Raw genomic sequence first — 119,297 nt, 5'->3', positions numbered from 1 at the left:
TCCCCAGCCTCACAGCTGCCAAAGCTAAAAGCAAAATTTTTATATATTTACCCTGCCACCATACTGAGCTTATTTACTAGTTTTTATGGTGGCTTTGGTGGATTCCTTAGGATTTTCTATATATTTTTTTAAGATTTTATTTATTTGAGAGGGAAAATGAGCAAGAGAGAAAACAGAAGCAGGAAGGAGAGGCAGAGGGAGAGGGAGAAGCAGACTCCCTGCTCAGCAGGGAGCCCGACATGGGGTGGATCCCAGGACCCTGATATCATGACCTGAGCTGAAGGCAGACACTTAACTGAGCTACCCAGGTGCCCCTAGGATTTTCTATATACAGGACTATAACATCTATAAATAGAGATAAATTTACTTCTTCTTTTCTAGTACAGATATCTTTTGTTTTTCTTACCTAATTGCCCCAGACAGAACTTCTAATACAATGTCTAATAAAAGTGAATAGTGTCTTGTTCCTGACCTTAGAGAGAAAGCTTATGGTCTTTTACCATTAACCATGATGTTAGCTGTGGGGATTTTTGTAGATACCCTTTATCAAGGTGAAGAAGTTTCCTCCTATTTCCAGTCTGTTAGGTATTTTTAATCGTGAAAGGGTGTTGTATGTCATATGCTTGCCAGTTGCTTTTTCTGTGTCTACTAACATGATCTATTGTTTTGTTTTGTTTTTGTTTTGGTCCTTTATTTTTTTTTTTTTTTGCATGTTAAATGGACCTGCTTTGCCAGAATAAATCTCACTCAATTATGGTGTATACTCCTTTTTACATGTGACTGGATACAGTCTGCTAGTGTGTTGTTGAGGACTTTCATATTCATTTTCATAAAAGATCTTGGTCTGTCATTTTTTGACACATTGTCTGCTTTCAGTCTCAGGGTAATGCTGCCCTTATAGGATGCTTTGGGAAAGGTTTCCTTCTCTGTTTTTGGAAGTGTTTGTGAAGAATTGGTGTTAATTTTTCTTTAAATGTTTGGTAAAATCCATCAGTGATAACATGCTAGTGTGAGCTTTTCTTTGTGGGAAATTGGATTGTTATAGGATTGGATTACTAACTCAATTATTTTACTTGCTATAGATCTATTCACAATTTGTGTTTCTTCTTGAATTAGTTTTTGTAGTTTTCATCTTTGTAGAATTTATCCATTTCATCTAAGTTATCTAATTTTTTTGGCATACAATTGTTTATCATATTCCTTTATAGTCCTTTTATGTCTGAATGGTTGATACTAGTGTCTCCTCTTTCATTCCTGATCTCAGCACTTCTGGTCTCCTTTTTTCAGCTAACAGTTTGTCAGTTTTATTGATCTTCTCAAATAATCAAATTTTGGTTTCATTTATTTTCTCTACTCTTTCTATTCTCTATTTCTTTTATTTTTCACTCTATTCCCTCCCCTCAGGTAGCCTTTTTTTTTATTTCTTTTCAGTGTAACAGAATTCATTGTTTATGCACCACACCCAGTGCTCCATGCAATACGTGCCCTCCATAACACCCACCACCAGGCTCACCCAACCTCCCGCCCTCCTCCCAAAACCCTCAGATTGTTTCTCAGAGTCCACAGTCTCTCATGGTTCGTCTCCCCCTCCAGTTTCCCCCAACTCCCTTCTCACTCTATTATCTGTTCTTTTACTCCCTTCTGTTTCTTTGGGTTTAGTTTGCTCTTTGTCTTCTAGTTTCTTAAGGTGAAATGTTGGGTTATTGATTTTAGGTCTTTCTTCCTTTTTTCTTTTTAAGATTTATTTATTTCAGAAAGAGAGAGAGAGAAGGAGGGGCAAAGGGAGAGGGAAAGAGTCTCAAGCAGACTCCATGCTGAACATGGAGCCCAACTTGGGGCTGGATCCCAAGTTCCTGAGATCATGACCTGAGCCAACATCAAGGGTCGGATGCTTAACTGACTGCATCACCCAGGCACCCCTCTTCTTTCTCAATATAGGTATTTACAGCTATCATTTTCCCTTGAAGCCTTAGCTGCATCCCATAAGTTTTGGCATGTTGTGTTTTCCTGTTTGTTTATCTCTAAGTGTTTTCTAATTTTCCTTGTGATTACTTCTTTGACCCATTGATTGTTTATAAGTATGTTGTTTAATTTTTACATATTTGTGAATGTCCCAAATTTCTTTCTGTTACTGATTTCTGATTCATACCATTATGGTCAGAGAACATATTTTCTTACGATTTCAATCCTTTTAAATTTATTGAGACTTTTTGCATGGCCTTACATATGATCCATACTGGAGAATGTTCCATAAGCAATTGATAAAAATATGTGTTCTGTTGTTAATGTTCCGCAGATGCCTATTAGGTCTAGTCGGTTTATAGTATTGTTAAGTCTTCTATTTCCTTGCTGATTTTCTGCATAGTTGTTCTATACATCATTGAAAGTGGGATATTGAAGTCTTCAACTACCGTTGTCTGTTTCTCCCTTCAATTCTGTCTGTGTTGCCTCATGTAAGGGGTTCTGTTGGTAAATGTATATATATTTAGAGTTTCTATTTTGCTTGATGAGTTAACCTTTTTGTCATTATAAAATGTCACTCTTTACCTCTGGTAACAATTTGTGTCTTAAGTCTTTTATTTAAGATTTTATTTATTTATTTGAGAGAGAGAGAATGAGAGAAAAAGCAGAAGCAGGGAAGGGGAAGAGGGAGATAGAGAAGTAGACTCCCTACTGAGCAGGGAGCCCGATGCAGGGCTTGATCCCAGGACCCTGAGGTCATGACCTGAGCCAAAGGCAGATGCTTAACCCACTGAGCCACACAGGCACTCCTTAAAACTCTGTTTTTTTATTATATTTGTACAGCTATATCTGATGTTAGCATAGCTGTTACAGTACAGTATTTTTTTTAAAGCTCCTCTGTTGATTCTGAGGTGTGGTCAGGGTTGAGAACCACCAGGACAATAATTCTAAGATAGGAGAGCAAGAGGGCCCATCTTTTATCATCAGATCTGTTTATTTAGCAGGATGTTCCTTAAACTTGAGAAATGTTTGGGCACCTTTAAAGGAAAAAAATAAAAAAACCTTCTTTGGCATGTCCCAATGTTGACAATTTTTTATTATAATATTCCCTAAGTATGTGTGAATTTAAAACTAAGTATAAGTTTCAATTTGTAGCTCTCATATAATAAAATCAAATCCAGGGATGCCTGGGTGGCTCAGTTGGTTAAGCAACTGCCTTCGGCTCAGGTCATGATCCCAGCATCCTGGGATTGAGTCCCACATCGGGCTCCTTGCTTGGCAGGGAGCCTGCTTCTCCCTCTGCCTCTGCCTGCCACTCTGCCTGCCTGTTCTTGCTCGCTTGCTCTCTCTCCCTCACTCTCTCTGACAAATAAATAAAATCTTTTTAAAAAATCAAGTCAAATCCAATTTGTAAATGAATTATAATCAAAAATGTAAAACAATAAAACTAAAGCAAAAAACATTAATTTAATATTTGAGTTCAGCACAGCTTATCTACCATACACCCTACAATGAATCAATTCAGCCATTACTTTTTTTAATCAAACTATGATGAATGTGCAATCATACAATATATGGTTAATATTATTTGACTGCCACTTGGCTGAAATAGATCATATTAAGTTGATCTTTGTTTATGCCCCATTACCTGAAAATAGTCAAAATAGTACTACCATGCCCCAAGAAGATCCTAAACACAAAAATAAAACAGGTACATTCTGATGATTCCAGAATATGCCTGTATTATACTTTTAAGTTCACTATCAAAGTGAAAGCAAATTTTTTTAAAGATTTATTTATTTGTTTATTTATTTGACAGAGAGAGAGAGAGAGAACAAGCAGGGGCAGAGGGAGAGGGAGAAGCAGGTCTCCTGCTGAGTAGGGACCCCAATGTGTGGCTTTATCGCAGGACCCTGGAATAATGACCTAAACCAAAAGTAGATGCTTATCGACTGAGCCACCCAGGTGCCCCAAAAGCAAATTGTTTAATTTCTGGAAGAAAGCTCGTGGACCCCACAAATAAATCTGCCATCTGGAAACACTGGCTTGGAACTGTTCTTTCTTTTTTTTTTTCGAGAGAGAGAGGGGGAGAGAAAGAGAGAGAGACAGCATGTGTGCACATGTGAGGGAGGGGCAGAGGGAGAGAGACAGTCTTAAGCAGGCTCCATGCCCAGCTCAGAGCCTAACTCAGGGACTAATCTCATAATGCTGAGATCATGACCTGAGCCAAAATCAAGAATGGGCTGCTTAACCGACGGAGCCACCCAGGCACCTCGAAACTTGTCTTTAATGGTGCGCCTCAATCCTTTCCAGAGGGCTTCACATGAATCCCTCAGAGGATACTTTTTCTTTTTTTGTTTTTAAGATTTTATTTATTTATTTGACACAGAGCACAAGTAGGTAGAGAGGCAGGCAGAGAGAGAGAGGGAGAAGCAGACTCCCTGCTGAGCAGAGAGCCCGACATGGAGCTCAATCCCAGGACCCTGGGATCATGACCTGAGCTGAAGGCAGAGGCTTAACCCACTGAGCCACCCAGGGGCCCCAGAGGATACTTTTCAAAGTATGGTTACACAAGGAGTTTCTTGAAGTTCTATCTGTGACTATATCATCTCAAACAATGAGAAAAAGAAAGCAAAAGAATCTCATGCTGGTCACCATGATCTGACCCAGAAATTGTTTGGTTGTTGGGTTCACTAAGCAAAAGAAAGCAAGATAAAGCAGTTGAGCAAATGCTTTGTCACCATCTCCTCTAACTAGAAGCACCTTTACCTCTTAATGAGAAGAACTTTGTAGTAAATGAGTCATTGAGAAGGATGCCCCACATCTGTAGTAACAGCTTTGGAGAAGACGGGAAGGAAGCCCTGCTTTGGAACTGAGTTGGACCAGAAAGGAAATAGCACTAGCCACAGTGCACACCCTGTTAATTGAGATGACTCATTAAGATGTGACTCAGGCCCCTACACTCACCTGTTGAGCAAGCACCTGAAGATGAGGGTACAGAACAATCAAATATCATGACCCAGGGAAAGTGACTAGTAGTATCTCTGGGCCCATCCATCCCGCAGGGAGATGCCAGGCCATACAAGGTAGCACCTTGCAGTTATGGATAGAGTGCAGTATGGGGACAGTGGTATCACCTCTTCCTTCTTTGGCCACTGAACCCAATAAGTAGCCTCCATAAATGACCTGTGAGTTCTCTTCCTACAGAACATGTTCTAATGTATTTAGTTCAATTGGCTCAAGTTTTGAAAGAACTTGAGTATGATGGTTTCCTTTTATCTTAATTCAACTAGTTAACTCAGGGGCCATATGGAGCAATGCTTAGATCCTTTTAGAAAATGAAGGAGAACAAAAATGGCTTTTCCCAGAACAGTAGGCAAACTAGCTTGTTAGATATACTCAAACTCTCTTCCAAATTTCTTCTCAACAAACCAAGAAACTGGTATCTTCATGCATTTTCCTTGGAAGATTCGTTTTAGGCCCAATTTTTATGTTACTGAAAAGTATTCTACTCGCCTTTCACTGACAATCTGTTCAGTCTATGTTAAGACTTTTGCAACGTTTGCTGTATTTTCCAACTGCATGGCACATGGGAGAGCTTTCTAATAGAGGAGGAACATGAGTTGGGTCCTTCATTTCCACCACCTGGCATCTCTTTCCGCTCAATCACACAGCCCATCTATAGTTTAAGAGCTCCCCAGAGAGTTCAATATATAACCAGATCCTAGCATGGTGCCCAGAATATGTACGCACTCAATTCCTATCTGCAATGAAAGAGTAAAAAAAGACAGGACTACAAAAAAGTATCTTTATTTTCTATAGAGTAATGGCTGAGGATATCATCTATTATATTTCCAAATAATGATCCAGCAAAGATTAAATGAAATAAAATTCCCTGTAAAGTTGTTTATATTTCCAGAGTGTGGAATTTAAGGCAGACTAACAAATTCAGCAAAGCTGAAGGACCAAAATCAATACACAAAAATTAGTCACATTTCTATACATGAACAACAAATGATCTGAAAAGAATTCAAGAAAACAATTCCATTTATGATAGTATCAAAAAGAGTAAAATACTTAGGAATAAACTTAACCAAGGAAGTGAAAGATTTATATACCAAAAATTCTAAAACATTACTGAAAGAAATTAAAGAAGACATAAATAAATGGAAAGACATCCTGCGTTTATGGATTGGAAGACATCATATGTGGTTAATATGTCCCATACCACCTAAAGTGATCTACGGAACTGATGCAGTCCCTATCAAATCCCAAGGCTCTTTTTGTAGAAATCGAAAAAAATCCAAAAATTTCTTCAGAATATCAAGGGACCCAAACAGCAAAATCATCCTCAAAAAAGAATAAAGTTAGAGGCCTCATACTTCCCAACTTCAAAACATGTTATAAAACTATGTTAATAAAGAAAATGCATTTGGGCTTAAAAACAGACACAGAGACCAATGGAACGGAATAGAGATCCCAGAAATAACCCTTCCATCATCAGATGATCTTCAGCCAAGCTGCCAAGACCACAAAAGAGTGAAAGAATACGGTCTTCAATAAACTATACTGGAAAAATTGGATATCCACACACAAGGAAATGAAGTTGGACCCTTACCTTACACCATATGCCAACTCATGATGGATTAAAGACCTAAACACAATATCTAAAACTATATAAATTTTAGAAGAAAACATAGGAGAAAAGCTTCATGACATTGGATTTGGCAGTGGTTTTTTGGTATATGACACCAAAAGCACAGGTAACAAAAACAAAAATTGACTCCTCGAACTACATCAAACTTAAAAAATGTCTGCACATCAAAGGAAACAATCAACAAAGTGAAAAGGCAACCAACAGAAGGAAGAAAACATTTGCAAATCGTGTATCTGTTAAGAGGTTAATATCCAGAATATATAAAGAACTCCTACAACTCAGGACACCTGGGTGGCTCAGTCGGTTAAGCATCTGCCTTCAGCTCAGGTCATGATTCCCAGGGTCCTGGGATCGAGTCCCACATCAGGCTCCCTACTCAGCGGGGAGTCTGCTTCTCCCTCTGCCTGCCACTCCCCTTGCTAATGCTCACTCTCTCCCTCTTTCTGTCTCTGATGAATAAATACCAAAAAATCTTAAAAAAAAAAAAGAACTCCTACAACTCAACAACAACAAAAGTAATCTGATTAAAAAATGGACAAAGGACTTGAATTGACGTTTCTCCAAAGATGTACAAATAATGAACAAGCATAACAGAAGATGCATGATATCACTAACCGTTAGATAAACATAAATCAAAACCTCGATGACATATCACCTCACATGCATTGGGATAGCCATGATAAAAACCACAAAAGATAGCAAGTGCTGATGGGTATATAGGAAATTGGAACCGTGTGCACTCTTGGTGGGGATTGTTAAATAGCAAAAACTCAATTGAGTACAATTTAAAGATCTAGTTGGCTTTCTTAATTGATTCATGGATTGGGAAGCATCCCGTCTAGAAGTACAGGGGATCTCCAAAGGGCTACAGAAAAGGAAAAGTTTTTAAAGGCAGAGAAGGAGTGGAGATAAGGAAATGATTAGCAAAGAATCTGTGGCTTTAGGCAAGGTCACCCACCAATGGGGACTAGAATGGGTCTATCAATAAATTTCCTAGCACTGACCAGAAAATTCCCATGTTGACAAGCTAAATGTTACATCTCTAGGGGGGTGCAACTTGCAGTCTGGTTAGGTATTAAGTCTTGGTTTTACTGACTTGGGGACTTAACCCAAGTGACATCACTGGGGCCTGTGGTTTTCTTCTAAGCAGGATATAAAATGGTGCAGCTGCTATGGAAAGTAGTATGGCAATGCCTCAAAAAATTAAAAATAGAACTACCGTCTAATCTAGTCATCTCACTTCCATGTCTATATTCATAGAATTGAAAACAGGATCTTGAAGACAGAGAAGACACCCATGTTCATTGCAGCATTATTCACAATAGCCAAGAGATAAAAGCAACCGAAATGACCATCGATGGGTGAACAGCTGGAGAAAACATATATACATGCAACGGAATATTATTCAGCCTTTAAAAAGGAAATCCCCTCACATACTATAGCATGCATGCGTCTTGAGGACATTACACTAAATGAAATAGGCCAGTGACAAAAAGACAAAATACTCTAGGATTCCCTTCATATGACGTCTCTAAAAATGTCAAAATAATAGAAACAAAGAATGGAGGGAGGTCCTGATTGGCTCAGTCCCTAGATGGTCCGACTCTTGATCTCGGGGTTGTGATTTTGAGCCCCACACTGGGTGTAGAGATTACTGAAAAAGAAAGAAAGAAACAAAGAATCGTGGTTGCCAGAGACCATGGGGAGGGGAAAATGAGGAGTTGTTCTTCAATAGGTACAGAGTTTCAGTTTTGCAAGATGAAGAGGTCCTGGGGCTCTGTGGTACAACAATGTGAACATAGTTAACACCCCTGAGTTGTACATTTAAAAATAAAGACGGTACATGTTATGCTATGTGTTTTTACCACAGTTCAAAAAAAAAAAAGAATTACCTATGTTTTAGAAATGAGGATTTAGAATTTTTGTGTGTATATTTTTTATTTAGAAGATTTTAGTCACAGTGGAGCAAATTTGCAAGTCAGGATGTCCACATTTTGGCTTTTATTGAAGAGCAAACCTCCACGCTATTCTATGGGTTTTTTTTTTTTAATGTGAGGTTCTATGTATTTTATTTCTTTCTGACAGTGAGTTTAAAGAGTCAGGTTTGGGGGAAAAATCATCTGAACTGTACACAGAGTGAGTTGAAATAGATGGAGAAGAAACAAACCTAAGCTATCTCAAGATTAAAGGTTAATCAATGAAAAAAAAGTATCACGATTTTATTTTTTTTAATTTTGTTTGTTTGAGAGAGAGAGAGAATGAGCAAGGGAAGGAGCAGAGGGAGAGGGAGAAGCAGGCCCCCCGCGGAGCAGGGGGCCCGACTCGGGGCTCGATCCCAGGACCCTGAGATCATGACCTGAATGGAAGGCAGAGGCTTAACCAACTGAGCCACCCAGGTGATCTAACTTTAATAAAAAAGAAATTTGGGGCAGGCTTACAGTCACTGACCGCTCCATCTCTGTTCCTGTACTTTCTTTCCTCCTTTCTCTAAAGGGAATCTGTTTTCTTCTCTGCCATTATTTGAGCTGTCCAGAATACAAGTATAGACATATTTTATTATAAGATTCATTACATACAAATCTTTTTTGAAAGCAAGCATGCAGTTAGTCACATAGGCTTTTGCTGATACAAAAGCAAAGCAAGTACTTCCCCATTTTTCTTAAACAGTGAAGAAACAGAAATGCTAATGTTTAGGCTGAGAAGAAGGATGCATAAGTTGGATGTAGGAAGACAGTAGTGCTTTAAACATTTTGCCTATGTGTCCCCTAAAAGAATTTTTTAAGTCCATATACTCCCTTACACATTTTTTAAAAAGTTTTTTTTTTTTTTTTTTTTTTTTTTTTTGGGGGGGGGGGGGGGGAAGGGCATGCTCTCTCTCTCTCTCTCAAATAAGTCAATAATTCATAAACAAACAAATAAATAAATTTTACAAATTAACAACACACCTTTCTTCTGGACTGAATTACCATGAACATGATTGGTAACATACACTTGCTCAAAACATAACTAGCTCACAACATTTGATGCATCATTTTTAAGTGTAAGAAGCAAAGTTCCAGGGGCACTTGGCTTGGTGGAGCTTGTGGTGCTTGATGTCAGGGGTCATGGGTTCAAGCCCACATTAGATGTGGAGATTTCTCTAAAAATAAGTGGATAAAACATGCACCAATTGAGGGATAGGATTCACTCGTAACATTAGTAAGCCCTATTAAAGACCCAGGAAAACATTAAAAAAAAAAAAAAAGAAGAAGAAGTAAAATTTCATTAGAAACACATCTCTTGGGGCGCCTCGGTGTCTTAGTCGTTAAGCGTCTGCTTCAGCTCAGGTCATGATCCCAGGGTCCTGGGATCGAGCCCCGCATCAGGATCCCTGCTCAGTGGGGAAACTGCTTCTGCTACTTATGTTCCCTCTCTCGCTGCCTCTCTCTGTGTCAAAAAAAAATTTTTTTAAATCATTTTAAAAATGTATCTCTTGAGGAAATGGCTGGAGCTTCTTCCCTCCATTAGTGCAGGTATGTGCAAATGTATGGTACTTCTTGCCTGATGCAGAGAGAGTCCAACACACTTGCTGATCTTGCTTTCCATACGATGGGGTGACGCTTTGCTGAGTCCCTGGCACTTCAGTGAATTCTGAGTTACAGGTCAGAAGCTACCGAGTGAATCTTCATCAAAACTTATTTCTGTTTAGAACACGGGTCCTGCAAGAAGTGAGTCTCCATTCCATTACCAATGTCTTAGTGATTGACAAGGAAAAATCATTCTTATCAATAGTCTAGCTTCCAGAGACCCATAACTCAATTTTCTGGAGCCCCCACATCACCCTCCCCTCCATGATGATGTGGGAAACAGAGGCAGAAGGGAAAGGAAACAAAATTAGTTTTTTTTAGACCTTCAGCCCATTGACAAGGACCTGAGATAGGCAGAGCGTGACATGCCTCCAGAAAGCTCCCAGATTTCAATGTTTCAATGTTGGGGCCTTACTAAAGACAAAACAACCTTAAGGTGACAAAAGCCAGGGCTCCAGTACCCTGAAGGTCTTCTTTAACCGATGAAACTCCTTTTGGACACCTCCTTTTTCCCTTACCTACCTCACCTCCCAAGTATATAATCAGTCACCCCTCACAGTTAACCCCCGCACAGCAGCTCTTTCTGCCCATGGGTCCTGTCCCCGTGCTTTAATAAAATCACCTTCTTGCACCAAAGACGTCTCACGAATTCTTTCTTGGCCGTTGGCTCCGGACCTCACCAACGTTCCATAACGACATCACTCCCCAACCTTCTGCACCTCACGATAGAAGAACACATCACCATATTTGGAGAAATCTTGCCAAAAAAATCAGTCCTGAACTGATCAAACCTTAAATCCAATGACCAATTTACAGGAAACACGAGGAGCAAAGAAACATGCAATAGAACAGCATATGGGTACAACTAGCAAACTCTAGCCGGTGAGCAAAGGATCTGCTCCCATTAACAAGTCAAGTGCAAGGAGAAAGAGAGAGTCCATTGATTTTCCATTTTGATTTAAACATGCAAACTTCAGAGAAGGAGAAATGCAGAGTTGGAGGGACAGTTGGGACAGTTATGAGACAATAAGAAGTTTTAGCACTAACTGCATTTTTATCATATGAAATACTAATTTCTTTTCAGTCAAGATCATGCTATCAGGGTTCCTTGGATGTTGAAGACGTGATGGAACTCACGGAACTCACGTGAGTTTGCTTCCTTGGTGAGTCACAGGTAGATACCATGTCGGGTGGCGTCATCACACAAAGGACACTTTATCTGCCTCACAGGCACTTTATCTGGGCTCACAGGGAATAACTTCCGAAGCCGTGACTCCTGGAACAGAGGTGAGTGGGTTCCTTTTATTTAGGGTTAGGGGAGTTTTGTCACCCTGTGTAGAGGGGGGCATACGGTCACACGTGCATCTTAAGGAAACACACCTATACATACATTACATTCTGATAGTAAGGTCTGTGCTCCTCCTTGAGTGGAGATTTTAACATGGTAATGAAGCAGCAGTAACAATGGGACAAGCAGAAGGGTCTCTGGGCCCCTCCAAGAGCCGTCTGAACGGGATCCAGGACCGGGTCTTGGGCTCATTTTCCTGGGCAAGGATCACAGGGTTTGCTCACTTTTGCTATAACCCTGGGAGTTCTTATCACTGCTCTCTCATCTCCCATCTGGTTAGGCTGTTTCCTGACCTGGTAGAGCTAGTCGGTTTTACGTTCCCTTCCCTCCTGGGGGGTATCCTTAACTACTGAGATGTGTGCATTTCACTATAATTCTGACACGTCCTAGGAAGTTCTGCAGGGAGGGGCTGGGACCAGTTGGGCACAGATCACGTGGGAAGGAAGAAAGTGGGGGAACAGGTGGGGCCCTAAAATGGCTTCTCTGTTGTGACTAACGCTGTATCTCATCTTTTCTCTGGGGGCCCCTCACTGTTTGCTTACAATGACGTGGAGTGGAGTGTCTACAGAGGAAGCAATACGGAACTGTTTGTAGATGAAATAACAGGACATCTGGGCTCTATTTCAAAATAATACTGGATGCATCAGAGAGGCTCAGAACCATAGTGCAATGCAGTCAGAGTGATGCGCTGATTGGAAATGAAGAGTCCCTTCCCTCACCTGCTCAAGGGTTGCCCCTATTGTGTCTTCAGGGACATCCCCCAGTGAACCCCTGTCTGGGGCAGTCCCCATCCATGGCCTTGGCCATGCCCCAGGGGGTTGCCCCACCTCGGAATACCTGAAGGACCAGCCCAGCTTCAGAGCCCTCTCTTCCTTCCCCTCCCTTGCACGGACCTGATCCTGCCATCACTCCCACTAAACCTCCTGCAAGCTAACCTTGTCTCCAAGCCTGCTTCCCAAGGAACCCATTCTGCAGCAAGATGAAACAAGACTGGCCATGCGTTGATCATTCTTGAAGCCGGGTGTGGTTGGCAGAACTCAGAGATGGTGTCCAATACCCCCATGCCTGACAGTAAACAGCTTGTATAATCCCCAGATTTGTGACTATAATGGATTTTTCTCCCATGATTAATTAGATTAGATTAGATAGCACCACTGACCTTAAGATAAGGACATTACCCTGGTGGGCCTGACCTAATCACATGAGCCTTTTAAAGCTTAGAGATTTTTCTGGCTCATCTCAGAAGAGGAAGTCAGAAATTTGAAGCGTGAGGAGTCAACACACTGTTTGCTGGCATGAAGATGAAGGGAGCCAAAGGCAAGGAATTTGGGTGACTGGTAGCCACTGGTTGATGTCAGCATGTAAATAAGGTTCAGGTTCTTGGTCCTGAAGGACTGAATTCTGCCGATGAGAAAAAGCATCACAGAAGATCTTCCTCCCCAAGAGCCTACAGAGGAGAACTCAGTCCAGCCAACCCTTTGATTTTTTTATTATTATTTTTTAGATTTTATTTATTTATTTGACAAAGAGAGTGAGAGAGCACAAACAGGGGGAGCAGTAGAAGGAGACGGAGAACCAGGCTCCCTGGCAAGCAGAGACCCCAACACTGGACTCAATCCCAGGACTCTGAGATCATCACCCAAACGGAAGGCAGACGCTTAACCATCTGAGCCACCCAGGTGCCCCAACCCTTTGATTTCAATGTCATCATATGCTGAGCAGAGAACCTAGCCATGTCTACATGGTGTGGTCAACTAGCCATGTCTACATGGTGTGGTCAACAACTCTATAGGTTTAAAAGTTGGGAGAATTCATCTTAAATGACCAATTACTTATATGGTTCAAGCACACGTTTATCCTAACCAGGAAGGATTCATCTGATTTCATTAAAATTGTAACTGGATGGAAAACCATAACAGAAGTTTGGTTTTTGTTTTTGTTTTTGTTTTTTTTCCAAGAGAATTGGAAATGAAGTGTCTTGAGTATTTGTTTTCTTCTAAAACTAGACTGGGTTTGTGCCCTAAACCTTCCTTCTGTTACTGGCCCTGCATCAGCTGTGACTGGCATCCACTTCCTGTAACACACTTTCTTATGATGATACTCATCAAGAATAAATACGTGAACTGAAGCCTGGGTCTTCCCAGTTCTGTTGCGGTTTGTCATTTCAGGGAAAGGAAGTTGAAAAAAAAAGAAGGCTGAGTGCATTCATTCATCCTACCAACCCCTGACGTGTGTATTGTGTGTCCCACGCTGTACAGATCTCTTCATTTCCAAGTTCAAGCATCACTGACCGAGACTAATTGCAAATGTAGGTTGTGTAACACTGTCACGTTGTTCCTTTGGCTTTAAACAACTATTATGGAGAAATGCAAATTTCTCTGTATCTTCATTGGTTGAAAGTTGGCCCTTAAGCCTGTTAACCTACTTCCTCAAATGTATAATGTCTGTTATTTCAAAAATTTCCCCTTGACTAAGCATGCAGTATCTAGTTACGCTTCCTCTAATGCCGGGATGCTTATTTTTTTCAAGTGTGGAACTTGAAAAGCAAAAATTTAACTGCCATAAGAAAAATGAAATTATTGAGTTAATTGTCTTAAAGCACGGGAGGAAATAATTTAGCATTATCATCAAGTACTTCTTGTTAATGTGGTACAATGCTGAGTTTTACAGTTAGGCACTAAATAGTGTCTCAAAGGGACAGCGGCTTCAAATCCCAACTCTACCACCTACTGGCTGTGTGAACTTGGGCAAACGATGTAACCTCTCTCACCAAGGTGGTACATAAAATTAACCATCATGTGGTTGATAAATTAGTGAACAATTGATTGATTCATTAAAATAAGAGTTCAGTTGCCTACATTGACCTATTGCCACTGAAAGAAAAAGAACACACTACAAAAATACTTTCCAATTTCAGGTTTTTAAAAAAAATAGACATTCATATTTTCTCTAATGTTAATTATTATTAAGGTGCTTTTAAGAGTTAAACAAAAACTGACAGATGTTCTGGATTGTTATAATGGTTGCACAACTCTATAAAATTACTAAGAATTATTGAGTTGTACTATTAAGATGGATGTTTTGTGGTATAAATTATACCTAACGAAGTTATGTTTTAAAAATAAATTGGGGAGGGACACCTGGGTGGCTCAGTTGGTTAAGCGTCTGCCTTCAGCTCAGGTCATGATCCCAGGGTCCTGGGATTGAGTGCCACTTGGGTTCCTTGCTCAGCGGGGAGCCTTCTTCTCCCTCTGCCTGCCTCAACCCCTGCTTGTTAATATGTACAAACATTTCCATTTCATGAAATACATTCAAACTAGAGAGAATTACGGCACAGAGACAAAAACCAGACTCCACAATATTTCAACATAAGCAGGACAAAGTTTGGAGACAGTTGGAAAAGAGTACTGCAGACAAAATCTTGACAGGCACAGAAGACAATCTTTAAAAAAAAAAAAAAAAAGCTTTGTTTCTGCTTACAAAGGTGACAAGTTTTTTCTTACTTTTTTTTTTAAGTTTATTTATTTGCTTATTTTTAGTCGCCTCTCCACCCAATGTGGGGTTCAGACTCACAACCCCGAGATCAAGGGCAGCATACTCTTCTGACTGAGCCAGCCAGGCAGCGCACAAGAATTTTCCTATAAATTTGGATGACCCTGAAAATGCCGACAGCTTTGGGGAGGAAGGGGCTAAAAAGACACTCTTTTTAGATCTAGCCACAAAGTCACAAGTCCCCTGGAAGGGGACTGGGCCTCCCTTCATGCTCTGAAGGACAGCCTCACATCAACCTGCCCTCTCCTTACTTGTTCTCCTCCTGTCTTCCTGGCACTGCTGACTTCTCTACTTCTCCAATCTTGTCAATGTTTCTTATTGTTTTCAGGATAAGTGGCCATAACAACCAATTCACTTGAGGCCCAGAGACCCAACTGTGTAGATTATCCCCTCAGATGGCAGCTCCTAGAAGGGAGTCAAACTGGAGGAAGAGAAGGTACCATTTTCTCCATGAAGCTCTCCATGAACACAGAGGTCTGACCATGGGCCAGGGTGACCAAGAGGGTGACAGATTTTGAAAACTAAGGATATGTCCCTCCTGAACTTCAGTTGGGCCAACCTCTATTGGCCCAAACCGCTTCACTCAGTGGCCAGGGAGCATGGGAGGATCAAGCAGCACAGAGGGGCTGTGGGGAAACTCTCTGAAAGGTCTGGCCAGGAGGTCTGGGATGTCAGCAGCAATGCGAGCAGCTCAGTTGGGGGAGACGACTTGAAGGAAGGGGGACCATCACATAGCAGGGCTGCATGTGGAAGGCGTAGCTCTGATGATATGTGTAGACCCTTGTTTTCTGCTTTTCCCATCCTGTCTGCCCTTCTTTCTCCATCCAGAAGCTCTTGAAGGAATGCCGAGGAGAAAGAAACCCTTGAAAACCTGGCCTCCCAACAACGTAAGCCAAAAGAACACCTGGATTGTTGAAATTTCAGATTTGTTGTAAAGGTAACACAATGGACATGCATACACACACACACAGGAAGTAGGACACACACACAATGGACACATATACACACACAGGTACACACACACAGGAAGTAGGACACTGCAGAGATGCTGGTATATGGGAAAATGACTCATTGCCTATATTTATCTCTTATCCAGCCACTTTACTAAGGTAAGTGATATTAGTAAAACTTTCAGCTGAGTCTTTCGAGTGTTCCAGAAACAGCAGTTCTCAAAGTGTGAGAGGTCCGAGAGTCTACAAGATCGAAATTATTTATTTTCACAGTAATACCAAAAAGGTATTTGCTTTTTTCACTCTCATTCACTCACAAGTGTACAGTGGAATTTTCTAGCAACTGCATTGTGTGACACTGCATCCGCTGAGTGCAGAGTCTGCCAGCAGACCAGAGGTTAAAGAGATTTATAAAGCTGCAAAAGAAAAACACCTTTCTCACCAAATGCTCTTTTGTTTGAGAAAAATGTGGTATTTTTCATTTTTATATAACTTGTTACTTTTGAATTAATTAATAAGTACACATTTTTAAAAATTTTTTCTCAGTTTTAATTTATATATATAACCTACATAGACAAAAGTTGTTTGGGGTCCTCAGCAAATTTTAAGTTTGATAAAGAGTCCTGACATCAAAAGGTTTGAGAACAACTATTCTAGAAAAATGAATATGCTATGTACAGATGGTGGAGATTTTGTATTCTTATTTTTGATAATATCTCTTTCTCACTTTTCTTCTTTATTAGCCAGAATTTCCAGAGCCATGCTAAATAATTCCAGTGAGAGAACAGGGGACTAAATTTAGCTCCTGGCTGAAATGGAAAGCCTTCAAATGTTTCCCAGAGCCTGGTCCTATTTTCTCATGCTGCATCTTGTTCTAGGAAATGTTGACAGGTGTTCTAAAACAGTGAGAGTTTTGTGATGCCCTGCTCTGTTGTTGCAGAGGTGTTTCAAAGTAAAGATTTTTTTTTTCTTTTTTGGTACTTAAAAAAAAAAAGTAGCCTTTTACTGCTAGTGACTGTGTGATTTTAAGCAAATCTTTTTACCTCCCTGAACTCCCTATAGTATTTCTCACCTATAAATGGGTCTGTTGGACTGGGTCAATGCTTCTAAACTGGTTGGTTGACATTAAAATCACCTGTGAAATTGATGAGGGAGAGCTTTCTTCATAGAAGAATTCCAGCCAATAAAAGCAAAATTCAGGGGGCACCTGGCTGGCTCAGTGGGTTAAGCCTCTGCCTTCAGCTCAGGTCGTGATCTCAGGGTCCTGGGATCGAGCCCCGCGTCGGGCTCTCTGCTCAGCAGGGAGCTTGCTTCCTCCTCTCTGCCTGCCTCTCTGCCTACCTATGATCTCTCTCTCTGACAAATAAATAAAAAGTAAAAAATTAAAAATAAATAAAAGCAAAATTCAGGTGGCTGGGTGATGGACCTTGGAGGGAGTATGTGCTATGGTGAGTGCTGTGAGTTGCATAAGACTGATGAATCACAGACCTGTACCCCTGAAGCAAATAATACATTGTATGTTAATTTTTTTAAAGTACTGATTTTTTTTTTAAAGCAAAAACTCATGAGACAATCATAAGATTAGCATTTTGCAATTCTCAGTGGAAGAACTGATTCAGGAAACGTTCATCAGTGGGTGATGAGGCCTTTCCCTGAAAAGCCGGGGGACAGAATAATTGCATGGAGACAGCATACTTACTTACTAACAGCAATGGGGAAAATAGATCTTTACACTGGACAGGTCCTGCCATCACCACCCTATATCATTCATCACTAAATGTGAGACAATTGTAGAAGCAGGGGTGAGATGTAAAACTAGAAGGACTCTTAACCAAAATGCTTACCTGAACCAAAGTGAGCCTTTAGCCAGGAGGCAGATCCAAATCTTGCAGGGCATAAACCGTAAACAACGCTGGGAGTCCCTCTTTAAGAAAAAGAATACAAAATTAGGTACAAAAGTGAGTATGTGGCATGAGAAAATAAAATCACAAGCCACAAATCTCAAAAAGGGTCAAATATCCTGATATCGGGGTGCCTGGGTGGCTCAATTGCCTAAGCATCTGCCTTCAGCTCAGATCATGATCCCAGGGTCCTGGGATTGAGCCCCATGTAAGGCTCCCTGTTCAGCAGGGAGTCTGCTTGTCCCTCTCCCTCTGCTACTGTCAAATAAGTAAAATCTTTTTTAAAAATCCTGGATATCGGGGCGCCTGGGTGGCTCAGTGGTTAAAGCCTCTGCCTTCGGCTCAGGTCATGATCTCAGGGTCCTGGGATCGAGTCCCGCATCGGGCTCTCTGCTCAGCGGGGAGCCTGCCTCCTCCTCCTGTCTCTCTCTGCCTGCCTCTCTGTCTACTTGTGATCTGTCTGTCAAATTAAAAAAAAAAAATCTAAAAAAAATCCTGGATATCACAAAATCTGGGAAATTAACATAATGTTGATACTAATTACTGCCTGCCACGTCTAACACTCTTGCCCTCCATTTGTGCCTGGATGCTCTATGATCAATTATGTAATATCATTTTCTGCAAAAGAGGGGCTCTTACTCTGGCTGCATGGTCAAGGAGGGGGCATCCCACCACACCTTCCTCCCCAGCTGACCCAGAGGCTCTGGGGACAAGCCCTGAGCATTGTTAGCCTTTACACACACGCAGGTGTTTCCAAAGTGCAGTGAGAACCACAAGCACAGGGCTAGGCGGGGTCTAGGCTTCCTACACCCCCAGCTACGACTCTCGCCACCTCACACAACAGGATGGCAAACAGAAGCTTGCCGAGAGACAGGAAACCAAAACTCTGGGGCAACAAACAGCCCCGTGACCCTAAATACCCACATTTGGGCAAAGGGGACTAAAGGCTCTGAGAACACCTAGACCATGTGATCCTCCTCTGGTTGCTTCTGCCTTGATTCCCTCTCAGCCCTCAGAGAGTGCTTCCCAAATTGCTGGTCTGGAAGCATCCACAATGCCATTGGATGGGGGGCGCACAGAGATTAAACAGCACAACCCTAGGGGATACCCTGGTGGGATCCCGAAATTGATCTTATGTACCCATTTCTAGTCACTCCCCACTTCCTGCCTTCTGGCCCCAGGTATCTATTCATCTATTTTCTGTCTATGGATTTCCCTGTTCTGGATGTTTCGCAGAAAGAGAATCGTATGACGCGTTGACCTTCTAGGACTGATTTCTTTCATTTAGCACAGAGTTTTCGAGGCTCATCCCTGTGGTAGACATATTAGCACTTCTTTCTTTTTAATTTTTTGCTGCTGAATAATTTCTGTGAAGTGGATATACCATGGCTTGTTGACCCATTCCTAAGTTGTTGGGCGTTGGCTTATCTCCACGTTGGGTTGTTATGAAGAGTGCTTTTGCTGCTCACTTGTGAAGATGACCCATAATTTGCCGGTGGCCGGGTCCCTCACAGGCTAATACTCCTCCCAAATGACTTAGGCTCAGACTGCCTTGGTCCTGCCCCCTTCAGATGCCCGGCCCTGAGGGTGAATCAGAACCCCGATGTCCCTTCTTCCACCAGCCTCAGTCGAGCTCCCCCTGCACCCATCCATCCATCATCCAGTGACACTGAACTTCAAAGCAAAGGAGTAGAGAGTCCCAGTCACTCTTTCTAGAAGCCTCCTTAGCATCTCTGTAAATTAATCAGTCTGCATGACCAGCTAGAGGCATCTCTGAATTTCATTCACTGACTGCACCAGACTAAAAGGTCTTGCCAAGCTCCCCCCACCACCATTGGCATAATCCTTCGGGAGCTGCCTTATACCTAAAACGTCAATGTCAGCCCTTGACCTCCAAGTGAACCTCAAAGGAATCTCCAATTTCTATTCCAAAAGGAGAAGCTGCTGACAGCCCCATATCTAGGGGTGTGCCAGCTTCACCAGTCTTAAGATCCAGCCTCCATCCCTGTCACCCAGGAGCCATGTCACACGTCTCTGTAATGTGCTACATGTCTGAGAGAGCCTGAGATTTTCCCCCAGGACTGGGCAGGCCTTGACTTCCGCATGCCTTCTTTAATCAGAGCACAAGAGAGGGCAACCAACCCATCCCAGTTTATCAGGGAGTCCCCCAGTTCCAGCAAGGAAAGTCCCCTTTCTGAGGAAATACCTTTGGTCCCTGGCATACCCAGACCGTGAGGGTACAATGTATTTTATTTAATGTCTTATTTTACTTGTTAAATTTAAATCTCATGAATTAATATTCAGTGTATTATGAGTTTCAGAGGTAGAGTAGTGATTCATCGGTCTTACATAACACCCAGAGCAAGGTATATTTGAGCCACAACATTAGCTAATGACGGAGGAGGGCCACAGAAAGTCAGTCTTGGAGTTGTCCCAGGTGGGGGAACCGGCCCAGTAAGTATTAAGGACTCATCCGCAGGTGCAAGGATATGGAGTAAAAATCCCTGCAGAGAGGAACAGAATTCAACAAGGGACAGCTCCTGGCATCACTTTCGGCTTCATTATTATGTTTGAGAAAAAGCTAGCCATGTTGAAGCATAGAGTTCGGTGGCATTTAGTACACTAACAGCATCTAATATCTCTGCATCTAGTTCCAAAATATTTTTAGCACCCCCAAATGGAGACCCTGCACTCATGAACTAAGTCAGTCCCCACAGCCCTCCTCCTAGGCCCCAGCAGCCACCAACCAGCCTGCTTTCTGTCTCTGTATGTCCAGCTTGTTTGGGACATTCCATGTAAATGGTATCACACAATCTGCGACCATTTGTGCCTGGCTGCTTTCACTCAGCATGTTTTCAAGGTTCATTCACGTCGTAGCCTGGGTCATGGTTTCATTCTTTCTGTGGCTGAATGATAATAATCCACAGCACCGTTGTTATGTTCACTGAAGGTTTGAGCGGAGCTCAGACTTGCCCCAAACCCGTCCAGGAAACCAGATAGACCTCAGCAAATGCTTGTTCTGGCTGTTGTTTTTGGGTTTGTTTTTTTTTTAATTTCTTAAGAGTTTAACTTTATTTTTTATTTCAGAGAGAGAGAAAAGACAAGAGGGAAGAGGGGATGAGGGGAATGAGGGGATCTCCAGAGACTCCCCGCAGAGCACAGAACCCGACTTGGGGCTTGATCTTACGACCCACAGATCCCAACCAGAGCCGAAACCAAGAGTTGGGGGCTCAACCGACTGAGCCACTCTGGCTCCCCTGGCTGTTGTTTTTAACTTCATGAGTAAAATATCAAAATGTTTTCATTATGGGGGGGCCCGGATGGCTCAGGCAGTAGAGCTTGCGACTCTTGGTCTTGGGGTTGTGAGTTTGAGCCCAACACTGGGCGTAGAGTTTCCCTAATTGGAAGAGGAAGAGGAAGAAGAGAAAAAGAAGAAGGAGAAGGGGAAGGGGGAGGGAAAGGGGAAGGGGAAGAAGAAGGAGGAGGAGAAGAAGGGGGAGGGGGAGAAGAGGAAGGGGGAAAAGGAGGAGGAGGAGGAGGAGAGGAAAGGGAGGAGAAAGGGGAGGAGGAAGAGAAAAAGAAGAAGGAGAAGGGGAAGGGGGAGGGAAAGGGGAAGGGGAAGAAGAAGGAGGAGGAGAAGAAGGGGGAGGGGGAGAAAAAGTCTCATTATAAAACAAACCAAAGTCAGGGGCGCCTGGGTGGCTCAGTGGGTTAAGCCGCTGCCTTCGGCTCAGGTCATGATCTCAGTGTCCTGGGATCGAGTCCCGCATCGGGCTCTCTGCTCAGCAGGGAGCCTGCTTCCCTCTCTCTCTCTCTCTCTCTCTCTCTCTGCCTGCCTCTCTGTCTACTTGTGATCTCTCTCTGTCAAATCAATAAATAAAATCTTAAAAAAAAAAAAAAAAAAAAAAAAAAAACCAAAGTCAAACAGTAGTCATCAAGCCAGGAAAGTTGATCTGGGCTAGCTCTGCACACAGGTGCAGAGAGATCGAGGCAATCACCTCTCTCCTCATCCGGTATTTCCTCCCTCCTCTGCTGACACCTTCCCTGCACCTATACACATGTTACGGTCTCCCTAACTGAAAACGATCAACAGAAAATTTCCTTTGGCCCTACCACTTCCTCGGTGCGCCACCGTCTTCATGACCACACTCCTCTCAGCTTCCTCACACCCACTCACTGGTTAATCCCTCTAGATCTGGCGTCACCCACCGGGCTCTCTCAAAGCCCAGCCTTGGACCCCAGCGCTTTGGTCCAACCTCTCCCGACCTTTCCCCTGCAGCCACTGACCCTGCTGACCCGCCAACTCCTTCTAAGAACTGTTTTTGCCTCCCTCCTCCTCTGCCTTGCCTTGGCGTCACTGGTGTTCCTGTCTTACGCTGCTGTGGGCTACAAGACCCCACGGGTAGACTCTGGGTTGTCATTTTAGACCCTTTAGAATGTCACATGCCTTATTGTTTCTCAGTAAATATTTGTTGATGTGAAGTTATTGGAGCTGTCTGTGTGTGTTTGTTTCCAGAATGGGACCGGGACTGATTTCTTGCTGCCCTCAGAGTGTTTTTTGTTTTGTTTTGTTTTGTTTTAAGATTTTATTTATTTATTTGACACACAGAGAGATCACAAGTAGGCAGAGAAGCAGAGAGAGAGGAGGAAGCAGGCTCCCCGCTGAGCAGAGAGCGCGATGCGGGGCTCGATCCCAGGACCCTGAGACCATGACCTGAGCCAAAGGCAGAGGCTTAACCCTCTGAGCCACCCAGGTGCCCTCCTCAGAGGGTTTTTTTAAGCATGTGAAAGAGCATGGGACCTTGACCTAACTGATTTTTAAGCAGTACGGGATGTGATCAGAGGGTTTCGAGGAATAGTTTCCTGAGTTTCTTGCTGTTCACAGTGCTTACTGTTACTTTCACACTTAGCTAAGTAACCTTTGATACTGTGTGGTTATAACATAATAACCACATGTCTCTTTGTCTTCTCTGTCAGGGGTGAAGAATTCGAAGGGCTTTAACCACTGGTAAAAGTGTCTTCTCACATCAACCACATAGCATCAAATATTATGCGAACCAGATGGCTATTTTACTAAATGGGTTGAGTACAAATTACAAGCAGATTACAAAGTTGCCTGAGCTCAGCGGAGGGTAAATTAGCCAAAGACATTATTCTGGGAAGCGAATTCCACTCTATCGCCCCCTTTCCTGTGACCTCTAAGCCAACCTTGTGGCTGACTGCAGCTTCCAAGGTCTGTCTGATAGGGTCAGGAAGCCCACGCTGTGTTAACCTACGTGTCCCTGGGGTCATCCCAGGCTGCGTCATGCCTTCCTCTGCCATGTGGCCCAGGAGGGCTGGTCCTGTTCAGAAGGTACGTGGGACAAGGACAGGTCACCCAAATTAAGTGTCCCAGGGCTCATCAAGGCCTTGGCTCTCCATTTCCACTCCAAAGAGGGACCCAGACCCTCCCTGTCTTAAGCATCTATTTTCCCCCAAAATGACCCATCAGCCCAGGCGTCTTCACCACCCCACTAAGCTGATTCTGGGTCCGAGGGTGTCCTTAGCAGCTGGGAATTTGCTTCCCTCTTTTCCTGGCCCAAATGGGCATGATTCCTCTAAAGGAACCCCCGTGTTCTCAGCCACCAGCTGAGACACATGAGTCTCTCTTTTGGAATACCTCTCATTTGACTTTGCTTCCCTTGTGGGGGAATTGTTGAAATCCTCAATAGGATTTCCAGGCCTTTCTCTGATGTTGTTGATGGATAAGCTAACCTCAGAGTTACATGGTGACATCTGTCCCATGGAGCCCCTCATACTAGCCCTATACCTCCTGGGCACTTGCTCAGGGTCCACCACACTCTGGAGCTGCCACTAGGGAGCGAAGGGGAGGCGAGGGTTATGGTTCAATAGATGGGAGAGGTTATCAGCACAGGCAATGCAGCACCTTACGTGGAAACCTTAGACCAGGAATGTTTTAGCCATTCAAGGTTTAGACAGGTGGTAAGGTGTGTGTCCAGCATGCTGTGGGCCATTTACTGTTCCCAGGGGACACTCGTAACTATTTCACATTTAATGGGATAAATGAAGACTCTATAGAGCTTCATGTTAATCCAGATCTTGAGTTATAAAAGAATTTGTGATTTCCAGAGCTCTTCGGATTTTGGAACTGTCAGTTAGAATTGTGGACCTGGGGGCGCCCAGCTGGCTCAGTCCATAAAGCTCGAGACTTCTTGATCTCAGGGTCACGAATTCGAGCCCCAATTTGGGTATAGAGATTACTTAAAAATAAAATCTGGGGCGCATGGTTGGCTCAGTGGGTTAAGCCTCTGCCTTCGGCTCAGGTCATGATCTCAGAGTCCTGGGATCGAGTCCCACATCGGGCTCTCTGCTCGGCAGGGAGCCTGTTTCCCCGTCTCTCTCTCTGCCTGCCTCTCTGCCTACTTGTGATCTCTGTCTGTCAAATAAATAAAATCTTTTTAAAATTTTTTTTAAAAATTAATTAATTAAATAAAATAAAATCTAAGGGGTTCCTGGTTGGCCCAGTCGGTTAAGCACCTGCCTTTGGCTCAGGTTGTGATCCCAGGCCAGGTCCTGGGATTGGGTCCCACGCTAGGGTCCCTGCTCAGCGGGGAGCCTGCTTCTCCCTCTGCCTCTGCCCCTCCCTCCTGCTCATGCTCGCTCTCTCAAGCAAATAAATAAAATCTTTTAAAAAAAGAATTGTGGACCTGTATTATATGGATTACATGCCCTAGTCATTTTATTCTGTGACACCAGCTTCTTCAAAGGCAGCCTGAAGTATGGACATACTCGTTCCTCAGTAGAGACAGGTCTGGCCTCTTGGTGCCTCTTCTTATCAGCTCCAGGGACATCTGACACGAAGGCAGGCCAAGCCCCAGTTTGTTTATGACATCATCACTGGGGTGTTGGCAATGACACGGGAGTTTCCTCCAGGCCTTGGGGCTACCTGAGAGGGTCAGACCTTCCAGCACTAATTTGGAATCATTTTATCTACGGGTGGGTCCTTGTCTGATTTCCGATTCAGATTAAGGGTAAAATAGCTGTAGAGTTAAAATTCCCCACCACTGAAGTTCTTGAAAAGGTGCCCTCTGACTCATGAATATATATAGTATATGTGCTGCCGAAGCGAGCACTGACTCATGAATATATAGATGGATCTGCTGTCTTGGCAGTCATTGACAAAGCATTTTGCAACCCTACGTTTAAAGGTGACATACAATTTGTGTGTGTGTGGCTTGACGGAGGTGTAACTGGCACACATTCATGCTATGCATATTTGAGTCCTCCCCTTGCAAGCTCTTGATTGTAACAGACAGATTCAGTGGTTTGTCCTTTTGATTTGATTTCTTTTAAAAAGCCAGGGGCGCCTGGGTGGCTCAGTCGTTAAGCGTCTGCCTTCAGCTCAGGTCATGATCCCAGGGTCCTGGGATCAAGCCCCTGCATCGGGCTCCCTGCTCAGCAGGAAGCCTGCTTCTCCCTCTCCCACTCCCCCTGCTTGTGTTCCCTCTCTCGCTGTGTCTTCTATCAAATAAATACATAAAATCTTTTTTTTTAAAAAAGCCAAAAACACTCAAAAGAAGGTCTAGATTTCAATAGTACCAACGGGATAACACACAATTAATTCTACCTGTCTTGGGAATCTTGGATCTGCTACTTCAAAAATAATCCAGTGCAAGGTAATGTGGTATCCTGGATTGGATCCTGGAACAGGGAAAGGGCACTAATATGGAAACTGGAGAAATCCAAATCCAAACAACATTTCGGGTTTAGTTAATATCAAGGGACCAGTGTTGGTTTCTGGATTTTGACAAGTGTCCCTTAGTAATGTGAGAGCATCGGGGAAACTGAAGCGGTGGGGGGAGTGGGGGGAGTGGACACTCTGAACCTTCTGTACCATCTTTGTGCCTTTTCTGTCAATCAAAAGTGATCCAAAATATGAACTTTACAGAAAAAAGATTCCAATGGCAATTAGTTACTAAAGGAGAACATGTTTTATCACAGGTGCTAGGTTTTAAACAAAATACTGCACAAACAATAGCTCTTTTCCTTTTTTTAAGTTGTATTCCTTGGGGCGCCTAAGTGGCTCAGTCGGTTAAGCATCTGTCTTCTGCTCAGGTCATGATCCCAGGGTCCTGGGACCAAGTCCCCCATCGGACTCCCTGCTCAGCGGGGAACCTGCTTCTCCATCTCCCTCTGCCTGTAGCTCCCCTTGCTTGTGCACTCGCTCTCTCTCGCTCTCTCTCTCTCTCTCTGTGTCAAATAAATAAAATCTCAAAAAAAAAAAAAGTATTAGTTTATTTTAGAGTGGGGGAGGGGCAGAGGGAGAGAAAAATCCCCGAGGTGACTCCCTATGAACACGGAGCCAAGGTGGGGCTCAATCCCCAGATCCTGAGATCATGACCGGAATGGATATCAAGAGCTTGTTGCCCGGCCGACTGAGCCGCCCAGGCGCCCTGCAACAGCTCTTATGTCACCATTTGTTTTTTTAAGTAACAGCAAAACACATTTCACTTTCTAGTCCTACTTTCCCCTCTTAATTGGTTTTACCCTCTTTCCTTATTCTTTTCCATTGTCACCTGCGGGGTCCTTTACCTACCAGTGACAAACCATGTCCAAAAGCTGGCTTGAGCTGAAGATTGGTATTTTGGTTCTTGGAAATGAGATTAATCTGCTTTCAAGTGAAGGCGCCAAACAGGAATTTAATTCACGGAATAGAAAACAGTCCCTTCTGTTTTGCCAAGTTAACGTTGTGGCGTTCGGGGTGGGGAGGAGTGGGAGGGGGAGCGTTTGCAGAAGAAGAGCCTGGGGGGAAACAAGCGGCCTGCCCCTCCCCTCTGCCACCCTTCCCCAGGAAGCTGCAGGTGGAGATCCAGATCCTTGAGGGGCAGGAGGCAGACTCGGGTCGCATGTGGACCCGCTAGGGACATGGAGCCCAGGTTGATCTATCCCCTTTGACTGGACTGTTGAGTGTCTCACCTGTGCTCACTGCAGGTTCAGCACCTGCGAGCCCCTCCTCCATTTCCTGGGTTTTGTCCCAACGCTGGAGAGCCCTAGAGAGTTGGGCAGGGAGCCGGATTTGATCTCCTTGACCAGCAAAAATGATTCGACAGTTCTTGTTCCTGAGGGTTGCAAAGCCAACACACAGCGGTGCCCATATTTTTAAAAGATACATTTTGATGAAAAGCTCTATCTAGGTCAGAAAGTGCAGAATCTTTTCAGTAACTTTTGTCTCTTAGGCTGTCTGGCTTCCTGTTTAAATGGTTTTTTTTTTTTTTTTTTTTTGGTAGATAATCATTAAATTTCTGAAGGCTGAGGGTATGTTGAAGTTTACACGTGGTTATAATGCTTTGGTCCGGGCTGTAGCTGAAGTGTCCAGGACGATGTCTGGCATGTTGAGCGAAGAGTCAATTAATATTTGTTCGAAAAAATGTTGTCGAAGAATTGAAAAAGTAAACAGATCCGCCTCCTTGAACACTGGGATAAGGCCAAACTTTGGTGTGAGCATAATAGATTTCCTAGAATTGCCTTCATTCAAATGGAAGTGCGTTAGGACTAATTCACTTCCTGAAGCGATGAGTGATGTCCGTTTGTTTGGGAAGCAAATGGTGTTTCTGGGTCTGAGATCGACCAGGTAGGTTCTGGGGCTTCATTTGAATAGACACCCCCGTACATCTGGGGGAGGCAGTGAGGAGGTATTTGCTGTTTTCCCTGGGTTCCCAGGTGTTTGGGACAATACCAGCAGGCGACTGCATGTCTGGGGAAGGTCAAGGCAGGTCAGGAGTCTCCCCCAAGTCAGAGAGGGTGGTGGGATTGTGAACTGGGGGTGAGATCCTTTAGGTAGGTGAGAAGAAACTGCCACTTCATGAACACCCCCCAAGTTCCTCCAGCAAGGGTCCCTCTTGAGCTATAGTTGGGGACTTTGAAAAGCTCTGTGGATCAGTACCTCTCGGGGACCGCTGAAGGCCACCTTAGCTCCTGCCAGGGCTTCCCTGCTCTCCACACGGAAGGTCCAGTCACCTCAGGACCTACCACTAGCCCTCGGACAGAAGAGAGAAAAGGGTTCCTACAGAAAACCCAACTACACACACAAAGGAGAACCTCCTGGGACAGAAGCCAGTCCATCTCAATAGCATGTCCAGCGTGGTCTGAGACGTGAGGGGCTGTGTTTGCTGATTGGTCTGGGTGTCCTCTGTCACTATCACTAAAAACGTCAGCTCCACAAGCTCAGAGTTTCTGTTTCCTGTGTTCAGAACAGGGCCCAGTGTGCGATGCTATTGCGGATGTTAAATGGGCCAGAGATGGAAGGAAGGAAGGAAGAAGGAGGGAGGGAGGAAGGAAGGAAAGTAAGAAGCAAGGAAGGAGGGATGGAGGAAAGGGAGAGAGGGAGGAAGAAAGAGAGGGAGGGAGGGAAGGGGAAGAAGGGTGGACATCATACCAACTTTGCGCTTTCTGAACATGCTTCACTCTCCCTGGACTCTTTCTGTTCTTGCCTTCACCAACAAATGTACCTAAAAGAATTTGGTTGTTGTTTTGTTTTGTTTTGTTTTGTTTTGTTTTGTTTTGTTTTGTTTTGTTTTCTGTGGCTCCCCAATAAGTCACATAATGATGATGTTTGAGGTTTCAAAGAAAAAGAATGGAAGTTCATGTTGACAATAGTGTAAGATGGCAAGAGAAGGAAAGAAGTGCCTTCACAAGGCATTGAACACCCACGAAAGAGAAGAGGAGCTCCGTGTAATGGTCTGCGGCAAGATGCCCATGACTTTGCGTGACCACAGACAGAAAGGATTGCCCGATCCAAGGCTTCAGCTGGAGTGCTGCTCAACAGTGAACCTGAGGCGTCCGGCATCTTCTTTCCAGGGTCCAAGTCATGGAGCTTTGCAAAGTCAAGACTGCGTCTGTAGAAAGGGTTAGAACTATTGACAGCCTGATTTTTATATCGTCATGAAACACCAGCATGTGAAAAGCAGGATTCCCTTCTAGCTCGTCCTCAATGTGGTTTCTACAACCTTCCCACAAAGGGGGGAATGAGTCACTTGGCCAATTTACTGCTGCTCAAGAATTTAGGCGGTTCAAGATGCAAGCTTTGGTTGTCTGGGGTTTATAAGATTACAGGGGCATTTATTCTCTTCTTTATTTTTTAAAATATTTTATTTATTTGAGAGAGAGAGAGAGAGAGAGAGCATGAGGGGGGAGGGTCAGAGGGAGAAGCAGACTGCCCACTGAGCAGGGAGCCCGATGCAGGAATTCAATCCCGGGACTCTGGGATCATGACCTAAGCTGGAGGCAGTTGTCCAACCAACTGAGCCACACCCAGGCGCCCTTGTCTCTTCTTTATTATTTTTCTGTATTCTAGATTCACCGCAATGAGCAGATACTGCTGTTATAGCAAAAACAAACACAGTAATGAAGGCTTGCAAGAATTTCAGTTCCACGGTAAGTTAGCCCACATGCTAAGGGCCAAGCAAGGCAAAAGTAGCCATTGTCTAGAGCAGAAGTCAGATTGGAAGCAAAATGCATGTAGGGTTTTTTTTCTTTTTAAGATTTTATTTAGTTATATGAGAGAGAGCGCACACGCACAAGAGGAGGGGAAGGACAGAGGGACAGGGAGAAGCAGACTCCCGGCTGAGAAGGGAGTCCAATGCAGGGCTCGCTCCCAGGACCCCAGGCTTATGACCTGAGCTAAAGGCAGATGCTTAACCAACCAAGCTACCCAGGCGCCCCGAAGAACATGTGCTTTTAACTGCTTTCTCTTCCCTCAGATACCAGTGCACCTATGGACATTAAGTAGCCTGGTTTGTATTTTGGTTGCGAGAAAGCTGATTTTAGAACATGAGTAGGACTTTTTGGACTACATGTGGACAGACGGACTCCCCACCACAACACACTCTGTCTTAATTTCCTAGACTCGTATTTTTGCCCTAGCCTATAATTCTGCAGCTAAAATTTTGAACCATGTATTCTTTCTTATTTATGAACCTTTCCATTAAAAAAACAACACATATGGAACAAACAGCCATACAGTATATTTGTTATTCTAAGCTGCGTTAGAATTCTAGAGAATGAGGTGCAGCGTTAATTTTTTATTATTATTGAGAAATAGGATTCAGCTGCCGTTTCATAGGTACTTCTCCTGCTAAGCGGGTGTGTTGAACCAGGTAATTGGCATAAATGACACCACACACCAGCTTCTTCTGGAAGTCTGAATTTGGCAGGAGTCTTTTCAAAGGGAATGTGTAGCCAGAAAGAATTATCTGTGGAGAGGAAGGAATTAAATGAAGGAACCTGCCGATTGCTGATCATTCGTCATCTTCACTACTGTGAGTCTCTGTTGGTCTCTGTTGGTCTCTGCCTCTGGTTCCTGGCATGCAGTTCCTGAAGCCCTTGTAATTTCCTGGGTGATGGGAGTGTCTTTTTTTTTCCGATGAGGTAACTCTGAGTGGGTTCTTGGGTGGCTCCTGGATGAGAGCTGACCACCAGATAGAACAAGCCATGATTAGAAGCTTGTAATTTTCTCTTAAGAAGGGTGAAAGGTTGAAAAGGAAGTTAATGATTGATCATGCCTATGTGAGAAAGCCTCCATAAAACATGGGTGGACCTTGAGGGCCTTATGCCAAGTGAAATAAATCAGAGGGAAGAATGAATACTGTATGATCTCATTTATATGTGGGATCTAAGACATGAAAACTAGATTCGTAGATACAGACAACAGATTGGTGGTTGCCAGAGGTGTGGGTGAGGGTCAAGAGAGGTGAAGGTGATCAAAGGGTCAAACTACCAGTTATAAAATAAATAAGCCTTTCTGAATGTAATGCACAGTGTGATGACTATAGTTAACAATACAGTACTGTATATTTGCTTGCAAGTTGCTAAGAGAGTAGATTTTAAAAGTTCTCATCACAGGAAAATTAAATTTGTAACTTTGCATGGTGACATGTTATTAGGTTAATTGTGGGGATAATTTCTCTCTTTTTTTTGAGGATTTTATTTATTCAAGAGAGAGAGAGCAAGAAAGAGCACAAGCAAGGTGGAGGGAGAGGAAGCGGAGCAAGCAGACTCCCTAATGAGCAGGGAGCCCAAGACCCTGGGATCATGACCTGAGCTGAAGGCAGATGCTCAACCAACTGAGCCACCCAGGTGCCCCAATCATTTTTCATCATATAGAGACATCGAATCATCATGTTTTACACCTGAAACTAATGTATGCTACATGTTAATTAAATCTCAATTTTTAAAACAATGAAGAAAAGGAGATATGGAAGCAGAGATTGGGGAGAGAAAACGAGAACTTGTGTTCAAAACCTATGTTTGAATCTTTTTTTTTAAAGATTTTATTTATTTATTTGACAGAGATCACAAGTAGGCAGAGAGGCAGGCAGAGAGAGGGGGTGAATCAGGCTCCCTGCTAAGCAGAGAGCCCAATGCGGGGCTGGATCCCAGGACCCTGAGATTATGACCTGAGCTGAAGGCAGATGCTTTAACCCACCGAGCCACCCAGGTGCCCCTGAATCTTTTTTTTTTTTTTTTGAACATGTATTTTCATTTGATTATTGTTATTCTTTGTGTTTGCAAAACATGTATTTGAGCCTCTTATCAAATGTATACCCTAGGTTCATTTACCTGGGAAAATAATGGCTTTCCTTTCGTGTGTGTGTGTGTGTGTGTGTGTTGGAGGAGGTGTTATAATTCATATGTCAAAGCCCTAACCTCCGTTGTGACAGTGTTTGGAGGTAGGTTCTTTGGAAGGTGATTAGGTCAGATTTGGAGATTTGGTCATAGGGATGGGGCCTTTATGATAGCATTGGTGGCCTTCCCACAAGCCAGGAAGAGGACTCGCACCAGACCTGGACCATGCCAGCATCCTGATCTCAGACTTCCAGCCCCAGAACCGTGAGAACATAAACACTGTTCTCAGGGGTCCTGATGTCTGGCTACGTCCATGTGTAAAACAGAGCTCATAAAACAAAGCTTTTAAAAATGGAAGTGAAGAGTCCCAGAGCTTTCGTCTGATGGACACTCCTCTCATTTCATGGAGATTGTTTAGGAAAGAGCAGTCGTTACATTTCAAAAAGTTTGTGCTTAGATTACGGCAACCTAATCCCCCTGCATGAACGAAATCCCGGGTAGTGCAGTTCCTGCTTCCCATCACTCAGAAGTCCCCCATCCACATTTCTGACAGCTGAACCACGATGCTCTACTGCAGGGTACAGTTCCAGCCACAGCAAAAGAAACCGGATGTTCTAACTCACGTGAGAAGCCTTCCTGGGGGCAAATGAGTGATTTCTCCAGGGCTTCATGAAGCTTCAAATATAGATTTTGAAAACAAGGGGAATAATAATGCACAAAGTAAAGAATATATCTGAAAGGATAGTCATATAGATGTGTTTGCCCGGGAGAAGAGAATAAATGCTTTTAACTTTCAGGATATGTAACATAAAATGATTTTGATTATATGATTTCCCTCATGAAAAATTGAAGAATTGGGGTGTGAGGGAAGATTCTGGTGGTTCTTGCAGGTGAAAACTTCCGTGGTTTCTGACCCAGAGAAGGTGGATAGTGGAAGGAGTAAGTAACATGGCTCTAAGGGAGGCTGGGAATTTGCATCTTCTGGAAGGGGGTGTATTCATAAGGCTGAAAATGATCCAGCTATACCAAGGGTGTTCAAAAGGTACATTCAGAAAACAGGATAAGCATATGCTGGTTATGAGGATGGAGGGACAACATAGGGTAGGGTCTCAATAAATGGTGGCTAGTCTTACCAGAGGGTGTGGGCAACACTCCCAGTTTACTGCTGGTGATTCATCGGATGCCTCCCCCAACACCTCCCGGCTGCACCCACCTTATTTACAGCAACCGCCTCCCTCCTGAACCTTTTTTGGCTCTTATGTCCCACCTTCCATCTTTTCCCCAGAAGCCTACAGGACCTCGATGGCAAATGTAAACACCAAAGGATGTGATACAATCTTTTTTTTTTTTAAGATTTTATTTATTTATTTGACAGACAGAGATCACAAGTGGGCAGACAGGCAGACGAGAGAGAGGAGGAAGCAGGCTCCCTACTGAGAAAAGAGCCCAATGTGAGGCTCAATCCCAGGACCCTGGGATCATGACCTGAGCTGAAGGCAGAGGCTTAACCTACTGAGCCACCCAGGCGCCCCAAGACGGTGATACAATCTTAATCCTTCCAGGAAACAGGGATCAGATTGAGTTTCTCTAAATTACAAAACAAGAGAGGCCTCATTACACAAACCTGCCCTGAGAACCCATGAAGAAATCTGAACCCCACCCCTTCCAGTCCACACTGGCAACTTCCCGAAGCCCTGGGCCCTGACCCTGGAGTTGCTGAGGCTTTTCCAAGAGACTCACCAGGATCAGGAATAAGAAAGCGTTGGCATGCACCTAAATACAGGAATGTCTTCACTTTTTAAAAAGGTTAAAAGTAGGGCGCCTGGGTGGCTCAGTGGGTTAAGCCTCTGCCTTTGGCTCAGGTCATGATCTCAGGGCCCTGGGATCGAGCCCCGCATCGGGCTCTCTGCTTAGCAGGGGGCCTGCTTCTCTCTCTTTGTCTGCCTCTCTGCCTACTTGTGATCTCGCTCTCTGTGTGTCACATGAATAAATGAAATCTTTAAATAAATAATAAAAAGGTTAAAATGACTCATAAAATTTCCTCTTGTGTCTGCCAAATCTCTAGATACTACCCATCCCCTGCTTCACAGAAGTATGGAATGCATAACATCACCTTCTGTGATAGTTAGTCTTGCAAAGGTCCCCCAAAGAAGGGAGTGAAAGACAAGAGAGTCTGTATTTCTGTAATGAGGTTTTATGGGGTCCCACCGGAAGGGGGAAACCGGAAATGCAAATTTGCCGGAAGATGCAAGGGAGTCCCATGACAGACTCCATGAGAAGACAGGCCCCAGGCCCCGGAGCCCTGAGGTGAATTTGTCCTTGCACTTATATGCCAAGCGCTCTGCCCTTGCTGTTGGCTTTTGTCAAAACAGAGGACTCAAGTGACCAATCAAGGCTCCACTCAGCCGTGCTCAGGGCCTGCTTTGGGGCCTGAGTTCTCAGACATTCACCCACCTGCACTGTGGCGGCAACCGCCTCAGTGGAGGTCAAGGCTAACCCAGGCTGGCATCGAACAGAAGAAGGTAGTGGTCAGGGAGGGCAACCAAGTTCTCAGGGAGTGGAAACTCTAGCAAGAGATGGAGTTTGAGAATTTCAGGTGTGCCCAGGGGAAGAAGTGAGAGGTGAAGGAAGCAGGAGAGCACGATCTGCCCTCAGGAAGTTCATCACCAGAGGACGGACGGATGGACTAGCTGGTCTTGGCAGGGAGTCGCAGAAAGGATGATCTGGCCGGCAAAGCCAGGCCTGGAGAAGGGGAGAAGCGTGGGGGGGTGAGCAGTTTGGGGTGAGAGGCAAGCGATTCTGTAGCCAATAGGACTGGCCAAGAGCCTACCCCACCGCTTGTTGGCTGTGAAATTTGGGGGTGTGTTCAGGCAGGTTTGGGTCAGAGAAGCAGAAGCACCATGTGGGGTGTGGGGGGTGTGTGTGTGATAGGAGTTTGACCCTGGGCAGTCGTGGGGGCTGGTGACCCAGTGTGTCTAGGACTATTTTTCCTGTGTCTGGAGCTGGAGCCTGCAGCTCTCAGGGCAGGTGGAGGGGAAGGGAAGGTTGGAGGTCACCAGGACAAGCTGGGCACCAGAGCAAAGCCAGAACCACCGGTCAGTCTCTCCCCATCTCCCAGCCTCCAACCTAGACGACAGCGCAGGTGTCCTGTGGGAAATGCTGGTGCCCTTTGTCGTGGAGCTCACGCGCTCCTGGTCCAGGAGACAGGGAGGTGAGACAGAAGATCCAGCAGGAGTTGGGGGAGCCTCGGGTCCCTGCCACGCAGGGTGACAGCGGTTAAGTCCCAATGCTAGGAATTGCAACAACGCCCCGTGCCCTGCCCCAGCCTCCTGGGAATGAAGGAATATGGCTGCACTTTCTCAGTCTTGTACAAAAATATCCTTCCCTGCCTGTGCTAACTTGAAACTGCTCAAGAGGGGAATTTCCAGGAAATACAGTTACAACTTTGCTAAACTGACCCAGGACGAATCCCCGCAGGACAAGTTATTTAGTTCTCTGGGCCTCAGTCTCCTCATCTGTGAAATGGGAGTTATAACCCCTTAATTGTGAGGACTGAGTGATACGACGCATGAAACCCCCAACCAGCCCATCAGCCAATACTGGCTTCTTTCTGCCATCCTTCGGCTACACTCCTGAGGGAGAGATGAGGGGAGCACCTCCAGGTTATTAGCGTAAAGAAAATATTCCAGGAAGATTAACTAGTTAGAAGGTAGCAAATAAATGGAGACAGAAGGAAGAATTTGGGTTTTGTAAGGCTGAAGTTTATATAAGTTTATTAATTATTATATTATTTATATTTACATATTTATAACTTATTTGTATAACTATTTCTATTATATTATTTCTATATATTATATGCATGATATATTATTATATATTATTTCTATTAATTATTGTGTTAATTACATAATATTATTAAAGAATACACAACTGGAGCGCCTGGGGGGTTCAGTGGGTTAAGCATCTGCCTTCGGCTCAGGTCGTGATCTCAGGGACCTGGGATCGAGCCCCACATGGGGCTCCCTGCTCAGCACAGAGCCTGCATCTCTCCTCCCTCTACCCATCCCCCATGTTCTCGCTCTCTCAAATAAATAAATAAAAATCTTTAAAGAAAAGATACACAACTAAGAATATAAAATTAGGTACAAAAGTATTGACTTACTACGAGAAAATAAATCACAAGTTACAATTTTTTTAAAGCTGCCAAATACCGGGCCCCTGGGTGGCTCAGTGGGTTAAAGGCTCTGCTTTCGGCTCAGGTCATGATCCCAGAGTCCTGGGATCGAGCCCCACATCGAGCCCCATATCGGGCTCTCTGCTCAGCAGGGAGCCTGCTTCCCCCTCTCTCTCTGCCTGCCTCTCTGCCTACTTCCGATCTCTGTCTGTCAAATAAATAAATAAAGATCTTTAAAAAAAAAAAGCTGCTAAATACCACTAACATTGTAAAATTCAGAAAAATAAAATACCTGTATTAATTAACTGTTGAACTCTCTAATACCCTTGAATGCACATCTTTGTGTAATCTTTGCCTCTACTTATGAAAACCTTCGGTAATATGTTCCATATGAAGAACAGAAAGTTAATTCAGTCTTTCTTCTAGAATGGTTTATCAAAGTGTTCATTACTGACAGTGTAGAAGTTTCTTTTGACCTTACAGGTTTGTTGGTGATACATGGTATCAAGACACTTCTCAAAAAAAAAAAAAAAAAAAAAAAAACCCCCCCCCTGTAAGAGAAGGATGTTAAAGGAGAAGTCAGAAAGAGAAGAGACAGAGGTCCTAACAATTGTGGCTAAAATCTCTTACTTTGCAGATTTCGGAGAAGCCTGTGACCATGCGAACACGGTGCCCGCAGCCCCTGCCATGACAGAGGAAGAGGTTGTGCAAGGCGGTGGGGGTGGGGGGAGCTGGGCTTAAGCTTCCCGTAGTTTCACAGTAAATCTGCCTCCCAAAGGGAGAAGCTGAAGGAGGGAACCCTTGCGCGTGTTATATGCAATAACCCAGGAGTTGCATGACAGCCTGGGGGCCATATGTGAAACCAGACAAAGGGCAGCGGATGCTTAGACATCTTTCCCAGAAATGCACCTGGACTGTCTTCTTGTTCTCTTTAGGTGGAGGAGCCCGCTGGGAGTCAGAGCCATCTAGCTATTAGCTCAAAAGCCAAAGTCTTCAGCCAGGAGGAGCAGGAAAAGGCAAAAGCCAAGCCCTGAGAATTTACCTTTCTGCGGTGATCAAGCATGCTTGGCAATTACTCTCAGTTTTAGTAGTGAAAATCTCTGGAAGGAGATCATCCAGCTGGGAAAAGAACAAGTACTCTCCTCCGGGGTGGGGCGGGAAGGGGGGGTGGTTACCATCTCCCCTTCCAAAAAAACCATTGTCTTTTCCTCTGAGAACTCTACATGGGGGAGAGCACAAGCGCTCCCTGACCTTGGCTGAGATGGATGCACGGCTGTCCTTTCCTTTAAGATGATTTTTTTTTCTTGATTATGAAACTAAAATATGCCCTTAGTGGTGGTGGCGGTAATAAAAAAAGAAAACCGTTACCATTCATAATCCCATTACCTACTGCATGTGTTTTGGTGTGTTCCCTCCAATGATTTTCAATGTGCAAGGAGTCTGACTCACATACTGCCTTTTTTCACTTAACGTATAAACATGTCTCTGTATCTGGAAAAAAAACTCAAAGCATCATTCAGATAATCGCTAGGTGTTTCATCACTTTTTTTTTTGTTTGTTTCATCACATTTTTTACAACAGTGGCCAATTTCAAGAGTTCTACAAAATAATATACTAAGAAAGGAGGAGGAGGAGGAGGAGGAGGAGGAGGAGGAGGAGGAGAAGGAGAAGGAGAAGAAGAAGAAGTTGGGGACACCCGGCCGGCTCAGTCAGTACAGTGGGAGGAGACTCTTGATCTCTGGGTTGTTAAGTTCTAGTCCCACACTGGGTGTACTTCAAAATTACTTCAAAATTAAACAAAAATAAATAAATAAATAAATAAATAAATAAGTAAGTAAGTAAGTAAGTAAGTAAAATGTAGGAAGTCCAAAAGTAAAGCCCTTGTTGCCGAACGCTATGCTGCCAAGGTCTTCGCCGGACCTCGGTGACCTATTCTTTAATTCTGGATGTGCCCCATTCATTCCGTTCTTTGCCCGTTTTCTTCCATGTCAGCTGGGTTTACGGCCCATCTTGGGAGAAGCCAGAAGACCCAGATCCTGGCCTCAAGCTGGAGAGCGGCTCAAGCTGGGCGAGGAGGCCTCCCGCCCCCCACTGCGCCCCACCCCAGCCCCGGAGGTTACTTCCTCATTCACTTCCCTGCGCCGCGAAGGGCCGAACCCCCACACCCACACACCGTCCTGAAATGTGGGACCTTTCTCTCGCCCTCCTCGGTACCCTGTGCGCCCTGTTCCCCAAAGCCCCACACCTTCCTTCACCCAGGCCCTGTCTAACCGCTGTGCCCTTAAACCTGTTTTCAAACATGGATTAAAAGCGTCAAGGGCACGTCAGAGGCTAAGGAAGCAAAGTTTAAACGCAGGGAGGAATCGTGGACCCCCACGCATCTGGGAGCAGCGGCAGAAGAGCGGATGATGGGGCGCGGGGCGCGGGGGGGCGCTCGGGCGTGGAGGCTCGGCTCGCCACGGGGCACCCGGGGCCGGGGGCTTCGGGGGTCTTCCCGGAAGGGCGGCAAGTCCCAGAAGGTGGACGTCCGGCGGGGTTCCCGCTCGGCCCCTGGTCTGTGCCGGGCCCGGCAGCCGGCTCCGCGCTCGGGGAGGCCGGCCGCAGAGCCCCGGGCCCTGGGCCGAGCCGGGCGCCGCAGGCCGCGGGGAGCGGGGTGGGGGGGCCCGCGCGGGTCGGGGCGCCGGGAAAGTCCCGCGGCCGGCGGGGCGGGGCGCGGCGCGGCGACCGGGCTGGGCTGTCCCGCCGCCCCGGGGCCGCGTCGCCGCAGCTCGGGAAGGGGCGGGCCCCGCGCGCCCTGCGCTCGCCATGGCCGCCGGGGCGGCTACGTGAGCCGCTCGGCCGACCCCGCGCCGGGGCCGGGCCGCCCTGAGAGCCGCCGCGGAGCCTGCGGCGCCGGAGCCCCGGGCCATGCGGCCCCCGCCGCCGCCGCTGTCGCTCCTGTCGCTGCTGCTGCTGCTCGGCGGCCACGGCACCGCCGCGCCCCCGGCAGGTAAGCCGGGCCCGGGGAAGCGTCGTCCGCAGCGGGCTGGGGGGGGGAGCGGGGGGGCGCGACCCGAGGGGTGCTGCGCGCGGGGCAGGGGTCCGCGGGGAGCCCCGAGTGGAAGGGGAGCTGGCGCGAGGCCCGCCGCGGGTGCGGGGCGTGGGCTGGACGGCCGGGAATTGCGCGCAGTCCCCGGGCGGGGAGCCCGCGGGCACCGGAGAGCCGCTGGACGGCCGTCACCCCTCCCGGCGACCCGGCCACGGGTCACCCTCCGACGCCGGAGACGCTGCCCCTGCTCCTGCGGGACTCGGGCCCCACTGCGGCCCCTCTTCTCCCGCCCCCGCGCCGCCGCTCCCCGCCGCCGAGTGCGGCCGAGGTCCGCGCACGGCTCGGCGTGAACAGAGGAAAAGAGAGTGCGGGGCTCGGGCGAGGCCTCCTGTGCCCGCCGCAGGCTCCGCATCCTGGCCAGCCTGACCGCGGCCCCTGCTTCCCCGGGGGCCTAAGTTAGAAGCGGGGCCCAGGCTCGCTTCCTTCCTTGCAGCTGCGTGCGGCCCAAGTCAGCTACAGGCTGGAAATGTGACTCAGTCCGACTGGGGCTGGGGGTGTGTTTGAGAGTCCAGATGCTTCTTTTCCCAGGATCGGACAGGTGAGCGGGTGGGCAGCACTCAGGGCAGGGCTCAGAAGTGCCCCGAACCCCGGTCGTGCTGGTGTTGGCGGCAGGGAGTCGAAGGAACCAGACTTTGAATCCAAGCTCAGCTCCCATCCAGACAGCCCCTTCCCTAGGTCCGCCTCCTCCTTCCCTCTGACACTGACTGCCCATACTTAGTACTTATCAGCCGAATCTAAAAACTCCGAGAAAAGAAAAGACCGCGGTGAGGAAGGTGTTTTGCTGGTTCTTTCCCCAGGACAGACTGTCCCAGGTTGGGGAGCTCTTAAACAGTCTCAAGAAGGTAGAAGTTTTCGCCCATGTGAAGCTCGGGGTGTGGGTTAGGTCTGTTTCTTCTGCCAGCATCACTTAGAAAGGCTCTTACATTCCACAGCTCCTTGATAAGGGGAGCCTTGCATGTGAGGCTGTGTGCTCTGGGCCAAATGGTGGTTTTCTGTTGAGACAGATGGATTTGAATCCTGACTTCACCCCTCCCCAGCTTCAGGTCTTGAGCAATGTCTGTTCTGCCCTCCCCCGGCCTCCTTCAGTTGGAATCTGGGCTTTGGCAAAATGTTGGTAACTGCCTGGCGGGGTGATGGGCTGAGTGCTGGTTACTTTCTACTCGTGCTCACTAGTGGGGGGTCTATGCAGCATTCAGGACGTCTCTGCTGTGAGTCCGACGGGGAGAGAAATATTTAGAAACTTTGCAGTTTGACATTGCCCAACACCTAAGGCCATGCCCCTCTTTCTAGTAATTTATCTTTTAGTCTTCTACCAAAGTTTGGGTTTGTGTGATGCACGAGAAATAAACTGGTGTCGGGGCACCTGGGTGGCTCATTTGGTTAAGCATCAGACTCCTGATTCCAGCTCAAGTCATGAGATCAAGCTCCACGTCAGCTCCCCTGGGCATGGAGCCAGCTTAAGATTCATTCTCTCTCTCTTTCTCTCTCTCTCTCTCTACTGGGTGGCTCAGTCGTTAAGCATCTGCCTTTGGCTCAGGTAGTGATCCCAGAGTCCTGGTGTGGAGCCCTGTATGGGGCTCCCTGCTTGGCAGGAGGCCTGCTTCTCCCTCTCCCACTTCCCCTGCTTGTGTTCCCTCTCTCACTGTCTCTCTGTCAAATAAATAAATAAAATCTTTAGGGAAAAAAAAAAAGATCCCACTCTCCCTCTGTTGCTCCCCCCCAAAGGGAATAAAATGTCCTTCATCATAGATCCTTTGAAAAATAGCACCATGCTATACTAATCTGTTTTGTGACTACTGAATTTTTTTTTCATAATAAACTATTAGAAAAACTAACCGGGATATTTTTAGGAGAAGCTATGTTAATCAAAGCGCAGAGTGGAACTATTAACGACTAACAATAGAAAAATTTCCATGCTTTTTCATAATTCACAAGTGTCCCGCACTAATCATGAAATGGCTTTTACCATCAGAAAAAAAAAATAAGTATTGGAAACAAATTTTTAAAAAGAAGAACTTATAATATCTACCCCTTAGAGGTGTTTCAGGGATAACATATGTAAAATATCGGACCTGATCTAAATTGTAGCGTAGGGGAGGAAAACTTTTCCTTTCTTGCCTTCTGGGTTCTTCGACTAATCTAATAATTAAGTTGACATGAGACAGAGTGACAGGAGAAAAACAGATTTAATTTTGTACCTATGGGAGCTTATAAAAATATGAGGCTCGAAGAAGCGATCAAAGTTTGCACCTTTCCTACCTTTTAGATATAGAAATAGTGATTTGCAGAGATTTAACCAAACAAGGGGGTTTGAGTTTGGGGTCGCAAATTAATGAGGAGGTAACCAAGTTTGTTTATGCAACCTTCTCAGCCTCCAATTCCATCTCTGTGTCAAGATGCCCTTTGCCCTCCTGGTATAGGGAGGAGCCATCACAAGAGAGATTCAGTTCCTGCTTTCAGAGGGAAAAAGAAAAGTTGGAATGTCCTTCTTGCACTGACTGTTTTTTTGAGTAACTTTAATTCCAAATAATGAACATGTAAAAAAAAAAAAAAAAGACCCAACATGCCAAAGTGACATATTTGGGGGTGGCATATTTTGGTCCCTTCAGTAGTAATGCTTTAAGCAGTGGCCGTTTGCTTTAGATCAAAAATTAATCAACCCCACTACAGTGTAGTAAATCAACCGTCTCTGACCATCGACCTGAACATTGAAGAATTGAGGCTTTTCTTTCTTTCGCACCTGCTGCTTAGTTTAGTAAAAGGTTGGAAAGGCACTTGTGCCATAGAATTTTGTCACCATGATTTGCTGGCTTGACCATCCAAAGCTTCTGATGCACCGAGAGACCGCTGAGAAAGACAGTAAATGCCCCAAAACAGGAACCATTGCAAATGAAGGTGCATTAAGCAACTCTTTTCATTTAAGATTTATTTATTTGAGAGAGAGCGTGCAGGGGGAGGGGCAGAGGGAAAGAGAAAGAGAGAAGCAGACTCCCCACTGAGCACAGAACCCAACACAGGACTCCATCTCACAACCCTGAGATGGTGACCTGAGCCCAGATCAAAAGTTGGGTGCTTAACTGACTAAGCCACCCAGACGGTCCCGCAGCAAGTAACTCTTGTCTGCCCATCCGCTCAACAGTTGAAACTACTAAGCAGCTGTCATGTTTTGGGGCAAACTGAAAATGATAGTAATAGCGTTTATTAGGCCACTTTTCTAGGTCAGACAAGGTTTTGTAAACATTCACTGTCTTTCTTTCCCCACCATTCTCTTCAAGTAGGAAATAGCCCCATCTGCTCTCAAGGAGACAAAACTGACCTTCCTAGGAGGGACAAATGGTCTGGGCAAGGAAGCTGATGTCTAGGACTTACTGACCAGAGCAACTTGCTGGTTACAGCTGAGGGTTCGGGGAATGCCTTCCGACATCTCCTCACCTGCAAAGTCATGGACGTTCATCATAACACCCCATCCATGGGAGGATCCTGAAGGGTCTTTGGATGTCAAGATTAAATGATTCATTTTAGTGCGAATTTATTTTAATGTACTTTATTCTCTGTGTGTGATGTGTGGGAGTTTTTTGGAAGATTTTATTTATTGTATTTGAGATAGAGGGAGAGAGCATGAGTGCGGGTGGGCGAGGGATAGAGGAAAAGGAAGAAGCAGACTCCCCGCTGTGTGGGACTCGATCCCAGGACCCTGAGATCATGACCCGAGCCGAAGGCAGACGCTTAACCGACTGAGCCGCCCAGGCGCCCCTCTGTGTGTGATGTATGTTAACCAAACTGTCTTTCTGAGACCCAGGCTAGCCTTTTCTTAAATATGCATAAAGTCTCAAATGCCTGGGTCCAGGCTGGATCCGAGGTCAAGGGCAGGGCAGGAAGGGGGCACAGGAGTAGCTGTAGCTGTGAATGACAAAGAATACTGCTCACACGGGTGATCCCTACGTCATCTCTTCTTACCATGAGTAGCTTGTGAGTGACTGCCCGCATAGACCGCGGAGAGGGAAGGGACTGGAACTGTGTACACCCTACCATTACTATGAGCTTCTGTCTCGCAAGAGCTGGGGTGTCATTAAAGCCCTGGTGTCCACCTCCAGGGTCCGTCTTACTTCCTGGTGTTGTAACAAATCACCCCCAGTTGAGCGCCTTCAAACAACACGTAGGCGGTGCCTTTACACAATGAGAGAATGTATTGTCTTACAGCTCCGGAGGTCAGAAGTCGGATGCTTGTTCCACTGGGCTAAACTCAAGGTGTCCGTAGGGATGCATTCTTTTCTGGAGGTTCTAGGGGGAGAATCGTTGCTTGCCTCCTCCAGCTTCCGGAGAAATACCTCTGTGATGACATTGGATCCACCCAGCTATTTCTGGATAAGCTCCCTATTTTAAGGTCTGATGAGGAACCTAAATTCCATCTACAACCTATGTTCCCCTTTGCCATGAAACCTAATATATTCACAGGACACAGATATCTTTGGGGGAGGGGCGCTATTCTGCCTACATCAAGGGCAGACCATCGATAACAGTGCTCAGCGCGGGGCTTGGCGCCCCGTCACGGGTCCCTGAAGACAGGTCTGGGTGACCGGGTGCTGCCCGCCACCTGCACAGGCAACCGTGCCATGAGGAATCGGGACACCCTGAAATAGTCACGTCTTAGAAATTTACTCAAACAGCAGTGTCTGATTTGCCTTTCGTCTGCTGTCTTGCGCATGCCCCTCGCTCCAGCTCTGGGAGAGAGGGCATCGTTCCACGATTCAGGAGGAAACCAAGGCTCAGCTGGGGTGTCAGCAGAACCTGTGGCTGTAGGTCACAGGATCAGGATTTCAGCCTAAGCCCTTTGTCCGTAAGTTCTGTTCTCCTTCCGCTGAGCCCTTGCGGACACGTTGGACAGCAGGCACCATGACCCTAGATACGCTGACTCTTTGGAGCCGAGCAGATAGGTCACAGCCTGGAGCTGTCCACCCATGTCCTGCCACAGCAGAGACCAGACAAAAAGGAACTTGAGCACAAAGCAAGGAAGGAAAAAGGGAACCTAAGCTCTGCCTGGTTTTCAAGTGGACGAATGCACTGGTGAGGACCAGAAATGGGTTATGTCCTCTCTGAAAGCAAGCCCGCCGCTGGGCTGCGGGCCAGTCATCCCCCAGATCTGGAGTGCCTGCTCTTCCAGGCAAGGGAGATAAAACAATCCCCAAATCCAACAACACCCAGCCTTTCCGGAGCTCCCCACTCTCGTGTTCAGGGGTACCGTCGATAAACCGTTAGCAATGCGGAGAGGCACGGGCCACCAGGTGCTCACCCTGTCCTCAGCCCCACGCATAAAACTAGCTCATTCTCTCCTCATAACGACACTGCGAAGTCTGTACTGTACCCATTTTACAGATGAGACAGCTGAGGCACAAAGAAGTTAAACGACTTGCCCAAGGTCCTAAGGAGTGTGCAGCTTTGAACTCAGGCAGTCTAGTTCTGGAATCCATGCTCCTTACCGTGGTGTAAACAGAGGACCCTGGTGGGGACCTAGCACCACGTGGATGAGTCAAGCAGAGACAGGGACCCCCGCGCCCTGGGCGTTTTACACAGGAAACCACTCTAGTGAGAGCAGAGACCGGAAGGGAGTAGGGGAGAGAGCTGTGGCATAAGGGGAAAGAAGGTTCCAGAGAAGGAGCCGCAGGGGCAGGTTCTGAGTTTCCCAGGAACAAGGAGGGCCCTGTGAGGGCCGTGGTGTAGGGGCGAAGCAGTTCAAGGACGGGCCTTCCGAGAGGTGCAGAGGGCAGTGTGATGAGGCAGTTGCTAATGAGTGGGCAGTCTTCAGTGCTTCATTGTGAAACCCTCGGTTTTAAGACTTGTTATCATCTCTGAATGTGGTAAGACAGGGGATTCCAGAAAAGTCAAATGTCAGAGTAAAACTGCGGGGCAGCTCCCCACACGTCGGGAAAATGAAAGCTGAAGAACGTAGAGGGCCCATCTGGAGACTCCATGTTTACGGGGAAGCCTTTCTTCTGGTCCACCTGTCAGTTGGGGTGGACCTGCCCTTCCTGCTCGGGCCCTTGGTGCTTCCTCCCTTAGCTGATGTCTGGATCTTGGAGATCCAGGCGCCAGGAGATGGCTCCTCCCCAGAGACAGGGGCATGGTGAAGGGCACCGTGGCAGGCAAGATAATGGTCCCCAAAGATGTCCACGTCCTAAGCCCTGGAGCTTGTGGCTGCATGACCTCGTGTGGGAAATGGGACCTTGCAGGTGTGACCAGGGGTCCTGAGATGGCAAGATGATCCCAGATGGTAGGGCTCCATGGTCCCAGTGTCATCACAAGGGTCCTCAAAAGATGGAAGAGGGAGGCAAGGGAGTCAGACCAGTGTGGTGACAACATGAAAGGGAATTGGCCTGGTCTCCTCAACACAGAGTCCTGGGGAAACTGGACAGCCACATGCAGAAGAATGAAACCGGACCAGAAGCTTTCTCACACCGTATGCAAAGATAAGCTCAAAATGGATGAAAGACCTAAATGTGAAACAGGAATCCATCAGAATCCTAGAGGAGAACGCAGACAGCACACCCTCTTCGACTTCAGCCACAGCAACTTCTTGCTAGACACGTCTTCAAAGGCGAGGGAAACAAAAGCAAAAGTGAACTACTGGGACTTCATCAAGATAAAAAACTGCACAGCAAAGGAAACACACGACAAAACCAAAAGGCAGCCTCCAGAATGGGAAAAGATATTTGCAAATGACATAGCTGATAAAAGGTTAGTATCTAAAATCTATGAAGAACTTACCAAACTGAATGCCCAAAAAGCAAGTAATCCAGTTAAGAAATGGGCAGAAGACATGAACAGACATTTCTGCAAAGAAGACATCCAAACGGCCAAAAGACACATGAAAAATACTCCACGTCACCTGGCAAGAGGGAAATACAAATCAAAACCACAGTGAGGGGCGCCTGGGTGGCTCACTGGGTTAAAGCCTCTGCCTTCAGCTCAGGTCATGATCTCAGGGTCCTGGGATCGAGCCCCACATCGGGCTCTCTGCTCAGGAGGGAGCAGGCTCTCTCTGTCTGCCTCTCTGCCTACTTGTGATCTCTCTGTCAAATAAATAAATAAATAAATAAATCTCAAAAAAAAAAAAAAAAACCACAGTGACATACCCCCTCACACCGTCAGAATAGCTAAAATTAACAACACAGGAGATGACAGATGCTGGCGAGGATGCGGAGAAAGGGGAACACTCCTACACTGTTGGTAGGAACGCCAGCTGGTACAGCCATTCTGGAAAACAGCATGGAGGTTCCTCAGAAAGTTAAAAACAGAGAGGCACCTGAGTGACTTAGTCAGTTGAGCACCAGCTCTTGATTTTGGCTCAGGTGATGACTTCAGGGTCGTGAGATCGAGCCCCGAGTCGGGCTCTGAGCTGCACAGTCTGCTTGGGATTCTCTCTTTCCCTGACCCTCTCCTTTCTCTCTCCAATAAGTAAATAAATAAATAAGTTATTTTTTTAAGTGAAAAATAGAACTACCCTTTGGTCCAGCAATTGCACCACTATTTAGCCAAAGGGTACAAAAATACAGATTCTTACAGGCACAGTGTTCCTAGCGGCAGTGGCAACAATAACCAGACTGTACGGAGAGCCCAAATGTCCACCAACTGAGGAATGGATGGAGAAGACGGGGTCTGTGTATGCGGTGGAATGTCACTCCGCCATCCAGAAGAATGAAAGCTTGCCCTTTGCAGCAATGTGGATCTAGCTGGAGTGCGTGATGCTAAGGGAAAGAAGTCAGAGAAAGACAAACGCCGTGTGACATCACTCATGTGGCATTTAAGAGACAAAATAGATGAACACAGGGGAAGAAAAAGAGAGAGAGAAAAAAACCCAAAGCATTGGAGACTCTTAACAATGGAGAACAAATTGAGGGTTGGTGGAGGGAGGTGGGTGGGGGATGGGCTGGGTGGGGGATGGGCCTTCAGGAGAGCCTGTGTTGTGATGAGCACTGAGTGTTTTACGTAAGTGATAAATCACTGGATTCTACCACTGAAACCAATACAGTAAACACTGTATGTTCACTAACTAGAACTTAAATATTTATTTTTTTAAAAGATTTTATTTATTTATTTGACAGAGATCACAGGCAGGCAGAGAGAGGGGGGAAGCAGGCTCCCTGCTGAGCAGAGAGCCCGATGCGGGGCTCGATCCCAGGACCCTGGGATCATGACCTGAGCCAAAGGCAGACGCTTAACCCACCAAGCCACCCAGGGGCCCCTAGAACTTAAATATTTAAAAAGGGGTACCTGGGTGGCTCAGTCAGTTAAGTGTCTGATTCTTGATTTTGGCTCAGGTTGTGATCTCAGGGTTCTTGGGATCAAACCCATGTCAGGCTCTGGGCTCAAGGCAGAGTCTGCTTGGGTTTCTCCTCTCCTCCTGCCCCACCTGCTCGTGCTCTCTTCCTTGCTCTCTAAAATAAATCACTAAATCTTCAAAAAAAAAATTTTTTTAGAAAAATAAATAAATAAATGGGTAGTCACTTAAAAAGAGAGAGAGAAAAGGAATCAGCCCACTGTTGCCAGGGGAAGGAGTCAGAGCCAAAGAACATGGGCTGCTTCTAGAAGCCATTTCTGCCCCAGAACTTCCAGAAGGATCCCAGCCCTGCCAACACCCAGATGCTACCTGAGGAAGAGCAGTTTCAAACTTCTCATCTCCAGAACCGTAAGCAGTCGAGCTGGGTTGTTTTAAGACACTGAATCCGTGCCACCTCATCTCAACATCCATGGGAAACTGCGGGTCTCTGACGCTGCTGAGCACCGGGCCCTAAGGAAGTCCTCCCCCCGGGGGGCGCTGTCCAGTGCTCACTGCGCTCTGGGGTCTGCGGACCACGCACAGCAGCCACGGGGAGCAAGCTGGGCCTGCCCAGCAGAGCCTCCTTCCAGGCAACCCCAGCCTGCCTGCCTTTGGCCCTCTTGCAAATTGGCAGAAGTGCTGGTTGAATAAGGATTATTCTGGAACTGGGGCCCTCCTGAGCTCAGGGCTGTGGAGACAGCAGGCATTCCGGAGGTAAACAAGTGGCCACGGACTCTTAGTAACACGCCTTTCAGAGGAAGAGCCAGACAGACACCACTCTTGAGATGGGATGCGTTTCCCGAAAACATACGGTTCGAGTTTCCTGCTCTGAATTCTGGAGCAGCACGTTTTTCAAAACCCTTCTTTCCACCTGGGCGTTGGTCACTCATCTTCCATCTCAGAGAATGGCCCGCCAGGATCATGTTTTCTTGCAAGAGAAGAGCCTGTGGCAGTTGTGGTCCCCAGCCCAGTCCAGGTCACCCCAGGAGGGCGGCTCTGACCTTGGCCTTGGCTCCCCGGGGAAGGGAGCCCTGTTTGTAGCCCTCAGCCTTCACCGTGCCTGAGAATCAGCTGGGAAGCTTGTTGGAGATGTGGATTTCTTGGTCTGGGGGGTGGGCTGGGGGTCTGCGCTTTAAGCAAGACCTTGGCGACTGTGATACTGGGGGTCCTTGAGGAACACCGCAACCCTTACGAAGCCCCAAGGACATGTCTCACCCTCCACGTGCCTTTGGGCTTTGCACACTTGGCTTGGGGCATGCATATGTGTGTGTGTGTGTGTGTGTGTGTGTGTGTGTGTGTGCATGGAGGTTTACCAGACGCTCCGTCGGTACAAATGCACGTCTGCAACTAAGGCTAGTCTGGGGCCAATGCGTGTCACGTGGCCACCGACTCAGCATTCACTTACAGACAGTACTGCTGTTTACCCCTCGCTCCTGAAGAAGACGGTGAGCCCAGACTGTCAAGTTCACCTGCCCAGCCACACGTGCTTATTCGGGATAGAACATGGATTCCAGTGGAGCCGGACTCCGGCGCCCGGGCCCCGTTCCTAAGAACTGCAACCTGCGGGCCCCAGGCCTCTCTTTCCCACCGGCTGTGTCACTGGTGCCATACTTAGTCCGAGGCCAGGGCGAGGGGACATGCGTCAGGCAATAACCGTTTCTGCACTTGGACAAAAACGGAGTTGTGTGTTTAAATATTGTTGTAATCCGATTTTTCTCTCTCAACCCTCCCCCACCTTTCTCTCTCCCCTCTGCCCCCTTCTCTTACTCCCTGCCCCTTTCAAGACTCTCTCTCCCAGCTGCCAGCTCCTCGAAACCCGAAGGTTCACCTGTACAACGCCGAGCAGGTTTTGACTTGGGAGCCGGGGTCCCTGAGCAATGACAGCAGGCCGGTGGTCTACCAGGTGCAGTACAAATAGTAAGCCGGATCCTTCTGTTGGCGTCCTTGCGGGAAGGGGTGCGGGGAGCCTCGGGCCTGCGGCTCTGGCTTGCCTCTTGGCAGGATTGCCGGCAAATCCACTGGAAACAGATATTCCTCTTGTACTTTTAAAATCTCCAAGGACAGAGATTTCACAACCTCCCACTCATGCGAAGGCTTAAACGGCACTGGTGTCGCAGAGACTGGGCTGCCTACCTATGGGGCTTCTTAGTTGGGGGACGACTGTCTTCTCTTTGGGTTCAGGAGAGGTTTGTGGAAGACGGCTTCCTGTCTTGAAAGGGCAGGAGGCACCTTGTAGCCTTCATCTTCCTCAAGTTTGAAATATCTGGTTTATCGAACTTTGCAGGCCAGATTTGGCCTACTAAAGAAAGTATTCACTTAATCGCTACTAATTCTCGATCTCTAAAAGGGGTTTTCCATTTCACACGTTCTTCTGGCCCCTCATTCTCTCTCTCACCGGCTTTCACACTTTCTCATCCCTTGGTGTACAACAGAAACACACAGGGGAAGAAGTAAGACAAAATCAAAGTCCTCGGTGGTTATGTGTTTACTGTGTTACAGAGGTTAAGAGAAGACGAAGTTTAAAATTATTGGCCAAGTCATTTTGTATTACTAGTCACACAAAATGTAAGGAAATGGTAATGCTCTGTGCTTGGGAGAGTGTGGTTGATGGAGATCGTGCTGGGTGAGAGGGTGAGTTAGCCCAGCCCTCCTCCCGCAGCGTTAGACACTGGACAGATCAAGTCACAGAAATGCCCACGTTACTTTCCCCCAACATAGCTGATACAAGCTCCCATCAGAAAAAGATAAAGAAATGGGTGCCCAGGTGGTTCAGTCGTTTAAGCATCTGACTCCTGGTTTCAGCTCAGGTCATGATCTCCTGGTTGTGGGATCAAGCCCCGCATCAGGCTCTCAGAGTGGAATCTGCTTCAGATTCTCTCTCCCTCTCACCCATGTGCTGTCTCTTTCTCTCAAATAAATAAATAAGATTTAAAAAAAAAAAAAGAAAAGAAAAGAAAAAAGAAGGAAGAACAAAACCACTCATATTCATGAAGATAGATAGACATTGAAGTATACATTCGTGTCCATCAGCAGAAAAATGCCAAATTGTGTCATGTTAACTAGTCATTGAACATTCGGGAACTATTAAAAAGGATAATCTGGTAGCGGTTGCAACTGTGTAAAATCTGGACCATATCTGTGGTCAAGAACAGGGAAGGAACCTGGAAAAATTACGGGCACTTAATTTGTAAGAGGAGCGCATTTCCAGATGACTTCGTTTTCGCCTTCAAATGTCCATTGTAACAACATTTGCTAAATAAGAATAGATTCTAAACCAGGGTTTACAGGTTATGTCTGAATTACATTTAGCTGTTCCTCAAGTAAGTACAAAGCAATCTACAGTAAGCGGACAGATCCACAAGGACCAGGTACATAATTTGTGGATCTAGCACAAAATGAAAATGGTGCAAGGCCCCTTGCTCAGAATTACTGAGAATTTCAAGATGGCGGCAGCCACGCATCAAATTGAGTGACTCCTCAGAGTGGGGCTTGGGCCCCTGCACGGGTCCTGTAACCACGAAGCTTGCCCTACTCGGCACTCAGTAAACGTGGTATCGTAGAACTAAACAAGCCTTTGGTGACAGGAAGTCACAGCTCATACCCTGACTAGCATTCCTTAGCCTTGAAGGGGGAAGTACATCTGTGGGTCAACAGAGCGCCAGGAGATAGTGGAAATATTCCTTAAAGCCTTTGACGGTTACCTTTCCCAGACTAACATGTTTATTATACTTCGTTTCCTTTTGGGAAAGCACTTTGGAGATGGTTTTTTCAGGATAGAAGATGGTTCTAGTAAAAGAAACAGAGGATGGGTTGAATGTGAACATCCTTCTTTGGAAAAGTTGAGGGGTAACGAGAAACTGAAACCCGAGCTGGTCTTGTTTTCTTTTCCAGTCACAAATCTGATGAGAGGACAGCCTTTGCTCTTGTTTTGTTTTCAGAGACTTTTACATGTTTGGGACGGTTTAGTGACATGAAATAATCATTTTGAGTCTTGTGGGACTTAAAACTTTTCCATCCTATTTCTCTACAGCAAAGCATTACCGTAATTAGAAATGAAGGTGCCTGTTTTCTGGTAGTACAGTAGCCAAAGCCAAATTACACTGAGAATTGTGGGAAATTTTCAGGTTTAAATCAGGGGTTGTAGTGAGTGTGGCCTTCATGCTGGGTTAGACCCACAGTGTTTAATTGTTTGTTTGTTTTTTTTCATTTAGTCCCGACATTAAAAACTCTAGAGATTTCACTTTAAAAAACTTAACCTGACCAGCCAGTCTTCTGAAACATTTTTTATTTCCTTTTTTTTTTTCTGATTTTAACAACAACACGTGTGCTTTACAAAAAAGCTACGACACCCAGAAAAGTAGAAAGAATAAAATTAAAACAACCTAGTGCTTTATAGCCCAAGAATAATCCCTATTCTCCTTCTGGCGTATTTCTCTCTAGACTTTTTTCCTAAATGCGTGCACTTGGTTTGAAAATGTGCCCGTGTATGCGTAAAAATGAAACAAAACTGGGGTTATGCCTTTGGGTACTGCTTCCTTTTTTTTTTTTTTTTTTCAACCAAATGTAGTTAAGTGTGTGAGCTAGTGATCCTCCTAGTGATCTCTGTGTGAACATTTTTACCACTTGTTTTATTAGAGGATACATCACACATGATATATTCAACGCTTCCCCACTGGCAGGTGTAGATGGTCACCAGCCTGCGTCCTCATACATAAATTGTCTGATTGTTTTCGTATATTTGGAGCGGAGGAATTGCTGGGTGCGAGGGGACACTTGCCATTTTTGGAAATGATGTAACAGAGACTGAACAGTGAAGCCCACAGCTGCCCCGGTATGGAACAAGTGATTTACTGGTGCTTTCGGGGGGGCCCCCAGTCCTGGCTCAGGCACTTTCCTAATGTCAGCTGGTTCGACCTTCATGGCCCCTCGGAGGCAAATACCATCATTTATCCCCATTTTATAGATAAGGGGACTAAGGAACCGAAAAGCGAAGTAGCTGGGATTTGAACCCAGGTGATCTGGCTCCAAAGTCCCGGTGTTCAGCCGCTGTGCCGTGCTCCCTCTCCTGATGAGAAAACTCAGGGACAGAGGCAGTCCATCCTGGACACATGGTGAGGGGGAGCCAGTGGGGACTCTTGGGGTGAGACTCAAACGACACACACCCCCACCCCCACCCTACACCCCAGCACCCGGGCCCCAGGAGGCCAGAGTCTGGCGGGGCAGGGTGGGGGCGGGGCAGGGTCACGCTCTCCAGGCTGCGCTCCTTGAAGGGCTGCCAACATCCCCTCATTTCTCCCGTTCGCGAAGACAAAGCGATGTGGCCTCCCAAACGCAGCTTCCTTTTCCTCTCTTCCCCCTGAAATTGCTGTCTTGTGTCAGCTGTCATTTAAATTCGGATGGTTTGTCCCTCTTCAGATCCCTTTGTGGAGAACCGTTTTTCAAAAGCAGTTCTGAGGCAGGGCCAAGTGTGGAGGAGAGGGGAGGATGGGGAACAGGAGTGGCCCATTCCCTGCTGAATGGGGAAATGACCTCTGAAATGTGGGGAGCCTTTCACCCAAGTTCAGCAGCTGGGATCTGTGGGGAGAAGGTTAGAGTGTCTCTAAGTATCTGTGTTAACTGTTTAAAAATCACTTACCCCTTCTGAAGCACAGCCCCAATCTAAGACCGGGGGGTGCCTCTGCTGGGGGACCCCTCTCCCCAGCAGAGTCTGGCCCCGGAGGCTTGGTGGTAAGCCACAGAAGCCGTGGCCACACATCTTGAAGTGGACTTCATCTTGCCACTTGCCACTTCGACAGAAGAGTTTCCGGTCAGGGTCAGAGGTACACTTAGAAGCACGTGTGGTGTGTGTAAGACAGTGGCAATGATCCCCAGCCTCTCTCTCCTCTCTTCTGTCTCTCCCCGCCTCGCTTTCTAGGCCAGAGCCGCTGTTGGGGGCATAGCGTGTCTCTACAGAGCACACTGCCTACTGCCCCCCATTGAGGTCTCTAGCAGCCACCTCCCTGGTTTTCCTCAAGTTTGTCACCTGAGAACAGAGGTCAGAGCTGTCATTTACAAGAATATGTGCCCTTGTATTTAGCAGGGTTTTCATACGGGTGACACAGACGTTAAATGTGCAGCTATGGGGTAAACAGAACTCCACACTAGCAGGAAGCGTGAGTGGGGTTTGTAGGAACACTGTAGCTTTCCTAAAGATGTCAGCTGCAGGGGCTGAGCTTGGAGAATTAAAATCAGTTGCGGGACTGAATGGGAAAAATCTGAGAAGAGACTTGCATCCAGAATACATAAAGAACTCTTACAACTCAACAATTAAAGACAACTCTGTTAAAATACAGAGGTGGGGGTGGTGCCTGGGTGGTTCAGTGGGTTAAAGCCTCTGCCTTTGGCTCAGGTCATGATCTCTGATCCCAGGGTCCTGGGATCGAGCCCCGCATCGGGCTCTCTGCTCATCGGGGAGTCTTCTTCCCCCTCTCTCTCTGCCTGCCTCTCTGCTGCTTGTGATCTCTGTCAAATAAATAAATAAATAAATTCTTTAAAAAAAAACAGAGAAAGGGTTTGAGTAGACAGTTCTCCAAAGAAGATATGCAAATAGCCAATAAATACATAAAAAGATGCCCAACACCAATATTCATCAGAGAAATGCAAATTTGAAATCACAGGGACATACCACAGCATAGCCACTAGGATGGCTATACTAAAAAAAGGCATAATGACAAGTATTGGTGAGGATGCGGAAAAATCAGAACCCTCATACGTTGCAGGTGGGAATGTAAAATGGCGCAGCCACTTGGGAAGGCAGTTAAAAATAAGAGTTACGGTATCACCCATCAGTTCCCCTCCTAAGTATTTCCCCCAGAGAATTGAAAAGTTATGTCTGCAAAGAAACTTGCACGTGAATATTTCTTAGTGTTACCCACAACAGCCAAAAAGTGGGAACAACCAACGTGACCATAAACAGGCCAATGGAGAAACAAATGTCCTGTAAGCATCACGCATCACGTCTGAAAACACGCTACGTGGGAAGAGCCAATCCGAAAAGACCATGCGGTTCATGAGCCCATTTGTAGGAAGCGTCCAGAGGAGGCAAACCCTGAGAAACTGAAAGGAGATGATTAATGGTCACCTAGGGCTTGGGGGGTTAGGGCACAGTGGGGAGTGAGTGCTAATAGGTATGGGGTTTCTTCGGGGGATGATAAAAATGTCCTAGAATTGGTCGTGGTGATGTTTGCACAACCCCGCGAATCTCCTGAAAGTCATTGGTTGTGCACTTTCACTGGGGTGGATTCTTTGATCTGCAACTTGGATCTCTGGAAAGCTTCTTAAAAAAAAAAAAAAAATCTGCTCTGGGGAAACTGTTGGATGTGGCAGAAGAATGAAATCCACGAAGTGAAAGCCTTTTTTCCTTTGCAGCTTCTCTGGCAGTAGGTGGTATGACGCCAACGACTTAGGTATGAACTGTATGAACCTTACCAAGCCGGAGTGTAACTTCACCCCGAGCAGCCTCTCAACGGGTTTCCCACCACATTTCAACATCTCTTTACGCGTCCGAGCTAAGCTGGAGGACCTGGTTTCCCCCTGGCTGACAGTGCCTTGGTTCCTGTCCTGTTGGAATGGTAAGAGAACTTGGCTCTAAAACTTCCTTTATCATTCAGGCTTTCTTCACTTTCCTCCTCGCTGAGCCGTGCGGACTCCACGCTCCCCTGTCCTGTGTCTCGCCCCGCACAGCCGGTGAACAGGTGGGTGTAGTGGTCAAACCCATGAACTGAGCATGAGGCTCGCGCTAGAGGAGTGTGAGTTGCAAAGACCAGGGGCTGGGAAGCCACAGCCTGTCGGCCACATCCGGCCCGCCAACCCGTTGTTGTAAATAAAGTTTTATTAGAACACAGTTTCACCGTCTGTTAATAACGTATGGTCTGTAGATGCTTTCAAGCTACAGCACTTCAAGCTTTCAAGCTACAGTTGCAACAGAGATTGCTTGGCCCGCGAAGCCCAATTGACTAGGGTGCTTTACCAAAAAAAGCTCGTTGGCCTCTGGGCTGGGTGGGACATACTGGCTTCACCGATCACCCTTCTCTCTTCCGGCACAACTTCCTTTATGTTTAAGAAAGACTTTCATTCGGCCTCGAACAGTGCCTGGCTCATGGTGGATATGCCGTGGAGGTTGGTTGAATGAGCAGATGTGCTCCCAGAAATCGGAAGGGGGCGTAAGAACAGACAGATTCTAGTTTGTACTTCGCTCCTTCTGTGATTCATTTCCCACAGGGTCAGCTGTGTCCCAGAGCCCCAGTGCTCATGGTTTAGGCAAACTAAGCAGAGGGAGAAGACAGCTGAGGGAGTGTGGTCACGGTCTAGCTATTTGACGGGCTAGTAAGCAATTACTGTTCGTTTATCTCAAGTCCTATAATGGTATTTTATGTTTTTAAGGGCGGGGCGGGAGGTCCTAGGCTTTAGAGACACATACTGGAGTAGTTACACATGAAATGATGTGGTGTTTGGGATTTTTCAAAATAATCCAGAGAGTGGGAGGGCAGAGGGCAAGGGGGATGAGAGGAACAAACTTGACCATGACCTCAAGGTGGGCGGAAGTTGGGTGATGAGGACATGAGTTGTTATCATGACCTTCCCTCTCTTTCCTACGTGTCTGAGAGTGTCTGCCTTGGGAAGCTAGGAAGAGCAACCCGCAGCTTGCGCCAGATGGTGTGGGGACCGGAAGAGAAGGCAGCGCAGTCCCCGTGGGCCAGGCAGTTACCGCAGACAAGTCGTCTGTCCTTGCGTAGAGAACCAGCACATATCTGAGCTACGAAATGTCACCTAGCTGGGAATTAGTTAAGAGAAAAAGAAAAAGTAATGGTGGGCCCTGGCCCTGGTGCCGGAGAAGAGGAACGGGGTTGGAAGCAGGGCCTGTTGCCAAAGTCGCTGGTCCAGTGCCAGCCATCAGCGGCTCTCCGTCCTCCCAGCCTGAGCTGGGCAGCAGTGTTCCCAGGTGGTTCCTGGCTGGGCAGTCATCCTCTGCCCTCACTTGCAAAGTCGGAGGCAGACGTGTCCTCAGAGCCCATCGCTGGGTCCAGCCCTTGTGCACGTGGGGGGCACAACCAACACGAGGATGAGCGTGTGTGCAGGGAGGAGGAGATGGCTGGCGGTGGCAGCTGGTGGGGGTCACATCGGCCTCGCTTCACATCCCCCCTCTGCCCCTTACTGGCTAGGACTCTGGGCAACTGCGATGACCTCCTGGCTTCTGTTTTTCCCTGTGGGAACGAAGATGACCTTCTGTGGAGGGTACGCAGAGCTGGTGGACACGTGAAAATCCACGTTGCCTGGTTTACAATGAGAGCTGGTCCATGGAAGCTGCCGTCAGCAGTCACCCGCGGATAATCGAGACTCACCCGCGGATAATCGAGACTCCCTTCCGTGTGTTGAGAGAGGGCGGATCGTCTCCCCCTCAAAAGACAGGCTCATTTCCCCTCAAAAAGTGCTTCGTTGATGGAAGAGGGCTAAGAGCGGCTGGCATTTATTCACACTCTCCATCAGACCCAGGAAACCATATCGTTACCTCTTGGCACCTGTCACTTGGTACCAGATCCCGGATCCAGAATTCTCGAAGGGCAGCTCTCTCCACCCTGACCTTCCAGGGGACGAAATGACCCGCTCAGGCTGGCACCCTAGCTTCCAGGCCCACCCTGCGTGGAAGTCACAGAAAAGTCTAGAGAACATGTCCTACGGAGGAGAAAGTCCTGAGGATAACGTGGCTTGAGCCGGTGGCGGGGGGGTGGGGCAGTAGAGGGGACCAGGCCGGCCAGGTCTCTGTCTAGAGCTAGTCCCTCCCCCACAGCCCAGGACGCCGGACGGTCTGGCTGCAAACCCTGCAGGGACCAGCCCCTTGCCCAACAGCCCTTGCCCAACAGGTGCCAGGGCCTTGCCCAGCCGGGAGAGCCCAGGTGGAAGCGTGGAAAGCACGACCGGTCTCAAACACACGCCTGGCCACAGTGATCCAATCGGCTGCGCGTGTAGTCGGCACATGGCTGGGCCTCTCGGAACTGGTGGGGCCCGAGCTACACACTCCGTCTGAGTGATTGTTTCGTACAAGAGGGAACCTTTCCTTCAACACGCTTCAGGGTCCCGGGAACTCTGTGAAAAGCTTTGAGAAACAGACTTCCAATGGCAACATCTCTCCGGCACTATGTTTAAACACGGTCTGTTTATAAATACCACTTTTGTTCATTTGTAAGGAAGTACGAATGTGTATTAAACATAGATCTGCAAAGGAGCCAGGTGGTAGGTAAGGGGAGCAAGATCCTGTCCCCCTCTCCTCCTCTGCCTGAAAATCTGATCTGTGGTTAACCTTCCGGCTGTTTCTCTGGAAACCCGGTCACAGTGGCTGTTCACCATGTTCCTAAGCAGCATCGCTTGTGGCAAAATGACCCCTGACCGATAAGCTGCACCTCCCTGGGGCCCCTCCAGTGCCTTCGAGGGACCCGTGTCTTCGGCTGAGTGCAGCAATTCTTGTAACTGTGCGTGGCCCTCACGGGGACTCTGGAAACTTCCCGCAGTGCTGTTGTAAGAGATATTGGCTCTTGGGGCTTTTCAGCCTGGGAGGCTCCTGTACCGGCCTCTTGTGGGTCTCAGTCTCCAGGGAAGCTGTGTGCTGGGGTGGGGACTGGGCGGGGGTGAGGGTGACGTGAAGAGACTGGCTCTGGGCCAACACGTGGACAGCTGCAAGGGCCCTCCTGCCACCGACCGGAAGCCCTGGTGCCACACGGTGGCCTTCCTGCCCCGTGGCCTGCCACGTGAAGCTTGTGCCCAGACCGGTCTCTGGGAGTCTGCTGTGCCAGAATGAGATCTCACTGGATTTAAAAATGTGCGTGTGGGTGGCTGTGGCTGTGTGTACACGCCATATACATATATAATCATGTGTGAGAGGAGAAAATAAACCAAGACGAAATCACAGAGGGAGACAAACCATAAGAGCCTCTTAATCATAGGAAATAAACTGAGGGTTGCTGGGGCCGGGCGGGCGGGCGGGAGATGGAGTAACTGGGGGGTGGGCGTGAAGGAGGGCACACGACGTAATGAGCACCCAGTGTTGTAGGCACCAATGCATCGCTGACCTCCGCCTCTGAAACTAGCAATGCACTATATGTTAATTAACTGGGTTCAAATTTTAAAATAAAATTAAAAATAAGATTATATGGTGTATTATATATACAATGTATGTGTGTGTGCATATACATATATATGTGTGTATATATATATATTGTGTTTGTGTCGTTACTCTGTTTCAGTTACCGTTGGGCCTCCTGAGAACATCTGGGTGACACCGGGAGAAGCCTCCCTGACCATCAGGTTCTCCTCTCCCTTTGACATCCCTCCCGACCTGGGCTATTTCCAGTACTATGTCCATTACTGGGAAAAGGCAGGAATCCAAAAGGCAAGAGCATTTTTCTCCTTTTCTACATTTTTTCTGCTTTGTTTTGATTTTCTTTCCTTGGACTTTCTGATACAGCAAAAAAAAAATCAACTTGAAACTAGACAAGGAGGACAGAGCGTCCCGGTGTTGCCTTAGGGTCTGAGCGCTGAACCGGGTTTAATCCGTCCACTGGAGACCCGAGCTTCTGCTCCCTATGCCAAGCCTTCCCTTCTGCCAGGTGGCTCCAAAGGCCCCTCTCTGCCTGACAGCATGCTCGTCCTGTTGTTTGGGGTGCGCACAGAGCCCCTGGGGCACTCTAAAGTGTGGGAAGGTTCTAGAAAGCCTGTTTCTACCACATGGAATCCACCCCTGCAATCTGCAGGGTTTATGTAAATTGCTGTGGTTTGTATGATTTGCAAAGAGAGCGCGTATGAACAGGTGAAAAGTCTGCTGGGAGGAGAGAGCGCCTTCGAGGGAAGAGGACAGGGTGTGGGAAGGTTCGGGATGTCTGGGGATCTGCAAGCGCCGGGGTCGTCAGGAATGCAGGAGGGGCTGCGGCGGGCCTCGAGGCTAGCAGAGGTGGCATCAGACCAGCAGGGCCTGGTCAGCCCTAGTGATATGAGGGACGGTGCTGGACTTCGGTTGTCCGCGTGCCCGATTGTCCAAGCTGCGTGTCAAGAGGTTTCATTATCTATGTGAGCTTCCGGGTTTCCTAAACTGAACAGTATCATAATTGTTTTGGTTTTTTGTTTGTCAGTTTTATTGTGATATAACTGACATTCTTCTCTGCACAAGTTTAAGGGATATGGCATAATGGTTTGGACTTACGTGTATTATGAAATGATTATAGTTTTTTGTAATGGTAAAAAGCTTATGTTAATCGAGAGCTTTCTTAGCATGGGGCCCTGGACCAGGCATTTTAGATACACATTTAGTCTTTGTCCCGAGCCGCGTCCCAGAGAAGGAAACCAGCTGGTTGAGTAAGTTGCCCAGGGTCAGCAGCTGACAGCTAGCCCATCAGCGCAGGGACATCTGAGCCCAGGGTCCATGCTGTGCACTTTGCCTTTTGTTTTCTTAAGATTTTATTTATTTATTTGGCAGAGAGAGAGAGCACAAGCAGAGGGAGAGGGAGAAGCGGGCTCCCTGCTCAGCAGGGAGCCCGATTCAGGGCTTGATCCCAGGACCCCGAGATTGTGACCTGAGCCAAAGGCAGACGTCTAACCAGCTGAGCCCCCCCAGCACGGATCTTCCCCAGCATAGTTCATACTTGTCCTTCCTCCCCATTTCTTCATGGTGAATCTTAAAACACTGAGGAAGGCAAAACTCCCTGAAGAGTAGACTCTTATCATATGAGGAAGAAGGAACTAATCATTTCCCTGCATCAAGAGGTCAAGGTCTGGTCAAGTGGGATGGAGAAGGCCTGGAAGATTCCAGAAGGGATTCCCCTTTCCCCCTTCCTACCAGAGCAGCTACACCTTGGACTTGTGGATCAAAGATTCTAGGGCTCAAATGAGTGTGAGAGCCACCAAAATATCCACATCCCAGCTGTGAGTCTGTGTCCCCAAAACCAGCCTCTGGATTTGTGGGAAGGACCCACGGGACGTGGCATATGGTTGTATTCATGGCTATGATTCATTACAGAAGAAGGACACAAAACAAAATCAGCAAAGGGAAGAGGAACATGAGCCAAACTCCAGAGGAAGGCAGGCACAAGCTTCCAAGAACCTTCTCCGGAATGACTCAGACAGGACACACTTAATTCCTTCAACAACAAACCTTGACAACGTGTGAAATGTTGTCTACCAGGGAAACTTATCAGAGATGCAGTACCCAGGGTTTTTACTGGAAATGTAGGCCCTTTCTCCTTAGCACAGATCAAAATTCCAGACTCCTAGAAGGAGAGCAGGTGTTCAGCATAGAAAACATTGTGTCCGCCATTAGCCTCCGATATTACTTAGGGAATGGCGGGGGCATTTCTGGATTCCAAGTTCCCAGGTGCCAGCTTTGGTTAGCCTGGCAAACAGGCCCTCCAAGGACAGCGGTCTCAGGTCTCTGCAGTCTTTGATTCTGAATTCTAGAAATGCCAACTGGCAGCTGAAATAAACCCCAGAGGAAGTTTATACTTAAAATGGCTTCGCGGGTGGGGCGCCTGAGTGGCGCAGTTGGTTAGGTGCCAGGCTCTTTGTTTGGGCTCAGGTCACGATCTCCGGGTTGTGAGATTGAGCCCTAGTAGGGCTCCACACTCAATGGGGAATCTGCTTGAGATTCTCTCCATCTGCCTCTGCCCCTCCCCATCCACACTTGCGTGCTCTCTTTCTCAAATAAATAAATAAATCTTTTTAAAAATTGCTTTATGGGGCATCACAAGCAAAAATTTTTCTCCTCTGCCCTGGCAGTCCCTCAGCATTAAACAGAAGGAAGAAAAATCATCCATGGTCCTACGATTCCTAAGCAAGGCGACTATTTTATATTTTTAAAAATAAGATGCTCTCTACATACTCTTGAGTAACCTGCCAGTTTTCAGCCAACACTATAGCAGCTTCATCTTCGTGTCGCTGAGCATATGTTATACCACCGTTTCAAACGGCTGTGGCGTTTTTCTGCTACATCTCAAAATAGGAAAGCAGGGGCGCCTGGGTTGGCTCAGTGGGTTAAAGCCTCTGCCTTCAGCTCGGGTCATGGTCCCAGGGTCCTGGGATCGAGCCCGGCATTGGGCTCTCTGCTCAGCGGGGAGCCTGCTTCCTCCTCTCTCTCTGCCTGCCTCTCTGCCTACTTGTGATCTTTGTCTGTCAAATAAATAAATAAAATCTTAAAAAAAAAAATAGGAAAGCAGTCCCCTTATAAGAAATCCTATACGGCCGTAATATATCTTTCCCTCTTTTCCCTGTGGGACGATGGCGACTTTGTCCAGGAGAGCAAGAAGCCATTGACTAGAGGGATCCAGAGGGAGGGAGGCAGCAGCAGGGATAGGCTGAGGGGAGGAGAAAGAATCCTCCAGAATCTGGGATCCAGCTGTGTCCCAATTACGTAACTCACCAAGATCATGTGGACCAAAACTCTGTAAGAGGCATCAGCACATTTCAGTTAAAACTAAAACCAGACTTGGAATGAAAAGAATGTTATTTCCCACCATGATTTTTTTTTTCCTCTGTCCGTTGGCTAGCTTGAAGAATCTAGAATACATTAACCATGAAGTAAGACATAGTGATTTTATTTATAAGAAATAGTAGATGCGCTGGGCATTGAGGCAATTTTATTATTTTTTTAAGATTTTACTTATGTATTTTAGAGAGAGAGAGAGAGAGTGCAGGAGGGAAGGAGAGGGACGAGCTGACTCCCCCCAGGCATGACTTGGGGCTCGAACTCACCACCCTGAGCTTATGACCTGAGTTGAAACCAAGAGCCGGACGCTTAATTGACTGAGCCACCCAGGCGCCCCATTTGAGGAGAAAATTTCATCCCAGACATGGGGGCCTGCTAAATTCCAGGGGCGGACCCTCCGTGGCCGCGGCAGGCCCCTGAGGCCTCACAGCCAGAAAGACAGCTCTGAAGCCCTCAGCGTCTTTCTCCACATGGTTCACCACTTTCACACATAAAATATGTCCACTGCAAACCAGTGACTCTTTCAAAACAGAATCTCTTGGGACGCCTGGGTGGCTCATTTGGTTGAACGGCTGCCTTCAGCTCAGGTCATGATCCCAGCGTCCTGGGATCGAGTCCCACATCGGGCTCCTTGCTCGGCAGGGAGCCTGCTTCTCCCTCTGCCTCTGCCTGCCTCTCTGCCTACTTGTGATCTCTGTCTGTCAAACAAATAAATAAAATCTTTAAAAAAAAAAAAAGAATCTCTTTCTTTGGTGACGGTGTTCCCTGAGGATTTGAGGAAACACTGGCAAAGCTACAAGTGGCTCGACCACATCTCTCTGGGTCATTTTCATATGTTCCTGTTGGCGTTTTTTACGCAGGTTAAAGGTCCTTTCAAGAGCAACTCCGTCGTGTTGGATGGCTTGAAACCCTTAAGAGAATACTGTTTACAAGTGAAGGCGCATCTCTTTCGCACATCTTGCAACACCTCTAGGCCCGGCCGCTTAAGCAACATAACTTGCTACGAAACAATGATGGATGGTAACACCTGCCTTCCTTACGTCCTTTCTGAGCTGGGACCAGAATCCCTGAGTAGTGTAACCCGGGCTGGCTTACAAGGTGGAGGGCGGTGGCAGTGCGGAGACCCAGAGAGAAGGGGCGAGAAGCCAGCGCCCAAGTCGGTCTAACCAGCTCGTGCTGAGATCTGCGACAGTGACACCACCAGACGGCTAACACCGCTCGGTTTTAGGGTTGCTTTTACTAGTTATGCACTCGAGCACGCGAGGCTGGGCAGGGGAGGGACAGTGTGTGTCCATCTCAGGAGGACGTGGACACTATCGAAGCAGTTGGCAGTGAAGGCTGACCCGGTGTTCGTATTGTGTGCGGGATGGGCCTCTTGTTCATCTTGTGTCGTCTTTTTTAAGCCACTACCAAGCTTCAACAAGTCATCCTCATCGCCGTGGGAGTCTTTCTGTCGCTGGCGGCGCTGGCGGGGGGCTGTTTCTTCCTGGTGCTGAGATACAAAGGCCTGGTAAAATACTGGTTTCACTCTCCGCCAAGCATCCCGTCACAAATCGAAGAGGTACGTGTGCACACATCCAGGGGGTGACATGTCAGCCCTCTGCGGCCCCGTGGTAACGCCTAGGAGTCTGGCAGTGGACAAAGCCACGGACACAGAGTGTGGAGTTATAAGTGGTTCAGGGCAGGGGCGCTGGGGGACTCAGTCAGTTGATGTCCGACTCCTGATCTCGGCTCAGGTTTGATCTCACGGCTGTGAGTTCGAGCCCCGTGTTGGGCTCCGCGCTGAGTGTGGAACCTACTTGGAGGGAAAAAAAAGTGGTACAGGGTTATTTGTACACCCGTGTTCATAGCAGCAATATGCACAACCCCTAAATGCTGGAAGCAACCTAAGTTTCTGTCAGTGGATAAACGGATAAACAAAGGGTGGTCTAGCCACACAATGGAATATTATTCAGCCATTAAGGGGAAGGGGATTCTGACTCACGCAACAACACAGGTGAACCCTGAAGATACGATGCTAGGTGAAAAGGCCAGTCACAAAACGACAACTTCTGTGTGATTCCACTTCCGTGATGTACTCAGAAGAGTCAGGCTCACAGAGACTGAGAGTAGAGTGGTGGGCTCTGGGGTGTGGGTGGGGAGGGGGAAATGGGGCATTAGCATTTAATGGGGACAGAGTTCTAGTTTTGCAAAATTAAAACAGTTCCAGAGATGGTGGTGGGGCTTGTCCAACCGTGTGAATGTATTTTATACCGCTTAAAAATGATAATTCTGAATTCTAATAATGTCTTTTACCACAACTTAAAACAATTTTTTTAAAGATTTTATTTATTCATGAGAGAGAGAGAGAGGCAGAGGGAGAAGCAGGCTCCCCGTTGAGCAGAGAGCCCAATGCGGGAATCGAACCCAGGGCCCTGGGATCATGACCCTCGCCGAAGGCAGACATTTAACTATCTGAGCCACCCAGGTGCCCTAAAACAAAATTTTTAATGGCAGAAGTTGGTGGAAAAGGTAGCCTGGCGTGGCCAAGAGATCGCCTGTGGAGAAAGCCACCAGGACCCTGGCAGAGGGTGAGAAGGCGATGGAGACAGGGCTGTAGGGCGGGAGCTGTGCACTCAGAAGGATTCTAGAGGAAATGCACCCAGGGCTGTGAGTACAGAGCCGTCCACACCGAGAGCTCACTGGATGTCACTAATATTCTGAAAGACCTGAGGGAGACAGGTGGACAGGGTCTCGTGGGAAGTCGCTTTCCTGCTCAGCATCCCCACCACCACTGCCACCCAGGCTCCGTGAGGTGGCCCAGCCTTCTAGGAGCTGATAGAAGATTATTTAAAAGTATTTGTCTCTGGAGGTTTATTAGCAGTAAAATCAGAGTAAAGGTACTGGGAACAGACTCTTCGTCTGTTACACCTAGAAGGAATAGGTGTTAGATAAGGTCCAAGTCTATAGAGAAAGAGTAGTGCTTCTAGAAAAAGCTGGAGTCCCTTATCTTCCTTCCTCCGTCACGAGGTGTTTAAAGTACCCAGACAGAACTCAAATTACACGTGAAGTCCCCCACTAGAAAACTCCAGGCCGATTCCACTCACGTGAGGCATCTAGAATAGTCTGCCTCATAGAAGCAGGAGTAGAATGTGGTTGCCGGGGGCGGGGGAGAGGGACCCAGGGGGATGCCGTTCAGCGGCCATGAAGTTCCAGTTATGCAGGATGAGTCAGTTCTGGAGAGCTGCTGTGTGTCATCGTGTCTAGAGACAGTAGTGCATTGTGTGTTTAGAAATTTTTTAAGAGGGTAGAACTCACGTTAAGTGTTACCACAAAAAAAAAAAAAAGGAAAAGTCAAGAAAAGAAAAACAAAAACAAAAGACCTTCCCTGGTTAATATTTTCACACAGTAACAGCCCTCAGTGGGCGTCAGCGTCTTACCTGCTCAGATCTCTCTCACGGTAAAACCACCAGCAGGGCCCTGTGAGGTGAATTTACTACTAGCTGTTTCTTTGGGTCGTGGGTCTAAAACAGAGTCTTTCGGTTCACTTCCCTGGGAAAGTGTGAAAAATAGATATCAAAGGGCACTGAGGTTACACGAGAATAACGAATCAGGTTTCACTTATATTTTTGAGGTTTCAGAAGCGCTCAGGATTGGTTTATGCTCCTCTTGTCGCCCGTCAGCTCTGGGCTCGCTGTGTGTTTTGGTGTCTGTCGGCCTGTGTGGCAGCGAGACGGGAGTTTCTCGGTCACGCAGCGGTGACATGATGGCTCAGCCTGGTGCTGAGGCCTGAGGGAAGGGACAGGTGGGGCGCTGTGAGGCCCCCTCTGTCTCTCCTTGCTTCTCTGCTTGGTGTGTGTCATGTGAGGTGGAAGTGACCGGTGGGTAGAGGGGCTGAGGAAGACACGGGCCAACTTTCCCTCTTTTCCCCCATGAGGGGTGAACCGGAGGCCCCTCGTCCTCCCTCACTGGAAAGTGAGAATCCTAGAGCCACTTCCGGGGAGAACAGGCCCCAAGCCCGCACCAGGGGCAGGAAGTTACAATGTGCTTTTCCTGAGGCACCGTGTGAGCTTGGTTGGCCCTGGGATTCCTGTTGAGGTGACTGTTGACGTGAGGGGCGTTCTTGTTTGAGAAGTGGCTTCGGTGGTGGTCAGAATAGGAAGGTACCAACTCAACCTCAGGTAGAAGGTCAGCCATGTTGAACTGAGAAGCTAATGACGCTATTGATTTTCAACCTTTTCAAGTATCTGAAGGACCCAAGCCAGCCTATCCTAGAGGCCCTGGACACGGACACATCGCCGACGGATGATGCCTGGGACTCGGTGTCCGTCGTTTCGTTTCCAGCGAAGGAGCAAGAAGATGTTCCCCAAAGCACTTTGACCCAAAACTCTGGTGTGGTCTGCTAGCCTGTGGGGTGAGGCTCTGAGCCGAGGAAGCTGCTGATGTCCATGTCAGCACTTTACGGAGCCCGGTCCTCCATATTCCTGTCCCCAAAAGGCCTGTCAGTGCCTGGGAAGATGTAACGGGTCTCATGGGGGTGACAAGCTTATTGATTTTTTTCTTCAAACTAAGAGTTTCCTAATCACACGCGTTTTCAGAATAATTCTACAGATATGTCCCCGAAAGATTAAGGTTTCTCTTAAACACTAAAAAGACATGTAATTATTTGTTAGCAAATGGGCGTCTGGCGCGCCTCTGACACTTTCTCGTCAGCAGCCAGGACATGAGGTCCCCTCCTTGATGAAGCCCCTTGGGCAGATCATGTCACCCATCCCAGCCTGTCCCAAGAAGGGACATTAAGTGGCCCTTCTTCATATCCAAACACCTGGCTTGAAATGTGATTAGTCCTGTAAATAGTTTCCCAGAGATTAAGCCTTTTTTTTTTCCAAGTTAGGAATAAAAGACTATAATTAACTTTTTAAAAGTCAGTGTGAAGTTTCTGCTTTCCACTTCACTTGCTTGATTTTGGTCTTTATCTTCTGCAAAGTTTCAACCATTTAAAATTCCTCTCTCTAAATTTGTTTTCTTAAGTAACACCCGGTAGAGGCCTCATGGTCTCCGAGAATGGTCTCCATGTGTCCCCTGATTCCCTAGGAGGGTATAAAGGGCACTTTCAGAAGCTTCATGAGCACGTCACCCAGGATGACTCATGTGTTGACCAAGAAAGGGGCTTGTAGGCAGTAAAGAGAATTTGCTAACAGTCAACGGTGACACCCACCAGGCATGTGCATCTTCTGATCGTGTAAGTATCGACAGGTTCTGGATTAAAAATCCATTTCTGTGACTCTTAGCATTTAGGAAGTGGACGTGTAGTTGCTTGTCCCCCCCAGCCCCCCGGCACACATGCACACACACATCCCAAGTGATACACTTGCTGTAAGGTCTGCTTTCCCGGCAGCCAAACCTCACTGGGTAGAGGAGGGAGTGACTATAAGAAGAAGAAGCTTCTAGCACTCATTGATGGGGTCACTTCTCTCTCTCATTCGGGGCCTGTGCCACTGGTGAGGAATCGGTCCTGGGGTTGAGCTTCTAAGCAAACGCTGCTCCCAGAGGCCTGGCTGGGGCCAGGCTCTCCAATGTTATTGTGTCGGAGGGAAAAGTGTGCCCCTGACTCCAAACCCGCTTCACCATCCTAACTCGGTAAACACCCCGAGGAGGCCTGGGCTGGGCCTATAATCTGGGGGGAAAGGACAGGAATTAGTAGAGGGAGAGCCTCCTTTTCTATGTATCTTCCCCACGTGGTTCTACTTTGTCACGTGAAGAGCTAGTCAGTGGGATTCATACTTATACTCACTTGGGATTTAGTTTCTCGTCAAGCGAAGTACCTAACCATAAAATGAGTCAGAAGCAATCTTGTCAGTCAATTACAACAGAGCAAACTGCAAGCCATTCGGCAAAGCCAGCCTGCTCCCCGCATTTGTAGTTAAGAATAGTTCCTACACCTTTAAACAGTTTGGGGGGGGAAATCAAAAGAATAGTATTCCATCACACATGAAAAGTACATGGAATTTAAATTTCAGTGTCTGCAATAGCCAAACTATGGAAAGAACCTAGATGTCCATCAACAGATGAATGGATAAAGAAGATGTGGTGTATATATATAGACAATGGAATACTATGCAGCCATCAAAAGAAATGAAATCTTGCCATTTGCAACAATGTGGATGGAACTAGAGGGTATTACGCTTAATGAAATAAGTCAATCAGAGAAAGACAATTATCATATGATCTCCCTGATATGAGGAAGTGGAGATGCAACATGGGTTTGGGGGGGTAGGAAAAGAATAAATGAAACAAGATGGGATCGGGATGGAGACAAACCATAAGAGACTCTTACTGTCACAAAACAAACTGAGGGTTGCTGGGAGGAGGGGGGTTGGGAGAGGAGGGTGGGGCTATGGACATGGGGGAGGGTATGTGCTATGGTGAGTGCTGTGAAGTGTGTAAACCTGGCGATTCACAGACCTGTACCCCTGGGGCTAGTAATACATTGTATGTTTATTTAAAATTTTTTTAAATTAAAAAAAATTTAAATTTCCGTGTCTGTAAATAAACTTTTACTGGAGCCCGGTGATGCTCATCAGGGCTGGACCACTGCCGGCTGATTTTGCGCGGCTCAGCAGAAGTGAGGAGGGCTACGGAGCCTAAAATATTTACTGTGTGGCTCTTCCCCACGAGTATTTGATCCCCCTTGATCTCCACAGTGAACTGCTCACTGGACAGGAGAAAGCAGAACCATTCCCATTACTTAAGTGCATACAAAGTCCCTGCAAGAAGCCGTCTGACGCTCCCACGGTATCTGGGAGAAGAAGGACTGAATTCTTGCCTGTATCCCACAAAGCATGTAAGGGACCGTGTCCTAGAGCGGGCTGGAGGCCAAGTTCAGGGGTCAGGGGTCTGCAGGTCAGTGGAGGACAGTGGGCCCTCTGCCAAGAATAGGGCGCCCAGAGATGATGGGTTCGTTGCAACCAGACCCCCTGTGGCCTGTATTTGTGTGAATTAGACATCCGACTTTCAAGACATTTTGCTTTCAAGCGCCAGGAATTTTCCAGTAAACCCCAGCGTCTGGTGTTCCTGCGCTGTGGATAGCGCCCCCTGGGGGCCCCACAGTGCCCGGCCGTGATGAGAAGCACGTGTGTATGTAAGGAAAGGGAAGGCTTATCATTCGCTACATACAAATGTACATACAAAGGTATATCCATCCGCCCGGTCCCAGGGCCACCTGCTTTCATTCGACTCCACATAATGCTGTTGGGAAACAAATCAGTTCGTTCTACTTGATTTATTGAGTTAATCTGTCCCCGCAGGTTACCTAAGTTAATTACAAAGGAGAAAAAGAGCAGCTAGACACCACCTTGAGCAGTTTCAATGGCTGCTGATAGGAGTAATGACACATAACAAATGTGGTTTCTGTCGTATTCCTGCCCAAAACGCGTAACCTAGAATCGTGAGGGAACACCCTGCAAACTTAACCTGACGGGCATCCTGCAAAACGACGCACTGGTCTGCAGTCTTCAAAAATGCTCAGTCACAAAAGACAACCTGAAGAATTGTTCAAGCCGAGGGCCCGTAAGGGGACACACGAGCAGGAGCACTGCGTCCTCAGAGATTGGGTTCTGGACCGGGAAAACTCTCGTTTTCCTTTACCACGAAGCACATAAACAGAGCAGCTGGCAACATCTGGATACAGTGCTTGCGCTGTATCAGCATTAACCTCCTGACCTTGGTGGTGTGTGTACTGTGGTTAGGACTTGGGGAAATGTACACAGAAATATTCAAAGACGAAAAGGCATCACGCCTGCAGCATATTCTCGAACATCTCAGAAAAAAAATATAAAGTAAATGCAGTAAAATGTTTTTATTTGGAGAATCTGAAGGTTGTATAGGAATTCTCTAAGTTGGGGCCCCTGGGTGGCTCAGTTGGTGAAGCCTCTGCCTTAAGCTCAGGTCATGATCCCAGGGTCCTGGGATCCAACCCCGCATTGGGCTCCTTGCTCAGCGGGGAGTCTGCTTCGCCCTCAGCTTGCTGCTCCCACTGCTTGTGTGCACTCTCTCTCTAATAAATAAAATCTTCTAAAATAATTAATAAATCACATCTTTTTAAAAAATTAAACAAAAATAAATTCACGACTTTCAGAATGGAGGGAAATACACTTAACATCATCCTGAACGATTTTTGGCCCTTGGAACAGGTGCTCCCAAATCAAAGCCTGGTGCTCTCTGCACCATCCCTGAGGGTCTGGAAGGCGCCCACCACACCTTCTTGTAGAAACTGAAAATACCTTGAAGAGGCACCAATTATCATCTGAAACCCTTATGTAAAACGACAGAAACTGTGTCTCAACCGCTGCAAAGACTTAAGCACAGGCAGGCTCGAAAGGAACAAAAAACAGGAGTCCAGGCGGTTTTTCTTGAAGGTGGCACGCCACCTTGTGCCAAGAAACTAAACAGCCATCAAAAGAGGAAGGAAACATCCCTCCCTTCAGGCAACGCCCTCCGGGAGAGGTTAAGGACCCGCTTTTAGTGAGCACTTAACTGTTTCCAGGCACAAAGTTAGGCACCTGTTAGCATTCTTTCTGGCAAAGAGCACTCCCAGGCCTGCAAACAGCCTTGGGGTCACAGAGCTAATACGGGGCGGGGCGGGGCCAGATTTAGAGAGGAGTAAACCAACTAAATATAAATTGTTCCCTAGGAACCCCAACTTCCAAACCAGAAATCCCTAGGGACAGTGTCGCTGGAAATACTTTCTCTGTCCTCAACCCTTGGTTTCCTCTCAGGTTGTGATCTGGGAGTCGTGGGATCGAGCCCCACCTCGGGCTCCCGGCTCAGTGTGCAGTCTGCTTGTCCCTCCCTCTCTGCCCCTCCCCCCTCTCCACCTGCACGGGCTCGTGCTCTCTCTCTCAAATAAATAAAAGAAAAAACTTCACAGGAAGAAAAATGTTTTAGCCTGGTTCAGCCTGAGGATTCCCAAGCCTTCTTTGACCACGACTCCTGTTTTTCTCAAGAACAACAGTGCTGGGGCGCCTGAGTGGTTCAGTGGGTTAAGCCGCTGCCTTTGGCTCAGGTCATGATCTCAGGGTCCTGGGATCGAGCCCCACATCTGGCTCTCTGCTCAGCAGGGAGCCTGCTTCCTCCTCTCTCTCTGCCTGCCTCTCTGCCTGCTTGTGACCTCTGTCAAATAAATGAATAAAATCTTAAAAAAAAAAAAAAAAAAAAAGAACACCAGTGCTGTGGGGCGGCTTGGGGAATGCGGGCTGAGGGAAGAGCGGGGCCCCGCCCTCGGGAGTAAACTGCCTGAGCCATGACCGTGACCCCAATCCTGACCCCAGTCCGAGGGCAGGTTACTTAACCTCCCCAGCTAGAAGGTCCTACCTCCAAACCGAGAGCGAAATGAGAACACGTGTAGGACAGTGTTTGTTGGGGAAGGTCACTGAAAAGTTGGGGCTGCCCGTTATCTCGGGAGCTGGCCCCTAGCTCGTCACCCCCTCCCCGGTCCTTGGAAGGTGGATTCCCTTGCTTTTCCTGTCCCCAGAGGCTGCTCCAAGCACACGGCCTGGAGATGGGGATGCGGCGTTGAGAACACATGTGCGGCTTCTGTGACTGCACCTGTGTAGGGCCCCTGGATTCCAAGTTTCAACATTAGGGCGGGTGCAGGGATCCACTCATCTCCCGGATGCCCCCCGAGGAGCCACAGGCCTCCTAGGCAAGTTCCTTTGCTCATTAAACCTGCCATCTGGGGCGCCTGGGAATTTAGCTGGCTAGGCAGCTAACTCTGGGTTTCGGCTCAGGGCATGATCTCAGGGTGGTGGGATCGCACCCCCAGTCAGGCTCTGCGCTGAGAGGGGAGCCTGCCTGAGATTCTCGCTCTCCCTCTGCCCCTCGCCGTGCTCGTGTGCTCCAGCTCTCCCTCTCTAAAATACTTTTTAAAGATTTTTTTTATTTTATTATTTATTTGATAGACAGGTAGGCAGAGAGGCAGGCAGAGAGAGGAGGAAGCAGGCTCCCGCCGAGCAGAGAGCCCGACACGGGGTCCGATCCCAAGACCCTGAGATCACGACCTGAGCCAAAGGCAGAGGCTTTAAACCACTGAGCCACCCAGGCGCCCCCTCGCTAAAATAATTTTAACAAACCCTTGCCACCTAGCAGCCTGGAGTAGCCTCTTCTTCGGTCTCCCCTGGCTGTCTGAGTCCAGGGCCGGTGTGGGGAGGCAGGTTTCAGATGCTACCCGCAGACGACCTTCTCCGTGCGTGTCAGCTCTCAGCGTGGAGCAGGGACACATCCTGGAGAAGCAGGGCCTTGACTTGGGACGCCGGCGGCAGGGCCCGGAGCGAGGAAGTCCACAGGCCTTGAAAGGAATGAGGGTGGGAAAAGGACACGATGCGGGAGGAACACGAGGGCAGCAGGCGCTCTGTCGCTACAGCTGATGTTCGTGATTTGGAAGAGGGATGTGTTGCTCTCCCATCAATCCTCGGGACACTGTCAGGCGTGATCCCAGCTGAGACTGATCCCAGCTGAGACGGAGCCCCGGGAGCTCTGCCCTTTTGTTGCTTCGACGCTCATGCTGGGAGCGAGGCCCTGTCCGCGCTCGATTTGTCTCCACGTTCCTCCCGTTGTGGGGTCCTGCTGATGTCGCTGCGGGAACCAGCGCCGGTGCTGGGCGGAAGGGCTGCCCTGTGTCCCCGGGGAGCTCGAGCAGGCTGGGCTGGGCCTCGTGGAGAGACCACCAGGGGCACAGAAGCTTCCTTGAGGCATGAGTGATAGTGCCTTCTGAGCTCAACGTTAACGAATGAGGGATATTAAATAAGGTGGTTTTCAACAGACACATATATGAAGCAAGGTTACATATTGATGGTTTGAGGAAAACTCAGCAGAGGCTAACCTAACCCTGTATCTCCTCCAGCAGCCACCACCCGTGGTGTGTTGGGGAGACTTCACAGAACCCCCCTATCTTGGGGTGCTTGGCTCAGTCAGTGAAGTGTCTGCCTTCAGCTCAGGTGATGATCCCAGGGTCCTGAGATCGAGCCCCACATCAGGCTCTTTGCTTAGCGGGGAGCCCGCTTCTCCCTCTGCCTGCTGCTCCCCCTGCTTGTGCTCTCTCTAAATAAATAAATAAATAAATAAAATCCTAGAAAAACAAATATAAAAACCACCACCTATCTTGAACAATGAGAATTGCATTTGGAAAGCTTGTAAGTTGAAGGTATTGGAGGGAAAGGGAAAAGAAGGGTGGAGAAAACATCTGGGCTTATTTATAATGAAACTGAGGGGACGAGACACTAAAAAAAGTAAAGGCTGTCTAGATATGAAAGAAAATATAACAGCTTATTTTTAATAAAATGGAACTATCATAAAGACTATTTGTAGGGGCACCTGGGTGACTCAGTGGGTTAAAGCCTCTGCCTTCGGCTCAGGTCATGATCTCAGGGTCCTGGGATCGGGCCCCGCATCGGGCTCTCTGCTCAGCGGGGAGCCTGCTTCTTCCTCTCTCTCTGCCTGCCTCTCTGCCTACTTGTGATCTCTGTCAAATAAATAAAATCTTAAATTAAAAAAAGAAGGGAATGGGTTAGGAAAGCAAAAACTGCCACAGTTCCGTCAAGGTGAAGACCTACTCCAGGATTAAATCAAGCCTGATTGTCCTCCATAACTCTTCAGAAAAGCACTGAACCTATCAGTTACTCCAGGCTATTCCTTTGTCTTCCATCAAAGAAATAAAAGCAATCAACAGAGTAACTCAAAACATAATTTCTACTTCAAGTAGTTTCTACTTCAAATTTTCCTGTCTGAACAGATACAGTCATGAGATTGTTCTAACCTAAGTACACACACAGTTAACCACAAAATGTGACTAATTGTTTAGAGAATAAAATTAGCATCAGATGTTTCTCCCTCAGGATTTAATAGGCTGTTCCCCGAGATTATTTAAAAGTAGCCCAAACCCTTATGAAGTTGAAACAGAATCCAACGGAGAAGACAACAGCGTGCAGGAAAAATTGGGATTAATTCGTAAGACTGGCAGAGGTTATTTCATATGATATGAAGTCATTACAACTAAAATGGAACAGTGAAGTTGAGGTTATGATTGAAAAGCCTTCTGTTGTGGAAAAATGTTGAGAACCTGAGTTCAATGTCAAACACCTGAGTGGGGTTCTTGCTCAAGTAGCAAACGTTACATGGCGTGATAACATCAATCTTTCCCTAACTTTGCTACTGCATTATGCTGATACACATCAAAATTTACATAATGGAAAAATTTAGCCTCTGTTTTCTCATAGTGGCGACACCACAAGGAATACAAGGACCTCAGAAACAGTGTAATGACATAGAATGCTCTGGTAATACTGGTCCACATACAAAAACAAAAGACACTCCGATTCTACAGCTACTGAACCTGTGCAACAGGGAGAGCTTTCTATTAATGGAATCCCACGTATTTTTTTTTTTTTTTTTTAGATTTTGTTTATTTGAGAGAGAGAAAGAGTACATACAAGCAGGGAGGAACAGAGAGGGAAGGAGAGGGAAAATCTAAAGCCGTCCCTACAGAGCGTGGAGCCCAATGCAGGGCTCGATTTCATGACCTTGAGATCATGGCCTGAGCCAAAACCAAGAGTCGGATCCTTGCCTGAGCCACCCAGGCATCCCCCAGCCCCAACCCCCACGTATTTTTAAATGATTATGAAGGGTGCCATCTTTTCTTATTCACAATATCTGTAAGGGTGGATACAAACATTATCCCCCCCTCCTTTTAAGTGAGTAAACAGAGGAAAATTGATTTGGCTCACAGTTAAAAAATAAATTCATGGCAGAATCAAAAATAGAGAAAATAGGGGCACCTGGGTGGCTCAGTGGGTTAAAGCCTCTGCCTTCGGCTCAGGTCATGATCTCAGGATCCTGGGATCGGGCCCCACGTCGGGCTCTCTGCTCAGCAGGGAGCCTGCCAGCCCCCTCTCTCTGCCTGCCTCTCTGTGTACTTGTGATCTCTCTCCCCTTGTCAAATAAATAAATAAAATCTTTAAAAAAAATAGATAAAACAGCTACTATTTCAATCAACCTTCTGGCACACCCTTCACTAGCCTTCATACCAGCATTTTACAAGTCTGAGTAGAATGTATTTCTCTTTATGTCACCAAGAAAAACCGCTTCTATGACCGGGTCCACGGGAATAACTGAACACGAATAAGCCGTTTTTTTAATGGCTCATTTTCTCCAACTGATTTCACAATATTGGAATGTGTGATAAGTAATATTTATTGCAACACGTTACAAGGGAACAGCCACCAGTAATCAGTCTTACAAGTTGTTGGAGGCAAGACAAAGTTTACTGACATTTGGAGGGAAAAACAACAACAAAGGAAAACGTCATTAAACAAGAAGGTGTCTAGGCAAAGGCACAGCGTTCCACCGTCGCTTCATACTCTGTGCCCGGGAGATCCTCTCAGAGAGCAGAGAGGACCGAGCAAGACAAGGCTTGCATTAGGAGCTGCATGTTAATAGCACTGCTAGTAGTCTGTCTTACAACAAAAGGTGCTATAAAATCCCTCTGGAGGAAGAAAGTGCAACACAAAGCCTGTGTAACAAAGGAAAGCAGAAGTAGCAACAAGGACCCAACCATCCCTTTGCCGCCTTGTCTCTTGTAGGCATACACACGGTGCACAAACAGTGTTCCCAACTCAGCAAAAGGAGGTTTGGACTAGAATTACGGACTTTTGGGTTGAAGGTATATTTTGCAGGCAGAATTCACCCAAAGTCTGAGAGCTAGCACAAAGACACACCTGCAGTTGGGAATGAAGAGGAAATGCCTCGTTTTTCACTAGGTCCTAATAATTCCCTTTAGGTAGAAGTGCTTTATCTTGAAACACATTCCAGTTTTCGTTATATGGTTCTTGCTTCTAAACTGCAGTTGTCTCAAACTTGCTTGACGTTGGATTTTGTAAGGTCAGCTAATGACAGCCCACCAGATCAAGGCGTGGCTTTCACAAGAAGCCCGTTGCTGAGCTGCCCTACAGCATTTTCACATTGGCCATATAAAACCGAGCGTATCTGATCGTGAATTCTCTCCTTCCTCATAAAGTCATGTTAGAGAAATCGTTTTTAAAAGAGGCTTTCAAACTAGTCCTTCAGGCATTTAAAAAATCTTCATATAAAAGTCCACTTCTTTAATACATAACAAACATTTTTCCTTTAAAAAAAAAAATCTCATTTTTAAGCCAAAATAAATTACAACTTGCTGAAATACCCTTGTTCATGGCTCAGTGCTTGTTTCAGATACATGGAGCTGTGGTTTTGTGTTTGTGTGTGTATGTTTTTTGTACATCTTCAGAAGTTAAACATACTAAAACAAAACAGTTAACTCTAAAATGACATGAAGATACAACCCTGGCTCAGGGTATAGATGAAGCTTTAAGTCTTCAGGAATAAAAAACTGACACTCATCATCCCATCTATATGGTTTTGTATTATGTACATATTAACAATCTATTCAATGATTTTTAAAAAAGGACAGAAACCTCATAAAACTATTTCCAAACTCAGAGCATAAAAGTGTAAAGAAACAAAACATTTAATGTACAAGCTATCTCATTTGGCAATGTGTAAATTATGTTGAGAGAGAAAAACTTATCTACAAGTATAAGAAAACAGAAGGAAATGTGATCTAAGAAGTGTTCTCAGGTCCACAGCTCTTCAGTTCTTCCAAATTTGTAGATCAGAGTGCTAGAAAGATATGAAAAGAAATCATGAGGAAACAATGCCTGGGAATGAGCAACAAAGAACTCATTTTCTGACTACGACAGGTGGCTCTCTGATTCCTTTGTGTCAATTTCTAAACAGAAAGACCGCAGTGGTGCTGGTCTGAAATGTGCTGGTTTCCTACAGCAGTTTGTTGACCTTGACAGCTAAGTCTGATTACATACGCTTTCTTAAAGCCTGGAGAGTTACTGGATAGGAAACCTGTAAGGAAAAGGGGGATTTCTCCTAGTAACAGCATCAGAGCCCCTTTTAACCCTGGGTTTCTACAATAACTGAAGAATCCGAAAACAGACATTTTCCATATAATTACTGGACCCGGAGGCCTGGCCAGGCCGCAGGCTCCTAGCTAAGTGCTAGGAATGTAGGAGTCAAAACAAGGCCAGGGGTGCTCACGAACACAGCTGAGAGCCTGAGGGAGACAAGCAAATTTCAATGCAAAAAAATGTGGTCAAGGCAATGCACCTGGTGCCGAGAGAGTGACACAGAATGCTCCGCCGAGGGAGAGAGGTCAGGAAGGTCCTCCAGAGACAGTGGTGGCTAAGCTAAGACATAAAAGAAAAGTGGGGATGATCTCAGCAAAGTAGGGGGCAGGGAGGAGGGGAGCAGAGAGGTGGCGCACGCTGGGACCAGAAATTGGGCTGTGGGCATGATGGATGTGCTGGATTTGAAATGTCAGCCACCCAAGATAAGTAGGCAAGAGGACACACAGTTCAGATGTGGACAGACCTCAGTGACTCATCGGCACATATGCGGCAATCCAAGGCCTGAGCGTAAAGGAGCTCACTTGGAAGGAAGAAGAGGCCGGGACTGGAGCCTTGAGAAACTTCAAAAGTGAGTGGCCAGTGGGTGGGAGGGCCAGCTGCAAAGCAGCAGAGGCGCAGTGGCCAGAGATGCGGGAGCCGCATTCTGGTACAGAGAGGAGGCCCATAGCGGGCCGACAAACCTGCCGGGCGTGGAGCAGAGCAGGAGGCTGACGCAGCACAGTCCACAGGAGCACAGGCCTTCCTACGCAGGAGGTTTCTGTTTGCCCAGCCGTCAGTTGCACGGTCTCATGAATCTCAGTTTCAATTTAATCTCTAAACAGTGCCTGGGGCGCCTGAGTGGCTCAGTAGGTTGAGCGTCTGCCTTTGGCTCGGGTTATGATCCCAGAGTCCTGGGATTGAGCCCTGCAGTGAGCTCCCTGCTCAGTGGGGAGTCTGCTTCTCCCTCTCCCTGCCACTCCCTGTACTTGTACTCTCTCTCTCTCTCTCCACCCCTCCCCATTAAATAAATAAATAAATAAATAAATAAATAAATAAATAAATATCTTCAAAAAAACAAAAACAGTGCCTAAGATGTCTTCAGGAAAACTTCATTGTATCCCCAGAAAGCTATTGGTCACATCCCAAGAAACATGATCACAAGACAGCAGACACTGTCAAACAGCTTCAAAGTCACGAGTGTCCAGGCCATGGCGCAGGAAGAGGGCAGAGCCCAGCGGTCCCCCTAAACGGAAGGAATGGAGCTGAGAGTTCAGGGAGGTCGAAGGGGCTGGAGTTTGTGGGGAAGAGAACAGACAGCTAGAGAAGGAGCGCAGGAGACGCCCAGGAGCTCCCCGTGAGTCTTCTGCTGAGTACTGATCAGCAGATGAATGCTGAGAAACCACCCAAGGAAAGGGAAGGAACAACTCCCAGAGCTGTCACAGGGCTGGGAAGACTTCACAGTCTCCCTAGCAGAGTGGGACGACCTCAGGACCCACAGCGTGGGAAGGGCACCACCTTAGTAAGGGGGCGCATTGGTCCTAAACTAGGGCTTCTCGGCCTCCACCCTCCAAGCCTTCCAGGCAAGACTCAGAAGGATCAGACTGTTTCCAAGCGACCTAAGTGCACCCAGAACAAAGCTCAAAAATGTTTAAAAGAATGCCAAGAAATCCAACCCCCCTGCCGCCACTGCATGCAGAGAAACAAATGGGAGGGGAAAAAAACCAAAATGAAGAGAAAATAGAAACAACAGGAAGAGACTCAGAACTGACACAATTTGAGGGACACTGAAATGGCTATAAACATACAGCATATGTTCAAGAAGGCGGAGGAGGGCATGACCATGCTAAGGAGAAATACAGAAAATCCTGCAAATGGAGAAAAATGCGCATGTCTGAGATGACAGGTACACTGGACGGGAGAATGGACACTGCAGAAGAGACGAGTGACCTTAAATATAACAAAGCAAGTATCCCAAATCAAACAGAGAGAGAAAACAAAAACAAAAAAAGAACAAAGCACTTGGGGGTATGGGATGACTCAAGCAGCCCCGTATAGATGTGCTTAGACTCCAAGGACAGTGGGATGAACAGAGAAGAGCTTTGAAGAAATAATGGCAAAAAGATTCCAAATTTGATAAAAACTAAACACAAAGATCCAAGAAACTCAATGAACCCCGAAGACCATAAACATGCAGAAAACTACATCACAGCACATGAGCGAGCACCATAATCAGATTGCTTAAAAACAGTGACGGAAACCAAGTTCCTCAAGGCTTAGATCTTAATGATTTTCTGAAGTTGAGGGGGGTATACATTTACAAGTAGATGGCTAAAATACTTCTCTTTACATTAAAAGACATTCATTCTGAAAAGCATAGGATATGAGCTTCATATTTTTTTTTATTAGGAGGCTCCAATGTAGGGCACAAACTCATGACCCTGAGATCGTGACCAGAGCTGAGATCAAGAGCCGAATGCTTAACCAACTGAGCTACCCAGGCACCCCACAGGCTTCATTTTAGGGATTTTTTTTTTCCTTCTTTTTCAGAAGACTGCCCCTAAGAAATACTTCTAACGTTGTTTTAGTTTTATAATTACTTTTAGTTTCCTTAAAAACATAATCAGGGTGCCTGGGTGGCTCAGTGTGTTAAGCCTCTGCCTTCGGCTCAGGTCATGATCTCAGGGTCCTGGGATCGAGCCCCGCATTGGGCTCTCTGCTTGGCAGGGAGCCTGCTTCCTCCTCTCTCTGCCTGCCTCTCTGCCTACTTGTGATCTCTCTCTCTGTCAAATAAATAAATAAATCTTTAAAAACATAATAAAAAATCCAATATCCCAAATAGTTTTGTATATGACATGCATAATATATATTAATCCCGATTTTTCTGTTTTTTTCTTAATAAAGGTGCCTGATACAGTTTTTTAACAGACTATGGAAGTAGTCTGAGTTCAAGTCCCAGTTCTGCAATTACTTGCCCTTAAGTAGGCTCTGACCCTTATTTCCTCATCTATAAAACAGGAACACCACCGAGTTTGCAAGTAGTAAGTATTTAAGACAATTATACGAGAATTGAAAAGGGAACATACATAAAGCATCCAGCTGAGCTGTTAGCTCATAGCAGGGCCCCAGTTAAATGGTTTTTGTCTGCCCTTATAGAATAGTAGAATTTTCACCTCTTCAAAGAAGTTATACTATAATTAATTCAAAGGATTTATACATTCTATATGCTGCTCTTAGAAGGAAGTGACACTTCCATAAATGTTTCAGGTATGGTGAAGAAATTAGGCAATGGGCAGGAACTCTTTCTGCTCACGTGTCCTGTCCCCACGCTTTAACAAAACCACCATTCTGCTCCCCCCGCAAAAGGAAGGGAGGAAGGAAGGAAGGAGGGAAGAAAGAAAGAAAGATTAGGCAACTTACCTAAAAAATATAAGTGCATTTTGAAAAAACACAGCTAGTCCTGGATAAACATCGGTATCTGCACAAAGGAAAACGCATTAGAAGATTACACAAGGCAAACGGCAGTGACAAAGTATTTGTGCCACTCATAATGACACGCTCTGCATGTTAGAAACTACGACTATTATTCATGAATGCTAAGAAATCTGTCATGAAATTGAAGGAAGAAAATGTCAGTCTCGTTCTCCCAACACAAAGGACTGTTCTCATTCTGGATAAAAGACAGTGAAATTCATAGTTTTTTTTTGTCTAAAGTAACTGTTATGCTTGTAGCTGAGCCAGAACTCTGAGGAAACAGCAGCCACTTCTCCCTTTCCTTTCCACAGTCAATACAGCGCCCTCCCCTTCATCCGTGGTTTCACCTCCTAAGGCTTCACTTCTCCGTGGTCAACCGCCTGCAGAAGCAGACCATCCTCCTTCTGATGTATCATCGGAAGGTCAACAGTAGCCTAAGGTATGCCGCATGCCTAGGGCACTCACCTCCCTTCACCTCATCACACGGACATGTTATCATCTCACATCATCACCAGAACAAGAAGGGTGGGTATGATAACAAGGTATTTTGAAAGGGAGACCACAGTCACATAACCTATTACAGTATACTACTATAATTGTTCCATTATATTATTAGTCACTGTGGTTAATCTCTTATTGTGCATAATTTATCACTTAAACTTTATCATAGGTCCTTATGTATGGGGAAATCATAGTATAGATAGGGTTCAGCACTACCCACAGTTTCAGGCATTTGTGGGGGGTTCTTGGTATGTAACCCTTGCAGATAAGGGGGGGGGGACCTACTGTATAGAAATACAAAATGTTAGAAAGGTACACATTAAATTCTGGATGATTTAATAGTCTGTAAACTTATTTTCTTTGATGAATTCAGGAATTTTATTGTGCAATTGTAACAGATACACAAAGGATCATTTTAATTCATCATCATGTCCTTTCATTGAATCTCCCCTGGAGAAAACAGTTACTATCTTCAAAGGAAAAGAAAAAAAATTGGAAATTATTTAAATTTTTATGGATTTTTAACTGTCCATTAAAAATACTAGATTTGGGTGCCTGGGTGGCTCAATGGGTTTAAAGCCTCTGCCTTGGGCTCGGGTCATGATCCCGGGGTCCTGGGATGGGGCCCCACATCGGGCTCTCTGCTCAGCAGGGAGCCTGCTTCCCCTCCACCCCGCCGCCTGCTTCTCTGCCTACTTGTGATCTGTTAAATGAATTTTTAAAAAATTAAAAAAAAAATACTAGACTTGATGGGAAAAAAAAAAACCTTCAATTTTTAGCTTTCTATATCATAGCAAACAGTACAACAGCATGGTCAAGAGCTCCAAGTCTAAGCCCAGATCCCTGGATGTGAATCCCACCTCCACCAAGTGACTAAATGTGTGACCATGGGCAAATTGTTTAACCTTACTATGCCCTTAATTTCCTCATCTGTGAAGTGGGCATTATAACAGCACCGACCCCACAGAGTGTGGGGAATGTACGACTGTGTACGTGCTTAGAACAGTACTTGGCCCATAAAGTGATATATAAATGTTAGCTGCTGTTACGATTAGTAGTAGCTCAAAAAGATCTGTACAGCAAAAGATCTGAAATATATGTTAGAAATGTCCTCTGAAGTAAAAGCATTCAAAGTATTCAAAAGCATTCAAAAGTATTCAGAGTTTATAAACAGAAAAGTCTAAATACTGAGCACTGCTGTAGAAATATAAAGATGAAATCCATAACTGAGAAATTTCTCAATGTGTACTAGTTCTCTAAAAATTAAAATACAACCAATGAGTACACAACCTTTACAAACGTAATACTTCCCCACACACCTTCCAGAAACGATAATTTATACCCATTTTCCTAACAGAAACGAGAAAGTTTCACCTGTTGCTTTAAGTAATTGAGCAAACTTTCAGTAATAGCACTTAGAGTCAGGGATAGAGTGAGCTTAAAACACACTTCCCTATATGATTCCCTTTATACAAAATAAGCCAATCTACAAAGACAGGAAGTAGATTAGTGGTTGCCAAGGGCTGGTGGAGAAAGGTAATAGGAAGTGACTGCTAATGGTAAGGAGTTTCTTTTTGGGGTGATAAAATGCTCTAAAATTAGATTGTGTGAGGCACCTGGGTGGCTCAGTCGGTTAAGTGTCTGCCTTCAGCTCAGGTCATGATCCCAGGATTCTCGGATCATGCCCCATATCAGGCTCTCTGCTCAGCGGGGAGCTTGGTTCTCCCCCTCCCTCTGCCTGCCACTCCCCCTGCTTGTGCTCTCTGTCAAATAAATAAATAAATCTTTAAAAAAAAAAAGCACTTTCCTTCGTATGAGCTTCATACTAGAACTGTGTACTCCATTAGTATTTTTAATTAACTAAAGTAACACTTTTTTTTTTTTTTGAAAGATTTTATTTATTTATTTGACAGATAGAGATCACAAAGTAGGCAGAGAGGCAGGCAGAGAGAGAGGAGGAAGCAGTCTCCCTGCTGAGCAGAGAGCCCGATGCGGGGCTCGATCCCAGAACCTTGGGATCATGACCTGAGCTGAAGGCAGAGGCTTTAACCCACTGAGCCACCCAGGCGCCCCAAGTAACACTTTATTTTTAAATAATCTTTGCACCCAGTGTGGGGCTTCACACTCACAACCCTGAGATCGAGAGCTGCACAACCTCCCAACTGAGCCAGGCGCCCGTAAAATAACACATTTTAGATATACTTGATGAGCAGCGTTATTTAAACAGTAGTCAACCACTTATACTGACTTACTTCGCACCAAGTGAAAGACAAAAGTTTCCAAAGATTGAACTAGGAACTGAAAGGGTCCTACCAGGAGTATTAAAAGGTCAGCTGTGGGTAAGGACAAGGAGAGGTGACAGTTAAGCAGAGTGACAAAGAGATTCTGGGGGGAGAGGGAACAGAAGATGAGTAAGTGGTGTTACGTGTTATCTGAAACAGACTCCTGTCTTTGGAGTGAAGGGAGGGTATCGGGTTCTTCTGGGCCTGGGTCCTGCCTTTCGACCCTGCCCTGGAGGAAAGCTATGGTGCCTGGAGCAGCCACTCGGAACAGCGCCCTGAGAGCTCACGCCACAGAGTGGAGTGAGCATCAAGTTTCTGCACGAAGGCTACACACACATACTGTCTTACTCCTAAAAACCTGCCCTGTGTCTATGCCTGAAAAATTCCAGACTAAGCTGGAGAAAGGGGGCATCAGCAGAACGATATTGGGGTACACACCCCTGAGTGGAAATCCTTGAAAGTATGTTTTGGAATTCGAAAATTTTCACATTTAAGAATGGTTAACACAGGGCCATAAATATTAGAGAGGCCCCCAGCTCTGTTTGGACCAGCATCCACAGTCTAATACAACCACATTCCAGCAAGAAAACGTGTGAACACTTACTCAACGGAATAAAGACCACGAGGAGCCCCTTGTCAACTCGGGTCAGATGTCGCTGCCAAGCTGACTGTGAAAACACCTGACTTGCAGCACTTTGTGGATTTTAGAATTATGTATAAGGGACGGAGATCTGTACAGGTTTCCCACTTCACCGCTTAAAACCCTCAGTAAATGGGCCTTCTAGTATAAGGCCCAGCTCCCCAGGGTAAGGAAGGAAATCAGACACTCTAGAGATGGCCGAGAGTTACCTGGTCTTGTTGGTGGCTTAAATTCCGCAACCAGGCTATCCCACTGCACTCAAGGACCCCAACTTATGTATCTCCGAGCTAAGTGAACAGTTACACTAAATTTTACTCCCGGTGGAGTTGACGGAGTAAGCTAAAGGTAAAAGACATATCTGAGTCTCTGTGAAATAAAGGAGGAAAAAAGTACTTACTTTGGGTGACATATGCACCAAAGAGAATCCACATGGAAGCAATAAGCGACCCAAACATCAACATGAAACCAATGAAGAGCCATACTCGAGCACCTGCACGAAGAAAAGGCTTTAACACTCCGCTCATTGCTGCAGCGGACTCAAGAATGCAGAACACCAGAAACACTGTGACCCTAATACCTGGCGTGCATACCAAGGGCAGTCTCGTATTTGCATACACCTGCTGTTAACAATTAACTGAATGAAGATTTTAAAAACGAAACAAACAACTAAAAAGGGTTAAGCCCCACTTGGGGGGAGAAAAAAGGAGAATCACCTTTCTGCTGGCTAGAGAAATTAATACCCTAGCAAACTGCACTGGGTGGGGGGTGGTTTCTGAGTAATTCTATTACTAAATTGAGTAATTGATTAATTAAATCCTAAAGCTTTGCGGGGGGAGTAACCTGGAATCCAAGAGCCTCTGATTTTAAATAGTAACATTTTATTTATAGACTATGAGCAGCAAAACCTGACTAAAATAGTACTTTTGGCGGTAACTTTAACTTCGTTAAGGATTTAAGTAACACCAAATATTTTTCAAGTTAATAAAAAACATCTATCTAATCCTAACTAGTCCTATAAAGAGACTTTCTTCTCCTGCTGACAAATCTCCCTCTGCCAGTGCACATTAAAACTCACAGTGCCTTTACCTGTTCTTCCCAAGCAGCCGCTTTCATAGCTGTCCCCCCGCACCTGAGCGTTGGACACAGCATTTATCCTGGAACAACACAAAATCATCTCATGAGCTTGAGTGCTACTAAACCAGTCGCAGATATTTACATATATTTAAAGAGAAACATTCCCTAATTCCAGTCAGTATCTGAATAACTGAACATATCTTTTAATTTAACAGCTATCCTAGTGGACAGAAATGTTACAGGACTCTGTACCTAAACTACACCCAGAAAACATCCTTAATTTGAAGAAATTACTATTCACTTGTCTCCAAAGATTACAAAATAGGGGCCGATTTTCTGATTTCTTTGCCTATTTTACATTCATATGCGAGTGACTCAGTGTGAGTCATCGTATTTTAAGGTTCTCCTTACAATCAAGAGTTAAGTTCCTCTCTGTGTTAAAAGTCAAGTGATTTTCCCTGATCCATTTCTCAAAGTCACACATTTGATCTCTGTATAATAAAGCAGGCCCACTTTACTCAGCCTCTCTTGCCATTTTTTATTAGAGCAAGATGCATTCATAGTAGAAATGTAGCCCCTTCTCAGCAACCTTAATGGATGTAAGTAGTTCCATCCTCTAAAATCTTTTTTGGAAATATTTTATTTATTTTTTTAGAGAGAGAGGGCATGAGCAGGATGGGAAGGGACGGCGGGGGGTAATCTTAAGCAGGTTCCACAATGGGCTCCCAAAGGGGGCTCAATTTCACGACCCTGAAATCATGACCTGAGCCAAAAATAGTCAGACACTTAACAGACTGAGCCACCCAGGCACCTGCACAATTTAACTTTTATAACTCTCCACAGTATAAGAAAATTACAAAATCTTAATGTTTTAACATAATCTTTAATATTAATAAAAGATATCCAAAGAAAGTTTCCAAAATCTTTTATGAAATGAGATTTAACAGATAAACCCAAAAATGACTTAATAAAAAAGAAAAGTCACAGACCAATCTTATTAGAAGCCAATTCTGCCCTTCCCCCAGCTACTGGAAAACACAGTCAAACAATACATTAAAAAAATATATATATACTCCATGCTAAAAGTTCCATGTGTTACAATACTCAAGGAATGATTCACCACTAAAAAGAAATCTAGAAATGTAAGATATTTCATTAAATCCAAGATGCCAATGATTTTTTTTTAAATGCATGAATATTTTTTTTACCCAGAAAAAAAAATATCATTTGTGGGGCGCCTGGGTGTCAGGCTTTCTGCTCAGTGGGGAGCCTGCTTCTCCTTCTCCCTCTGCTGCTCCCCTGCTTGTGCTCTCTCTCTCAAATAAATAAGATCTTAAAAAAAAAAAAAAGCACCCTCATATTCAGAAATACTCAAATACAAAAAATAATCCTGGGACCAAAAAAACCGCAGTGACTGACCAGTTTAACAAGAGTGTAAGAAGAAAAATCATGTGATCATCTCTACAGATGCTAAAAAGATACGTAACAAAATTCAACACTCTTTTTTTTTTTTTTAAAGATTTTATTTATTTATTTGACAGAGATCACAAGTAGGCAGAGAGGCAGGCAGAGAGAGAGGAGGAGGCAGGCTCCCCGCCGAGCAGAGAGCCAGAGATCATGACCTGAGCCGAAGGCAGAGGCTTAACCCACTGAGCCACCCAGGTGCCCCAATACTCATTCTTGATAAAAAAAAAAAAAAATCTTCACAAAATAGGGAAAAATATATATATTTACCATGTTAAAGAATCCACTGATAAATTAAAAGGTTATTCCAGATAGCATTAAACTATATGGCAAACATGTCTTTTGGAGATAAATCTTGACCTTGAATTAAGAATTGCCTTCATACTTACATGAAGAAAGCCAATGTGGAGAACACGCCACACGTGTGAAAGGCATGGTTCAGCTGCTCTGGCTTAGGGTACACCACAGCCGCGTCAATCATTATCCACCAACCTGTAAAAAACTTGCGCAAGAGCCCAAGTCACTAAAATAACACGAACACTTGGCTCAGCATGACGTTACCTGCTCTGAAATATTCCTGTGTTTCTCCAGACCATGTAAATGAAACATAAGGTATTTCTAGTTTGAGCTCTGGATGTGGAAATATAAAAAATAAGAATCTTCGGTTTACCTACTCTTGATAGCATTTGAGGTGAACTTACCTAGTCAAATCTGTGTAAGATTCTGAAGTTCTGCTCTCAATGCAGGATAAAAAATTTGTTTTCTAAAATGAATTATCTGCTTCTTTGGCCCACCATAAATTACCGGCACTTAAGTTCTCTCTTTTAAAAAAGATTTTATTTATTTGAGAGAGACAGAGAGGGCATGTGCACAAGAGCAGGGGGAGGGGCAGAGGGAGAGAGAGACTCAAGCAGACTCTGGCTGAGCACAGAGCCCAGCACCAGGGCCTGATCTCAGGACCCTGAGATCATGACCTGAACCAAAATCAAAAGTCGGATTCCTTTTTTTTTTTTTTTTAGAATTTTTTTTTTTTATTTGACAGACAAATCACAAGTAGGCAGAGAGGCAGGCAGAGAGAGAGGAGGAGGAAGCAGGCTCCCTGCTGAGCAGAGAGCCCGATGCGGGACTTGATCCCAGGACCCTGAGATCATGACCTGAGCCGAAGGCAGAGGCTTTAACCACTGAGCCACCCAGGCGCCCCCAAAAGTCAGATTCTTAATCGACTGAGCCACCCAGGCGCCCCTGAAGCTCTTCTTAACTAACCTCCAGCTAACCAGCTCCCAATTACCTGACGTGTTTCATTCTCTCTGGAGAATATTCCTTTCTGATAGGCCTAAGCTCTTCTGTGTCCACAAATGAGCTGCGTGCTTACCAAGAGTCAGCTGTCAGGTCTCCAAAACTATTTAAGCCTGCCAAGTTTTAATCAATTATGCAGTTTGATTAAATACGGTATAACTGACTGAACATGAGTTTGTAAAATGGCTTTTTTTTAAAGATTTTCTTATTTACTTGACAGAGAAAGACACAGCTAGAGAGGGAACACAAGCAGGGGAGTGGGAGAGGGAGAAGCAGACTCCCCATGGAGCAGGGAGCCCGATGTGGGGCTCAAGCCCCAGACCCTGGGATCATGATCTGAGCTGAAGGCAGACGCTTAACCGACTGAGCCACCCAGGAGCCCCAAAAGTCACATTTCTATGTAAACTAAACTGCAAAGACTGAGAGAAGCTGCTAAACAATTTCATGGAAAAATCAAGTGCAGGTGAGATAACCACAAAAAGCAAAAAAAAAAAAAAAAAAAAAAAAAAAGGAAGCATTACAATTATCTTTAATTCCTGCTCTGGGTTATTTTTTTTCCCCTACTGAACTTCAGATATAGAACTATATACTGAAAGAGATACATTTTTTAACTGTGATCGATCCTGCAATTTGCTTCAGAAATGCAGTGAGGGCAGGGAGTGGGCAATGGACCACTAAAGCAAGACTGGTCGTGGGTCGTTCTGAAGCTGGGCTGTAGGAACATGGGGTGAGCAGGGCTCCCTACACTATTCTCTTTTTGTTAACTGTGTATGCTCGACATGTTTTATAATAAAAAGTCGAAAAAGAAAAAAAAGGAAGAAAATGAGGCAAGAGTTTCCTTCACAGACTTCTTCGTCTCACTCCCCATCAGAGCTGCCGCTGGGCCCAGGGGGCGCTGGCGATCCTTCCCTAGAGCACCTCGGGGCTTCAGTTCTAATGCAGCCTCATCCATGCTGCTGTCTACATGTCCTGAATCTCGCTGAGTCACCACACTATTGGTTACCAAATTCTGAGCCTCTGAGGAGCTTACAGGACTAAAACATATTGTATCATTGGGTGCCTAGGTGGCTCAGTGGGTTGGGCGACCGCCTTTGGCTCAGGTCATGATTCTGGAGTCCTGGGATCGAGTCCTACATCAGGCTCCCTGCTCGGCAGGGAGTCTGCTTCTCCCTCTGACCCTCCCCCATCTCGTGCTCTCTATCACTCATTCTCTCTCAAATAAATAAATAAAATCTTTAAAACAACAAAAAAAATTGTATCATTAACTTAAAAATGCTACCGCTTATGATTATTATGATTATGTATTATCACTTGAGCTGAAGAAAAGATACTAAGCTTAAAAATTTACAAAGTCAGGGGCGCCTGGGTGGCTCAGTCGGTTAAGCAACTGCCTTCAGCTTGGGTCGTAATCCTAGGGTCCTGGGATCGAGTCCTACTCGGGCTCCCTGCTCAGTGGGGAATCCGCTTGCCCTCTCCCTCTGCCTATCACTCTGCCAACTTGTACTCTCTCTCTCTGTGTCAAATAAATAAAAACCCTAAAAATTTAAAAAAAAAAGTACAAAGTCAAAAGAATGCAGGGCCTACCATGTTTTGTTCAGTAGTATCTGGAACTCTAATTACTCATACAAAGTAACAGATTCATGCCCCAAAGGAATCGACATTAATTTTCTAGGCAAAGCATGAGGCAGCAATGCCAACAAGCTGGCTTTTCCACTTACCAATATTCCCGCCACCACAGAAGCCACGGCGTTTCTCCTCTCACTCCAGTCAATACATTCGCATTCTGGCCAGCGGAAATTATCAAGGAAGCCTGCCATTTTCACCCCGTAGGCATGGATTTTTCATTAAACTCTATATTCTACAACTAAAAAGACAAATAATAATAATAATAATAATAATCCCTTTGAGGAAATGTTTTTAAAACGTGAAATATCTTTTCCTTTCTTTTTTTAAACAGAAATCTGCTTTCGGTCCAAACCTAGACTTAAGAAGAGAAATTCAGTCCTTCCATGACTACTGACTGACATGTAGGTAGGACTGTGTTGGGACACAAGGGGGAGCTTGCTATTTACCAAATGAGCTGCTGGTTTTAAAATGTGTCTGCAAATTCTTTGACCCTTCCACTTGACTGAGAAATCGATCTCTGTCCCTCCCCTTGAATTCAGGCCAACAGTAAAAACCGGCTCAGCAACAGCACGGCAGACGGGATGCTATTTAACTTTTGCCATACAACTTCTAGGACTAGATGGAAAAAGGCAATGCAGCTTGTAGCTGGTTCTCTGGAACACGGGTACCAGATTTCCGAGTTGCCATGTAAAAATCCAAGGTCACAATGCTGTGAGGAGACCATGTACAGGCGTTCTGGCCTGTAGTTGGCCAACAGTTCCTGGCCAACAGTTGGCCTCCCCTGCCAGAAGCATGAGTAGCCTCTTCTAGGAGACTGCTGTTCCAGCTACTGCACCCCATCTGGTACGCCCCCTCTGGTACCCAGACTTCCGGCTTTACCCAGTGAAGCCCCAGATATATGGAGCACAGACACCATCCTGGCTGTGCCCTTTACCAACTCCTGACCCACAGTAAACCATAAGCATAATTAAATGGCTATTTTAAAGTACCAGGCTTTGGAGTTACCAGGAATGCAGCAATCGATAACTAGAAGGAGAAAAATCATGTGCATAAAGAACTATAAGGGTGCAACATGTTGGGGGAATTTTCAGAAAAAGTACATTCACATGAGGTGATCCAGGAACACCTTAAATTCCAAAAAAGAAGGAGGGGGGTACTCTTTGAAAGCACTGAAGAGTGCTGAAAAGCAGGCAGAAAATGGAGGGGATTTACCCTTGAAAGAAAACACAATGAGTAAGACCCACTTTTATACAGCTTTTTCCTCTGAAGAACCCCTAGCCTCCCACTCCAAGCCCAGGTAAGTCTCTGTGGTACACCGTGGCTAAAACTTGACCAAAAATGCCACAGTCTTTTTGGTTTGAGGTATAAGAGGGTGGAGTTCAGCATTATTGGAGCAATTGGGAATTGAGAGAGGAAATCTTGGAAAGGGCTGAGTTACAGGAAGGTGCCTCAAACACTTTAATATAAACTCTCTTTAAATACCTAACGCCCCCAAACAGGACACCCATGGAGGAAACTGCAAGAAACTCAGCAGAAAAAAAAAAAAAAAAATAGCAGGAAGGCTAAATGAACTAAGCAGAGTTCCCCTGCACTCACTACAAGATATTTTAGAGCTTGAGTTCCACCAAGTCAAAGATCAGTAAACACCTTGGCATTACTCTAACAAGGTGTAACACCAAGGGTCTACAAGTTCAAGGTGGTCAGCCAGCATTTTATCCACCTGTTAGTACAAGAACTGACACCCTTCAGATGAAGATAACTGAATTGAGAGTGTCTATAATGAATGTATCACCCACAATGTCTACCATGTAGTAAAAAATTATTAGACATTCACAGAAGCAGGAACAATGTGATCTATTTTCAAAGAGTAAAGAAAAAAAAAGTCAATAGAAATAGACCCCAAAATGACACAGATGTTGAAATTAGCCAACAAAGACTTTAAAGCTACCAATATAAACACATTCAAAGACTTAAAGGAACATGGTCCAAATAACTAAACTGATGGAGGATCTCAGTGGACAATTTTTTTTAAGATTTTATTTATTTATTTGACAGACAGAGATCACAAGCAGGCAGAGAGGCAGGCAGAGAGATGGGGGGAAGCAGGCTCCCCACTGAGCAGGGAGCCTGATGCAAGGCTCCATCCCAGGACCCTGAGACCATGACCTGAGCCGAAGGCAGAGGCTTAACCAACTGAGCCACCCAGGTGCCCCCTCAATGCACAATTTTTAATGTAAATTTTAGAACTGAAAATGATCATCTTTGAAATTCTAAATTAACTAAATGGGCTTATGAGGAGATTAGAGACAGCAGAAGAAAAGGGTAGTAAACTTGAAGATCAAAAGAAATTATCCAGTCTAAAGAACAGGATTTTTTTTTAAGGGATTTTTCTTTCTTTCTTTCTTTCTTTTTAAAGATTTTATTTATTTGACAGAAAGAGAGAGAGAGATCACAAGTAGGCAGAGCAGCAGGCAAAGAGAGAGGAGGAAGCAGGCTCCCTGTTGAGCAGAGAGCTCAACAGAGGGGCTTGATCCCAGGACCCTGAAATCATGACCTGAGCTGAAGGCAGAGGATTAGCCCACTGAGCCATCCAGGTGCCCCTCTTTCTTTTTATTTTATTTTATTTTATTTTATTTTATTTGAAAGAGAGAGAGAGAGAAAGAGCACAGCATGGGGAGTGGCAGGCAGAGGGAGAGGGAGAACAGACTCACACTGAGCAAGGAGCCCAATGTGAGGCTCGGTCCCAGGACCCTGGGATCATGATCAAAGCCCAAGGCAGACACTCAACCAACTGAGCCACCCAGGTGCCCCTAGGGATATTTTTTTCTGAGAAAAAAAATGTCCAGAGCTCCTGCAAACTAAGGATCACTAGTAACTGATCCAATATATGTTTAACTGGTTCCCAGAAAAAGACAGAATGAGGAAAAAAATATTTGAAGAAATAAAGGCTGATAATTTCTCAAGTCTGGTGATAAATATTAATTTATAAATCCAGGAAGCTCAGCCTTTAACCTCAGGTTAAATAGAGGAAACGTCATAATCAAATTGCTAAAAATCAGAAATAAAAGAGGGGCGCCTGGGTGGCTCAGTGAGATAAGGCCTCTGCCTTTGGCTCAGTCATGGTCCCAGGGTCCTGGGATCGAGCCCCACATCGGGCTCTCTGCCTGGCAGGGAACCTGCTTCCTCCTCTCTCTCTGCCTGCCTCTCTGTCTACTTGTGATCTCTGTCTGTCAAATAAATAAATAAAATCTTAAAAAAAAAAAAAAAAGATTCTCTACCTCCCTCTGCTCTTCTCTCTTCCCCCACCTGGTGCATTCTCTCTCTCTCTCTCAAAACAAAATATTTTCAAAAAGGGAGCATGACAGCCATTCTACTATCAATCTACCCAAAAGAAATAAAAAGATACATGTACACAAAAACTTGAATGCAAATGTTCATAGTAGCATTAATCATAACAGCCAAGAAGTACAGCAATCCAACATACATCAACTGATGAACGGACACATAAAATGTGGCATATCATACAACGGAATACAAATTCAGTGATAAAAGGGAACGAAGTATTGATATATTCTACAACACAGAGGAACCTCAAAAACATTATGCTAAGTGAAAGACATGAGGCCACATCTTGTATGATTCCATTTATATGAAATGTCCAGATGAGGCAAATCTGGAGACAGAAAGTAAATTTGTGGTTGCCTAGTGACAGTGGGGAAGAGTGGAATAGGGAGTCACTGTTAATGGATACAAGATTCTAAAATTAGACTATGGTCAGACATCACAGGGGAAGGGAAGAGAGAGACCAAGAAATAGAATCTTAACTACAGAGAACTGACTGATGGTCACCAGAGGGGAGGTGGGTGGGGGGGAAGGATGAAATAAGTGATGGGGATTAAGAAGGGCACTTGTCCTAATGAGCGCTGGGTATTGTACAGAAGTGCTGAATCACGAAATTGTACACCTGAAACTAATAATACACTGTATGGTAACTAATGAATATAAATAAAAACTTTAAAAAATAAGATTGTGGTGATGACTACACAACTCTGTATATAAACTAAAAAATCATTGAATTGTACCCTTAAAATTGGTGAATGTTATCATATGTATATCTCAATAAAGCTTTTTTGTAAAAATGAGGATAAAATAAAAATATTTTCAGGTTAACAAAATCTGAGATAATCCATCACTAGATCTGCACTAAAAATAAAGCTAAAGGAAATTCTTCAGGCTGAAGGGAAATGACACCAGATGAGTCTAAGATCTGCAGGGAGAAACGAAGAAAACCAGAAATGATCACTATGTGGGTAAACATAAAAGACCATCTTTTCTTCTTTTACTTAAAAGACAACTATGTAAAGCAAAAATTTTAACACTGTATAACATGTCCACAAAGATGAATTTATTTCTAAACAGTATGTTAGTTATATTTTCGAATAATATGCTTAAATATGGATTCAGGTGAAATACCTCTAAATTTAAAGTAATGTGTCAACTTAATAAGTACTAACCAATATATTAAAAGTACATTTAATATATTCTGAAATAAGTATAATTAATATATTCTTCATAGAAGGTCCAAATATTGGAAACACAGGCTGGGAGACAGTATTTGCAAAACAAATATCTGACAAAGGGCTTGGATCTATAATATAGAAAGAACTAAGCATTAGTAATAAGATAAAATATAGGCAATAAAAAGTACAAAATACTTAAGCAGACTTGAAATAGGCAAAAGACTTAAAAAGACAATTTATGACCAAGAAGCACATAAAAAGGTATTCAACATTGTCAGTCAACAGAGAAGTGCAAACTAATGAAATAACATCTCACATCCACTAGAACCACAACTCAACCAACAACTCTAAATGGGGATGAGGTTGTAGAGCAAGTGGAAATCTCATAAAGTTTTGGCATTAGTTTCTTATGAAGTTAAAAATAAACCTTCCTGTAACCCAGCAATTCCATTCCTAGGTATTTGCCAAGGGAAGTAAAAATACATACCCACACATAAAAAGACTTAAAGAAGAAAGTTTTCAGCAGTTTTATTCATTACAGCCCCCAAATTAAATGATCTAAATGTTCATCAATAGATCGATGGATAAACAAGTTATGACAGAGGGAGTGGCTCCCTGAGTGGCTCAGCTGGTTAGGCGTCTGCCTTCAGCTGAGGTCATGAGCCTGGGGCGCTGGGATCTAGCTCAGTGGGAAGACTGCTCCGCCCCCTCCCTCTGCTCCACCCCGCCCACCCGCTTGTGCTATCTCTTGCTCTCTCTCAAATAAATAAGTAAAAGCTTTAAAAAAAAACAAAAAATTGGGGCGCCTGGGTGGCTCAGTGGGTTAAAGCCTCTGCCTTCGGCTCAGGTCATGATTTCAGGGTCCTGGGATTGAGTCCCACATCGGGCTCTCTGCTCAGCAGGCAGCCTGCTTCCCCACACCTCCTCTTTCTCTGCCTGCCTCTCTGCCTACTTGTGATCTCTGTCAAATAAATAAATAAATAAACCCTTTTTAATGAATAAATAAATAAACAAAAAAGCTATGATTGATTCATACAACGGAATACGCTTCCACAACGAAAAAGGATAAACTGATACAACCACACAGAAAAAAAAAAGTAAACTCTCAAAGATGATTTACGTGAAGGAAGGCAGGGGCACCTGGTGGCTCAGTGGGTTAAAGCCTCTGCCTTAGGCTCAGGTCATGATCCCAGGGTCCTAGGATCGTCGAGCTCTCTGCTCAGCAGGGAGCCTGTTTCCTCCTCTCTCTCTCTGCCTGCCTCTGCCTTCTTGTGATCTCTCTCTGTCAAATAAATAAAATCTTTAAAAAAAAAAAAAAAGAAAGAAAGAAAGAAGGCAGACACAAGAGAGTATATACTGTATAATTCCATTTAAATGCAGCTTCCTTAAGAAGAGGCAAAATTAGTTGACAGCCCCAGAAATCAGAATAGTGCTTGCCTACAGGGGATAAGGACTCACTACAAGGGAACTTTTGGGGGAGAGGGACGGTGATGGAAATCTCTGTATCTTAACTGGGATAATGATTATACAGGTACATACATTTATCAAAAGTCACTGAAGTGTATACTTAAGACATGTGTATTTGACAGTATGTAAATTTTACCCACAAAATGTTTCTATTAGTTTATCATCCAGATATGCTTTAGCTACACCGAAGTCTTGCACATTTTATATCATCAAAGATTAAATATTAACTGGTTAATAGAGAAGGTCACCATGAATTTAAGACAATGTCTGAAGTTAAAAGTCTTATTTCCAATTATTTCCCATATATTCATTTCCCATATATTAACCTAATTATAAATAGTTCTAGAAGCAGAAAGTACATAGCTATTTGCATACAATGATTTCTGAAATGTCATGATCTCCTCCCTTCTGGGGCTCACACTGGAGGGTCAGGGATGGAGTGAGGCAGAGACACATTGGAGTAACGCAAATAATTACTATGGAGAAAACATGCAGGATCCTAACAGGGAATAAAGGGCAGAACTATTTTAAAGGGTGATTAGGGAAAGCCTCTATCAAGAGGTAACACTTGCTAAAATATTAAACTAAAGTTTAAAAGCTAAGTACAGTCAATTAGATTAAGAAGAAACAAAAGGGATAGAGGAGAGAGAGGGGAAATTATACACAAAGCCACTAGGTCACTCTGGTACCAGCAAGGAAGAATTAGCTGATACCAAAGAGATTCAGGACATAGTAAGTTAGTGAACAGGCTGGCTTAGAGTAAGTTTCAAGAGTCACAGGTAAGGCCAGATCACACTGCAAATTAACCTTGACCTCATGAAGGACCTGGGTTTCACAGAGTCATAACCGGAAACCAGACAAAGAGCTTTAAGGAGAAGAGGAGTCAAGGCTACAAAGAGCCCAGTCACTATGCAACACTTAGGAGAGGAAAGTGAGGGGAAAGGGCTAGTCTATTAAGAATGAACTCTCTCAACCAGGAGGAATGACTTTCATGTGAGTTCTACTGTTGACGTTCACTAAAAGATAAGCATATTTTATCATGACACAGTGCTGACTTAACATCAAGTGGCAATACTCCTAACACCAGCTCCCTGGCTTGAAGTGGAAACAAGCACGCAATACTTAACATAAGATAACAAGCCTTAGGAGACTCAGTGAAGGCAAAGACTACTTAGAGAAAACTTAAATGTTCAACGATAGAATAAATAGTTCAGTAAAATGGTTTAGTTAATGCAAACATTAAAAAAATCTATTTTTGAAAAACATTTAATGGCATGAAAAACATTTAACAGCACGAGTCAATGGTAATGGTTAATACTAAGTGAAAAAGGTAGGTTATTAAAACTGTATGGATAGCATTATTCCCTTTTTCAAAAAAAGAACTACCAATGTGCATATAAAAACACACACATAAGTAGAAATACCAGAAGAACAAACACCCAATACTTTTATATTATTATATATATGGGTGACAGGATCACGTGTTTGTTTTGCTTTTTGTCTGATTTCAAAGTTTGCAGCTCTTAGCTGCAAAATACAGAAATTTCAAAAGTTATTATAATTAACACAATGAAGTAGTGATTTTTCTTGCCTGTCGAAAAACCTCTTTGTATAATGTAATATGTTTGTAACTGCTTTTAATAAATTTCTGACTTTTTTGAGGTCAAGAAAATTATTGGTAGGGTCTCCCACAAAACTGACCCTGGTACCAAGTGAAAAACAAAAACAAAAACAAAATTAGTGAACTAACTAACGGATTACTGGTCTGACCCACAAGTCTTGTAATATATTAGACAGCAATTCTTTTTTTTTTTTTTAAGATTTTTATTTATTTATTTGACAGACTGAGGTCACAAGTAGGCAGAGAGGCAGGCAGAGAGAGGAGGAAACAGGCTCCCTGCTGAGCAGAGAGCTCGACGCGGGGCTTGATCCCAGGACCCTGGGATCATGACCTGAGCTGAAGGCAGAGGCTTTAAACCACTGAGCCACCCAGGGCGCCCCGATAGCAATTATTCTTATTACTAAGAGAGGCAATTTCTTTATAAAAGGAAATAGGAATCCTTTTCAGAGGGCATTTTAAGTGATCCAACCATCAGAATTTCATTTCCAAAAACTCAGTTTAGGAGACCCAAGGACAACTGCAAAAGCAAGAAGAGAAAACAACAATACGCTTCAACGTACAAATACAGTCTGAGAAATTTCCGTACGCATCAAAGTCCCAAAGAACATCTAATTCAGAAATGTTCCCATTAATCAGATTTCTACACTACCATCTGTCTGTTCTGCCGTCTCTCCACTGGTTGTTAAAAGCTATTAGTGTTTGGCAGGGAGTATATAAAAATGATTAAGGCAATCAATGTAGAGAACAGTCTGGTTAGGAACACTGTCAGAAGAACAAATATTGCATTACAATCTGGGCTGTAACACACATACATTATGAGCTGCAGTGTAAAAGTACTACAGCAGAAATATGAAACAGTGTTAAAGCACAGTACTTGCCAGAAGAGCGGAGGAAAGTTTGACAGAGGAAGAGCAAACTCACCCTGGGTTTTGAAGCTCGAGAAAGAGTTTGGCAGATGAAAAAGAAGGAATAAAATTCTGGGCTTGTCAGTAAGGAAGTGATAAGATCATCTCTGTGATTTAGGAAGATGATGCTGGCAGCAACCACGGTGTGGAGAAGGGACTGAAGAGAAATGTTAGGCACCTGCCCTCATGCCTTTTTTTTTTTTTTTTTTTAAGATTTTATTTACTTATTTGACAGAACAGGCACAAGCAGGGGGAGTGGGAGAGGGAGAAGCAGGCTCCCGGCTGAGCAGGGAGCACGATGCAGGGTTCGATTCCAGGACTCGGAGATCATGACCTGAGCCAAAGGCAGACGCTTAACTGACTGAGCCACCCAGGCGCCCCAACCTGCCCTCATTCTAGACCGGAGGAGAATAAGGATGTACACGGAAGCCACATCAGTAAAGCCAAAGAAAGGGTTTTGTTTTGTGACTTCTTCAGATTTTTATTTATTTGAGAGAGCGAGAGAGCACAAGTAAGGTGAAGGGCAGAAGGAGAAGCAAACTCGCAGGGAGCCCAATGCGGGACTCGATCCAAGGACTCTGGGATCATGACCTAAGCCGAAGGCAGACACCAACCGACTGAGCCCCCCAGGCGCTCAAAGAAAGGGTTTTTATTTGAGGACTCCTAAAGCGGCATTATCAATAGGCAGGGGGAAGCTAAGAATGACAATGGCTAGATGCCTGGTGGATGGTGAGACACCATTAGCCAAAACAGGGAAGGGAGAATCTGAGCATAGTGTATGTGGAAGGACTAAAGGACATTCAGGTAGAAATTACCTAAGACAGATGTACAGAAACCACTGAAAGAGTGGTTTAAGACAGAAATACAGATTAGAAGCGTCCAGTAATTAATGGTAACTGAAGTCACAGGGCAGTTAAGGTATCTCCGGGAGATGTGGAAGAGGACTGAGGACAGATTGAGTGTTCATCTCTGACTCCCATCCTTTCCTCCTTGACTTACTGTCGCAGGCACTATGGCAGCCCTTAGATGCGCTGGCATTTAATCAGCGCAAAACTCCTCTAGAGCATGTACTGAATATTTACAGAACACCTCCTACGAGCAAGGCATGGTGGGGAAAATAAAGATGAATAAAACAGCGCTCATCATCAGATGTATAAACTCGCAGAACAATCAGCATTTGTTATGTTAAATTACAATTTGTATCATTAAAAAATCCATTAGAAAAAAATCAGATAAAATAACAAAACAAAACATAAAATATCTTTCATGATGCTAGGTCTACATAGGCAGAGCAGAACAAGTTGACTAAAATGAAACAAAAAATAAAACCTCGGTCCTCCCCACTCTTACTGGCACTACCAGCCCATTAGTTACAGGACACGTGCAGGTGCTAGGCCCTTTACAGACCACTCCATTCCAGCCTCGGGAAAACCCCACTCGTGGGACTATTCCCTTCAATCCTCACAACCCTCTACGGCAGTCCCTCATATTATCTCCTACTACCGAGAAGGTTTAGAGAGTGGTTAACACCGCTAGCAAGGAGGAAGTCAGGATTACCTCTGAAGTTCCTTCACAGCTATTCCTGAGTCTGTGCTTATGACCATTACAACACTACGCGGCCGCCCAACATCAGAGTTTCACAGGATTTCCCCCATCTCGGATTTCATAAAGAGAAAGTTACTGTTCCACTGCCGGCGGGGAGGAGACTAAGAAGAACGAGATGGAAGAGGGAGAGACTGAATTGAGAGGAACCCTGTGATCCTCTGCAGACAGAAGAAAGCAGTCGGGTGAGGTCTGCAATGATCGTGGTGACTGCTGCTGGTTCGGATCTTGCCAAAGGAGTCCGAAGAAGAGCTTTTCTTCTTGGTTTGCTATAAACCCGGTTTCTAGCCACTCACAGTGTGAATATTTTATAGGCCTTAAAATCCAACAGCATGAATTATTCAGAGATCTAAGTACTTCTGGAAAAAACATTTTACGTACTATCTCAGGGAAGGCTTATTTGCCTTCTGACCTGTAAATCACATATAACAAGAATAAAAGGTAGTTAGTACCACCAACTTTGGTAAGACTTAAATCTAAAAGCAAAGTAAAGGACATGGAGCATAGATTACTCAAGAGACCTTAATTTTATAAACTATATAATCTCCCCCAGTAATATCCTTGCTAATAACTTTTAATTATTCAAAATGTGGGTTATTTGGCAAATCTTCCCCTCCACTAGTTCTCTGTGCCGTTGCTATGCAGACTGAAATAGCCAATCCCAGATCTATACATTCAAACCCTCAAGACAACCCTTGGCTGTCTCAAAGTCACCTCAAAAATCAACATATCGGGACCTGAGTTCACGATCTCCTCCTCCAAACTGATCTCCTTCTGGGATTCACTACAATGAATGAATCATCATTCATCCAGCTTTACGAGCCAGAAACCCAGGCGCCATCCCTGCTTTTTCCTTCTTCCCTCTCACATCCAATCCACCCCAGGATGCCTCTGAACTTCGCTCCTCCTCCACCAGGGCCTCCAACTGCTGTAGACTCGCCCACCCCCGCCTCCATCAATATCGCCTCCATACTGCAGCAGGAATGACTTTCCTTTTTTTTTTTTAAGTCACAAATTTGGTTTGTCCCTCCTGCTTAAAACTTTTAATTTCCCTCCCAGATTTATTGTAAGATAAAAACAAAAGTCTATAGTGCAGCGCAGTCCTTAGAGTAGGCCCCAGCTTCCTCTTACATCACTCTGTCTTCTCTCCAGTCATACTGGTTTCTCTTCAGTACCCCCGACTGGCTCAGTCACCTCAGTAAACCTGAACACCTGTCTGATACCTCTCCACTCCCAGCTCACCTCGTTAACGCCAACTCACACTCCAGTGCTCAGCTTGGTTATCACTTTTTCACTCAGATACCAGCTTTCCCTCCCTCATTAAATGCTTATTGACAATGTCTACTACGTACCAGGTACTGGACATGTAATACACATCAATGAACAGATAAAAAGCACTGGCTGTGTGGAGCTTGGTGGGGAGAGGGGATGATAAACATAATTTTCTTAAAAGATTTTTTTTTTTAAGATTTATTTATTTCTTTATTTATTTGAGAGAGAGAGGGAAGCCCAATGTGGGATTCAATCCGGGACTCCAGGATCATGACCTGAGCCGAAGGCAGTTGCTTAACCAACTGAGCCACCCAGGCGCCTCTTAAAGATTTTATTTATTTACTATTTGACAGAGAGAGACACAGTGAGAAAGGGAACACAAGCAGGGGAAGCGGGAGAGAGAGAAGCAGGCTTCCTGCTGATGTGGGTCTTGATCCCAGAACCCTGGGATCATGACCTGAGCCGAAGGCAGCCACTTAACCAATTAAGCCCCCAGGCGCCCCTAAACGTAATTATTTAAAGAATCACATACCACATTAGAAAGTAATAAGTGTCATGGGGGGAAAAGAACGAGCTGGTGAGGAACACTGGGAGTACAGGCCATAGTGGGGCTGGCTAAAATGTCATATTGGTGGTCAAGGGAGGCTCCACTGAGAAGATACCAGCTGATCGAAGACTCGAAGGTAGGGAGAGAGGTGGCCGTCTGGATGTCTGTCGGAGGGAACAACAGCAGGGCAAAGGCCCGAAGGTGGTGTCTGGGTATGACCCAGTGTGGCCGAGGCAGAGTGAATGAGATGGAAAAGTAGGAGAAAACAAGATCAGGAGGTAACAGCAGGGAAGGATACTTACAGAGCTTGGCGGCCACTGTGAGAACTCAGGTTTTCACTGATTGAAAGAGAGCCCTAAGAGAGTACTGTGCAGAGTGACACACACTTAAAAGGATCCCTTAGGCTTCTGTGGGAGAAAACCCTGTAAGGGCTAAGAGTGGAAAGAGAGAGACCAGTTCATAGGCTTCTGAAATATCCAAGTGAGAGATGATACTGACTTTCATGACTTCCTAAGCCCCCTAGTATTGCATTATTAATCATTATTTGATGAATATTTACCTCCCCTGTAAAGGGTAAGCTCCAAGAAGGACAGTCTGAAGTCCCTTTCACTCACTGTGGGGTTCCCCCAGAGCCTAGCACAGTGCCTGATGCACACTAGGCTAGGTGCTCAAATACTTGCTGAATGACTGACTCTATTACAGCTTTCAAAATGGGAAATGCATACATGTCTCATTATCCTGTCATAAAATAAGAGAGTCAACTTTGTACTTAGGTTTACTGAAACTGATAATCTGGGGGTGCCTGGGTGGCCCAGTCAGTTAAGTGCCCGCCTTTGGCTCACGTCATGAACCCAGGCTCCTGGGATTAAGCCCTGCACTGGGCTCTCTGCTTAGTGGAGAGCCAGCTTCTCCCACTGCCTGCCACTCCCCCTGCTTGTGCCCTCTCTTTCTCACTGTCTCTCTCTCCCTGTCAAGTAAATAAATACTTAAAAAAAAAAAAAAAAAAGGAAACTGATAATCTATAAAAGCTGGTATTTAAAAACATCATTTGGGTGAGGGAAATAAGTTCTATTGTGACTGTATATTCAAACATATTATTTCTTGAAATCATCTTCCTTGCCTTCCAAAGTCCAATATTCTGCCAGAATTTTCTAAAACTCAGACTGGATCATGACATTCATTCATAAAATTCCAACAGCTACTGAGATAAATTCTGAAAATATAGGGCACTTGAAATCTTCCCCTGACACAGCCTTCTTATCTCCTGCTATCTTGACACTACACAGCCAGCCATCTTGACACTATACATAAAGCCAGAAAGAAACAGAAGGCGGAAGGCAGCCAACACTTGCTGAATACCTACTGTAGGCCAAGCTGCTAAATTGTATATAGCTATATTTATACTTCCTTTATTTATATTTATAAATCATATACGTAATTTAGACATAAATACACTCAGATATTTCACATACCTAATACAGATATGTATTAGTATATATTATATATAATATATGGCACTATACACTAAATATCTGATATAATGACACATTTCTATACGAGATATATGAATTTAACATATACCTATAATATTAAACATATACACACACATACCCTTGGAATGCCCCTTCCATCTACTGTCTATAGGCAAACTTCCAATTCAACCTTCAGGACACACAGCAAACATTTCCCTCTCTAGGCGGAATTAGTATAAATGCTTTCATGAGTCTTTGTTTTGCTTTAAAAATAGTACACCATGGGGCACCTGGGTGGCTCAGTGGGTTAAGCCTCTGCCTTCAGTTCAGGTCATGATCTCAGGGTCCTGGGATCGAGCCCCACATCGGGCTCTCTGCTCAGCAGGGAGCCTGCTTCCCTCTCTCTCTCTTTGCCTGCCTCTCTGCCTACTTGTGATCTCTTTGCCAAATAAATAAATAAAATCTTAAAAAAAAATAGTATACCATATTGCAGAGCAATTACTTTGTGTGTATGCTTAACAAATGGTACTCGAGGGATATCTCGGATGCTCAGTGGGTTGAGCCGCTGCCTTCAGCTCAGGTTATGATCCTGGGGTCCTGGGATCGAATCCCACATTGGGCTCCTTGTTCAGCGGGGAGCCTGCTTCTCTCTCTGCCTCTGCCTGCCACTCCGCCTGCTTGTGCTCTCTCTCTCTCTGACAAATAAATGCATAAATTAAAAAAATGAAATATTTAATATATATATGTTAAAAAAACAAATGGTATTCAAATAATGTCTTAAAAGGGGGGGGGGGCGCCTGGGTGGTTCAGTGGGTTAAAGCCTCTGCCTTCGGCTCAGGTCATGATCCCAGAGTCCTGGGATCGAGCCCAGAGTCGGGCTCTCTGCTTAGCAGGGAGCCTGCTTCCTCCTCTCTCTCTGCCTGCCTCTCTGCCTACTTGTAATCTCTATCAAATAAATAAATAAAATCTTTAAAGAAAAAAAAAAAAAGAACATGGGGAGCACTGCTTCTACTACTGTCTCTGACATTCTTTAAGTTGTGACACTGGCCCATGAGACAGGTGGACTAAATCAGTGGTTCCCAAACACAGGTCCAGGGAGCAGTGCCAAGCTAACCTAATAGTAACTTGGAGAGTTAAAAAATAAAAAGGTAATTGGGACACCCCTCCCATAAAGATCATAAAGTCAAGAAAAATGCCAAGTTATCTATTTTTTAAAACTTCCCAGGTTAAAAAACAAAACAACAATAACAAAACACCAAACTTCCCATGTACCACAGGAATCACTAAACCAAATTCACTCAAGGGTCCCTTCCATTGCTAAGATTCTAAGCATCACCATCTAGACTGTAATGAAGCAGTCTCCAAGAGCCAGAAACTTCAAAGGAATTCATCTATATCAAATCCATTAATCATTAACTTCAACTATATCAAAACATACAATTAACAAACCAAGTGAAATGTACAAACCTTCACTGATTCTAGTTTCAAAAAAAAATTTTTAAGGCAGTCTGGGCCACATGGGGAAGTCTGAATACAGGTCAGATATTAAAGACATTACAGAATTATTTTCTTGGGTGTGATAATGATAGAATTGTGGTTATGTAAGAGAATGATCTTGTTTTTAGAAGACAAATGCTTACATATTTAGGGGTTAAGTGTCAATGTCAGCAACATACTATCACATGGTTAAGCAAAGAAAAAAACTAAAGCAAATAGGGCAAAATGGTAAAATGTTGAATCCACTGTTCAACTTCTCTATACACTTAAAATTTTCTGTAATAAAAAAGTTGAAAAAGAAATAGGAATTGCCTGTTTCATGAATTGTCACCCAAACTCAGATGACAGCTACATAATCCACAACCTGCTCCCCCCATGGCACTACTCCACTCACTCCCTGAGGCCACGTTTACCCAGGCTCTCCAGCAGAGCGCTACTGAGGCATCTTTACATCCTCTGGGATTGCTCAGAAATGCCTTCCTCCCCAGTTCAGAGTAACTGGCTCCAGGGTCACAGCTCCCAACCCACACAGATGAAAGCAAACCCTCCTCGCAAGCACTGCTGGGAAAGCAGACATTGAAATGAGTTCAGAAAAGATCTAGAGAAGAATATTCTTAGGGCGCTTGGGTGGCTCAGTCATTGAGTATCTGCCTCTGGCTCGGGACATGATCTCAAGGTCCTGGGATCAAGTCCTGCATCCGGCTCCCCTGCTCAGGGGGAAGCCTGCTTCTCCCTCTCCCACTCCTCCTGCTTGTGTTCACTCTCTCACTGTGTCTCCTCTCTATCCAATAAATAAATAAAATCTTAAAAAAAAAAAAAAGAATATTCCTAAAAAGCCCAAAGGACGTGGACACCCTTACCATCTTCCAGTTTTAACCACACAGAGGCAGCGAAAAGAACACAATTTGAGGGCACCTAGTCAACTCAGCTGGTAAAGCAGGTGACACTTGATCTCAAGGTTGTGAGTTCAAGCCTCATACTGCGCACAGAGCTTACTTTTAATTAATTAATTAATAAAAAGAAAAAGAAGGAAAGGAAGGAAGGAAGATAAGTACAGGCTTTGGAAGTGAGCACTGGTGGGCCCATTCCCACATCCAGCCTCTTCCCAGCTGTGCCTACCCGGCCAGGTCCATGTATACATTCTACCCTTCAGGGAAGACTTGCTATGTACCAGCACTGTTTGAGTTTTAAATCTCCCTAGGATATGGTTTTCTGGTATGTAAACTGGGGTGATGACAGCAAGCCTCCCAAAGAGTAAAAAAAATTTTAAAAAACTCTAGTTATTTGGGAGACCTGGGTGGCTCAGTGGGTTAAGCCTCTGCCTTCGGCTCGGGTCATGATCTCAGGGTCCTGGGATCGAGCCCCGCATCGGGCTCTCTGCTCGGCGGGGAGCCTGCTTCCCTCTCCCTCTCTTTGCCTGCCTCTCTGCCTACTTGTGATTTCTGTCTGTCAAATAAATAAATAAAATCTTTAAAAAAAAAAAAAAACTCTAGTTATTTGACAGAGAGAGAGAGCATGTGTGCACAAGCACAAGTAGGGGGAGAAGCAGGGGGAGAGGGCGAAGGAGGGAGTAGCAGAGGGCGAGAGAGAAGCAGGCTCCCCGCCCAGCAGGGAGCCCAACTCAGAGCTTGATTCCAGGACTCTGGGATCCTGGGCTGAGCTGAAGGCAGACGCTTAACCAACTGAGCCACCCAGGCGCCCCAGAAAGTGAGAATTAATAGCTCTGTTCAGCATGTATGATCACTCAGTACCAAAACCACTCGCACCAAAGAGAAAGTTCACATATGTATGATCGCTTTGTCGTAAACACTCTGCTCCTGGCAACACCGCTACGACTCTTCTGTCCAGAAAAACTACGACTGCTTTAGGCGGAGACAGCAGATTGCACACCAGCATCTCACTTTTCTCCCTCCTGACGCTTCACTAAAACTACAAGAAAGGGAGTTTTGTAAAAAGTCGTAGACTCCTAATGATATGGAGAATAAAAGAGGAGACAACAGCAATGAAATTCTGAAAGCTGGAGGGTAGATGGGCAGTGGTGACTGAGCACAGCCAAGAAAGCTGAGTTCCCAAGCCAGCAGTAGGGAGAGCTCAAAAGCCTGGGGGAAACAGTAGAAAGTGAGATCCCGGGGCGACTGGGTGACTCAGTCAGTGAAGCAATTAAGCCTCTGCCTCTTGATTTCCGCTCAAGGTCATGATCACGGGATCGTGAGACCGAGCAAGAAGTTGGACTCCATGCTGGGCGTGGAGCCTGCTTAACATTCTCTCTCTGCCCTCTCAAAAAAAAAAAAAAAATACTGGAAGGAGATAACAATGGAGCAACAACTTCAAAATTCTGAAGGCAAATTATTTTCAACTGAAATTCTATTACCAGAAAAAGTATCCGTGAAGCATGAGTACAGGATCAAAACATATTCAGGAAGGCAAGAGCTCCAAAAACATAACCCTTCATGTCAAGAAGCTACTAGAGTTTGAGCACCACTAGAGAGAATAAATCAATAAAAGAGAATACAGGACACGAACTTCCAATTATAAAATAAATAAGCTGGGAAATGACAAGTACAGCATAGGGAATAGAGTTGAGGATATATTGGATGGTGACGGATGGTAGCTACACTTACTGCGGCTAGCACCGAGTAACACACAGGATTGTCAGACCACTGTGTCGTGCACCTGAAACTAATGTAACCTTATACATCATACTCCAATAATAAAAATATTTCTTAAAAGGGAGAGAATCCGGGATACAGGAAAGATCTGACACAGGAGGACTAAAGAGAAACCAGCTGTGCCCCAGACAAGGAGGATAACCAGGCCAGACTAAAGTAGTGTAACTCGAGACAGACATGTCCCAGCTGCTGTACCAGCTCTTTAACCCGACGAGTGAATGCCCCGAAACCTGGCCCAGATTCCTAACTGGGCTCAGCCGGGCTTGGCTTGATCTTGATCATATGGTGATACTGTTCTGCTCTCCTTCCAAGCCCAGCAGCTGCACCAGCAGAGGACACTCACTTCCCTCACAGAAAGGTTCTGCTATGACCTACCCTGGTAACTGCAGGCAGGCCACGTGAGCTCAAAAAGCAGAAAACACAGAGCAGCTCACTCTCTCATTTCTGCTGTCCTTCCAGTACGGACAGACCTAGGAGATATTATCGATTCGGTTACAGACCACAGCAATAAGGTGAAATCCTCGCAAAATGAGTCAAATGAATTTTTGTGTTTCCCAAGTGCTTAGGAAAGCCATGCTTACACGGTACTGTGATCTGTTAAGGGTGCAACAGCACTACATCTAAGAAAACACTGTACATACTTTGATTTAAAACTACTTCATTGCTAAAAGTGGGAAGCATCATCTGAGTTTTCAGCAAGTCATACAGATCACAATAACAAATATAGCAATAAACAAGTCTGAAATACCGCACGAATTACCAAAATGTGATACAGAGACATGAAGTGAGCAAATGCTGTTGGAAAAATGGTGCCAACAGGCTTGCTCTACGCAGGGCTGCCACAAACCTTCACTTCACTAAAAAATAAGCAAATAAATAAGGCGGTATCTGCGAGGCACAATAAAATAAGGTGTGCCTGTATGTGATCCATACTAGAGCCTTCCAGAAGCCCTCACTGTGGTGAACCCCACTTCCTAAGACTCATTCATAACACTACCCACTAGCTTCCTCAGAAAGGCCTCCTGTAAACAGACAGGGAAGCTGAAGCCATTCTATTCTGTTTGTCTTTTTCTGGAAACCTTCATCTAATAGTGACAATAACGGGCTTTCCTTACATGGTCAGGTCTGGGCTTACAATTACGAAACAAAATTTGAACCTCAAATTTAGAAAGCTCCAGTATTTTCTAATAAGCCTGTTTGGAATTCATCTGCACTGGGGGAAATAATTAATAATTAATTAATTATACTAACTAAATTAATAACTAATTAATTTAATGAAAAACCTATTGTTAATATAGTTTATAGTCCTGTAAGGTTTGAGTTTAACTGGAGAAATTAATAAGGTGTTACAATTTTTCCAGCCTGGTAGAAAAGAGTAATCCCAAAGACATGATGATTTTGTTGCTGTGTGGAACTTTAACCAATTATATCTCGGCAATTTTATTCAGACATTTCTTTCCTTGTGGACTACATATACTCCTTAAATTCTCTGAAAACCAGCTTGTCGTGGCACTCTCTATAACAGTTAAATAAAACTTTGAAACATGCTCATTATCTATTTGCATGAGATTTTAACACTATTCATTCAAAACCAAATATATTGTTTAGGACGGGTATGTGTGTATGTGTAGGCTGTGTGTAGTGTAAGTGTCAATATATATGTATATGTGTATATCTGTGTATATATGCGTAAAGTTTATTTTAAAAAGCAGGAAAAAGACTAACAGATCAGAATAGAGGCTACCTCTGGAAGAAAGATGCAGATGTTTTCTTAATCTGATGATAGATACAATGATCACAGCAATCATATTCTTTAAACACATATATATCACATGTGTATATATAAAAATCACATATTATCATATATATACGGATATATGTGTGTGTGTACGCAAACATAAACACACACACATGTATGCATACATACACATACACACACACGTTTGTATGTTCTACACACTTTTTTTTTGCCCTGGGATACATTTCACAATAAAAGAAACATTAAAAAAAAAAAGAGAACAAGAATTTGTTATGACTGGATATTCAAGGTGCTTACCACAGGACAAAGTACGCAAAATATGTCTGTTCACAAATCTCTTCCTGAAGGCCTTCTCTATTTATTCCTGCCAAGCCAATCAAAGGAATGAATATAACCTTAAAGTCAACACCACTAAGTGGAAACAAGGTTTAAAAATTTGCCATTTTTTAACCAGGTCCTCAAAATTTTCTTGATCCAGTCTCTAAATATAAAAGGACACTCAGATTCTAAGAAATGCACTTAAAACCAACAAATTTAGCTACCACCTTTAAATCATAAAATCTTTTAAATTATAAAAACGATTCCTTGTGGAAAGGGCACTCACATTATACTGAAGTACAATAATCTGTTTAAATTATCTACCTGGAACTTATCCTACAATGGCAAAAAGAATTTCTTGCAACAAGGCTTTTAACAGCTAAAATCCAGAAACATCCAAAATGTCCATCAGTACAAGGCCAATAAAATATATTAGAGTACATCTGAACAATGGCATAGTACAAAGCATTTAAAAAATGAGGTAAGTCCGCACATACATATACGGGTATGTGTCCTGGTATCACTATAAGTCACTTGCCCTACAGTTATGGGATGATCTCTTCCTAGGGATGGGAACTGAAGATATAAAGGATGAAAAGTGAACAACAATTCCCACTTTTTCCTTGATACACTTTTGTGCTGTTTGAACTTTTCACTTGATATTCTTCTGTAATGTTAAAAAAAATTTTTTTTACAACCTAGGTATGTCATTGTTATCACTTAAAAGTAGCAAATAAGGATAAACTAATCAGATAAATGCTCTACCTTGGACTCCATAGTGAATTCATTAAAGACTGGCCAGTTAAGGCTGCGGCAAGGCTAGTGGGCAGAGGATGGGGGTGGGGGCGTGTCTCCGGAAGAGGAAAACGACATCCTCCCGCGGCTCTCAGTAAACCTGCTTTTCCTGCAGCATCAGTACTCAAGATAACTTTTGATTTTCATTTTAAGAGCGAAGAGTCTGGCAACACTATTATCGGTTAAAAAAAAAAAAATTTAACGTGTGCTCTACGTTTGAAACCTGAGACACGAGGGGCCAGATAAGGGACTAAAGATGATGGGGAAAAGAAGTGTGACAAGTCCAGGAGTAAGAGCCCCGGGAATTGTTAAGAAAAGGGATCCACGGTACAGGTAGACGAAGAGTTTGAGGGAAGAGGTGGGACACTCCGAGAAGAGAAATTGTCTTCGAGAGGCATCACGGCGATTAGACATTTACTCCAATCAGAGGCTTGACTCCTGCCCACCCCCACACACACAGACAGACAGACACACACATACACACGCACACGTTCACCGGGCACTAACAGCAAAGGGATGGAGCACAGTCGATCTCATCACTGATATGGATTTTAAAAGGTCGTATCTGTGATGAAGCACCTTCCAGTGACTAACTCGGAACCCAATTCACTGGTTAAAACCCGGAATGGTTTCCCCAGCTCAACTACCACTGCCACAGTAGCAATTCTCTGCTGCCGCTTACCTCAAAGGGCACTCCACACTTTATGATGAATTGTCGAAAGAATGCGGAGCCGCTAGCATTTCCTCCTCCCACCTCTGTACCTGACTCTCCCAAGGCCAGAGTCGGGGAAGTCCACGGACACGGACAATATTCCCAACAATGGTTCGGAGCAAACGAGAGGGGCGACGAAGGTCGAGTCGTCCCCAGACTCCCCGTGAGAGCCGTCCACCGCCTCTGTCCACTGCCCGCCGCGCTGGGCGGCCGAGAGGCTCGAGATGGGAACCTTCCGGACCTCCCAGACCCGCAGTGGACGGCCAGGTACCGCGGCCGTGCGGCCCGCCCGGGTCGAGAGCGGATCCCCGGGCGTCACGGCCCCCGTCGGCTCGAGGGGACGCGGGCTGGGCCGGGGCGAGCGGCGGAGGTCTCGGGTCCGCAGGCTGCCCCCGCGCTCCGCGGGCCCGTTCCGGCGGGCGGCGCCGGGCGCGGGAGAGGCCGGGCTGGGCGCCGCCGCACCGCGCAGGCCGGGCCAGCCGGGGGCGCCTCTCCACGCGCGGACGGCGGGCGCGAGCCCCCCGCGCGCCGCGAGACCGACCGACCGCACTCACCTGGCCTTCCCGACACCCACGCCGACCCCGAGCGCGCGCGCAGAATAGGTGGCGGCTGCACCGCGTCCCGGCCGGCGTCCTCCGCTCCGCCTCAGTCCCGGGGAGCCGGGAGCGGACGGCGGGCGCTAGGCTAGGGGCGCCGGCGGGGTGCGGCGCCGTGCGCACGGCAGCGACCAATCGGCACGCAGCAAGTGGCCGAGGGGGCGGGGCGGGGCGCCAGGGGGCGGGGCGAGGGTACCGCGACTCTGCGGCTCCGGGAGCTGTGGGCTGACTCTGCGCATTAGGGTTCGCGGCAGCGTAGACCTGACCCAGCAATGGCTCGGAGCAAACGAGAGGGGCCACGAAGGACGAGTCGTCCCCAGACTCCCCGTGCGAGCCGTCCACCGCCTCTGTCCCCTGCCCGCCGCGTTGGACGGCCGAGAGGCTCGAAATGGGAACCTTCCGGACCTCCCAGACCCGCAATGGACGGCCAGGTAGTGCTGTCTTCCAGACGGCGTGGGGGCCGGGTTCCCACCGCTGCGTTTCTGCTAGCGGACTTCGACTGCAGCATCGGTGAGATCACGAGCGCGGGGAGCCCAAGACCCACAGGGCACGGACTCTGCCATAGGCCCCGCCGTGTTGCACGTGCTCCCGAAAAGGGCGTCTCAGGAACTGAAGGTCTGTAGGGATGCCCTTTTCCTAATCCCCACCACTCAGAAATGGAAGCCTGGAAAAGTGAAGTTTTACACCCAAGGCTGCCAACTAGTACCCGAGGTAACCAGCACTGTACAACTCGTCTTCTAATTCTGCCTGATGTTTTTCCAGGGATCCACCCAGACTTTTGGCTTCCTTATAGTTAGGTCTCTTCCAACTGTCTCCTTTCTTTTTTCTTTCTTCTTCTTCTTTTTTTTTTTTTTTAATTTAAATTCAATTAGCCAACACCAGCTGCCTCCTCTGAAGACACTACATTTTGTGGGGCCTGGTTAGTTCTTTCCGTAGAGCATGCGACTATTGGAGTCGTGAGTTCAAACCCCACCTTGGGTGTAGAACTTAATAAGCAAAAAATAAATAAAAATAAACACACTGCATCTTGAATTTTCAGCATAGCTTCACCAGCTTTTGAAAGGCCCATCTAAATTTCCTACAGAATCTAAAACGCCATTTAATTGTTTGGAGGAAACGACACTGTGAATACAGTTATTAAGGGTCGTGGGATCAAATCCTGCGTGGGGCTCCTTGCTTGGCAGGGAGCCTGCTTCTCTCTCTGCCTCTGCCTGCTTGTGCGTGCTCTCTATTTCTCTGACAAATAAATAAATAAATAAATAAAATCTTATAAAAGAAAAGAATGGGAATCTTATAAAGTGTTTTATTTGTGGTAGGATGATAAAAAAGGTTTTGTGTCCCAACTTATAACAAAATGCCATCCTCTTCTATTCCTTTACTCCTATAGATTTTATGCATGTGAGAGGAGCAATCCCTGCTTTGTGTTTTTTTCCCACTAACCCCCACTTCACATATTCATGGATACTATTTTTCTATCTTATATATTTGTCACTTGGCAAGTAATGCATTTACAGTTACATTATCCATTATTCTGATATATGTGCTAGGATCTAGTGCTCAATAAATATTTGTTGAATAATTTACTTTTGAAATATGTGCAACCTTAAAACTAGTCAAATCATATAAAACTTATTAACTTATGAAAGTTGATTTTTTTTTAAAATAAGATTTTAGATCTTGCTTATTTTTTTCATTATTGTGTTAGGAGTAGGTTTGCCTGCAAAGCATGGGAGGGGGGGACACAAAATAATAATGGCCTAGACAAAAATCGGTATTTCCCTCTTACATTTAAAAAGTCTGGAGTTAGTGTACAGATGGTCTGACACTCCATGGAGACAGATTCACCTTCATTATTCCACCAAGAGAGTCCCACATGTATTTATTTATGCTTTCAAATATATAGGCATTTGGAAGATACCCAGTTCCTTTCCCAGTATCACCTCAGGATATAATAGAGCTGCCATAGCTCCAGCCACTATGCTTACATTCCAAACATCAGAAGAGAAGACAGCTGGCAGAAGAGAAGAAGGAAATACCCCCCCTCTTTAAAAACCTTTCCCAAAAGCTACATATACATATCATTTCTGCTTTTATCCTGCTGGCAAAAAAAAAAAAAAAAAATCAGTCACTTAGCTACACTAAATGTCAAGGAAGCCTAGAAAACAGGGCTTCACTACCGAGAAAGAATGGATATGGGGGACAGGTAGGAGTTTCTATCATAGCCTCAAACTCATCACTTTTTTTTAAAGCTTTTTTTTTTTTTTTAAGATTTTATTTATTTATTTGACAGAGATAGATCACAAGTAGGCAGAGAGGCAGGCAGAGAGAGAGAGAGGGAAGCAGGCTCCCCGCTGAGCAGAGAGCCCGATGTGGGACTCGATCCCAGGACCCTGAGATCATGACCTGAGCTGAAGGCAGCGGCTCAACCCACTGAGCCACCCAGGTGCCCAAACTCATCACTTTTTAAAGTATTAAGTATCTTAAGATTTCCTAAGATTTTTTAAAGCAAGTTTTTTAACAGAAGAATATCTGTAAGAAAATGCTTACCTCCATGTTTGAAGGAAGGTGTTACTATTAACCTGCCCCGAGGATGTACGCTTTCAGTTGCTTTTCCGGAAATGAGTGCAGACTCACATTAATGCAGTTAGCTTCTCCCTGATGCTTTAAGCCTCTACCCTACAGAGACTCATATATATTTTTTTCAAAAATATGGGCATTTGAAATGTACTGGGATTTCAAATGTACTGATTTGAGTCTTTAGTAAAATTGCAAATCAGTTTAAACAAAACTTCACACCTGCCCTTATTCAATTGGTATTCTGTCATGTAGCTACCTAAGCATATGTTTGCTTAAATTCCTATTTCCTGAGAACCTCAGAGAGGCCCTTCTAGAATCTGCAGTCTTTGTGACTTCAGGACCTTTTCAGGCTTGGGCCAGAATGGTTCTAAAAGACTTGCCTCACTGAAAACTAGACAGGGAGGATCCAGAACCGCCAGTTCAAATCTAGTAAGAGAGAGGAAGAATCCAAGCTGTCCTTCACCCTAGGTCCCATGGGTTCTGGTTTGTTCTTATTTTCTCAAGGCTGCTTCGAGCGAACGTACTCTAAGGCAGTGGTATTCACTTCCCACCCAGTGTGTAATGCAGAAATGAAAGACTAAAACATAAGGTGTAAACATGTACTCCTGGGGGCACCTGGGTGGCTCAGTGGGTTAAGCCTCAGGTCATGATCTCAGGGTCCTGGGATTGAACCCCACACCAGGCTCTCTGCTCAGTGGGGAGTCTGCTTTCCCCTCTCTCTCTGCCTGCCTCTCTGCCTACCTGTGATCTCTGTCAAATGAATAAATAAAATATTTATTTATTCATTTGATGAATAAATTTGATTTATTTGATGTCTCCTCCTCCATAAACTTAGGGGGTTTTGTAACAAAAGATTTCACATAAGTCAGTAGAACTGTTATATTTGGATAAAGGAATCTTGAGACTAAGATCACATTCCCGTGGATCTGAAATGACCCTCCCCCGAAAGGATGGATATTCAGTGTCATTCATTTGGGAAAAAAACTGGGTCTTTAGATGAGAAATGATACCGAAGCTTGGAGGATCGTATGACACAGGAGAAGGAGGAGACATCTCTTTCTGCAGTCTAGATAGCAGAAAGTCACAGTGAATACATTTATGAGGGGGCGCCTTCAGTTGCGAGTAACAGGAAAAATAATTCGAACTGGCTTTTTAGAATAGTAAAAATATCGGGCTTCCTGGGTGGCTCAGTGGGTTAAGCCTCTGCCTTCGGCTCAGGTCATGATCTCAGGGTCCTGGGATTGAGCCCCGAATCAGGCTCTCTGCTCAGCAGGGATCCTGCTTCCCCCTCTCTTTCTGCCTGCCTCTCTGCCTACTTGTGATCTCTCTATATATCAAATAAATTTTTTTAAAAACCCTTTAGAATAATAAAAAAAATGTAATTTAATTTTAAAAACCTGGGGTTTTTTTTTTAAGATTTTATTTATTTACTTGAGAGGGAGAAAGAGAGAGAGAGTGAGCACCAGCAGGGGAAGGGGCAGAGGAAATAGAGTCTCTCGCTGAGCTGGGAACCCCCACACAGGGCTCCCTAATCAGGAGTCAGACGCTTAACCAACTGAGCTACCCAGTCACCCAATAAACTCTAGGGCTTTTTTTTTTTTTTTTAAGATTTATTTATGTGAGGGGTGCCTGGGTGGCTCAGTGAGTTATGTGGCTGCCTTTGGCTCAGGTCATGATCTCAGGGCTCTGGGATCAAGCCCCACAAGGGACTCCCTGCTCAGCTGAACGCCTGCTTCTCCCTCTCCTTCTACCTTCCTCTCTGTCTACTTGTGCTCTCTCTTGATCTCTCTGTCAAATAAATAAATAAAAATCTTTAAAAAAAAAAAAGATTTATTTATCTGAAAGACAGAGAGAGAGCACCTGGTGGGGAGAAGGAAAGGGAGGGGGAGAGAGGGAATCCAGCAGACCCCTGCTGAGGTACGGAGCCCCACACAGGGCTCCATCCCACAACCCTAAGATAATGATCTGAGCCAAAATCAAGAGTTGTACGCTTAACCGACAGCCACCCAGGTGCCCCAAAACCCTAGTTTTAAAACCAAAAAAAAGAAAAAATTGGAGACATAATCCCAGTAGAAATAGAAACACATATGGAGAAAATGAGAAGTATGATACTCTCACAAACAAGTCCGGCTGTTTTATAAGTGTCATGTTAAAATAATCACCTGTGGGGCGCCTGGGTGGGAGCTAGTTAAGTGTCTGACTCTGGATCTTAGTTCAGGTTTTGATCTCAGGGTTGTGAGTTCAAGCCTGCCCTGAGCTCCCCTGCTAGCATGGAGCTTTAAAAAAAAAAAAAAAAAGTGAATAGAAAAAATAAAAATAAGGTAATCACCTATGTTATGATCCAGGAAAAAGTGACGGTGAAATACAGCAAGTACTCCATGTCAAGGATTTCTTCAGACACCAATGTTTAAAAATTTGATATGAAGATAAATTCTTTTTTTTTTAAGATTTTATTTACTAATTTGACAGAGAGAAAGAGAGCACATCAGGGAAAGCAGCAGGCAGAGGGAGAGGGAGAAGCAGACTCATCAAGCAGGGAGCCCAACACAAGGCTCTATTCCATGACCCTGGGATCATGACCTGAGCCCAAGGCAGATGCTTAATGACAGAGCCACCCAGGCATTCCCAAAGATAAGTTCCTAAATGGGAAACAGGGAACAGAAGATGGGTCAGACTACAGACAAAGGGCTGATATCCAAGATCTATAAAGAACTTCTCAAACTCAATACCCAAAAAACAAATAATCCAGTCAATAAATGGGCAGAAGACAGGAACAGACACTTCTCCAAAGAAGACATACAAATGGCAAACAGACACATGAAAAAATGTTCATCATCATTAGCCCTCAGAGAAATTAAAATCAAAACCACATTGAGGGGCGCCTGGGTGGCTCACTGGGTTGGGCCTCTGCCTTTGGCTCGGGTCGTGATCTCAGGGTCCTGGGATCGAGGCCCACATCAGGCTCTTTGCTCAGCAGGGAGCCTGCTTCCCCCTCTCTCTCTGCCTGCCTCTCTGCCTACTTGTGATCTCTCTCTCTCTCTCTCTGTAAAATAAATAAATAAAATCTTAAAAAAAAAAAAAAACACATTGAGATGCCACCTTACACCAGTTAGACAAGGCAAGAAACAACAAATGTTGGAGAAGTTGTGGAGAAAGCGGAACCCTCTTACACTGTTGCTAGAAATGCAAGTTGCTACAACCAGTTTGGAAAATAGTGTGGAGGTTCCTCAAAGAGTTAAAAATAGAGCTACCCTATGACCCAGCAATTGCACTACTGGGTATTTACCCTAAAGATACAGATGTAGTGAAAAGAAGAGCCATATGCACCCCAGTGTTCATAGCAGCAATGGCCACAGTCACCAAACTGTGGAAAGAGCTGAGATGCCCTTCAACAAACAAATGGATAAAGAAGATGTGGTCCATATATACTATGGAATATTACACAGCCATCAGGAAGGGTGAACACCCAAATTTTGCAAAAATGTGGATGGAACGGGAGGAGATTATGCTGAGTGAAATAAGTCAAGCAGAGAAGGTCAATTATCATACGGTTTCACTTATTTGTGGAACATAAAGAATAGCATGGAGGACATTAGGAAAAGGAAGGAAAAAATGAAAGGGGGGAATTTGGAGGGGGAGATGAACCACTGGACTCCGGGAAACAAACTGAGGGTTTTGGGCAAGGAGGGATGGATGAGCCCTGTGGTGGGTATTAAGGAAGGCATGAGTTGCATGGAGCACTGGGTATTACGCACAAACAATGATTCATGGAACACAACATCAAAAATGAATGATGTACTGTATGGTGACTAACAGAACATAATTTAAAAAAAAAAAAGAGGAAGAAGATGGGTCAGAAGAAGACACAGTAACTCGGCTGTACACGAAGCCATAGAGAAGTCGTGCACGAAGCCTCAGACACTGCTGGGACACCTGGGTGGCTCAGTCGTTAAGTGCCTGCATTTGGCTCAGGTCATGATCCCAGAGTCCTGGGATTGAGCCCCGTATTGGGCTCTCCGCTCAGTGGGAAGCCTGCTTCTCCCTCTCCCACTCCCCTTGCTTGTGTTCCCTCTCTTGCTGTGTCTCTCTCTGTCAAATAAATAAATAAAATCTTCAAAAAAAAAAAAAAAGAAAAGAAAAAAGAAGACTGCTAGAGACAGAATATGATAAGGCAGAAGCAGAACAGGTGGTGAACCCCAGATTCATATGTCATTTCAACCTGTAATTTTTGGCAGTATAGATTGACTTCCTTTGTACAAGAAGAGTAGCATACATGGAATTATTTTTGAAACAATGCTTATTAATGAAATTAGTGAGACTACAGGGTTTCGTGTATGTCTACGCTATTATCTATTGCTACGCAGCAAATTATTCTCAAACTTAGTGACTTAAATCAAACATTTATTTATTATTTTACATAATGTCTAAGGATCGGGAATCTGGAAGTAGTTTAGCCAAGTTGTTCTGGCTCAGGAGTCCTCATGAGCTTAGACTTCAGCCGTCAGTGGGGACTCCAGATCCCTGAAGTCTTGACAGAGGACCTACTCTGCTTCCAGTAACGCTCGTTCATCTGGCTGTTGGCCGGGGACCTCAGTTCCTGGACATACGTGCCTCTCCATGAGGCTGCATCAGGTCATGGCAACTGGCTTCACCCAGAGTGAGCGATCTAGCAGAAAGTGAGAGTCAGGAAGCTTCCAGCCTCAGAAGTGACATGCTGTCCCTTCTCTTAGACTCTATTGGTCACATAGACCGAATCTGATATGTTACCGGAGGGCACGACACAAAAATGTAAACATCAGAAAGTGGAGACCTTTGGGGTGCCCAGCGGGCTTAGTCAGGGGAGCATGCAACTCTTGATCTCAGGGTTGTGAGTTCAAGCCCCACGTTGGGTGCAGAGATTATTTAAAAACGAAATCTTAAAAAAAGCCGGGGAGATGGCACAGTCAATTGAGTGTCTGACTCGGTTTCAGCTCAGGTCATGATCTCAGGGTTGTGAGATCAAGCCGCACGTTGGGCTAGGCTCAACACAGAGTCTGCCTGGGATGCCCTCTCCCTCTCCTTCTACCCTTCCTGCTTGTGCTCTGGCTCTCTAACAAATAAATCTTTAAAAACAAAAGGAAAGGGGCGCCTGGGTGGCTCAGTGGGTTAAAGCCTCTGCCTTCGGCTCAGGTCATGATCCCAGAGTCCTGGGATCGAGCCTCGCATCGGGCTCTCTGCTCAGCGGGGAACCCGCTTCCTCCTCTCTCTCTGCCTGCATCTGCCTCTCTGCCTACTTGTAATCTCTGCCTGTCAAATAAAATAAATAAAATCTTTGAAAAAAAAAAGGGAAAGAAAAGAAAGTGGGGATCTTTGAGGGTCATCTTGGATCCTGACTAGAAGACCCACTAATGTGGTAATAATCGGCACTTAATTAAAATCCAATCTCCTCTGAGACGTATTTGCATTCAACACTAAAAGCAAACGGCAATAGGCATATAGTACTGCCAATTCAATGCCATCAGCCACGGTTCCACTACTAATGATTTTCTGAAATGGGGTCCAACTCTCGGTAAAATTCCCCCCAAAATAAGTACAATTTTTACAGTATTTGCACTTGTGAAAAAAAAAATAATGTATTTTAAATCATGCCCCCGATGTATGTTGTGTTTCTATGTAAAATATGATTCTGTTCCAAGTTTAGATTATTATAAACAGATTTTTTTTCATCCATGTGAATATGCAGTGAGATATTTGGATGGTGGCCAAGACACAGAACAATGTGTCTTTCTGGTTACCTGCCCTGCAGACACTCAGTGTCCCTTGCTCCACCCTCCTAAATGTGGTTCGCCATGATGTTTGAAAATTTTTTTTTCATTTTTAAAATTTTTTTTATTTTTAAAGATTTTATTTATTTACTTGAGAGAGAGAGATAGTGACAGAGATAGCAAGAGAGAGCACAAGCAGGGGGAGAGGCAGAGGGAGAGGGGGAAGCAGGCTCCCCGCTGAGCAGGGAGCCAGAGGTGGGGCTCAA

The 119,297-nt window shown here is 45.4% G+C and overlaps 2 protein-coding genes across 3 annotated transcripts; one reads left to right on the top strand and one right to left on the bottom strand.

Moving 5' to 3' along the window:
• Positions 1 to 38,551: 38,551 nt before the first annotated feature.
• On the top strand, positions 38,552 to 66,545 carry IFNGR2 (interferon gamma receptor 2). 2 transcript variants are annotated; one of them, XM_032865412.1, is made up of 7 exons: positions 38,552 to 38,722; positions 48,920 to 49,052; positions 54,543 to 54,745; positions 58,412 to 58,557; positions 62,499 to 62,658; positions 63,042 to 63,199; positions 65,862 to 66,545. In XM_032865412.1, the coding sequence occupies exons 1-7, from the start codon at positions 38,641 to 38,643 to the stop codon at positions 66,021 to 66,023; spliced, it is 1,044 nt and encodes a 347-aa protein (XP_032721303.1). In that variant the 5' UTR covers positions 38,552 to 38,640; the 3' UTR covers positions 66,024 to 66,545. The 2 variants fall into 2 exon arrangements, with proteins under 2 accessions (XP_032721303.1, XP_032721304.1); XM_032865413.1 differs by having other exon boundaries at positions 38,634 to 38,722; positions 48,920 to 49,038.
• A 9,597-nt stretch (positions 66,546 to 76,142) lies between these two features.
• Positions 76,143 to 110,769, bottom strand: TMEM50B (transmembrane protein 50B). The gene is made up of 7 exons (XM_032865411.1): positions 110,669 to 110,769; positions 89,051 to 89,196; positions 86,426 to 86,538; positions 84,585 to 84,652; positions 83,896 to 83,988; positions 80,022 to 80,079; positions 76,143 to 76,326 (listed from the first exon to the last, which is right to left on the bottom strand). Exons 2-7 carry the CDS (start codon positions 89,147 to 89,149, stop codon positions 76,281 to 76,283), a joined length of 477 nt encoding a protein of 158 aa, XP_032721302.1. The 5' UTR covers positions 89,150 to 89,196; positions 110,669 to 110,769; the 3' UTR covers positions 76,143 to 76,280.
• Positions 110,770 to 119,297: the final 8,528 nt, after the last annotated feature.

Source organism: Lontra canadensis, unplaced genomic scaffold (genome assembly GCF_010015895.1).
Source record: "Lontra canadensis isolate GAN:19392208 unplaced genomic scaffold, GSC_riverotter_1.0 scaffold29, whole genome shotgun sequence".
Lineage (NCBI taxonomy): Eukaryota > Metazoa > Chordata > Mammalia > Carnivora > Mustelidae > Lontra > Lontra canadensis.
This window is presented reverse-complemented; position numbering and strand designations above follow the sequence as displayed.

Coding starts and splice junctions, on each gene's coding strand:
- IFNGR2 (XM_032865412.1), top strand. CDS start 38,641: ATGCGGCCCCCGCCGCCGCCGCTGTCGCTCCTGTCGCTGCTGCTGCTG. Junction 49,053..54,542: donor TACCAGGTGCAGTACAAATA/GTAAGCCGGATC, acceptor TTTCCTTTGCAG/CTTCTCTGGCAGTAGGTGGT. Junction 54,746..58,411: donor GTTCCTGTCCTGTTGGAATG/GTAAGAGAACTT, acceptor ACTCTGTTTCAG/TTACCGTTGGGCCTCCTGAG.
- TMEM50B (XM_032865411.1), bottom strand. CDS start 89,149: ATGGCAGGCTTCCTTGATAATTTCCGCTGGCCAGAATGCGAATGTATT. Junction 86,539..89,050: donor CTGTGGTGGCGGGAATATTG/GTAAGTGGAAAA, acceptor CTCTTGCGCAAG/TTTTTTACAGGTTGGTGGAT. Junction 83,989..84,584: donor CGGCTGCTTGGGAAGAACAG/GTAAAGGCACTG, acceptor TTCTTCGTGCAG/GTGCTCGAGTATGGCTCTTC.